The following is a 103,912-nucleotide window of genomic DNA, read 5'->3' as shown; positions in this document are numbered from 1 at the left end:
ATTCCTGGTTGCCACCACTGTGCCCTTCAGCAAGGCACTTAACCCTGAGTTGCCCTGGAGAAACTGTCTAGACTGGGGGAGACTGAATGTAATAACTGACATATGTAAGTCGCTTTGGATAAAAGTGCCAGCTAAATTAATGAGTAAGTACAGTAAGTAAGAACAGGGTCAGACTTCTGAACCACCTGATCCGGGCCAGTTCCGTTTGAGATCTGGGTCCGTATGGTTCCCCTGGTCAGCAGTGTAGCACTGTGGTGGAGAAGAGTAGTGTGTGTGTGTGTGGGGGGGGGGGGGGGTAAATTACATCAATGTGTCAACATTGCGGCTTACCCGCAATGGCTGATTAGAAACAGCTTAGCAGACACATGGCACTATCAACGTTCAGGCACTCCCTGGGAGATAACAGCCTACGAGCTGCAGGGGCACAACTCGAAAAGATGACACATCAAATCTAACCCAAGAGAGTTCTCCACATTACGTAATCAAATAAAACGACATTTACACCACCCGCCTCACCCGCAAAGCACTAATGATTGTCAAGGATACAACCCACCCTGCACACGAACTGTTCAGCCTCCTGCCCTCTGGAAAGCGGTACAGGAGCCTCCGCTCCCGCACCACCAGACTGGCAAGTAGCTTCATCCACCAAGCAATCAGGATGCTGAACACTCTACCCACTCTCCCATCACTGACAGCCCCCCCCACCCACCAGCCAGCCAGGAACCTGGGAAACTAGGATCCTGTCTACCTAACCCCAACACCGCCCTGTGGAACTGCACTGTGACTGCGCAGCCCTAACGTGTTGCTGCTTCACATCAAGCCTGATATACTTGAAATTACTGCATACTGCATATCAATGTAAATATACAGGTCACACAAGCACAAGTTTAAACTTCATGTAACTGTTAAGACTATATAAATATACAACACAACTACCTCTATTTTTTTTTATATATATGTCCTATATTTCTATTTTGATACATACATGTTCTATATTTCAGTCTTGCACTTTAATTTAATGTTTATTGTCTATGGCTATGTCTATAGTATGTCTATGTCTGTATTTAAAGCATGTCTATGTCTGCATGGGAAAGTAAGAAACGAAATTTAAATTCTTTGTATGACCAGTGCATGTAAAGAAATTGACAATAAAAGCCGACTTGACTTGACTTGACTTGAAATGGCTCGACAACAAAGAGCCAGCCAAAACGGATTTTTAGACCACCCACAAAAATAAGACCTGCCCTCCTTGGTAGACTCCAGGGATTTGATAGATTCAAAGGGTTCAGGGTTCTCTTATGACGGTACTTAAAGTGTGTATTTATTGTTAGCCAGTGATATTAACTGACAGATGATAAAATGTCTTCTAAAGACATCACACAGCAACAAATTAAGCTGAACACTGGATAGACGAACCCTTGGTAGATGAAAGAAAAAACCTATCAGATTGAGATATTGGCACAAATAGAGTCAGGAAATGGGGTAGATTTTCCATTCAAATGCATTAGGATATTTACAAATACTAGTCTCTTGATAAAGGGCTTGGTGTTTTGGGGGGTAAAACAAAACTGTTTTCAGTTCTTTAAACCTCTGAGGTGATTCTGTCAGAGCCACAATTACTGCCATGTGATCAGGTCACATACCTGTATACTATATTTAATGAACTAAATAATGTCACCTATTCCCACAGCACATGAAAGGACACACACACACACACATACACACTACCACAAACCCTTTACTGTCTGTAGTTCCAGGTTTATCTTTGGACTTTAAAGCCAGTGACGTTCCCCAATAAAATCTTTGATTTTATCTTGTCTGGTGTTTTTTTGTTGGCAGTGGTGGGAGAATGTCTGCTATCGCAAGAAACTTCATCATGTCCCTGATATTGACCCGCAGATATGCCCTTTTTTGTCTACGCACAGCCAAAAACGTGAAAAACAACATGACACACATGAAAACAAGAAAACAAGAAAACATGCTATGTATGGCATTTTTTGTTTTCGACTCAAAAAATCAGGCCCACATCTAGGACCAATTTGGGTCAACAACACACTATTGACTGGACATGCACACTGAGAAAGACACCTTTAACGTTTACATAACTATCAGAGCAAAACCCCACCACAAGACCTCAGCACATTCCTCACTTTAGCCTAGACTAGGTATGTGCAGTGGCCAGCCGATGTAGGCACCTACTGTCTGCCCCCTTTACATGAACCCAATAAACTCTGGTCAATATTGACAACAGATGAATCAGTGCCAAGACATTTTATCAAAGCTGTGAGGGAATTCCATTTCTATTCAGTCTATTCTATTCTGCCTTTCTGGACACTGCAAAACAGGCTACCTTTATGTTTTACATAAAGATACAGGAGCGTGCCCTCATAACAGGCACTTTCTAAACACCTCCAGGTCTACAACAAGGCCAAGACTTGGTTTGGCAGTGGACCGTAGTGCCACGCAGAGTACCCCATCCCTTTTAGAAGAAGAACAAGCACACAATGGGCTCATTTGTGTCGCTTCCCTCTGGGAGCCTGAGCTTACATCACATAAATACAGTTGTCAGGTCCAAAGGACAAGGCATTCCTGACATGCTTTGGAAGCCAAGGGCAACACTTTGAGATAAAAATCGCAAAGTAGCCACTGGACATACATGACTAATATAACTAATTAACTGGACAATGAACTGGGGTCTATTTCGCTCACCACAAAGAGGTGTCTGTGCACTATTGGTCATAATTTGTAAGAAAACAATTTAATTATATTGATGTGAATCATTTTCAGTGTGTTTCTAGATATGGGCCTCTGCCTGTGTAGGTATGACCTTGGATGCATGTTTTGTTCTTATAGACGTGGATGGCACTTACCAGGATCGTTGCACATGTAGGAGTAGAAGCCCTCGGACTTGAGCATGATTAGCAGAGACCCCCAGCCGAGAAGCACGGCGGAGAAGAGCAGGTTCTCGATGATGGCGGTCACGGCCATCCACCAGCGGCGCGCAAAGGCTGTGCTTAGGGTCGGAGCCATGGTGGCGCAGAGAAGAAGGGACCAGAGCAGGAGAGAGGACGACGGGCGTTGGTACCGCTGGAAGTCGGTTGGTGTTTGTTAGACTACTGTATGAACAGCAGCTGTAAAATAAGACAAAAGGGAGAATACAGATTTTCACTTAAGTTGGCAGTGGAAACATGGGCAAGACCTGGCGAGGGCTAATTACGCACTGATTATAACGATCATGATAACTGTGATTCTCAATGTAACACTTGAACTTGCATTATCTCCACAGGATTCGTTTATTTCCAGATGTCTTCAAGATAATTGCCACCTAGCCTTTGTGTGGCTAACAGGCGCATTACCATGAAGAGGTCGTTCTGACCACAAATAAATGCACATCAATAGGTCACATTTATTTTAAGTGGATCTTTATAAACCTCCATTTCGACCTATACTGATGTAATCGAAATTTGAACAGAATAACTGTCTGATAAAAAAAATCATCCATTTAAAGGTGACGCATGGGAAATGTTAGGAGGCAAATATGAAGAGTCGCAGAAAATACTCTAATCATTTCAAAACTTGTTTGGAACTTTCCAGTTCAATAGTTCAATGTCCTACGTGCGTATGTATACAGGGATGACTAGAACCATCACCAATGAATATTATTATTTTCTTCTCTATGCAGTAAAATAGCATCATATATCAATTCAGATAACTTGACCCATAGCCTCTCTCACGATGCAACATTGTAAAGTAGACATACAGAAGACAATAACCTGTTACACTTCAAATCGGATAATGTCTTGAGAAACCTATTTGTTAGTATCTCATCGGTGATAGTGTCTTACCTGGAGGATGAAACTCAGAGTGCACTGCTGTGTCCAGGATCTCACCGACTGAGAGTTTCCCTTAGTGCTCCAGAGCCTATTTAAGGGACCGGCAACTGGGCCTCGATGGCTCCTCGTAAGTGCCACAGACCAAACCACGCCCATTCAGTGATGCCTTGTCACACAGGTTAAACATTGAGGGAGAGTGATGATGTGCCATGGCAGTTTTCGCCTGGTGTTGTAGTCACGTTATTTCTCTGAGCACGAGGGACAGACTGCATTCCAAGCAGAGTTGAAGGAAACTGTGCAGACCCATGTCTGGATACAGATCTAATTGATCAGCCGAGCTACTTGTGGATTCCGACCGGCATATAGTTAAAGTTATTGGTCTTAGGTCGCGAACTTCACTGATGAAGACAGGAGGTTGTCCTATCAATATGCTAGGCCAGACTAGGGGTAGGACTATTACAAAAATAATAGTATAAAGAATGGTTAAGCTATGCATTAGACTAGTAAGTCAGTACTGAAAATCTCCAGTCATATTTCCCTCAGAAAACCCCTGCTGTTTAGTAAAGTACCAAAGCAGATTTTTTTTTTTTATTAAAGTACCCAGAGATGGTCTGCAGGTTTATGCCATGTATCCGATCGCGCATCCGCGCCCAGTTGAATCACGAAATTGCAAAAGCACAGATAAGGTGAAATAAACAACTTTAGTCGTTATTAAATCAAGGATCAGAAACAGCCCGGCAACATTCCTGTAGCCTATCTCACAGTGACCGAGAGAGAGGCGTTCTCTACTGGTACTGACTGGTTGCTGTGGGGACGACAGATGCCGAACAGTGGCTCATGAAGTGGTGTAGACACTGAAGAAAAACAAAACAAGTTCAAAACTTTGCCTCTCACCCACATTTGTGTGTCATTTAATTCGAATGAGAAAATTGTAAGAGAAAAAACGTTTACAATTTTCAACATTTCAATGATCAGTTGCAACTTAAATTGCAGGCTATTAGGCCTACTGTAAAGCACTTTTTATTCACGCCAGCTGATGAGTAGCAGACAGGATGTCATGGTGACATAAGGTCAAGATACGATTGGTTAGTATAGGTCTATCTGTTTGTCTCCTTCTGAGTCTGTCTCCTAGTGTAGGTCTATCTGTTTGTCTCCTAGTCTGTCTCCTTCCTTACCCGAGTGCTGAATGTAAATGATAGGCCTACAGTCAACGGGTCACTAATGAGAAAATCACTTTAACCTTCATGGAAGTCCTAAGGTAATAGTGTGTTACAGTTTTTCTCGATTGATTTTACCTGCTTAAGTAAACTAGAACCCACTTGGTCTTCATGACTACTTTCTTTGCACAGCAGAAACTCTATTGGTTTTCCCATGAGGAAAACATCTTTTCACAGGTGGTATAGATTCCTTGCATAAGTCTGAATCTCTGATACACCTGTGTGAAACTCCTTTGCACAATTCTTCAATCAGCAATCATTCATTATACATAAGAGATGTCTGTTCTGTGTTGCTATTTGCAAGTATGGATCTAATGCACATTTAGACAAAGTACTGTATTGTCTATTTGGTGGAGAAAACAGTACAAAAGGTGTTTACTGTAGGTCTATTTCGATGAAAAATGACAAGTTGTAGTTCAATGAAATTTACTGTATCTTGCTAGGTATTTACTGTATGAGGAATGAATAAATTATTTTTTTATTCAGTACATTTTGTCTTTTCACAGTTTTTTTCTGATAGGCCTACCAGAAAAATAAGAAAGTAATGGAACAGACATAGCAAAAATGTTCATTTTGAAAACTAGATTTTGCATTTTGTTGTCCCGTGTGTAATGATTGATTAAAGAGTGTTTTTTAATTGGCAACAAGTTGTAGTGTTTGAAGGCAAGATTTGCTTTTGCTGCATGTTTAAAGTGTTTTGAGAGAGTAACAGCCTTTTGCAAGCAAAATGTGTCATTTTGTCCAGAGTGCTTTTGTTCAGACACGGGTGTTAACTGTTTTGAGAGTGTGATTTCAGAGTTGACACAGGTATCAAAACGATCGAGAAAAACTGTAATCTGGCGTCTGCTTGTGTAATTAATGAGAGGCATCCAACTGTAGTGCCAATATATGATATGAGACGTGGGGAATGTGATCAATAGGCTTATTGGTTGACCAATCAGTTCGTGTAAACAGCTTAGGCCTACTTATTGATCAGGGGTTCACACACGGAAAACAACACTTATCGTCGAAAACAAAGTGGCCACTGAACCTCTACACACGACAGTAGACTACATCAAAGAGCGTGAAAAAAACCCAAAGTAGGCTAGTCTACTGACACAGTTACACAACAGGCTAACTGTCAAACTGTTTGCCATTTTCCACGCACAAATTTCACTGAAAAACAAAGTTCTGTCGTGAAACTATCGCGGTTTGCTGCACTTCATTGTACTGCGCTTCCAGATGGTTAATGGTGATTGTCCATTCAAATGTTAAGACTTCTTAGCGACACCTTGTGGCACATGGTCCATTATGTATGTATATGATTATGTGGCTAATACACTGCCGGTCAAAAGTTTGGGGTCACTTAGAAATTTCCATTCCACTCCATTATAGACAGAATACCAGCTGAGATCAGTTGCATTGTTTTTTTAGGGCAGCAGTTTTCAGATTACATTATGTGCTTATATAATTGCAAAAGGGTTCTCCTTCAATGTTTTCTCAGTTAACCTTGATACTAATTAACCTTCACTAATCTGATAAAATTATATCAGATTAGTAAACAGAATGTGCCTTTGGAACATTGGATTAATGGTTGCTGATAATGGACAATGTAGATATTGCATTAAAGATCAGCCATTTCTTTCTACAACAGTTGAGAACCCTTTTGCAATTATGTAAGAACATAATCACATCTCCCTGAAGGACATTTACACCACCCACCTCACCCGCAAGGCGACCAAAATTGTGAGTGATGCAAGTCACCCCGCTCACAATCTGTTTGATCTACTGCCCTCTGGGAAGAGGTACAGAAGCCTGCACTCCCGCACTACCAGACTCACCAACAGCTTCATTCACCAAGCTGTAAGGATGCTGAACTCTCCCTCCTCTCCCCCCTCCACCCTCAGCTACATAACATCCTGGACATTGGACCCACAATGGCCGCCTGCACTACTCCACTTGCACACTTGTACACTTTACAACTTGTTGTTGTTGTCCTGAAAACACAACACTTCTGCTGCTCTTACATAACTTGCACCACTATGCCACTTTCTTTCTTACTTAGGTCAAACAGAACTACCCAAGCCTTTTATTGGCCTGACTTTGCACTAGTATTTTATTGACTGTCTATGCACAATTTCAACCAAATTTTGCTGCTCTTAGTTTTTCATTATTACATGTGCCCTCTTATTTACTTATTTACTTACTTTTTTGTTTACTTGAATGTTATGTTTGTCTGTGGACTTAAATTGGTAAAATATGTCTTGTCTTCACCGTGGGATAGTGAGAAACGTAATTTCGATCTCTTTGTATGTCTGGAACATGTGAAGAAATTGACAATAAAGCTGACTTTGACTTTGAACATAATAAAATCTGAAAACTGCTGCCCTGACATGGATTGATTCTTAACTATTATTCTTCAAAGCAAAAATAAGAAATACACCACACACTGTATTTATCCATACAAACAACCTATGGCTCATTTTATAGTGCAATGGATAATTCGTAGACAGAAACATTACAGTCTTAAGGCATCCAGGGGCATTCATCACAAAATAATGACAAAAAACGTTAACACTTAATTTAAAGCGCACACATCATAATTCTCGATTGAAGACTATAAAAAAAATATGTATATATTCTTGCTAAATTATCTCACACATGATTTTTTTAATATAATTTTAAATATAGACAACTTCTGTTCAATATCTCATTTTACAGCTTACACATTTTTGTATACACAGTAGAAAAAAAGCATCCCTACATTCTTACTAGGTTCACTTACAAATGTGAATTACAGCTCATGAAAATACACAAACTTATGGTCGGTCTGAAACTACTACTGATGAGGAAGATCCATCAACACCAAAGAGAAAGATGAAGCCACAGCATGAGGAAGACCGAGAGGGAGGTCAGGAGACGCCAGTTCTCCCTCAAAGCTGGAGCATCTGTGGGAGAATATTTTACACAAAAAATAAAGTCTTATTTTTTATATGTATATTTGTATCTCTTTTATCTCAGATAAAATATTTATTTCAATTTCTTAAGTCATGTCAGTCATCTGACTGAATAGAAACTACTCAGATCCAATTATTCTCAACTTCAACTTTCAACTTTATTGTCATGTGTACTAAAGATAATTTCAGTACAATGATATTCTTATTCTGCAAGTCCTCCAGCAACATAAGACATAATCAAATAAAAAGTAAAAAAGACTATTAAAGAAGGATTCAGCAGTAATGAAATGCAAAAAAACCCCATCTTAATGGGTTTCTTACCGTTTGTATTCCCTCCTAAGAAAAGCAGGAACACATAAAGGACACAAGGTTAACTCTGAACTCATCTGATTGTTCTTAAAGATTAACACAGCTATCAGCAAGTTTTGCAACCCTAAACAGCTCCTGTAAATTGTAAACTGGGGTCAGTGTCACTATTTCCTCTCTGCCTTACAAATGAAGCTTTAATGACCATAAGAAAGACTATGCTAATCACATCAAGTGAGGGGGTGGGCGTGAGAGAGTTAGGGTTGGGTATCGTTTGGGTTTTATCCGATACCGGTGCTAAATCAATACTTTTAAAATGGTGTCTGAACCAGTACTGTGTTTTTACAATAATATGCCCAAACCAATGGTCGTAAGCATTAATTGCTTTTTTGATTGATAAGACAAATTTGAACATGAAATTGAACTATATATTTAGTTTATTATCAATATCTGTAGTTCCATTGCTTCTAGGCATAATTCTAATTGCAGATGGCTTGCCATAACTTTAAATGTTAAAACGGCTTGTCTTGGAACTGCCAGGTCATGGAGAAAGGCAATTGCAAGTAGCCTAATCTTTGGAGTTAGCTTTCAAGTTTATCCAATGTGTTCTCAAATGCTTGAATACATTTTATGCCTTCCCCCTCAAACTACAATATTTTTTTAACATGTTACATATGCCAGTGTTTAAGTATTTTGATTCCCGGCGCTAGTAGGTATTTTAACAGCAACTCATTTCTCTTATTGTGAATGTGGACAGCAGAGTGTGGCTGTGGAATGCTACCTGCGCTTTTTCTTATTGTGAATGTGGTTTCCATGCCAGCGTGGATATGGTCTGCTACATGGCAGTGCAGGAGCCAAGTGCCAGGGTTCCCCGCTACCATCTCCACGGCCTGGAAGGTCCCCGGGAACAGGTCATACACATCAGCGCGATGGGACTGCGCCATCTGTTAACAACAGCATCAGGGACAGAGAGAGAGAGAGAGGGTCATTATGCAAATGCCTAATCCATGAGGTCTGGTCATCCATTCCATTGTGTGGGCAGGAATCAACCACTTTAGTCAATTTTGTAAGTGTTTACTGAACAATTACAAATGTAATGTTTCTCTTAAAAATGTTTAAGTGGCTGTTGGGTTCAGCACAGAAGTGACCTTTCAAGAATTTAAAGGGACAGTTCACCAAAAATAACTAAAATAATGTCAAGAGTATAACCCAGCATAACGCATAAAGGCTGAGAAGCAGCAGAGAGCATAACTCCTCTTCCACCTTGCACCTTTTTGGGTTGACTACTAACGTAAGGTTGAGTTTAAATTCAAAAGCATAGAGTGCAGTTTTTTAAACAAGCAATCCCTTCAAAGAGAGGGTCTTTTTAGAAATGTCATTTGTAGGCCTGTAGATGCGGTGGTAGCGAAAAGTTGTGGGCTTCCATCGTTCTGCCCTTGAGCAAGGCACTTAAACCCCAAGTTGCTCTGGGGAGAATGGCCCTTGTAATAAAATTGTCATATGTAAGTCTTTGGATAAAACCGTGTGCTAAATGAATTCATGTAAATTATTAAAGGAACCTTGTAAGTGAAGGTCTCTGCATGGAAGTGGACGGTGTGGATGTCCACCTCGTTGCCCATCCCCATGAGATACCACTGCACCCTCTCCCCCTTCACCATGGAAATGCCACGCAGGTTACCGTACAGTTTACCATTGATCCCTGCCATTAAACAGAACAGGAACAAAATGAGAGAGATAGAGATGATTTTGATTAAAATGATGGTGAAGAGCAGTATGCTTATGATTATTTTCCCCAAAGTGATAGTACCAGCAGTGGTAGTGGTGGCACTAGAATATTGATTGGCTATCTCAGTGGGCAGGGTGGTACCTTTCTCACACACACACACACACACACACACACACACACACAAACTGACATCATGGGTTCATCATGGTTGCAAATCAACAGCCAAGACAGATCCACGATGGTCCAGTGATGCTATCAACAAATGGGCAATCCCCTTCTGGTAAGCACATGGTCATAACTCAGAAAGACACACACACACACACACTATAAGTCCATCTTCATTAATGAGGCGCTAACTGTCCTGCTAACCATGCATCATGTTGCTCTCCTCAAAGACATCGTCAGCAGGGACCTCAGTCTTGCCCAGATACGTCTGAATGTTTTCCTCCAGGTACCAGGACTGATTCTCATCAAACACCAGGAAGAGGAGGGCGAACTCGCGCGCAACATCCCTCTTGCGACGGCCAGGGGTCAGCACTCCCCTCCTGCAGATCACCAGAGGCCCAATCAACCCACTCACTGTGTCCTGCCGCAGAGGAGAGGGGGTGAAAGGATGGATGAAAAAAAGAAAGAATGGATGAAAGAATGGATGGATGGATGAAAGAAAGAAAAAAAGAATGGGTGGATAAAAGAAAGACAGAAAGAAAGGATGGATGGATGAAAGAAAGAATGGATGAGTGAATGAATAAGTGAGTGAGTGAGAGAGAGAGCCAGCCAGTGAGGAAGCGATGATGGATTAAATGAATGAATGAATGAATGAATGAATGATTGAATGAATGAATGGAATGATCATGCAATGACTTCATAAATAACAGCTGCAAAAAGGGCTGTTTCATTTTCTGACAGGCAAAAGGCCCCTCATGCTACGCACCATGGATAACAACAATTCTTGTTTTTAGCAAGGCTTTGAACCGGTTCACGGAACAAAAACAAAAACCAGAAACTTTTGCTAGGAACAGAAACGAAACCAGATACGTTCAAAAATGTTATATTCTGGAATAGAATCGTTTATCTAAAATAATGTTAACCGGTTAATACCGTTATTTTTTTCGTTCTTTGGCAAGATTTCTGTACAATATGACTGGGTGAGGTTGACTTCTGGTCGTTCACTCATCGAGAGAAATGTAATAGAGAAGCTTGCCGCCACCTGTACAGGCAGAATCTTTTGTCATTTCCCTCTGGGCCCTGACAAGGTTTTGGGCATTTGTTTATAAGTTTAATATTCACAATGACAGCTATGAACACACCATTGTGGTTTTGTATTGTCTGATGACATAAGAGACCAAAATGCACTGATTGGGGCCTGACCAGGTTTGGCCAATTGATGTTCACAATGGCAGCTATGTAGGCCTACAGTAGCCTACCATATTTCAGTTATTTCAGTTATTTACACAGATTTAGCTATGCGAGTTGCATAGGCTTTTGGATGGATGTAAGAACTACAGTGATGCTTCTGTAATGCTTTGTGGTTTTGTATTGTTTGATTACATAAGAGAAACAAGTGCACTGATTGAGCACTGACCAGGTTTAGTCAATTGAAGTTCTCAATGACAGCTATGTAGCCTGCCCTTTTTGTCATTTGTACCAATTGAGCTATGTAAGAGAAGTATAATGGATATGTATTCAGTTGTTTGCCAATAAACAACATGGCAGACATTTTCCTTAATTCATGTCTATTACTAAAAGAAATGTAGGCATGTCAGAATTATAGTTATGCCGCTTACATAATGTAGCCTACAGTGCTTTTTTAATGTTTGATGACAGGATAGAGAAATATGTAGACTAACAATGTAATTTTAAAGTCCTAATGATCAGCCTTCTTATTTGTATGTCCCGCAGCTGACATGGAGCGTTATTAACCGTTTTTTTGTTCTAACCAGTTCAGGAACGTCAATTTTTGGGTTGAACCGAAAACCGGAAACGTTAAAATACTGTTTCTGTTCGGAACGGGAAAAAAATTCTGGTTCAAAGCCCTTGTTTTTAGTCAAATAAATACAAAGTCCAAGTTGTTTTCATTATCTGTACTTTTTTACAGTCAGAAAAGAGAATGTTTAAAGATTAATATGTTTTACTTTACCTTCACAAAGTCAACACTTGAATAGTACGCATACGAGATGCAGTTGGGATCAGACTTTCCTGGTCCAGACCTTTTCAGAACATTCCATTGGATATTTCTCCTCTCACCTTGGAAATCAGTCAGATGCATTCAGTTATGCTCAGAAATGAAGAACAGGTATCAGCCACTTACTTCTTTGTAATTCACCTACCTGGCTGGACAGGTGTTTGTTGTACAGTGCCCACCCCATGGGCATATATGTTGTAAGGTCGGCTAGCCAGGTTCTTAAAAGTGATCAAGATCTGTTCTCCTACTTCCGCTCTGATTATAGGACCTGCACACACGCACACACAATCCATTTCACTATCTATTAACCAAGGTTTATACATTGATTTTGCGATGTATTCAGCTATGAGGTTAATACACAGGGCTGGGTGGGCTATACATGGGAATACATTACTTTTCTTAATTTTTCTTAAAGATTAAAGCACGATCTGATTCTGATTAATTGAGCACTGCAATACACAGGTGCAGTTAATACATGGTTTTGTTTTATATTTAATACAAGGGAAATGACTGTAGAAGCATCAGCCAAATGAATGAGTATATATGAGTGAGTATATAGTATATAACTATAATGAGTATAAGTATATATTGGACAGGTGAGGCCAGTCACCTAAGATCCCCAGGTGTTCCTCCTCAGGTAGCCGCGGCTTGACTCTTGTGAAGGTGGCATCAGCGTACTCCCTGTACACCACCTTCTTGTACCTGGAGCCGATCTGGTTCTCTCCTCTTCCCAAAAAGACATTTGCAGGGCTGTAGATTAAATACAAGCAAATACATAAACTAAACAAGGGCTAGAAACCCTACAATAGCAACAAAGACAAACAGCATTATAAGGTATTACAATATGTGACACTGACATTGCCATCTCTTGCTTTTACTTCCCCCTCTATCTATCTGTCTGTCTGTCTGTCTGTCTGTCTGTCTATAAATGCACCAATCTATATACATCTCTATCTATGCTTGTACTGTAACTGTCACTCTTTTTACCTGTTCAGTTCCTACCTACTTGTGAACTACAGTGTACCCCCTGTTCAGTTCCTACCAGTGGACTGCAGTGTTCAGCCTTTACAGGTCCTACCTGTTGATTGCGGTGTCCTACCTGTTTAGTTCCTACCTGTTGATTGTGGTGTCCTACCTGTTTAGTTCCTACTGTTGATTGCGGTGTCCTACCAGTTCAGTTCCAAACTGAGGACGACAGTTTCCCACCTATTCAGTTCCTACCTGTTGATTGTGGTGTCCTACCAGTTCAGTTCCAAACTGAGGACGACAGTTTCCCACCTGTTCAGTTCCTACCTGTCGGCCGGATTGGTGGTGTTGTGCAGCTGCAGCTCCCAGGTGCGGTCGGGGGCGTAATCCCACTCCACTTCCTCCGCGCTGATGAAATACTGGACCACATGGCGGAGCGTGGTGGGGACTGTCAGAGCGCCGCTCACCTGGCTGTCGCACCAGCGCACCTGGTACTGCTGCCTCATGCCTCCCACGTAGTGGTCAGTCACCCTGCAGCTCAACTCAAACACACCTGCAGGGCAACGCACAGAGATATAGAGTGTGACGACCCTCTGTTCCCGCTGCTGTCTATGTAGAGGCCCGTGCATTGACTGTGGGGAGACTGCAGGGTTGAGACTGCAGGACTGATTGTACCTGGAGTGGGCGTGGGCTATAAAAGCCTGAAGATCAGCCTCACTTCGCCCTCTGACTCTCGTGGACACTGAATCTTGCACTCACACGCACAGAGACTTTCACTCACCACATCCACACACATTCAGACACTCTAACTAACATCCTCTTATTTGCACACACGCTTTTCTCTTTTCCATGCTCTCACATCCATCCTTCCAAACTTTACTCCATCATTGTCAGCAGTTACATCTTTACACCTACAACCAGAAGCCCCATCATATTCCCTAGACACACTTTTTCAATAAATGTATTGAAATTGCATTTGGTGCATCCATTTAATGTTTACTGCCCATACAAGAGTCTAGTTAATTAATCATTAAAGGAGAATTCCGGTGTGATTCCAAGATTCCAAAAATAATTCTGTGGAAATGCATGGATTCTTGTTGCTGCTACTGGAAGCAACTGAATCCATGCATTTCCACTGAATTATTTTTGGAATCTGATCCCTTATCATACCTGTTCGTTTGTACTCGTCGCGCGACCTATCGTGACTAAATTCAAGATGGCGTTGAACGGTAAAATTCCTTAAGGTACTGTCTGTATAAATCGTCTTGTAAATAAACTACCAGTGCTTTTTCAAAGTTCTCCATGTCTCGTTTTAAATGTCAAGGCCCTCGAAAGTCTACCAATGAAGTATGGAGCTACTTTGAACATCCTAAATGGTGTAAAACAGTGATTTATTTGCATGGCTAGGCCGATGCCCGAGGCACCGCAACGAAAAACTGTTGGTAGCATTGGCTAACTAGCGCCAGATTTCTGAGTGCAGGGGACAAGCCGAGGTGAGCTATGAGACATACGTTCACACTCGGTATCATGTTTCAACACACTTTAGGTCAATATCACACCGGAATTCTCTCTGCTAAAGAAATTAGCAGATATTTCAGACCGTAGCCGTTTAATAAGCGGGATAATGTATAGAACGCCGGTCATTATTGGGAAAATAAGTCCCTTCGCCCTGTTGGGACTGATTTTGTCAATGATGACCGGCGTTCTATACATTGTCCCTTACATATATTGCAGCTCACCTGTGCTATCTGGCTGCATGGACACAGTGGCGGTGGTGTGTGGAAAGACACTGAGTGTGTCCCTTGTGGTGCCCATTAGCTGGAAGGTGTTGCCCTGGAAGTGGACGCCGTGCATATCCCCCTCTGTACCCAGCCCCAGGAGGTGCCACGTCACCCGGTCCCCCTGACACAAGTCCAGGCCAGGAAGGTTCCCGTACATGAAGCCGTTCACCCCTCAATTAGAAAATAAAAAACACAACACCAGTGACTTATCCACTAAATAATAAGTACCAGTACATGCAAATGGTAATGTAAAAACCCAGTAAAGAATCATAAATAAGCCATTCATTATTCAGTGAGAAAGCATGTATAACTCACCAACTTAAAGTCATACATACACACATACATACCAGATACACACTGCACAATAGTAACCTCATAAAATCATCAACTAAAAGTAGATGCAATGTCCAGGTTTGTTAGTCTACCCTCACAGCATTTTTGAAACTGTCTTGTCTTGCAGTTTAAATACGTGGGCCAAAAAGGTTGACTTTCAGTATTGCCCAAACATGCTGCTATGAGCTGTATTTTAACATGCTGAGACAGCTACATTCTACACACAGCAGGTGAGGGATCTGATGCAACAGAGGAGATGAATACTACCATGCATTTTATTGCTCTCCTGAAAGTCCTCGTTGTCTGGATCAGATTCAATCGTCCCGTAAGCTCTTATGTTGTCCTCCAGGTACCAGCTTAGGTTCTCATCCATGACAGTAAAGAGAAGGAAGAACTCTCTAGTTGCCCTACTCTAGAAGGTATGAAAACAGTGGATTATTGCATTATAAATATTTCATTTGGCACTTATGTAATGTAAGCAAAACTGCTTTCTTAGAAAATAAGGAGGCCTTAAGACGTATTCATACTATTTATTAATACTTTAGTCTGTCCACAGAATGTTGTCATTGATCAATGTGTCTACATATGCAGTACCAGCATAATGAGAGGTGTAAAGAATCCAGCAACACTTAGTGGTTAAGTAACAATGGTTACTGGCGCTGGAATCAAAAGCACGCACATCCAACACACTGGCACTGGAATCAAAAGCATGCACATCCAACACACTGGCGGTGGAATCAAAAGCACGCACATCCAACACACTGGCACTGGAATCAAAAGCATGCACATCCAACACACTTGCGCTGGAATCAAAAGCACACACATCCAACACACTGGCGCTGGAATCAAAAGCACACACATCCAACACACTTGCGGCTGGAATCAAATGCATGCACATCCAAGACACTGGCGATGGAATCAAAAGCATGCACATCCAACACACTGGTGATGGAAAAAGCACGCACATCCAACACACTGTTGATAGAAAAAAGCATGCACATCTAACACACTGGCGTTGGAATCAAAAGAAATCAGACCGGAAGAATACTAAGAAACTGTACACTGTTATAATTATCTAATAATCACAATTAATGAATAATCTTTGAACACCTGAAGAAGGCCGCCAACCCAAAAGCTGTGTTTATTAATTAATTTTGTAGAGCATATACATATATGGTGTGTGGATTCTTTGTCCACTTTTAGATGCGATTGAGAGCTCTGTTATGGCCTAGGGGTAAGGCCACAACAAAAGAGGGAGTCGAGAGGTTGGATCTTTAACTAAAATATAGATTTATTAACCAAACTAACCAAATAACAAACAAACAGTGTGAGGTGGGTCAAAGTCAGTCATCAGTAATGCATGGATGTTGTGTGTTTGCAATGTGTCTGAGTGCAGTGTTGCATGTCCAAAACCCAAAGTAAGAATGGCCCTCCTAAGGGGAGAGGAAGCAGTCCTCTTATCAGGACTCCAGTGTACAGGTGCAGCTCATCAGCTCGTTAAGTCCTGAGCACACCTGAAAACAAGTAGTCAATACGCAGAAGGCCTAACAGGCCATCACAGCTCATACACACGTGACTGTGTGGCAATAAGATGTAAGGCTGATGCACAGGTGATACATACCTGTGCCTGCATGGCGGTGGCATCCAGGGCCCCTCTCCTGCACACCTTCAGAGGGCCCATGAGGCCAGAGTTTGTGTCGCTGACCGGATCGCTGCTGGAGAAGTACAGGTAGGAGACGCAGGGGGGGTCGTTCGGGGAGGGGCCATCTCTCGCCAGCCACTTGTAGGTGAAGCGCTCACCTGGACGTACTTGAGAGCCTGGTTTCACTGTGCCTAGAACACAGGGGAGTTACAGTTATGAATGAGAAACAGTCCAAATAGAAGCTGAATAAAACCTAGCTCACTTCTAGAGCTATGAACAAATTCAGAGATCAGAAATCAAACATGATTTTAGTTTTAAAAGGGGCTTGTATAGCCTTTTTTAAAAGACAGGAATTGTTCAATCAGAACTTTAAGCCTTAACCATGTTTGTTTACCAAGAACAACCGCCATTGATGTCTATGTGTGTTCGCAAACTCAAAAGCATGTAAATGTAAACCTCTTGGAAAATGACTGTGGACGTTTGTCTTTGCTTGCTAATTTGAACTGTGCCACATCGGATTCATGGGTGTCACCTCCCATGGACTTAATAGGGCAATAAAGATAACTGAGAGAAAGACTAAATGACTAAATGACTTAATGTGGTGTGTAAAAATGTGAAAGTGATTTGTCGAACCATCCTGGTACTGTGCTCCCTCAGAGGTCTTCTCATACTGCAGACCGTGAGGCTGGATACTGAAGTTCCTGTCTGCCCGGTTGAGGAAGGTCACCTCAAGGACGTCCCCGACCTCAGCTGCAATGACCGGTCCTGATGGGGGAAAAGAGATGAGATATTGGACCATCATTACTGAAGCGGGAGCAGCGATGTAAGAGAGAATATGAGCTACGATTGATGAGAGCTTGGATGTTCTGTTACTAACGTGCATTTCAGATAACCCAATGGTATTGCACTGCAGTGTGAATGATTGATTTTGTTCAGCGTCAGTTGACATTTTATTAAAAAAATGAACATGGTAATACCATGTGTCTAGCCCATTAGAAAACAAATGTAGTGGTACGGAGACAGGAAGATGGGGAGGAGGAAGGAGTACCGAGAATTCCGAGGTGTTCTTCACCATCTGTCCGCTTCCTCTTTACGGAGAACGTGTCATCAGTGTACGCCACATACACAGCCTTGCGATACACTCCGCCGAGCCGACCCTCACCTTTCCCAAAGAAAACCTCAGACTGCCTTTCAGAGACAGACATGAACAAGCAAAGACTGCACATGAGAAAATAATCCATATCTGACTTCTCATTTATTTCATTAAATTGAAATAACTAATTAAAATGTTACCAATACATAGATTAACTAAACACATTCAGCGACCCCAGATTAAGATATACAGATAGATAGATAGATAGATAGATAGATAGATAGATAGATAGATAGATAGATAGATAGATAGATAGTTACTAGATTTGAGGATTTACCTCCCACTCTCTGTGAGTAAAATGTTTTGAGGAATGTCCATTCCTGAGGGGGCATAGTTCCACGTGACCTTCTCAGCAGCGATAAAATACCGCCTCACTTGACCCACCACAGGACTTTCAGAGTTAGCCTTGTTCCCACATGAGCTGACCTGGAAGAGGGCCTGCATTCCAGCTGCAGGAACAACACACAAACACCAGGGGGAGATATTGTGCCATTACAACACAGACACTGTAGCGTTAAACCAGAAAATGACTGTAAAACAGAATCTCAATGTTCTCAGTGATTCATCCAGGCCCAGGCCCACGCACTTCTGCAAAAACGTTCATGACTTACTTAAAACATGAGACAATGCTTTCTAAGGGACATTTCTGAGAAAGTTCAGTTCATATTCTGTCAAATGTTGATCATAAGGCTTTATTAATTATTAACTACACTGTCTTTTTGTTCAGCATAAACCTAAAGAAGAGGCAGTTGGAACTATAAAGGGGTTGGTTAATTTTTTGCCAGAGTAATTCTTTAAGCTGTCATAGGCAAATATATTAATCTTATTGATTAACAGATCATGAACTAGCCATTAATATTTAAAAGCAAACATATAGTATTTCACCAACTCCCACCAACATATATTGTTCTTATGTATTATGCATTATGTAATTTTTGTTACTTTTCAGGTTCTGCATTTTGAAATGTGTTGAAAGTGACTATGGATGGATAAAAGCCAAATACCTTAACCATAACCTTGACCTTAACATCCCCACCTGAAGGACCCAGGCCTCTTACCCTGCAGATGGTCGTTGACCTGGCAGTTAAGGAGCCAGGTACCTGTGGTGGTGGGCACCATTTCTGCCGTGATGAAGGAGGCTGGGAACAGGCTGAGGACATCGGTCCGATGCCCGCGCTCCACCACCGTGTGCCCATGGAAGTAGACGGAGTGCATGTCCACCTCGTTGCCCATGCCAAACAGGTGCCAGGACACTGTGCTGTTCAAGCAGAGGTCGATGCCAGGCAGGTTGCCATACAAGTACCCATTTATGCCTGCCACCAATATTCAGGACAGAAAACAGCATTATAATCAGACATGTTATGAACACATTAGAGATCCATTTACTAATCTAGCAGTTCAAATAATAAATTGAATCCAAAGACTGTACATTGACATACATACATAGCTAAGATGCTTCACTTCCAGGGCCACCCACCATGCATTAAATTGGACTCTTGGAAATCCACGTCCTCCGGGTTCACCCCAGCCGAGTCAGAGCAGAACGTCTGGATATTGTCTTCCCGGTACCAGCTGAGGTTCTCGTCGACAACGCTGAACAAGAGGACGAAGTCCTGGTCCACATCTGTTCTCCTCAGCTCTGTGCGGTTCAGTCCCTCAACCTGCTGAAGGGTACCTGGGGACCAAAGTACACGCTCAAAATGGTTGACAAGCTCATGACTGTCTCTAGTGTCCATCCTGTCAGGATGCGGTGTAGGCCCTGCTACTGTGTAGAACCATCTGATCAACATCTTGGACAATGAATGTCATCCACTCTACAGCACTATTAAAAACCAAAAGAGCTTGATCAGCTGGAGACTTCGCTCACTGCCATGCACAACTGAAAGGCTGAGGAAGTCATTTGTTCCTAGGCCCATTGAACTGTTCAATGCCTCACTAAAGGGAAGAGGAGAGATAGACTTCTCTGCTTAGTCTGTCTGCCTCTCCACCCTCTCCATGTTTTTTGAGTACTGACTGCCCACTACTGCTTACTACTGTTTTACTACTGTTTTACTAATGTACACAGCCTAATGTTTTCACTACTTTTTTACTGCTACACTGTTTTTCATGCTATATTAGCACACATGACCAATAGCTGCGGTCAGGCTTCTGATACAATACTGAATGAATGAATGGCTATAACCCTATTACCTCAACCTGTTCTTGCACTGAAATAGTTTTTTATTTTACCTTGTCTACATTATACTTTACTCTCCTAGTTGTCTATATTATTTTTGCTGGTCTCTAGACCTTACTCTTGCACTGTTGGACTAATGTTGGACTACTTTTTGCACCTTCACCATGACACCCACTTTCTTGAGCACCTTGCCAGGCACACATACTGTAACTAAGGACTGTGGTTGGACTACTGTTTGCATCTTCACCATGACACTCACTCCCTTTAGCACCTCACCAGTCCCGGCCCTGTCACTACAAGCGTCTTATGCTTGATCACCCTCAAGCACATTGGACTTTCTTAATTTAACTTATATAGTGTATTTAGTATTTAGTTTTGTTAGTTTTCTTATCTTCTAATGTCTTTATTGTACAGTTGAGTTTAGTTATATGTTTATACTTATACTTATGTTTACCCTTTCTGCTGTAAGTGCATGTTGTGTGTTATATCTGTATGCTACTGAGACCCTTGAATTTCCCCTTGAGGATCAATAAAGTATCTATCTATCTATCTATCTATCTATCTATCTACCATTCCAGCAAAAGGAAAGGACCAGGGAAACTGTTAAAAGGAAGTTTACCCTTGTCCCCTAAGTGTTTTATTATTATATACACTGCATATATTTATATTTAATTTATATAACTCTAAACCACCTTCTGTAAACCAACTGTATACTACTGTCTACACCACACTATATTTTTTGTCCTGTCTATGCACCACCTGTCTATACCTTGTATCACATTGGACTTTTCTGCTCTTTTGCACTTCTGGTTAGACATAAACTGCATTTCGTTGTCTTTGTACTTGTATTCTGCACAATGACAATAAAGCTTAATCTAATCTAATCTAATCTATTATTACCCGTCCTGCAGGTGAGGATGGTGCCAATCAGTCCCGAGTTAATGTCTCGTGGGGCGTCCACGTGAGAGTGGTACACCCAGGTCAGGCAGTTGGCATCTCCATCCATGGGGGCATAGTCGGGCGTCACCACCCAGCGATACGTGTGCCTGCCTCCTGGAGGCACAGCGTCGTCACGTTTCAGACTGCCAGATGTCTCGTCTGGGTACAGAGCTCCTGAGCAACATAAAGCGGGGCCCAAGATGTCATTAACAAAACACATCTGGCCTTTACTTAATGTCACAGTAAAGTTTAAAATAGACTAGCATGGTACATAAGACAGTCAGATCATCAGATCATCATCAAAACACATATATCTTTACTGCTAGATGTCAACAAACAGTTTGATGTTGCATAGTGAAACCATAAGGACCAAACACAGTAATTTGTGGGTTCTTTACAGTATAGTTCCTTTACAATATAGATTACGGTGGTAGAGTTGAATAGCATCCAGCCTTAAAAAATAAAATAAATTAATTCATTCATTCATTCATTCATTATATATATATATATATATATATATATATATATATATATATATATATAAATATATGTATATAATGTTTGTTTCCTATTCCTTAATGAAGCATCCACAAGCACTGTTATGGCAAAAAACTGCCCTGTGTATGATGATTAGTCAAATTGAAAAATTGACCTAAGTGTATTGGTGATTACTGGTTCTCCGCTGGGATTCAGAAGAAACAGGTAAATAGTTCCTGTGAGCATCTCTAATTGCTTGCTTCTGAATTACAGTCAATTATATGAGCTACTCAGATGCATGAGCATATGTGATTTACGATTAGACGGGAACTGAAAGACAAACAAGAGCAAAATATAGGCCTATGACTTCTCTTAAAAAATAAAAATCTCAAACAAAACAATCCATCACTGTGTGACAAATCTGTTGGAGTTACACACAATAGCTACAAAAGGGTGGATATAAAATGGTTGGATATACACATGATAGCTCAAAATGAATGAGGGGTTTGGGGGCTATAAGATTCATTATTAACAATAACAAAGGTTTATCATTTCAACATGAATCTCACTGACACCGTGTCTGACCTCCTCCTCATCACCAAAGCAAATACTTTTCACTGAGGATCCCTGTGGGGTCATCCTATCACTTACAGGGATGATCCTAAAGAGGCCCTACAAGGAAACCACTGTTCTTGGATGTCCTTTGTTTATGTTTGACAGGATGCCAGTTGTTTTCAGAACCAATGATATCAGACCGAATTCTCCCACCAAGACTACTCCAGTGTCTCGCAACAGCCAAACAAAGAGACATTCTAGAACACGGAACAGGATGAGATGGCGAAATCCTTTAAGGGGAAAAACATGACGACAGAGCATGCTGCCAGGAAGAGGCTTGACCACTGGTTGAACTTTGGAAGTATTAAAATAAAAATAAATATATATATATTTAAAAAACATACACCTGACTAGAACACTTTACTGTATAAACACAGCACTCAATGTGTTCTTGTTCTTATTGTATTCTACCTTTTAAATAGATTTAAATTGTTCTAGAATTGTTGGGAGAATTGTTTAAAAAACTTTAAACTGTTAACCATGGTGTAGGCCTAAGTCGCTTTCGTTAAAAATCCATCAGCCAAATGTAGGCCTAATGTAATGTAATGAAAGTCCTTCAAATTGCTCTCAAAAAAGGCAACAAATAAAATTGCTACATTTTCAAGTACATTTTTTCTGCAAAGATCAGTTTGTCAAGGCTAGGCCTACTGAATTTAGCATGTTTGAGACAGAGAGAGGGACAGAGAGAAGGAATGAAACTAGCCTACTGTTTTACTAATGCATTTTACCTTCTGAGTCTTTCTCATAAAATACACCATGCGGGTGTATGGAGTAGGATCGAGAGGCAAAGTTCATCAGATGTATCATGAGAACATCACCGACTTCCCCTTTTAGAACCGGACCCAAGTATCCAAGCCAGTCGGGTTTCGGGAGCCGTTGGGTGTACGATGAATCAGTGTACTCTGTGTAAATGGCTTTCTTGTACATGCGCCCAATCCGACGTGGTCCTCTCATCAGAAATACAGAGGCTTGCCTGTGACACAGTGTTTTTTTTTACAGTAGAGACTATACAGTAGGCCTATGGCTATAGAATAGGCTATACAGCTATCTGATAGCCCAGTTATGATCATGTGTATTGACTGGATCTGGATCCACATGACATTGACTACATGGATAACACGACTAAGAATAAGACAATATCAAAGGGAAATCTGACGAACAAACCTACAATGAAATAATGCACATTGGATATTTGAATTTTTTATATTATTGAAATATAACAAGTTAAACTAAACAAAGGTAGCAAAGTTTACTGTAATGGATAGTCTTATATGAATATCGATTTATAGCTAGGTCTACCTACATCATAAACGTTGCTTTATATGTAGCCTACACAGACACGGAAATAAGCATTCCATAGTTCAAGGATGCGAAAAAGAAATTCAGTCTAGCATGATATTCGTTTTGCAATAACGGCACTTCCAAGTTATTGGAAGTGATTCAGGACAGTTTGCACAATGTAGGCTAAACAGGCTATCATTCACTGTTTATAAACACTAAATGTAAACTCACATAAACACTTAAACTAATCTTGCGTGTTCTTCCTGACTAGGAACTGCTAATTGGGATGTCATTATCCATCACCATTGAATGCAGCTCTTCAGCCAAACGGAGGTGCATTTACTAAATTGCTCCAATGGATCAGGCTATATATTAGTCTACTTAATGCCGAACAGAAGTAGATTATACATTTTTGCCAAATACCTCTTGCCTAAATCTGCTGTAGGCCTAAGACAATAACTAAGTTACAAAAACACTCACTCGTCCGCTGACACAGGCTTGCCGTTGATGCGGTTTTTGCCGCTGGGCGCATAATCCCAGGTCTCTTCATGTATCCCTATGTAGAATGTTCTCTCAATACAGTCTGTTTTGGGTAACATCGCAAAAACCGCGAGAAATACAAGCGTTGTTCCTCCGAAATGCTGCATATTCTCCCTGTAAAATTCTACTTCTCACTGTTATAAGATGAGCAGGATCTCGTTATAAGAGATCTGCGATAATTTCAGTAGCCTTCAATCAAATGTTATATGGCACAGCCTAACTGCGACTGACACGCCTTTGCGACGTAGCCTATAAGGTCGGAGTTCAGAACTCAGTTGGCCTAGGTTTTCGTCAGTTTGCCATTGTTGGCTCCGGGGTGTTGTTTGTGAGAATAGCCAAATTGTGGCTACTCTACATTTTACCTTTAGCCTGCGGCTAAAACTTTTTCAGCTCCCGCTGCGACTCGAATGACCTCGTCCGACAGACCGCGCGCTCTTAAGGGGGCCGCTCGCCGCATGTACACGCATGGGGACTGGGCGCATGTGCATAAACATACTTCAGGCGCTGATAAAGTCTCCAAAACGGTTTGCTGAATGTCTTTGAAAGGATTAGGGCGTGTAAAAGAAAATCTCACATCTAGGCCTTTACATTCTTCCTATGGGAGAATCAGCTGTAGTATAATCTCTACATTACTTGCATGATGAATGAATAATTGATGAACTATGACCCTCTCCATACAGGTTTACCATAAATATAGGCTTGATGTTGGTAATCCAGCATTTTACCAGTGATGATGCAGAACCACACATAGGCGATGGCCCTTAACTCTATAAAATACACAGAGCCTCAGGGGATAGATGTGTTACTGAGCTTGAGCTATGACTGAAGATAAATAAATAATATATTTGGATTTTCTGACTATTTTGTATGTGGTGTCCATCAAATTGTGCCAATTCTGAGCAGTTGTGCTTAAAATCCCCCAAAATTTGATTATTTTGCCTGCCCTGTTAAAGGCCAAAAGGTTGGAATTATTCGTCTGAATTATTTTCCCTCACTCACCTGACTTTGCATTAGAAAAATATGTTTTAAACATAGAAATAGCAGACTATGGATAAGCAACCTGGAACTTTCTACTGGGCAAGTCGAAACATGTGTCATGTAATGTTTTCATCCATGTGTTCCCATTCCATTTTTGAGTCTCAAAGGTCTTAACCCTCTAGAGTGAAAGGGCAAAACAAGGTATCAATGACTCTGATACGTTTGTCAATTTAAGCGACTTTAAACAATGGGTACAGAGCTATATTTCTTATATTTAACACAGGTTGCAGTAGTAAGCTTATTATGACCGCTGTGCTAGCTAACCGATGAACATATAGATTTGATCAGTTTTCTTTCCTCCGGATTCCCCCAGTAATTTTATGTCAATGATTCTCGGGACAGTGAAAGACCGGGGTACACAAAACTTGGTGGGCATGTAGCTCCACAAGGATGACACTGAACCATTGATTTTCGTTTTGATCCATCGCCCACGCGCTGGACCCCCCAAAAAGAGGGTAGGGCGGACACAGTTTTCTGTGAATATCTCAAGAACAGTAGGGCCTATGATGACCAATTTTTGTTTGTTGGTCTCAAGGGGCCATTTAAACCCATCCCATAACCATTCATTTGCAGTATAATACCACCAAGTTAAAAATGAAAAAGCAAAAACAAGGCGTTGTAATCGCATGGATCTTTGGCTGACATTCAGAACCAAACAAAATTGGAAATAAAGGATCATAATTCCACCCTCTGAATGCATGTGAGTTTCCTGGAATTCTGTTCATGGGGGTCATACAATAAATTCATTTATGTGTACATTAAAGGTAAACGGTTTTTGGTTTTTGTTTCTTTTTCGCTGGCTCTGTCATGACGAATGTCTGAGAAACTCCATCGCTACCTTTTTCTAGCCGGTGCCTGGCGTGTTTGTGTATTTGAATGCAGTAAAGCAATTTGTTACACTCGTTATACTTCCTGACACTGAGGCCGTCGGCCCGCCGGCCCACAGTTGCAAGGGTGTTTTTTCCGCTCACAGGAAAGGGTGTTTTTAAAGACACACATGTACGCATGCAGGCACACGCACATACATAAACACACACACACGTCAAGTTCAAGTCAAGTTTATTTATATAGCACATTTCATACACAGAGGTCATTCAATGTGCTTTACATAAACAAAACCAAACAATAATAACAAATAAAAGCATAGAAGGGCAATATAGTCAAAGAATAGTTAAAAGGTAAAGATCATAATAAAAAGAAAACATAAAACACAAGGTAAAATCATTTAAAAATAAAGAATAATTAGTAAGCAAAAACAAAGGCAAAAGTAGTAAAAAAAGTAGAATAATTATCGAGGCAGATTCAGAATTTGTAACTCGGCACAGTTAGCAGAAAGCATCTGAGAACAGTTTGGTCTTAAGTCTAGATTTAAAATTGGCTACAGTTGGGGCCTTTTTAATGTCATCCGAAAGTTGGTTCCACAGCTGAGCAAGATAGCAGCTAAAAAGCTGCTTCACCATGTTTAGTTCTAACTGTAGGTTTTACTAGCAGGTTTTTCACCTGGGACCTGAGAGGACGAGAAGGTGTGTACTGCTGAAGCATGTCTGACAAGTATTTAGGTACACATGCACACACACACATGCAGAAAGGGGAGATCGCATACAAGAGCTGAGTAGTTCCAAAAGTGTATTTTAAAAGCCGAAAAAACATTTAAAGGCCACATAAACAAGGGGTAAACGTTTTGGGTCTAGCCCTTCATCAGTGTTCCTTGTATGTGACGCATCACAGGGCGCAGCGGCCATTTATAGACTTGCCTGCCAATCACCCAATAACCCCAAGACATATGAGTGCATTCTGGGTCACAGTGTATCCAAATCACCAAAATTACATCACAAATACTATATCATTACAATTATATGCAAACATGTACAGGAGATATAACAACATTTGTATACAAAAACATATAGTCACAAAACATTTTAATAGGCTAGTGATGCCATATTTCAATATTTGAAAATAGAAAAAGGCACAATATTTAAAAAAACAGAGCATATCTGAGCCTGCAAGGTGAAACCAGTCGCTTTGGTAACATTTACAAAATTAAGTTATTGTGCTCACATGAACGACCATAAACTAAGCTTGAGTATATCGAGGGTATTGCAAAAAGTATGGCTAAGATAACCGCATCCAAAAGTATGGCTAACATAACCGCATCCAAAGTTGGCATGGTTCTCCTGTCACGATACGCCAGAAGAGGAGAAAATCACCTTTTTAAGTAAATTGTCACGTGCGATAGTGTGAGGGAACAGCTATTATTAGTTTTAAGGTAGCGTGACTTTGAAGCGGATGACTGACTATGTCTAGTTTCATTAACCGAGTCAGTGTCTTTTTCTGCCCCCTAGTTAATACCTGGGACGGTCATAAGGTGTCACTATAGAATATAATTAATGTACTTCGGGGAAGTAAGGGGAGAGGAAGTTCTGTGTACACCAGTGTACACAGATTGCGTAAAATGCGCTATGTCAATGAAAAACTTGGTTAAAACGACGCCAGGATATTTCTAAAAGTTCGTGATTTTGACCGTTCGTGCCCTGAAAGGCAAGTCTCTCATATTCATATTCGGTTACATCTGCCAAGAAGGATATAGAGCTGACACATTGAGTAATGAGTAATGAGTAGCCTAATGAGTACATTTTAACTCTAGCCTACCGTAAAACCTTATAGCGGCGTGGACAAAGGGAATGAATGCTAATGTGTTAAATCTTCACCTAAATAAAGTCAGGGTTTAACAGTCAAAACGTATGTTTATTCGTGAAATTTGTTCACAATATTAAAGTGTAGACTGTATACTGTCATTTTAACCCGCACGTTTGTTTATCGTGGATTTTCTCAAAATAGCACCGTGCGCAAAGCGACTGGTTTCGCCTGGCAGGGTCACATATATTGATCTAGGTACACATCCTCATCATCAACATCATCATCGCACATTCGGATATCTTGTGTCCATGTAGGCCTGGTCCATTATTCAACCAACTATAGCCTACTCATTACAGCCAACATGTTCAAATAAATGCATCATTAATACCACTAGTACGGAACCCTAGAGGGGTCATTGCAAGATATTTTTTGGTATATATCGAGAAAACGTGCGCTCATATTACTAAATCGTGTGCACATTTTACTAAATCGTGGGCACGTTTTACTAAAATGTGCACTCATTTTACTAAATTGTGCCCGTTTTACTAAATTGTGTGCACAATTTACTATGTTGAGAGCGCAATGTAGTAAAATGAGTGCACAATTTAGTAAAACGTGTGCATGATTTAGTAAAATGAGCGCACATTCTCTCAATACACAAAATTATCTTGTAATGACACCTCCTGGGCTCCCCTCTACGTGTGGGTTTCACCTGTTCTATAACAGTGAAGACGAGTGAGGCCAACTGATGGCTGGCTTCAGTGAAATGCCTCGCTACTGGCGATTTCTCATCTTTGCGTGAATTGCGTCTAATTGCGCTGTTATGTTCTATGATGCATGTTTTTATAGGTCTGTTGGTTTTGCCTACATATTGTTTATTGCATGGCCATGTAATCAAATACACTACCCCAGCAGTTACATGTGGTGCATTGTTTAATTTTGTAAGTCTTGTCTGCGATGGAGCTTGTGAACGAGGTGGTCTTTCTAGTCTTATTTTTACACGTAGCACACCCTTTGCAAGGAAAGAAACCAGTGATGTTCCTTAAGCGTCCCTCCTTGTTCTGCTGTGTGGTGTGGCAATCAGCTTTAACCAAGAAATCCCTAATGTTACTAGCCCTATAGTGGGAGAAGGTGGGGAGGTTCAGAAAAAAACGTTTGACATGTGGGGTCACTACTGAGAACATGCCAGTGTTTGCGTGTGCATTCTTTAATTTGTCGGCTATGTCTAGTATACGTAGTGGTGCAGGCTATAGACTTATGCGTATCCCTCTTAGGGACAGTTTTGGTTCTTTGGACTCTCTCTTACATTTTTCTGACTTCCTTACCGAAATCAGACGCATGTGTACAAATCCGTTTTATTCTGAGAAACTGTGTGTATGGTATCTTTAGGTATGTAGGGTGTGTGCTGGAGGCATGTAAAATGCTATTTTTGTCGGTCGGTTTAGTGTAAAAGGTAGTCGATAACTTCCCTCTCTCTAAATAGTTAAGGCCACTATGTTCAGATCAATTTGTTCGTTCAATTTTTGGGGGGATTTGTAAAACTATATATTTTTGGAATCCTTACAGACTGAAGAATCAGAAAATCTTTGGTTGACAATTTTCAGAAGTCATTACTGCAGTAATTTTGGGTCCTGAAAACAATGTACTATTACACTAAAATCGCCATAGGCTAATTTGCTGATATCTTGCCAAGTTGAAATTAAAGAAAATCTGAGGTAAAAAATTTTGAGGACAAGCTGTTATACAGCATTTTTAGATAGTTCAGAGGGTCCTTAATACAAATCCACTGTATAACATTTAAATCAGGTCTCCACTTTCTCGGAATGTTCATTCAAAAATGGATGCCTTGCTCTCAGGCGAGAAAATACTGGTAGATAGGGTAAAAATTTAAACTTGTATGTATCACCACAAAACTTTCTCAGTTTTTCACTTACATTAAGACAAGTATTTTTTGTCTTACATTAAGACAAGTATTTTTTTCTGAAATGTAATGTTTAAATATGCAAATGAGGCTTAATCAACTGAAATATGAGCTAATTAGCACAAATTTCCAAACTTGACATGTACATGTTGGAGGAAGCCACCTTAAATATTAGCATTGCTGTTTAATGATATAATAGTAGCCAGGAAGTAAAGAAGGTCCCTCTAAACACCATGGAGGTGTTAGCCAGTATGTTAAATGTTAGCAATCATGGGTTTTAACTTAGATTCGGGAATCCTGGATATTTTGTTTTATCGTCTAAGTGGAGCTGCTTAGCTGAACAATTGTGTACTTTGTTCAGAAAGCATGTTCAAAAATATGATATTGAACCATTGTGAATTTTCAACATGGTGGCCGTGGCAGCCATTTGTTTTCGGCAAGACAGTGGGCGTATATCCGGAAGTGGAAACACCCATGGATCCAAGCCTAGGAAAAGGGATACCAGTCGGATGCTAACCCCGTTGAGTGCCTATTCATATTTGGATAACTTTACATCTGAAGCCTCCCGTGACCATCATGTAGCTTCGATATTTTCAACATAAACACTACAAGGCTTTACAGGCCTACGTACATCATGCGTCACGTTAAGTTTGTGCAACTTCCAAGTCCATGCTAATTTCAAGTCTGCACAGTACTGCTGAATACCAACTGAAAATGATCAAATGTGTGCCACCGCTCTCCTATTGAAATCGACAGTCTCTTCCATTCCTTTTACTGTCTATGGTTTCCAGATCAGGTTTAGCAGTTTATTATAAAAAAAATACTTAATAGTTCTTGATAAAAAGGCACATCTTACAAAGGCAGAAAACCCCTTTATTTATTTTTTCCTCGATTAAGGACCTTCAATATGGTGCTGACTATGGAATTGTTGACACCTCCCCATCCCCATCGAAGGGGTGTGGCACTTTATTGACAAATCAGAAACCTGCCTGGGTTGCTTATCCAATGACAAAATAAGGCTACGTTTATACGGTGACGATGAAAAGAGAAGACGCAGAAGTGGCGTCTCGTCTTCATTTTTTTATTCACGTGAAGACGCAAGAGTATGTGATATTCGATTGGATATGCATTCCAGTACGTCACGCGCAGACATTCTAATTTGACAGTTTAGCCAGAGAGGTAATCAAGGATCTTTGGTTTAGCCGTTTAGATGGAGATGCAACCTGGGTCGTCTTCAAAACTCTACACTCTGGAAGGAGTCTTCAGATTTTTGCGTCTTCAAGCCCCGATGGCGGGGTCACCATGTAAATGAAAGGCACTTATGATAAAATATTTTGTCGTCTTCCTTCGCAATCGTTCTCGTATAAACGGCCCCTAAGATATCTTTCAAAATTCCACCAACAGTGTCCTCTGTGTCCATCCGGTATAGAGCTGCACAGTCCCGCCCACAGCCAAAATGCGGTTAGGTGCCGGATGTAAGATTCCTATTTATTTGTCCCATTGACATTTGGAAAAATCCGTATCTAACGAGTTTTACAGCATGTCTTAGGCTAACCAGCTACGGCATAACTCATAAGCATACAACATATAATTTCGAGTGAAAAAATGAAGAGAAAATCCAAAAAAAGTCAAAGGTACAGGACTGTGTACATATTTTCATTCAGAGCGAAGGAACTACTCATCCCATAAACCACCGCGCCTCACTGAATAATATAGGCAAAACCGGCGCGATTTATTTTGCCATTAAAAACATTTCCAACCGGCGACAGCACGCGAACCAATTTCCTCCAAACAGTGATTTTTATATAGTGAATGTGCAGTTAATAGCAGTTATTTCAGGAGTAATCGTGTAAATAATAGTGTTTTGATATTGAATTTTATATTTATCATCGTGTATTTTATATTGTGTGTGTGAAAGCGGTTAACGTTAACAGGGTGTCCGCGGGGTTGTAAAAAGTATTAAAAGGTAGTAAATGAAATTAGCCATGAAAAGTATTAAAAAGTAATAAACGTCATCTGATGAGGTATTACATTTTCGAACCACTAACTATGATGTTTTCCATTTGTGTTAAGTGCACATCCTAAAATTCGCGTGAATTTATTTATATTATATTATTTATATGTCGTAGGACCGGAGCGATATGTCAGTGTGCGTTCGCGGTAAAAACTTTTAGCGCCCCTTCAAACTGGGGTGACCGTGATTTGTTCAAGTAAGAGTTGTTCCTGGACCAACATTCTAAAGACGGTCCTGGACCAACAACTCTTTAACCAATCACAGCCTTGTGATGTCATCAATGTGAGTCTTCTGCTTCTCCCATCGCCATTTTGAAATTTCCCTCCAGAAACAACCAGTGGATCACCAACTTGTATCTCAATATAGGTAGGTCCTTGCATATTTCTGTGTAAAATAGTTGTAAAATAAAGTAATTCCGAGTGGAATCTGAATATATGCACCTTAGATTTTTTTTTTTTTTTTTTTTTTTCGTTTTAGTTGACTTGGTTCCATGTTTGTCTAATGTTAGCTGCCAGGCTAGGGACCATACATTTACTGTAATACATTAGCTTCCTAATAGGTAATTCAGTGGCTATGCATCTTTTAAATAACTTATTTCGAAGGGATACAGTATTTGAAGTAGCTTTGAAGCTTATTTAGCAATCTTGGTGCCGCTGTTATTATGTTAGAGGCTAGGCTAGGGAACATACATTTATGCTACAAAATTAGCTTGCTAATAGGTAGGTGCAGCATGCAACTATGTGAAGTGCCAACCCGGTGTTATGTTAGTTCACTTGCTAAGGAGCACACTTTTGGACTACTAATGTAGCTTGGTAAAAGGCTAAAGCAGTAGCTTTTGTTTGTACATGGTCCTGGAGCGACGTTGCAATGTTGGTCTTGGACCGTCTTTACAATGTTGGTCCAGGACCCACATTGTCATGTTTGTCCAGGACCGTCATTACAATGTTGGTCCAGGACCCACGTTGTCGTGTTTGTCCAGGACTGTCATTACAATGTTGGTCCAGGACCATCTTTACAATGTTGGTCCAGGACCCACATTGTCATGTTTGTCCAGGACCGTCATTACAATGTTGGTCCAGGACCCACATTGTCGTGTTTGTCCAGGACCGTCTTTACAATGTTGGTCCAGGACCCACATTGTCATGTTTGTCCAGGACCGTCATTACAATGTTGGTCCAGAACCCACATTGTCGTGTTTGTCCAGGACCGTCATTACAATGTTGGTCCAGGACCGTCTTTACAACGTTGGTCCAGGACCCACATTGTCATGTTTGTCCAGGACCGACATTGTCATGTTTGTCCAGGACTTTCATTACAATGTTGGTCCAGGACCGACTTTACAATGTTGTCTTTACAATGTTGGTCCAGGACCGTCTTTACAATGTTGGTCAGTGACCGTCTTTAGAATCTTGGTCCAGCACCATTTTTACAATGTTAATCCTGGACCAACATCGCCATGTTGATCCTGGACCAACATTGTAAAGACGGTCCTGGAACAAAATGGTGGTCACTCCTGGAAGATGTACAACAAACAAAAGTGACTGCTTTAGCCTATTACCAAGAGACCCAATAGTTGATATAGCTTTGAAGCTCATTTAGCAATCTTGTTGCCATGGTAATTAGTGCTAATGTTAGCTGCTAGGCTAGGTAAAATACAAAAAAATAGCTTGCTATTAGGCAATACAGATCTGTCAGTTGTCGTTAGACTGATTTTTTTTCTTCCTACATTTCTGAGAAACTTGCCATGTTTAAACCTTTATACAATAAGCTGCAAAATATTTTTTCTGCTTTGTCTATTCCAGGTCCATCATAGGGAAGTTTGTCCAGGTCCATCACAGTGAAGCTGGTTCAGGTCCATCATAAGGAAGCTGGTCCAGGTCCATCACAGTGAAGCTGGTCCAGGTCAATCACAGGGAAGTTGGTCCAGGTCCATCATAAGGAAGTTAACCCAGGTCCATCACAGTGAAGCTGGTCCAGGTCAATCGCAGGGATGTTGGTCCAGGCTCATCATAAGAAAGTTGGTCCAGGTCCATCATAAGAAATAGCACTCTGCTTTGGTCTGGACCCAAATGAATGGTCAATAGCCTTGTGCAATGGCAGTAACGTCTGCTACAAAAACAACACATCACTGTTTCAATTTAATTTTCTCTCTTTTTTCTGTATCTGGGATTGTGCACAAAGTCCCTTTACAAGTTGTTAGAGAATGGAGCCATACACTTTTCTAAGAATCTCTGAATTTACCTGTATAGGTGTCACCAAACCATATATAATTATTTTACAATCTCAAAGAATCATGTTTATTGGTTGCAAAAGAGTTTGGGGTAGATTGTGGAATGACAGTGGCAACATACTGTAGAATAGCATTCACAATTTATTGTAACATTGTAACATAATGTGTCACAAAAGAACAGTTAACATCGCTATAGAGTAAGGGACATCAGTATAACTTTACCCAATATAGCCTTTAACTTCTTTTTGGGTAATCTTTGAACTATTGTACAGTTGTCACATTTCCTATTTGGAAACAGTGGCTGATCTTGCATACATCATTTGGGGACTTGCTGACTGCAGATTTAGAAACCGATATATTGTGGTTTGTTTATGAGGAACTTTGAAGCTTGCCTAGCAATGTCCATCAATAGGGGGAAGTGAATGGACAGTGTAAGCCACATGGCAGTCCCATGTTTGAGGTGGGCTACACGCTTCACAATGACAGCAAAGAGTTGTTATCAGACATTCACTAAGACTTATTACCCAGCACCAATCTATCTAATAAAAACTTTTGGAAGTGCCATTAATGATATGTTATAAAATATTATAAAATATACCCGACCAAGGACCGAATATTTTAAAATTAAATAAAGGAAAACCGAATATTGATCCTTCATTTAAATTTCCAGTATTATCGTTATGTGGTATATAGGAAGTGGAACCAAGTCAAGCAGCATGCGTGTCTTGCCGCAGAAAGCTGCGTTGTCTGATGGACAAATCACATAACGATGACAACTCTTTGCTGTCATTGTGAAGCGTGTAGCCCACCTCACAATGATTCTGCCATTTTTATAGCTGGAACAGTAAGTGTTCACATTAATATAATGTTCCCCATACACAAAAAAATATTTGACAAATATTTTCACAAGATATTTTGAAATATATGTACATATTCAAAATTGACAGAAAAAAAAAAACAATTTTGACACTTAAAATACATTTCAATATATTTTTCCAAATAAGTGCCCTTAACGACCCACACTCAGTCAGTCTCCATAGCTTAACATGGTAAAAGTCAATCCCCTACTAAACATCTTTCTTAAACTGTTGTCCAACCCCCTTTAATTATAGTATAAACAGATTAATGAGGAGAAAATTAAATTGAAACAGTGTATGTATGTATCGCTTGACCATCCATTTGGGTCTAGACCAAAGCAGAGTGTGTGCAGACTGGTATTTCTTATGATGGACCTGGGCCAGCTTCCCTGTGATGGACCTGGACCAAATTTTATGATGAGCCTAGACCAACATCCCTGCGATGGACCTGGACCAACTTCCCTGTGATGGACCTGGGTCAACTTCCTTATGATGGACCTGGACCAACTTCCCTGTGATGGACATGAAGCAACTTCTCTGTGATGGGCCTGGACCAGCTTCACTGTGATGGACCTGGACCAACTTCCTTATGATGGACCTTGACCAACTTCCCTGTGATGTACAGGGACAAATTTCCCTATAATGGGCCTGGAATAAACAAAGCAGACAAAAATATTGTGTAGCTTATTGTATAAAGGTTTAAACATGGCAAGTTTCTCAGAAATGTAGCAAAAAAGAAAAACAGTCTAACAACAACTGACAGATTTGTATTGCCTATTAGCAAGCTATAAAGTCGGTCCTGGACCAACATTGTAATGACGGTCCTGGACAAACATGACAATGTCAATCCTGGACCAACATTGTAAAGACGGTCCTGGACAAACGTGACAATGTCGGTCCTGGACCAACATTGTAAAGACGGTCCTGGACAAACGTGACAATGTGGGTCCTGGACCAACATTGTAATGACGGTCCTGGACAAACGTGACAATGTGGGTCCTGGACCAACATTGTAATGACGGTCCTGGACAAACATGACAATGTGGGTCCTGGACCAACATTGTAAAGACAGTCCTGGACCAACATTTTAATAATGGTCCTGGACCAACATTGTAAAGACGGTCCTGGACCAACATTGTAATGACGGTCCTGTACAAACACAATGTGGGTCCTGGACCAACTCCAGGACCATGTACGAACAAAAGCGACTGCTTTAGCCTATTACCAAGCTACATTAGTAGTCCAAAAGTGTGCACCTTAGCCAGTGAACTAACATTACACCGGCTTGGAACTCAATTTTATCTCTGTGACTGTGCAAGCTACTATAAGACTCACGGCTATTATCCCTGTCGCCTCATTAAGAACTGCCCATGCCCATAGCCTATTGCTCCTGCTTTGAGTTGACTGTGTGAAAATATTATTACCCCTCTCTCTGGACTGTGCCCCTTATCCACCTCCTCTGCCCTCCCCTCGCCAATCAGAGTAACGTGGGCCAGCGTAGTGTAACCCCCAGCAGCCTAGCCTTAATTGTAACAGCCTATGGTGACAATTGTGTATGTACTAAGGATTGGGTGACCTCACTGAAGTGTTGATTGGCATCGTACCTTGTTCTGGTGTGCTGCTGTGCTGTGCTATGTTGTGCTGTGCTATACCCCACGTGTGTTGAACTGTTACCCCAAGACCTACTAGACTGTTGGGCGCTCCGCTTAATCCTGTTTACCTGTCTGTGTAGGCAGCCGCTGCCGTCCAGGGTGAGACTGGATTACAACCTGGCCTGCTGCGACCATTGGCGACCACCGGGGTGGAGAGCCGGCGACACAACGACCAGAGTGGGTGCGGTAGCCTACACCACATCTTATATACCATTCCGGACCCTCGACTGACTGGGTGGAGAGCCGGCGACACAACGACCAGAGTGGGTGCGGTAGCCTACACTACATCTGGTATACAATTCCGGACCCTCGACTGACGGACTGGAGAAGGGGGCGACTGGCGGCGACGGGGACCATCCTTCAGTATTTTCTATTGCCGAGGAATAACCTCTTTTAATGACACTTTAAATAAAACATTTCTTAATTAAGCTCTGGTGTCCGAGTGTTTGAAGGGTACAGTGGTCTCCCTGGGGTAGATTGTGGTAGAAGGAGGTGGTGGTAGTGCCCCTCGCCTGTGACACATACCCATATTGAGATACAAGTTATGGTGACCACTGGTTGTTTCTGAAGGGAAATTTCATAATTGCAATGGGAGAAGCAGAAGGCTCAGAACCGTCTTTCGAATGTTGGTCCAGGAACAACTCTTAGGCTACTTGAACAAATCACGGTCACCAGGATAATACACAGGTAAGGTATGTCCCCCCCTAATCCGACACGCCCACTGAGAACTAAAAGTCTTTTTGGCCCCCTGGTAATAATGCAGCAATCACAACCTTTTGCAACTTATAGTTGACAAAGATATAGAGAACATCATGTCCGAAACCAACAACACACACTATAGGTACGAGGAGCAGAAGATACTATCCCAACTTGGAGAAAAACAAGGCGTGATTTGGAAACCCGCTGACAAAGGAGGAGGCATAGTCTTAATGGATCAACAACTATACACCTCCGAAATACTCTGTCTAATGAAGTGTGCTATATGAGATTGGGGCGGAACCCCACAGTGGACTTCAAACTGGAGATTGACAACTTTCTACAAGACTCGTGTGACAAAGGCTACATCAGCCATTACTTTCAAATTACTGTAGAACGGTGTATCCCCCCTCCCCCCTGACTCGAGGTTGCCAACCCGGATGCCGAAACACTACTGACTTTGTGATTACAGTAGTAGAGAGGTGGAGGGTGGCGCATCAGGCCAAAACACAACATCAACATCAGTTGAGGGCTGCAACTTCATTTTATTTTAAAATGAACATGATTTCTTAATGTCTAGTGACATATCAGGGCCATTTTATGATTAATTGAAATACATTTCTTATATACGGTTCCTTTAATAAAAGCTGGATTTGTAATAATAAGTATTTGAAATAGGGTGACCAGATTTGGGTTTGTGAAAAAGAGGACACTTCAGCGGGGGGCATGTGTCAACAGACATGGTGAATATGTATGATAATGAGCTTTATTGGCCGGCCCAACGCTAACAGAAAAACACTGCCTCAAAAGACTATTTTGAACACTTGAAAGTTTTAAATGTGCAAAAACAATAATTACAATAAAAGCGGGGCTGTCGAGCTCTAATACGTGCAAGATACATTTGGATGGCGACCCATCTTTAATGTTGCATATCTCTAAATTTGATCCAAGGTATTTCTGAAAATACAAACTGAATCTTTTACAGTAGCTCTATAATTTTGACAATCTGTTTTAGAGTTTAATAATCCTGACCTGTGAAAACAGTTGTGTTGATGGGGACTGACGTGGATATGTTGTCCATTTTCTTATATCTATTCAATCATGTCTGGTCTTATTATTAGGCCTACCTCTTTTCAACCCATTATTATTAGATATTTCTTTTGTAAAGAAATGGGCCTACATCTATCCCTCATGTTATGCCAAGATATTTAATTCACCTGAATATAGGCTACAGTAGGATTATTATGACCGCTCCCTTGTAAGCGTGATCATATATAGGTTTAGTCAGATTTTTTTTTTTTCTTTTTTTTTCTTTTTGCATGTCAAATTTCCGTCAATGATTCCCGGGACACTGAAAGACGGGGTAGACAAACTTGGTGGGCATGTAACCCCATATGGATAGCATGGAACCATCGTTTTCGTTTTGATCTGTAGCCCCAGCTGGACTGCACCCCCGAAAGGAGGTAGGGCAGACACAGTTTTCTGTGAATATCTCGAGAACCGTAAGGTTTAGGAGGACCATTATTTTTTTGTATGTTGATCTCAAGGGGCCATGTCAACGCATTCCATAACCACTCATTTCATGTATAGCGCCACCTAGTTAAACACAAAAAAGTAAAATGAGGTGGTGTAATTGAAGGTATCTGTGACCTAACATAGTCAAAACTGCACAAAATTGGAAGTGTAGGATCATTATGACACCCCTCTGTATGCACGCCAAGTTTTGTGGAATTCCGTTCATGGGGGGCCACACAATAAATTAATTTATGTTACTATACACCAACTGGCCTGTAGGTGGCCGGAGACAGTTTTCTGTGAATATCTCGAGAACCGTGGGGGCCTAGGAGGTCCACCTTTTTTTGTATGTTGGTCTTAAGGGGCATGTCAACCCATCCCATTACCACTTATTTCATGTATAGCGCCACCTAGTTAAAAATTAAAAGCATAAAAATTAGGTGTTTTTTCATCTCAATATCTCTGGCTGACAAGGTCAAAACTGCACAAAATTAAAAGTGTAGGATCATTATGACACCCTCTGAATGCATGCCAAGTTTTGTGTACTTTTCGTTCATGGGGGCCTTACAATAAAATAATTTATGTGTACATTTAGTGGCGTACACCAACAAGGATTCGGGACACTGAAAGACCGGGTACACAAAAACTTGGTGAGCATGTACCCCCATATGGATAGCATGGAACCGTCATTTTTTCGTTTTCATCTGCAGCCCCCGCTGGACTGGACCCCGAAAGGAGGGTAGGGCAGAACACAGTTCTCTGTGAATCTTTTATGGTATGTTGGTCTCAAGGGCCCACATAAACCTGGCTCATAATCACTCATTTGTGATTCTCCCCGGTAAAAAATGAAAATCAGTAGGATTAAAAAGAAAGCCAAAATAAATATTCATCATCATCATCATGGCTGCATTTTCAGTATTGGCGAAGTAGTCGCTTATCCACTAGATGGCGCATCGTTTGCAGTGAGACGTAATTTTGTTGGAAGTTAAAGGGGTTGGAAAAACAATGGGCCGCTTCATACAAGGACTGTAATTTACATGGCTTAACATCTAATAAGGATAGGACGATGTTCACATGAAGTGTAATTCCCATTTCTTCTTGAAGCGAAATAAATCTGAGGATGTTTATCGGACATGCTTGGTTTTACTGCAGGTACGTTAATCTTGTAATATCAATAAGGACCTAGGTAATGTTACCGTTAGCGTTGGTTGAGTGATGGAGGCATTTGATTTATTGCATTTGTAGAAAACTATAAATGCGGTTATACCAAGCAAAATGTATAGCAGCACTGTTTGTATCTTCGACTGTCATTTATTGCACGTGCTACAAAATCATTCTGTGCAATGGAAGATTTTACCAACGTTACACCGGTCTGATGCAGTTTTGCCTATAACATGCGCGGAGACTGAGACGCCTGTTTATTTTGTTTTAATGCGTGCAGGGTGTGAGAGGGGAATCGATGTGCTTTGATTACAGCTTGGTAGTTGTAGTCTGTGAAATTAAAAAGCTAATTATTGTGTGAAGTATCCAAACAATGACACCTTCATTTCATTATGGCTGTTTTAGCAAAACACCTTAAGCTACTGTGTAGTAGGTCCCATTTAGAAGTGGCTACTTCATTTTGCTTTCATTGACTCATGGAGCTGCGTGAATGTTATTACAACTTTTCATACTTATATGACAGTTTAAGTCCGGCTTGATACTGTGGGCGTAAGCCATTGGTTTCAAAGGAGATTTTATTTGTGCCAAGCCAGCATAGCCTATTGACAATTTATGTTGTCAATAGGCCTACCTTTATAATCCTACCTGTAGCTTAGGAAGCTAACAACTTTCTATTAGGATCCTAGTTTGTTAGTTACCGTTTTGTCATAACTCCCTGATTTTTTGCATTTAGAATAGCCAGAGCGTGTATATCTCAATCGGAAAATTAAACAATATCGGTTGCCTATGGACTAGGCTGGGTGAACCCAGCCTGATCTACTCCGCTATTTATTTTGATTTCTTAAAGATTGAGCTTGGTCTGATGAAAGCCAGACTAGCCATGGACCTCAGTTAAACAATGCAAGGGAACATGAATCAGCCTATATTTTGCACTAACAATAACGGACAAAAGCTCTTCAACGTTGGCCCGCTAAAATGTATGAACAGTCTAGACGCATTTCATCAAGGCCCATTTGGACATGTCAGTTATTTGCACCACTGGTTAGATGTAAAAACAGCACTTCGTTTTCCAGACTAGGCTACTGTTACTTAATTTGTGCATTAACAATAACGTTTCAGACTACTGTTACTTAATTTGTGCATTGACAATAAAGTATTACATGAACTAAAGATGACTAAAATCTTATGTAGAAGAAGAAACATTCACAAAAAATCCATCCATCCAAAATGACCTTTGTTTTTGATAGCTGTTGAAAAGCGGCATGGAACTGACAGAGATGTTTTTTGTTTATAAATACATAAAATAAATAAATAAATAACATTATGCTGATACCTTTTTGCTTTTCCCAAATACAATGTAGCCTACAGGTGTAAGTGACCTTTCATCAATCCAGTTGCAATGGATGAACTGTGATGAACTGCCCTACTTGTGATTGTTTTAGAGATTTTAAAGGTTTTATAACAATTCTACATCTTCTTTGGCTATTCTACAATCTATTCACCTTTTCAGCACCAGTAGGGTACTTTCTGTGTGCCGCACACACACACACTCAGGCATGCCAAACAAGCATACACAAAAAAAAGTTTCAAGAGTGGGGGATGGAGTAAAATATGGAAACAAATTGAAGTGTGATTTATTTTTCTTGGAACGGATGTACAGGACTGAGCGGCGGTCATATTTTGTACCGCTATGCGGTACATCTAGTTGACATCTGCTGTTGTCAGTGTGCAGGCTATCCCTTAAAGGCAGTTTAAAGGGATAACCAAAGTGCAGTTTCCTACCCGAAACTAGAAAGTTGCTAGGTCGGCAATAGTCTAGAGAAGGCCGCTTAGACAATGGCAGAAGTGCCGTTCGTCATGTTATATTTTTTACAGTCTATGGTTATGAGGTTATGTGCCATCAAAATGATTTTGGAGACGTAATGTTAAGGTCGAAAAAACTCTGTCACTTTAGCTGATGAGCTCTCACCCCTCGCTGCCGTTCGATGCTTTGCTGAACATTGTGTAGCCTACCTGTAGGTCGTTGGCACCTTTATTTGCGACCGACACGTAAGTGTCTGCTTTGTACTCAGCTTCATGTTGATATCGACCGAGACAAAAACATGGAAATTTACGTTTGAATTCGTCAGTGAACTTACAATAAAACAAGGAAGTTTGCGCTATTGAGGTGACTGAGTGACCAATTAAATGTTTACAGAGATTAGGCCTACTATCGACCAATGACGGTAACTAAGGTCAGGCTCTCTTAACTCAATGCAAAGCGAACTGAAGGGGGAGGGCGTGACTAGTATGTGAATGAAAGACATAGATATATCTATGAATAAAAGAGAGAGCAATGCAAATTCACTGTAAACATGTTTGAGGCTAGAATAACAAAATCCCGGACGACTTTGAAATTCCGCCCATTTTTTAGGTTTCAAAAAGAGGACATGTCCGGGCAAAAGAGGACGTCTGGTCACCATAATTTGAAATGAACATGATTACTTAATGTCTAGTGACATATCAGGGCCATTTTATGATTAATTGAAATACATTTCTTACATACAGTTCCTTTAAATCAAATATTTGTTTTTTGCTTTAAATAAATTAACTATTTTACGGTAATGCCCTGAAATATTTTGAGTTAGTTTGACTGTTCAGGTTTACAGTGTATGCCTGTTAACTGTTATTTTATAAAGTACATGATAATAATGACATACATTTAAGAAACAAACAAAAAACAACACAACAAAGAAATAAGAGAACGGTACAGTGTTCATTCATGAATGACACTAAATTAATTTAACAAGAGCACTAAGGCACAAATTGATGTTGAGAAACACAGTGTAGCTGTTAAGTGTGCACACACTCTCTAATTCCATGAATTTAATGTTTTAATATCCTCAACCAGCACATATCCATTTATAGAGTAATCCACCGATCCCCAATTTAGATAATTACCGAGGGTGTATCTCAAAAAATTTCCCTGCATATAATTCTGGATTTCGGATGGTGAGATTACATAGTCGTAAATGTGCACATCAGTGATATGTCCCATGAATGACCCCTTATCTGGTCCAAGTATTACACTGGGGTTTGCACCAAGGGAACCTCCAGCATGTGCAACTTTCCTGACACTGGGCTTCTTATTGATGACCATCTGAGACATCCCAGTGCTTCCATTCCAGGTTGTACATAGTGAGTTCCACTTATTCAAGTAGCAAGGAAAGCCATAGAAAAATATAGCCTTATCCTCAATGAGCAATTGATAGCCTGGTGAATGCCTAGATATTGTGAGAGCAGCTGCTTGTCCGGTTATGTTTAGCGTCAAGAGAGAAATGCTGCCTAATCGATCCGTGTAGAACCGTAAGCAGATAGTAGCTGAGGAGAGGGGCTTTGAGAGTAACGGTGCAAGTCTCGCGTAAGAGCTGGCGTATTCCTCTGGAAAAGAAAATACTTGTCCTCTGAGATCTCCTTTATCTGTGAGACAACAGAAACAATGCAACACATTATTATTATTCTCAGGTGTCTTTTTCTGCAGAGTATAGCTTGAATGACAGTGTTAATTTGTAAATAGCTTTTAAGTGTGAATGAATGTAAATGTCACCTTTAAGTAAATCGTTCTCATTTTTCTCTATTGTATATCTTTCTGTTAATATCTGGGGTTTTTTACATTCAGTTTTGTGTCATTCACTGACAGATTGTGTCTGTGTATTTAGCCTAGTTCTTCTCCAGAGGGTTATTTCTGGTGATCTGATTTCTGTCTCTGTGGAACAGGGTGCTTCTCAAAAGTCTTGAAAAAGTCTGGAAGTTTTGTTCATAATGCATGCACAAATAATTTATGATGCTCTACAAATAAGGTCAATGTCAGTTCATCCAGCCGTTCCAGTGGTTCTGGCGATACCACTTTTAGCTCCAGCCGGTCAAACAGCAGGTCAATGATCCAAAACATATGTTCAGATAAACGCAACATTTTTTACTGAACACTAATTCAAGTTTCTGTCATGGTCATCTCAGTTCCCTGATCTGAACTCCCTAGAACAGCAGTGGGGTGTCCTTAAGAGGAGAATGCACAAGAGTGGACCTATAAATCTGGACTATTCGGAGATATTCTATAAAGAGGAATGCTCTCAAATCACCTACTTTGTATTCTCCTATTTATGACATGTTAAAGGAGAAGGCTCTTTTATTGACAAAGGGAGTCAAATCAAGTCAAGTAATATTTATTTATATAGCACACTTAAACGCAATGTAATTGACCCAAGGTGCTCAGAAATAAAATAATAATAATCTAGGCCTAGAGAAATATGTACAGTAAAGTTAAAGATGCCAGTTAATATAATGCAGAAAATAAATAGAAATAAGATTTTAAAAAACAAACAAGGGGAGAAATTAATGGACATTATAGGCCAAAGAAAATAGATGGGTCTTTAAATTTGATTTAAAACTACTGATGGTGGGACAGGACTTAATTTCTATAGGGAGATTATTCCAGAGTCTGAGGCTTTGCAAATAACCAAATACAGGGCTGCCAATAATAGTGGTATACGAGTTTTGTTAAAAATATTTATTTATATATGAGAATAAAATTGGCTTCACTTCAATGTTGAATTTGTCCTCATTTTTTCATAAAATGCCCAAAGATTTTTTGGTAACACTTTACTTGGCAGTATCGACATAAGAGTGACATGACACTGTTATGAACATATGACAATGTCATGACACATGAACCCTAACCCTAACTTGTTACAAAAACCAAATGTCACTTAATAACAGAAGCGCTATGTCATAAACGTGACTTGTTTATGACACATTCATGACAGTGTCATGTCACTTTTATGTCCATAGTGTCAAGTAAAGTGTAACCGATTTTTTTAATACCTTTGTTTACTCATCCTTACCAGGGGTGCCAAAAAATGTGAAGGGTGCAAAGCAGTGTGCAACCATAATGATAGACGTATACTTGTGCAATGCAAATATACGTTCATTTAGGTATCAATGAATACTTTGTCTATTGTTGCAGACATGTCTTAGTCAGGGAGTACACACAAATTTGTGATCTTGTAGAGGATATGAGTGTGGCTTGGGCTTTAGGACACATATTTTTGTGCAATATGTGAACATTTGGTCAAATGTACATGTATACATAGGCACATTTTTTTACATTTTGAATGAAATGGTGCATCAAACAGTAGAGTTGCGGTAAGAGTTACATGAGCAGGGGATGGAAAGAGGTTAAGAAATGTGTTTTTTTCCAGATACACTCAGATCCGTGCAGTGGTCATACTATGTAGCCTAAGCCTACTGTTATGCTATACATCTACACATAAACAAATAATTTTCAAGATACAAAATGTATCTTTTTGAATACTTTTGTATTTATTTACTTATTTCTTAAGTATTTACATGTTATGCACATATTTTTAAAAACTAACCTTGTGATGTTATGGTGCACCATGTAAGTAAAAGGAACATGATTGTATTTTTCATAGCTTTTCTTTGGGATTCAATTTTCTGCAATGCAATACAAGAAAGGATATCAAACATCAATAAATAAAACAAGATAGGCTTTAGTAGTAACAATTTTTCCATATGACAAAGTGCCTCAATTCTATGCTTACCTCTGTAGTACTCACAAATAGAATTGACAGCAACTGCAATTATGTGTAACTACTAGGCTTCTTACCAGCCTTTATAGTGTGTAGATGTCCTTGAAAACCATGTCTGTTAAAGTCTAACCCTAAAGCAAATGGGCTCAGCTGAGTAAATAAGCCTAAAAATATTTACAGAACAAACTTAAAATAGACTGGACTGGATTGGACAGATGTGGGCTACTAAATAATGACAAATTCTGAATTAAAGAAGTATATGTGAGATGTAGGCTATTTCAATGGCATTGTTACATTACAAAATGTTTGTGGGAATCTTTATTATTTATTATTTATTCAAAGTGAGCTTGCATAGCCTAATTGGCAGCACAACTGCACGGGGACGATGTAACATGAAAAAACAATCAGTTATGCCAACATTTTGGTTTGTTTGTTTTGTGACTTTTCATCTGCAGGAAAACCATCTTCACATTATTAAGTTTAAGTTCAGTAGGCTATCAGTAGGCCTACACCAAGCAACAGTTAATCTAATTAAACTTCCAACTGGGGAGGCAATAGGACAGGTGGGCAATGACATAAGCAAAGCAACTGGCAACACACAAACCAACCCAGTGATTTGGTCAGTCTAACACCTATTTAAAGATGCAGTGTGCAATTGTTCAAAGGAGCTGTTTGCATGTTCTCGTGCCTCAGTCAGAGACTTTCTAATGTGGAGACACGGCACTCAAAAAATACTCAAGAAATGCATGGGGCTAGTTTGTCACGTCAATATGGCCGGCAAAACGTCGACATGTGAATACATTGAGCCAATCATGTGGTGTGATGTGAATACATTGAGCCAATCATATGGTGTGTTGTGAAGACATCGTGCCAATCATGTGTTGTGATCTCGCCGCCGGAGCAAGATTGGTGTCGTGAAGCCTTGCGCACGCGCAGTTCGACCCAAAGACTGTGCCCGATGAGTGCCCATAAAACGTTGGTATATGGCCGCCGAGTGGAGGGACTTGCCTAAAAGGACTTTGCCTCAGTCTTGTGATGTTTAGCTTTGGTGTAACAAGCCTACAGATCCTTCACCTGCCCACACTCTAACAACATATCTGCATGAGAGCACAATTTGCTTGCCTGCTTGAAAATCTATCACAGGGGAGACACAACAGCATACATTTTATGACCTCCAATAACCCCAAACACGACCTTTCTGCATAGTCTGTCTGCCTCTTCATCCCCTCCATGTTTGGTACTGTCTGTCCACTAGCCACTTGTACCACTGTCTTTATGCCTCACTGTTTGCGTGCTATATTAGCACATTAGAACATATGCATAACCCCCCCTCCATGCCACAGCCGAACTGTGGCCACACTTATACATTTTCTTAAATAGTTAAATATATAGATATATAGACTTTACTTTACTTTATTTCTGCATTGTTGCACAGTTGACTTACTCATTTGCACTATCACCATGACCACTATCACCATTGCACTACCACCATGACACTCATTCACACAGAGCACCTTAGAGCACCTTACCATACCTTACTATGCACAGAGAATCACAGGCTCAGCCCCTGCCTCAGTCATTGCAAGCGCCTCTGATTTATTAATCACCACTATGTGGATACTGTTTTTAGAATTTATTTAGATTAAGTGTTAGTATAATTTGTAATTTTGTTATTTGTATTTTAGTATATTTTTATATATTGTATTAAGTGTTAGTATAATTTGTATTTTAGTATATTTAGCATATTCTTTATCTTCTAGCCTACTGTCCTTACTGCTTAGTTGTGTTTTTATATTATATACTTTAATTACTCTTCTGCTGTTAAAGAATGTGTTTGTGTTGTATGTATGCTGCTGAGACCTTGAATTTCCCCTGGGGATCAATAAAGTATCTATCTATCTATCTATCTATCTATCTCTTTCCCCGTACTTTGGCCAAACAATCTTTGCTTTGGCTTGTCGCGCGCGTGCACTCGAGCGCGCGCGCCTGTACGGGTGCCTGTTGGTCGTCTCTGCAAATATGGCTGCTTTCAGTAAGTCTATACCGCACAGTTGCTACGAGATCGGACATACATGGAATCCCTCATGTACGTTATCGACACTGCAAGTTACGGCGGGGGCTTTGGAGGTGTCCTTCAAAATTTATGCACCGCTGTATCTGGTGAGTCTTCACACTTCACTGTGCAGTTACGAAATAATGAACCCCATTCCCTAAGGACGCTTAGCAGTGCCGATGCTAGCTTGCTTGCTACTAGATGGAGTAAGTAAGTTAGGAGCATAGCGATAGCTATCGCTAGCGGACCATCGCAAGGCTATCGTAATTAGCTGTATTGTCGATTTGTTCGAGCGAGGCAAAAGTTGTATTCGAATTTTCTAGCTATGTGTTTGTTTTCCCGTCCTGCAAAGCATTGGTTTTTAGTCGTGGGGTGCAAATTAGAGTTGACAAGTCGTTGTTATCATTACCTTTGCCACCTGACATGTACAGCAAGCTAACTTAGCCGTTTAGTTCACCTCATGAACTTGGGTTAAAGTTCTGTGCCCAAAGTAGGCTTACCTTTACCATAATACTCTGCTTGGTTGCTTGTTAAAAACAATCCAAACATTGGCAACCACACATAGCAGAAGAATTCCTTGAGGTTGTTTTTTGGACAATGAACAAGGTGATCAGTTATCATTGTCTACAGTTTTTGCATTCGTGTTTCAGTTGTGTCACACTTTCATTGTGTGTCATAGGTCAATATTTAGACATTTACTCTATAGAAGTCGCTTGGCGTCTCCATTGCCAGAAGAAATTCAGGTGTCACTGAGGACCATAACGTTCAGCAATCCCTACTAAAATATATATATTTTTACTCTTTTTTTTTCAGATTGCAGCTATCCTAAGAAGAAGGAAAAAAGACTATTATATCAAGAGATTACTACCTGAGATTTTGCAATCTACTTCTTTCCTTACTGCAAATGGAGGCTTGTACATAGCTTTTTTCTGCATTCTCAGGTAAGGTTAAGTCAGCCATGCATTTGTCTTTTAAATGTGTAAAACTAGTGTTAGCCTGTGTGCATTGCAGAATTCCCATGTGAAAAAGACAGCAAAAGTTTGGTACCAAATGCATTATTGTCTGTCACAACATGCAAGTCGAGATAACAAGAATTTGGGTTAAAGAGTAGCTTTTCATCATCTCAGTATTTGTTGAAGTGGTTGAATTCAGTCAGCATATTCCTCTGATCACTGGAAATGGTTTCATTCCTCTAATCCAACGGTTCCCAAACTTTTTTCCCTGCGTACCACCACCTACATCCTGACTTGGCTCGCCGTGAGACCTCGTGGGACGACCACCATCCGACACATAAAAACGTAACACATTCAATTGACTCATTCCAGGCATCATGTTTTATTAGCTGCCCTACATGATGACCAATAACAAAATCAAAATGTGCAACTGGTCAATGAGCTCTCACACTAAAAAAACAGTGTGGAGAACCACATTATGAAACACAAAGAACAAAGAGAGAACATAGGCTTGAGACTTTTCTGACATTGCCCTTTTCATCTTGCGTACCCCCTAGTGGAAGCTCACATACTGTACCACTGTTTGGGAATCCCTGCTCTAATCTAGCCTGGAAAATCCAGACCCTGGTAATCTAGAAAGATTAAGGGTCTGGCCACGAACAATGTAATGGCCCAACTCGAGGGGCGGCACCAAGCAGCATTTGAAAATCTCACTGCACGCAATTGGATAACACTAGACCAATGTTTACTCTGAATGATTCCGGACTTCGACGCAATTGGATAACACTACGATCAATGTTTCCAACGTTGCAGCACTGTCGTCATCAGTTTAGCTCGCCTCTGGCACGCTATCAGATACGATTTGATTGGTTCCACGGGATGCAAGGGGAAAAAGTAACGTGCATCATTGCTCGTTGCCAGAGTGTCTCCCAGAGACAATTCCATTGTGCTGTTGTGAGAACTCTGGATTTTAAGGGTAGCTCTAATCATTAATGTTAGTTGAATAGACTAGTCATAGATATTTTCCACCTGTACATAATATAAATCCCAATGTCAAAAAATCAAATCAATTAAAAAAATCCAGAGAAATGGATTGGATTTTATCACCCACACCCCTTTGTGCGCGTGTGTGTGTGTGTGTGTGTGTGTGTGTGTGTGTGTGTGTGTGTGTGTGTGTGTAAATCCATGTTTTAATAACTCTTGTGTTGTGCAGGAAACTGCTCGGAGGATTCTACTCTTGGTCTGCGGGCTTTGGTGCAGCGCTGCCAGCGTCCTACATCTCCATCCTAATAGAGAGAAAGAGCAGGTGTGTCTCAGTGTGAAGGACAACTGTCCATGTAATGTGCTGTGCTTTTGATAGTAGGGTTGCACGATGCGCCGGTATTAGAAAGACATCTCGATACCCTGAAATTAAAAATGTTAGTACTGATAGTTTTAAGAATGTTATTTAAATCAGGTTTTAAAGGAACCGTATGTAAGATTGTGGCCAAAACTGGTACTGCAATCACTTTCAAATTACTGTAGAGCGGTGTATCCCCTCCCCCTCCCCCCTGACTGGCAGAGCTGGGTGGCCCATCAGGCCAAAACACAACATGACAACATCATTTGAGGGCTGCAACTTCACTTTTTAAATGACAATATCCTGGCCGGACTACTGTTGTCAGTTATATAAGTATTTTAAATGAACATGATTTCTTAATGTCTAGTGACATATCAGGGCCATTTTATGATTAATTGAAATACATTTCTTATATACGGTTCCTTTAATAAAAGCTGGATTTGTTATCTTTTGAAAAAAAATGAAGTGGCATTTTCTGTTCAATGCCTATTTTATTACTTCTACTACTGATGTTTTGCCATGATATCATTTCAGTATTGGTATCAAGTTACTTTGGCATGGTATCATATCAGTCATAATTTTGGTATCATTACACCACTAATGGATGAGTCGTCTTTATTGTCAATGACCAGACTGATGCGCTTAACACCTTTTAATCGCCCCATGGGCGTTTCGGGCAAGACACCCTTCTTCAGCGTGATTATGGCGATTTCACCTTTGTCACCCGATAGGCATGCTTAAAGTACCTATTCAAACTTGACCCCCACACGCAGTCTTTATTTTCACAAAGAGATATTTCTGTTCACAGGTCTCTACCTCTACCATTGCAAAACAGTAATGGTCACTACACCACATATAACATTAATTCACTGCCCCTTCCCAAGTAAACAAACAGATCACGTCACAGACACAGTCACATAGCGTGCGTGCCTACGTGCGTAACAAACAGGCACGTGCATGTAATACTCTGTGTATTTTTGCACTCCTTCAAAATCTTAATTTGTCACTTTACACGGACTGGTTGAAATGTTTACACAGGAGAGGACTTCTAACAATATACATGGCAAACCTGGTAAGAACCTATTAAACAATGTAAAATTGTTTTTGAAAATGTTGGTATACCACAGGATGTTTGTATATAGTTTATACGTCACACTTTAACAGATGATCTGTTAAGTTTCTGTGTCCGGACTGTCCAAGTAAATTGTTATCAGTTTATATACCACAGGATGATTCAGTATAACTAGTTTGTTACAATGTTCAGATGTTTGTCGTTTTCAGGCAACAGAGACGGTGTTTCGTATGGCAGTCACTAGAGGGATCGTTAATCCACTCAAGCATGGCGAGGTATGGCAGAATCTCCCAGCCTTCACTGATCGATGATCTAAAGTAGAAGTGTCAAACTCATATTAGGTAGTTGGCCGGAATTGTTGGAATGAGACCTCGTGGGAAGCCGTCATTCTCTTGGTCATTATCAGTTTTCTGCATGGGTATCAGTGTTGTTTCATGATCTCACTTAGGAGCAAACAAGTACACATAATGTACTGCTGTCATATACTGACTGCTCTTTCTGTCTTGAAATGCCTTCCTTCCATGTTTTTTGTCCCTTCCTTCATGGGGATGGTTTGTAGTGTTGGTTTAATCAATTTATCACGTCATGGAGATATTGCTTATTACACATTGTTGAAGACATCTGGATTGTTAATTAATTTTCCCTTCCTACCCAAAACATCTGGGGGGCCGAATGAAACCTGATGGCTGGACTGATCCGGCCACCAGGCCTTATGTTTGACACCCCTGATCTAAAGAGTGAAAAACTAAATATCCATATTATATGTTTTTTCCCTGCCAATAATTCTCTGCTTGGCCCCGGCCGTGGTTCAATTGGCCGGTGCACCTGCACCGTACGCCGGCGACCCGGGTTCGATTCCCGCCCCGTGGTCCTTTCCAGATCCCACCCCGACTCTCTCTCCCACTCACTTCCTGTCATTCTCCACTATCCTATCACATTAAAGGCATAAAAAGCCCAAAAAATATACTTAAAAAAATACTCTGCTCTTCAAGAAATTAGATATAATTCTGTGTACTGGTATTTTAATGCACATTGAACAATTTGTATTGTAATGACAAGCGTTCGGAGGCTTGACCAGAGGACATTTCGATTTTTGGTAATTGAACATGTAATTTCTCTGTCCTTAATGGCTGGACTACACAGGAGCACTGCTAGAAATGTTTAGCCCCCTGAGTCTGGTTGCAGCACCTTAACGCTGGGTTGTGTTGTCCCCTTCTCTCGCAGGTGCTGCTGTTCTGCCTCACTGCGTCGCTCTACATGTTTTTCTTTCGGTGAGTGGAACAGCTTACAACCTAAAATGGTCTGCTGTCAAAGGCTTGTAATTAGAACAAGAGTCTCTTGATGCTCACCTGGGCGCAGGTATATCCAGATTTTCACGTCTTTCAAATCTGTCCTTACAGGTGCAAAGACGGTCTGAAAGGATTTGCTTTTTCGGCTTTGAAGTGTGTGTGTGTGTGTGTGTGTGTGTGTGTGTGTGTGTGTGTGTGTGTGTGTGTGTGTGCGCGCATAGGTCCATCATAGGTTTGCATATGTATTGCACTGCATTCTTAATATTTCTGTCCCTGTACCATTTTCTAAGTTAGCCTATTAGCTGGTTTGATGCTCATTGAGCTCAATGCAAATCAAACCAGCTAATAGGCTGACTGAAATAACACCCATGCCAATCTCTAGGTATGGTGAAGGGTATGTGATGATGTGGGGCTATTTTAATTCCAAAGGCCAAGGTAACTTTATCAGGATGCACAGTATTCTGGATCCATGAAATCACTTAAGGCATTTAGATCAATTTCCAAAAGATGATTTTATATTCCTCTTTTCAGTCAACTTTAGCATGGGTGCCAATACTTTTGGCCATCACTGTAAGTATATATATATATACTCTTTTGATCCTGTGAGGTAAATTTGGTCTCTGCATTTATCCCAATCAGTGAAACACACTCCGCACACAGTGAACACACAGTGAGGTAAAGCACACACTAGCTGTCAGTCATGCAATTAGCTGCACAAGAAGCATCTACGACCTTTGACCTTTCACCCTGCCGTAGGCCTACTTGTAAATCCGCAGCGAGAACAAAGGCAAAAGCACAGAAACGGCAGCGGCATGATCTTGCTGGGCTTAATTAATGCCCATAGTCCATTAGGACTTGAATATGAAAGCACAGTGGTAACAGACTGGCTGATTCCAGTCGTGCATTGTCTGGTGTGTAAGTAAAGGAAATTAAAGAGAGTGGGATTTAGCATTAGGGACTTGCGCCGTTCGGGTATCGAACCCAGTCTGCCTGTGTCTGAGGCGGAGACACTGCAGTTTCTACAGCGGGGAAAATAAGTATTGAACATGTCAACATTTTTTTCAGTAAGTATACTTCCAGTGAGGCTATTCGGATGAAATTTTCACCGGACATTAGTATTAACTTAGGTAATCCACACATATATAAAAATCCAAACATTAATGTCTAAAAGTAGTGTTATGAGTAAAAAAGTGGAACGGCACAGGGAAAAAGTATTGAACACGCTAAGAAAAAGCAGTACACAAAGGCGAGGAATGACAAGGAACAAACTGGAATCTATAAGTAGTTTGAGAAATTGTCCCTCCTGTCTGTGCAAATTGATATAAGATGGGTTAGTACATACTGGTGGACCATAAAAAGGTTTTTTATTACCAAGGTGTCACACAAGAAACATTTCATGATGGGTAAAGGCAAAGAGCTCTCCCAAGACCTTTGCAGATGCACTTCAAAACTTCAGAATCATCCAGCAAGCAGTATTGGAGCCATTATCTGCAAGTGGAAGAAACATCACTGCATCATCAACTGACCATGCACAGGATCTCCTTGCAAGATTTCTGACCAGGAAGTCAGAAGGATAGTCAGAAGAGCCAAGGACCACTCTGAGAAAGCTCCAGAAAGATTTGGAGGCAGCAGGTACAATTGTTACAGAGAAAATCATAGGTAATGCACTCCACCACCATGGCCTCTATGCACGCTCATCCCGCATGACTCTTGCTGAAGAAAAACATGTCAAAGCTTGTTGAAAGTTTGCTACACAACATTTGAACAATCCTATGAAATACTGAGAGAATGTATTCTGGTCGGGCAAGAGCAAAATTGAACTTTTCAGATGTCATACTACACACCATATTTGGAGGGGAAATGGCACTGTGCATCACCCTAAAAATACCCTACCACCAGTGAGGTTTGGAGGTGGTGGCATCATGGTGTGGGCTGTTTTGCATCTCATGGCACTAGCAGACTTCATACAGTTAAAGGAATGATGAATGGAGTCATTTTGTTCTGGGAGAATCTTTACTTCCACCAGGATGATGAGGATGAGACATGGCTAGACCTTCCAGCAGGACAATGATCCAAACCATTCAGCAAAGGAAGCTCTCAATTGGTTTCAGAGAAAGGAAATCAAGGCCCTGACTTCAATTCAATTGAACAGTTTTGGAAGTTAACTAAAGATCAGGATCCACAAGAGGGACCCCTGAAATATTCAATATTAAAGGAATATCTGTTTAAAAGAATGGGCCAAACTCGTACCAGAATACTGTGACTGATTAGTTTCGTCATACAGGAAATGCCTTGAAGCTGTCAGTACGAATAAAGGCTTTTCCACAAAGTATTTAAGAAATTTCAGCAGGCGTGTTCAATACTTTTTTCCTGTGTCATTCCTCTTTATTACACATAACTCTACCTATGGACATTAATGTTTGGATTTTTTTTATATGAGTGGATTATCTGAGTTAATACTAATGTCTGGTGAAAGTTTCATGCAAATAGCCTCATTGGAAGTATACTTACTAAAAAAAAGTTGACGTGTCCAATACTAATTTTCCCCGCTGTATATGGCGTCTAGTTCTGACATCGTATAGCATCACTGAAGGATAAAATATCCTACCCCACCCCCTGAGAGATGGAATTGTCCTGTGCTGCGTGATATCTAAATCTGTCCTGTCAGTACTGGAAGGAGAACGGACTAGTTGACTTGCAGTCTCACTGGTTTTCTGTCGTGTTTATAATAGGCAAAAGAAGAGAATACATTCCTTCCTGACTGAGAAGGTGTATATTAAGGCGCTCTCTACCCTGCACAGATCTTTAACCATCCTCTATTTACTCTAATTCTGTTGTATCTTTGGTGAAAGGAAGTCCAGAAAAACTAAAGGATGATCCACCATGTAGCTTTTTGCAGTTTTTGATGATCCACCATGTAGAATGCAGGGTTTTTTTTATTTGTTTTGTGACGTTTCAAGCCATGCGGCTCTTCCTCAGACTTACAAACAAGGCAGCAAAAGGAAGGGAAGCAAGTATGCTCTTACTCACTTTCAGTTTGTTTGCTTGTTTTCTGTCAGGTTTATCGTCGGGAAAGAGGAGATCCCCACTCATTCCTTCTTGGCTGAGCATGCCTACGCTAAGGCCCCAGAGCGGGCTGCAGCTGCAGCAGATGCCCACCAGGGGGCGCCACCTTCCAGAACCTCATCCATTACAGCCTTCACCAAGAGGCTGCTGGACGCTCTGTGAGTGGAGCACTGAGGGGTAGGGGGGTTGTAGAGGGTGCACTCGTCTTGTCATCCCATAGCCTCCCATAGCGGTTGATTTGATTAATTCTTTCAGTATCTTCAGTAATCTTCTTTATAACTAACATGTAAGTTAATCATGCATTAGATATGTCATGTGCACAAAAAGTGTGAAATACTTATACTGTTCCATGCATGCATTAATTCACACACACAATAACATGAGCAGGGATGCAGACACGCATGCAGAACACAACAGAAATTACTAAACAGCTGTGCAATATCACTTAAATGGGGGGCAGCCGTGGCCTACTGGTTAGCGCTTTGGTCTTGTAACCGGAGGGTTGCCGGCAAGGCACCTAACCCCTCACTGCTCCCCGAGTGCCGCTGTTGTTGCAGGCAGCTCACTGCGCCGGGATTAGTGTGTGCTTCACCTCACTGTGAGTTCACTGTGTCCTGAGTGTGTTTCACTAATTCACGGATTGGGATAAATGCAGAGACCAAATTTCCCTCACGGGATCAAAAGAGTGTATATATACCTACTTACTTACTTAAATGTCAAAATCAAACAATTCAATATTGCGTTACTTCTAAGTTGACCAGTAGGATATGTAATTTTATGTATATGTATTTTATTTTAAAGTTTTACATACAACTTTGGATATATTATATTAAAAACACAGTCCCCACAGTCAGAGCTCAATGCAACAGAAGTCAGTACGCCGTCCTTTATGTTTGTTCATAAGTATCCATGTGTGTACTCCCATATGTAGCATCATGTGTTTGTGTTGTGTATGTGTGTCCCATCAGGTGTAAACATGGGCCAAGGCATCGGTGCTGCAAGCACTACCATGACAACTGCATATCCTACTGCATCAAAGTAAGACCTCTTTGCACTGCTTTTCCCTTCATGTGTCTATGTACTGTAATGGTACTGTAGCCAGTGGGCACAATGCTGTGCAGTAAGTGAACCTCAATCCACAACACCAGAGATGTGCTAGCGACAGACGCTAGCAACAAACGTCAGTCCACAACACCTAAGAGATGTGCTAGCGACAGACGCTAGCAACAAACGTCACTACACATTAGCTTATCTTAGCGTAATTCACTATACTGTAAGTGGGTTACACCAGTCAGCCCAGTTAGCTCCCTTTTAGCTATAGCCGAAGAGGTGTGACCCACTTCCAGTGAATTATGCTAAGCTAGGCTACCGATCTAAATAACAGGACCATGCCTGACTACTCAAAGCATATTACATCTCCATGTCTGTGTGTGTATCTCCATGTGTCTCCCTCGTGTGTCTGATCGTGGTTGTGTTTGTGTGTCGTTGTCCGGCAGGGCTTCATCCGGATGTTCAGTGTGGGCTACCTCATTCAGTGTTTCCTGAAGGTGCCCTCTGCCTTCCGACAGGCCTTCACCAAACCCTCGCGACTAGTCTCACTCCTCTACAACAAGGAGAACTTTCAACTCGGAGCCTTCCTGGGCTCCTTCGTTAGCATATACAAGGTAAACCTGTGTCCCAACCCCCTCTAGCCCCCAGCCATGGCGTTCCACAAACTAGTTACAGTTACATTTATTTATTTATTTATTTATTTATTTATTTATTTAGCAGATGCTTTTATCCAAAGCGACTTGTCAATTATATTACAAGGGCCATTGTCCCTGGAGGAACTCAGGGTTAAGTGCCTTAACTTACTGTACCTACAACCTACAACTTTTCAGGCTAGTGCATGCTAGCCCAGCTCCTTAGCCACACGCGCCCCAAATTAGTTAATGTGTCAGTGGTTTTTATTCCAACTCTAAGAAATATGTGTGGCTACTCCATTCTTTGTAACTTTATAGCAGTCATCTCTTACAGATTACAAAATGTTTACTCAGATCCAATCCAAGCATAGGGGATTGGGTAAATCTCTGTTGTGCTGTCAGTTGTCTGGTCTCTCACCATAGTACGTATAGTACGTATCATACTCTAAAGAAGCTGACACCTTCTTCCCTTCACAGCAGGAGATGCAGTGCCATTGTCAATTTATTTATATAGCACTTGAATACACAACGGCAGTTGACCAAAGTGCTGTACAGTGAGACAAACAAACAAACATCATATCAGGCTTAATACAGAGGTAATCAGTTAACAAAAAAACTAAACCAATAAGTAAAAAATGACAAAAAGAAAAAGAAAGAAAACAATTTATTAATAACAATAAACCTGTACTAAAGGTAAATACCACTGCTAATAATATAAAATGAAATAATGTCATATCTATACCGGTATACCGATACAGGCCGCATAGAGGTCCAGCAGTCATAAACTGTTTACCTGTGTCCTGTTATCAGCTCATTCTCCTCTCCTTTCTGTCTGTATGTTTGTCTGTCTGTCTGTCTGTCTCTGTCTAACTGGTTTGCTATCTATCTTTCCATTTCTCTCTCTCTCTCTTCTCCCACCTTCCTAGGGCACAAGTTGTTTCTTACGTTGGATAAGAAACCTTGACGATGAGCTCCATGCACTCATTGCCGGTATGCAACACAGGGTCTCCACTCCTCTACATAACATGCATGAGTGACAGTAGGGTTGGCAAAGGATATCCCCAGCACCGTGATTCAGCCGTAGGCACGAGGCATCACCACTGCCTGAGAGGCAACAGTTACACTACCAACTAAATTGAGTTTCATGACAGCAGATTTAGATTTATTCTGTTTATTCAAATTTGTAACTGTACAAATTTGTAGCCAGAACTGTACAAAACTGTAGCCAGAATGTTCAGTATCAAGCGTTCCAAGCAACTGTGCACGTTCATTTGTACTTTTGCCTGTTTTTTCCGTTAAATATTCATTTGTACGTTCCCCCTTCTCAGATTAGTCCCTTTCCTCACTTGTAAAGTGTCAAATGTAACGCAAAAATTGCCATTCTGACTGGGGTTGTTCCAGGATATTAATGTGATGCCTCTTGTCCAATTAGATTAGATCAGATTCAACTTTATTGTCATTGTGCAGAATACAAGTACAAAGACAATGAAATGCAGTTTACGTCTAATCAGAAGTGCAAGATACATGTACAGATATTTGCAGTGTAGTAGCAGTAACATTATAAGAGTAGTAAGAATAATATAGATATATGCAATGTATTAACAGTAATATATTATAAGAAATACAGAATGAATATGGATATTCAGTATGAACCGTATAGACAGATATGTACAGCTATGTGCAGTGGGGTAACAGTACCATTGCAAAGTCAATCAGAAACTTGTACAAACAACTTGTATGGCTTTTTTTTTTATCCTGTTTGTTTTGTCCTCCCTTACAGGATTCCTGGCCGGTATTTCTATGTTCTTCTACAGGAGCACCACTATCTCAATGTATCTCTTCTCCAAGCTCGTGGAGGTCAGTAGGCCTTATTATTAGTATATGTGATATTATGTATGTGTACATTACCAAGTGCACTGGGTTGGCTGATATATCTTTCTGTTGCAAAAAAAAAAAAAAGGCTGTATGTGCTGAAGAAGCGCTTCTATGTATGTATATCTGAAGGACACATGACATGTTGTCTACAACTACGCTATTCAAGAATAATAGGCTAAATACTGTTGAAACAGCATGTAAGAAATATGCTCTCTAATTACCCTTTAGAAATTCTCTTAAATCCTTATTCTCAAAATCTCCGTAAGGAATCATTTGTACCTTGGATGGATGCAGAAATTTAAAAGGGTTGTAACAGTTCACCCAAGTCATCCTATAAAGGGAACGGCAAAGTGCAACATTGAATGGGAAAGTAACTGCACACTAGTACTTTGTACTCGTGTTAAACTAGGGTGAGGATTAAAGTCCAAATTTAATGCTGTCTAGGTTTTATGTACTTGTAAGGACAAAGGTTCTGTGATTCAGTAAATTCATTACACTATACTTGCTGGTATATGTATAATTATAGTAAGTCTATGGTGTGCTATTCCCATTTCGTTCTATATTTCTGTGGTACCACAACTTGATACAGCTCCGTCTCGATGTTGCTTGGCATTTTTTTTTTTTTTGCGGAAGAATGATTATCTATGAATAAATTGTTGCATTTTTCGTTGCTCTATGCACGACTCCATTTTGGATTCATTTGTACTGGGCTATTAACTTCTTGTTTATGTTAAAACATTGGCAAATATGGCGTTTTTCTATAGTTATTGTCTTCAGGACCTTGTCTCATGGTAATGTAGACCAACTTTGTAAAAAAAGTTGTTTGCCACTCCCTCCAGCATATGGGAAAAGGGTTTAAGTTAAATGTTATTAACCTTAATCAAGCAACTGATATTACTGAACTGGTTAGATAACTTTAGCTATGTTGTTCAATAAGAAATAGCCTACTATATTAAAACTGACAGGCTAGTAATCTGTCATTTTCTGTCATAGCCTACTGTGTACAGTGTAAACAGGAAGTTGATGGCCCAGTAGGAAGGAAATCCAAAATGGAGTCCTGCATATAGTCCATAAGCCACTTGAGTCCGTAGGTTACACTGATTTTAGAACAGCTAAAGGGGGTTTTAGGAACTCTGCTTGCACGTTGTGCCTAACAACGCCCCTTAACTGTTATAAAATCAGTGTAACCTACAGCCTCTCTGGGCTTATAGTGTGTTCCCTGTCAGCATTGCACATTCACATTAAGTTCTAGACTAGCACTTTCAGTATTTAGAATTCAAAACAGCCTCTGACAGTGAGGTGTGTTAACGTCCCGCTGAGTGTTGCTGCGTTCTGTCTCCTGTCCTCCTCAGACTATGTACTTCAAAGGCATCGAGGCTGGCAGGTTCCCCTACTTCTCGCAGGCTGACACCATCATCTACGCCATCTCCACCGCCATCTGCTTCCAGGCTGTGAGTGAAACTCCTCCTCCTCACTACTCACCTTCAATACTTAACCACCAAGACACTGCTGGAAATGTATATTGTGTTTGACTGAAAGCCAGGCAAACTACCTGCACCTTCCCTAAAGCTTGTTCTGGAGCAGCAGTGTTGTTGTATTGTAAGTTGTTTGAGAGTCTACTCCACTGAGCATTTCCCCCTCCGTCCCAGGCTGTGATGGAGGTGCAGAACCTGCGACCTTCGTACTGGAAGTTTCTACTCCGGCTCACCAAGGGCAGGTGTGTGTGTGTGTGTGTGTGTGTGTGTGTGTGTGTGTGTGTGTGTGTGTGTGTGTGTGTCACTGTTGTGTCTGTGTGTGTGTGTGTCACTGTTGTGTGTGTGTGTTAGGGGTGTGAATCTCTCATGTTAAAGACGATACGATTCACATCTAGATACATGGGCACGATTCGATACAAGAAAAGATACATGTTCATAAAAAACGATTCAGTACGATTCGATGCGATTCGATGCAGTTGAAGAATGGAAAGCATTCTCAAAGATTTTTTATCTTTTGCTTAAGGTGCACATTAATTTTATATTATTAATTATCATGGTCATGTCAATTAGGCAAAAACAAATGTGTGAATATGATTATCTAAACTGAGGTTTGTATCATGCTGTATTGAAATGAAAAAAGAATAGTCTACATTTCAGTCAAATACAGCAGCCAAATACAACATAAAAATACATTTTTATAGACTTTATAGATTTTATAGAGTTATATCTGATTGATCTGAAGGAGCTGTAGCCTATTGTTGAGGTAAGACGATACCGAAATAAAATAAAACTGCTTAAGACAACCTTGGCCTTTTCTCATATAGCCTACAAGAATAAAATAGGCATATGAACTGGGCCTATTTTGTTCCAAGTCTGAGTGAATATGAACAAAAATATAGCTGCAAGCAGCAATGAGGGGGCCAAGCAGAAGGTTCAGCAGGCCAGATTTGCCATGTAAGTCAATGCCGTTGCATCAGACATATAGCCTTAACCCTTAAGAACGTAGGTTTTATTTAAACCAACGTACTCCACTGGGTGAGTTTTTTGGGCTGCGTCACTAGCGTTCTACACTGACATTCTATAGTCATTATTAGGTGGCCTACAATCTATGCAGTGTTAGCATGGCCTGGGGCCTAATGTACAAAGAAAGTAGCGTACGCACAACAAAATCCTGATGTATGAAACCGTGCGTACGCAGCATTCCACGCAGCTTTTTTTTGTACATCCCAATTAACGGAAATTAAGCGTGCATGCACGAAAGCATTACACTCCACCCCTCTCCTCCCTCAATCACACTCATTTTAATATGCTAACTAGAAGGCCACTCGAGAGCGCAGACCTCCGCAAAGACAAAATGGCCTATCCCGCAATATTAATAACAATGAAAACTAATTTGTGGATCCATACTCGAACCTGCTTCAAAGTTTAATAATTAAAATCATCAAATTAATAATAAAAAAAAAAGTGCAGATGCGAGATAGAACTGTTTATCTGACGAAATGGCAAGAATCTTATGTCTTTATCATCTGTAATTAATAACAAACAAAAAACAGTAGTGGCAGAGAGTAGCACTAGCAGTGGCAGCTATAGGGTCAGAGACTGTGGCAGAATTATTGGTCTGTCTGCAAGTAGGTGACAGGGTTCGCATAACTGGGTTTGATGCATTTGAACCATTACAACACAACTGCATTAATTAAAAAAAACATTAAATCAATCGTGTCCAAGTAGGCTACCACGCATCGCGCACTTGAGGTGGAATAAACAAAGTCGATCCAGGCCACATCGCCACAACATTACGATTTCTGGATCATATCCCTATATGTGCACACAAGTGTGACAACAATAATGCGAATGCTTACTCGAGGAAAGTCAAAGTATCCTATGCAGTCAATCACACTAAGGGAAATAGCTTACTTTCGAAGTGTTATCATTTTTAATAACCCACGTTTCACAATATACTGTGCAAATAAAGGCCTAGACTCGCGATCAACTAATGTTGTTGCTGCATTGCCTCTTAGTGTCGCCAACTGACGATACACATTGGAAATGTCGCGTAGGCCTCACGCCAGACATGAAGTTTGCGTGGAGGACCTCACATTCTCACGTTCAAGTCAGCCTTCAGACATCCGCAAGCGCGAGCGTGAGAAGTGACGTGACGCAGCATTTTGTGCGTGATGCAAGCTTTGTACATGAGGCCCCTGGTCTGTTTTATTTCACATGAATATTGCAAAGTACCACACACACACATGCTTTCATCATGTGATCACATGTGTTGCATGCATGCACCTGATTACGCATAAATGAAGTCGCTGACAGACAACGGTTACAATTGTCACGAGGATAACAGGACACGCAAATATCTCTGCTCTTACCTCAGACGGATGTTCAATGTCCACATCAGAGTTGTCATTAGATGTAAAAATAACCCTGATCTCTTCATCAGTAAGCTGACGCCTTTTCAAATGTGCCATGACTAATATTATCGATGAAATTGTATAGCGTCTGTAAATACTACGAATGTTTTCTGAATGAATGAACTTCGAGATGCCGGTCGCTGTAATGTTTTGCATTGACGGACTTGATGGATGCACTGCTATTGCGCAAATAAAGCTGTGATTATAATGGGACAAGATAAAGATGTATGCGCATTTCTTGTGCGAGTTTTAATGTCATGAATGTAGAAAACTAGGTTTCCTGAGCCGTGCGTTACTGAAAGCTTCATAGCTTGTGAATGAACGATGTTTGTTTCCAGCATTCCGTACATTTCGTGGTCATATTGATTTTCATCTTTTCAGTGGCCATGAGATTTGACTAAACACTGAATAACATCATCATTTAATTTAGAAAAATCACTAATTTTGCTTGTTTTATTGTGCTTGGTGTAATGACTGACATTCAGAAATATGGCAATAAATGGCAGTGAAGCTAGAAACATTTGTAGCCTCCTGTAAATAAACGTCTTCCCAATACTTGCCACTTCCGTGGATTTTGTCATGTACAGTATAGCCCGACCACACAATCATAATATAAACTAGATCTGCAAAATGTGGACATAACAAAATGGTAGTGGCAAAGTGATTTATGAGAGACCATTTTGACTTTGAGAATGTACAATGTCAGCCCATGTTAGCCAACCAGTGGTAGCCCATTGTTAAGCAGCAATTAGAATACTTATGTAGCAACATTCCAAACACAAAAAAGTGTGATGCACGCTTTTACGGATAGTTAACGGCCGTCACACCAGTGTGGCGATATCGTTCCTAAGGGTTAAGCAGTCACAGCAAGTTCCATGCCATACAACCCAAGATTGGCTGAGTTACAAGGTCAAGTTTCACATCAAAACATAACTGATTTTGTGGGGCTGAACCAGGGCTGAGTGTCGCCGCCCCCTCCCCCAGCCAGCCCACCGCCGCAACCGCCTCTGCCCATCCCACCCCCGTCCCACCCTTGCACGCACACATTAGAATGAACTAGATGGAACTTGCTGTCATCAGTTTCACATCAAAAATAAAAGATTGACTGAGATATGATCACACTTGCTGTGATTTAAACATAGAGGTCAAGAATTGACGTCTTAGGGTGTGTTGAACTCGGCTTGGCCCAAGGATTCCAATGATACCTCATTTTGCCATTGGTCAACAGGTCAAAAGTTACGATCCGTGAACACAAGTCCAACTTTGGCCTGTTGGTGGCGCTTAGAGCGCTTTGAGGTGCCGGCATGAAACTTGGTGAAATGAATTATTGGACTGTCCCCAATTAGTGTGCAAAATTGTGTAACTTTTTACCAGACGGTTCTATGGGCTGCCATTGACTTCCATTGCAAAATAATGCGCATCAGCAACTACTGGCCAAAATGCATTTTTGTCAATTACGGTGCCCCCTAGAGGTCAAATGTCACCAAATTTCTTGAGCGTCCTCCCGATGTGGTCTGAGGTACATGTACTAAGTTTGGTTTTGATACATGAAAGCGTTGCTGAGATATGAAATAACTTCCTGTTTGGCGGCTTCGCCGCAAATTTCGATTGGCTGGTACAGGTCAATGCTTCTGTCAATTGTTCCAGAAAGCAATGCACTCATCAGGCATGGTCTGTAGATGGTCTCTGCCAATTTTGGTGAGGATCCGCTGAAATTTGTGACCTGCGAAAACTTACGTGTTTTTGATTAAATCCAATATGGTGGCCGAATCAATTACGATGACATCACAAGTCGGCTTGGGTTGGCCTAAGGACCTCCAACAGTATTACCAGACACCACTAGTGCGTTTTAATTCTAAGCACAACTGCAGCTACAGGCCAAAGCTCCAGCTGTATCGCTGTGTGGGGCGGAAGCTGCACTGAATACAACAGGAAAGCCCTGCAGGCATAGTGAACACAGCTGGAAGGATCATTGGTGCTTCACTCCCCCCCTGAAGGACATTTACACCACCCACCTCACCATAAAGGCTGACCAAAATTGTGAGTGATGCAAGTCACCCCGCTCACAATCTGTTTGATCTACTGCCCTCTGGGAAGAGGTACAGTGATGCTCCCAAGACTACCAGACTCACTAACAGCTTCATACACCAAGCTGTAAGGATGCTGAACTCTCCCTCCTCTCCCCCCCCCTCCACCCTCAGCTACATAACATCCTGGACATTGGACCCACAATGGCCGCCTGCACTACTCCACCTGCACACTTGAACACTTGCACACTTGTACACTTTACAACTTGGTGTTGTTGTCCTGAAAACACAACACTTCTGCTGCTCTTACATAACTTGCACCACTATGCCACTTTCTTTATTACTTAGGTCAAACAGTATTTTATAGTATTTTACAGTATTTGCACTAGTATTTTATTGACTGTCTATGCACAATTTTAAACAAAATTTTGCTGCTCTTATTTTTTTTCATTATTATTATATGTGCCCTCTTATTTACTTATTTACTTACTTTTTTGTTTTACTTGAATGTTATGTTTGTCTGTGGACTTAAAATTGGTCAAATATGTCTTGTCTTCACCCGTGGGATAGTGAGAAACGTAATTTGATCTCTTTGTATGTCTGGAACATGTGAAGAAATTGACAATAAAGCTGACTTGACTTTTGACTTTTGACTTTGACTTTGAAAAGGCATGTTTCTTAATTACAGCGCCCCCTAGAGGTCAAAGGTCACCAGATGTCTTAAGCGTCCCCCTGATTGGGTCCTGAGTCCATGTACTAAGTTTGGTTATGATGGATGAATGGGTTGCTGAGATATGAGCTCACTTCCTGTTTGGCGGCTTCGCTGCAAATTTCGATTGGCTTTTACGAGCAAACGGTTTTAGTTCCGAAGACAAAAAGCAATGCATTAATGAGGCATGGTCTGAAGATCATATGTGTCAATTTTGGTGACGATCGGACAAAATTTGTGACCTGTGAAAGATTAGTTTCACTTTAACTAAAATCCAATATGGCGGAAAATCCATCATGGCGGAAAAATGACGTCATAGGGTGCGTTGAACTCGTCTTGGTCCAAGGATTCCAACGATACCTAATTTTTGACAATCGGCCATACGCGTCAAAAGTTACGTATGTGAATGCACGTCCAACTTTGTCCTGTTGGTGGCGCTAGAGTGCTTGAGGTGCCATCATGAAACTTGGTGACATTAATCATGGGACTGTCACTAATCAGTGTGCCAAATTTCACAACTTTTCACCAGACGGTTCTATGGGCTGCCATTGACTTCAATGACGGAAGCGTAATAATAAATATAGCTGCAAGCAGCAATGAGGGGGCCAAGCAGAATAGGCCGGAGTAGCCACGGTGACAAGATTGAATTCAGCAGATACCCGCCATCAACACTTTCAACAAGTTTAATATCAAAACATAATTGATTTTGTAGGGCTGAAACAGGGCTGAGTATTGTCACTGCCTCCGCCAGCCAGCCCCCCACCTAATCACCCCTGCCCGTCCCACCCCGTCCTGGCACGCCCCGCCCCGCCCTTGCACGTACGCATTAGAATGAACTGGATGGAACATGTTGTCATCAGTTTCACATCAAAAAATAAAAGGTCGATAAAACACATCAGCAACCACAGATCAAAATGCAATATTGCTAATTGCAGCACCCCCTACAGGTCAAAGATCACCAACGTTTTTGAGTGTCCTCCTAATGGGGTCATGAATCCATGTAGTAAGTTTGGTTATGATACATGGCAGGGTTGCTGAGATATGAGCTCACTTCCTGTTTGGCGGCTTCGCCACCAATTTCGATTGGCTGTTACGGGCGAATTCTTTTGTCAATTGTTCCAGAAAGCAAGAAAATGATAGGCTATGGTCTGAAGATGGTCTCTGAATATCAAGTGTGTCAAGTTTGGTGTTGATCGGACAAAATTTGTGACCTTTGAAGACTTTTTAGTGTTTTTGATGAAATCCAATATGGCGGAAAATCCATCATGGCGGAAATTGACGTCATAGGGTGCGTTGAACTCGGCTTGGTCCAAGGATTCCAACAGTACCTCATTTTTCAAAATCGGATCAACAGGTCAAAAGTTACGTGCGTGAACGCACGTCCAACTTTGGCCTGTTGGTGGCGCAGAGCTCTAGGTGCGGCATGAAACTTGGTGCAATTAATTATTGGCCTGTCCCCAATCAGTGTGCCAAATTTCACAACTTTTTACCAGACGGTTCTATGGGCTGCCATAGACTCCCATGGCGGAAGAAAGATGTTAAATAATAATAAGAAATCATAGAAACACAATGGGTGCCTTCGCAGCTTCGCTGCTTGGCCCCCAATAATAAGAAAACTAACAAACACAATGGGTGCCTTTGCAGCTTTGCTGCTTGGCCCCCAATAATAATTGTGCATCGTTTTAGCAGCAAGGGCAAAATTATTCTTTAACATTAAGGAAATACCTTCATCAAACGTAAGGCTACTCTACAGACTACCGTTGCCGTTTAGAAAATGCTATAGTAAGTGTTTAATTTCGCGCTGGATTTTGAAAAACAAAGGAGTAATAAAAACTGTCAAACAAACGACCGAGTGTGAGTTGTCACGTGCTTAAGTTGCAGTAGATGTATAGGTAATGAAGTCCTTTGACAACTTTGGGCAATGAATGTAGTTTCCAGGAAGTGGGATGGGGCTTCACATATCGATTGTAGCCAAGTAAATCTTACACGTTAAATTCGGATACCACATATCGATCGGTTAATCTTTACACCCCTAGTGTGTGTGTGTGTGTGTGTGTGTGTGTGTGTCACTGTTGTGTCTGTGTCACTTCTGTGTCTGTGTGTGTGTCATTGTGTGTCTTGTGCGTTACTCTTGTGTTTGTCTGTACGTGTGTTTGTGTGTTAACCTGTTAAGTAGCTGATGATGTTTAAGTTTGGCGCTGCTGTTTGGCCTCCTCAGGTTTGCCCAGATGAACAGGAGACCCCTGGACACCTTTGGCACCGGTGCCTCCAGGGACTTCAAGAGCTTCGCCTCCAAGCTGGACCGACGCTACACCGTGGTCCCACCAGAACTGCCCGTGCAGCTGGACTGAGCCAACCAGCCGGCCAGCCAGCCGCATCCACTTCAGGGAGGCGCAGCTGCTGTGGGCACAGGTCTCCAACTCTGCAGGGCCCTGGACACACCCGGCCTTGGGGCGGAAGGCGGCTAGATGTCCCACTCACCCCACCCCACCCCACCCCACCCTTCCATACCACGTCCCTCCCCATCTCCATCAGTGTTAATGTGAAGCTGATGGGTATGGGCGCTACAGTGAAAGTGACTGTAATTAACTAGAGATTCTATTGAGCAAAAAAATAATAATGTGTGTATATATACATCTACTTATATATATTTAGATAGATGGATAGATAGATAGGTAGGTAGGTAGGTAGATGGATAGATAGATAGATAGATATACAGCACTTAACAGCAAAAGACATGCAAAAATGACTAGATCTGTTTTTGCACAAGTTCGTGCTACAATTGATGCTTCATATTTACTAAATACAAGGCTGCACACAAGACGTGGAAAATAAGGAGCTTGTGTTGTGAAGCCATGCTTCCGCTCAGACAGGTTTGTCTAGTTACAGACCATGGCAGCAGACAAACAAAAGAAAACATTACGTGGGAACCCCTGGAAATCTCTGCTCAGGGTTGAAGTCAAGAATTAAAAAACAAAAACACTTTTTTGTTATTGAGGCAGCCACACTGTGTTTTTTCCAATGCCACCAGGAGGCAGTGTGGACTACTGGTTCCAAGTCTCAAAAGTGACTGAACAGGCCCTTAGCAGATAAAATGCTGAAAGCTAATTGATTGTCATTATGAAAAAAACACATAATCCTTCTCACTGGTTTGGTGATTTTATGAAGCTGCCATTAAACATTTCAATGCTATGGGTTGTATTTTGGATGGTAAACCCAATCTATTAGTCACTACATTGTGAATTTCTAGTTATGTCCTCATCCTCATTTCAAGTCATGTTTCAACATTTGTGAAATGTTGTTCGGCCTTATGCAATGGTCATCTGAGCATAACTCTGTGGGATGCCCCATTTTGAGTGCCTTGCCACGTATATCTACACATATGAAGCATTTACTGTAGTGGTTGTTTACATTAATGTAAATGTTTTTTGCATTTCTTTTGCTGGTCACGAACTGATGTTTTAAAGGGGATGCATTTTGTGTTCAGGTTAACTCTTGATAGGATGGACTGGCATCTCTGTTGGTGCAGAGTATTTTCTAATACGTTCAATACCTTGGGTGAATGTTAGGCATTTTTTGTCACTGAATGTAAACAAGGCACCCAAGTCCACTCAGGCATATAGCCAAACGTCAGACATTTACTTTTATTCCTTATAATAATAGGTAAGCAATGATCCTTTAGTCTCATCACATTTTGTGTCTCTACAAATGGTGACACTGCAACCTTGTTTCCAAGCGTACTTTGGTGGGAGAACAGCTGCACAGAGTTGTCTAAAGCCTTGAGAAGTGATTATGTTGCTATACAAGTTAATGTGAATTATTTCTTTAATTTATTGTCATTTTTAAAATCATCAGAGCTGGCATTACAAGTGCACAACACACAAAACCTGCATGGCTGGTCGTTTCACATCCTCCCGCTTCGCTTGAGGTCTCGGGCACTCTGCGTCCGAACCCAGGTAGTAGCCGTGATGACAACAGGTCATGGCCCGGTTTGGGACGAACCCACGACAGACTAAGTTGCCGTGAGGGAATCCAGGGGGCTGTTCCAAGTATAAGGTGTAGGGACAAAGAATTCATTTATGCTGTTCTATACCCTACATGTGTGCTCTACTTATTGACTAGGAGTTAACTTACCTAGGGGTGCGGCAATGGGAAATTGAATTGCAACCAGCAAAGTTGCTAACTTAGTTAGCAACTATGGTTTTGGGAAACGAAAACCTGGGTTGGTCATTAGAACTCGTACATAAAACACTCCCCTGGATTTCTAAGTCTCATTTTCAACCTCAGCTATTTTAATCTCATGTAATAGATTAAGAAATTATGACTGACCTGCACAGATTAATCAGTTCACAAGCTTTCCTGGATAACTCGATTTCTTTTTCTGACAACATTTTGATGACCCACATCTCGGTGTTGTATAGAATATACTTTTTTTTTTAAAGGAAAAAGATAAAGTTGTGATCTAAAAAAAATAGGTGTATACTTGTATAACACTGTTTGTAATTTATATACAATGAAAAATAAAACTTATTTGTTCTCTGTTGATATTTTTGTAGTAGTGCTGTTATTTCCTGTGAAATGGTATATGACCTCAACTTTTTGTTTGAATCTGTTGTAGAGGTAAAGGAGATGAGAGATTAATTGTAATCCAGTGCTCAGAATGTTTCTGTATTTAAACAGAATTTAGGAAACTGCACCTCCAAAAAAACATGATTAAAACACAAACTGTGTCAGTCATTGGTCATCCACTCGTCCTCTCCTTTCAGCATTTCAGCATTCTGTTCAGATCCATTTGATCCTATAACCTTTTGCAAGATATAATACTACAAAGCACAAACATGACTCCCCACCTCTTAAGTCTGCCTTTGGTCATGCCATTGAAGAGAATTATTGTGTCCTAGTTCCTTGTCATCCATTTCACGTGCATCATTTCCAGACTATTAGTTAGGAACATGATGCTATTTGTCTTGTTTGTTAGTTTATCTGATTTGTTTCCCTGTTACTGAAGCACCTTTAGACTGTTATATTGATCGTGTAAATGAATAATAACCATTGCTGATTGGATCTGGTGTGATTTCAAGCCACAGGGAATGGAAAGAGGAATGATGGGTAATAATAGACGTGGAGAAGAGGAACAGAAACCTGTTCAGTCATGGTGTATCTGCGTTTTGGGGTGTCTGTGTGCGTCAATCATCACAGGAAAGTGAAGCAGTGATTCAATGCGGGTTTCAAAGTACAGTCCTCTTTATTTTACAATTATTGTACAGTGATGAAATTCAGTGTTGACATTCACAGTTCCTTCCATTCAATCATTTCCTATCCCTTCCCTCTCATGCATACACACATACATACACACACACACACACACACACACAAGTGTTGAGTAGATGTGTGTGTATTTGTGTGTCTGTGTGTGTGTGTGGGTGTGTGTGTGTGTGGAGGGGGGCGGGGGTAGCCAGAGCCAAGTTGTGTGTGTGAGTGATTCTAAAAGGCTTGTTCAGTGGGTGGGTCTACTCAGGCGCACAGAGATAATCTTAGCATAATCAACCTGCAGCCCCGGTGGAGCGCGTCCCTGTGCGGGAGGAGAAAAGCACAGCCGCGCTGCTCCACTCACACACACACACACTCTCACACACACACACACTCTACTCCACTCCACTGCGGCCCTCTGCTCTGACAGACAGGACGGAAAACTCATCCGACGTGGTCATGTGAGTCAGCTTTGGTCATGCCAGGGCTGGATTTCATGCCACAGCAGACAGGTTCTGTTGATAAAATGACAAGAGATGAGTCTGGTGGCACAGACACAATATACAGGTAGCTGTGCTGGCACAGACTCAATCTATACAGGTAAAATGTGCAAAAAAAAAAAAGAAATAAAGACCTTGCTGAGCTTTCTTGTTGTTTCATATTGTATAGAATAATTTCTCTCTCTCTCTCTCTCTCTCTCTCTATGTGTGTCTCTCTCTCCTTCTGTTTTCCTCTCTCTCTCCCTCTGTTTTCCTCTCTGTCTCTCTCTCTCCCTCTTCCAGCATGTACGTTGTGTAGAGTCCCCTGAGTTTAGGGCCTATGCCTGATCCGTCTCACCCAGGTGTGATGTCAGAGTGTCACGATGGCGAGTTCAACAACAGAGTGAGAGAATGAGAGCGTCTCAGAAGCACACCTTGACACACTGACACCTCGCACAGAAAAAATAAAACATGAAACCCCTCTGATGTTCCTCTCTATTCTGATGCAGGATGTTGACCAGCTTCAGTAATTCACTCTTTAAAATAGCTGGTAAAATATAATTCAAGTGTTCAGTTGTTTTAATAGTCCACCTGAAAGAATTTAAATTGCAGGAAAAAAAAAAAAAAAACATTATAATTTACTCTGCAAATCAACACATCATTTCCCATAATCACACCACATACCTCTCAGTTAATAGATTACTATACACATTCTGTACTGATGCACAGGCTGCAGTACCCACAGTAGAAGGTAGGTGGTGCTACAGAGGTAGTCTGGTGAGAATTGTGCTCAGAGCTTTCACCTTTGGATGTGGCTGTAAGAAAATGCTGGCTGGTTTGTGCTGTTGTTTTGTGTGGGAGTGGGAGTGATTGTGAGTGTGTGATAGCACAGCAGGACAGCGTGTTATCACTCATCTGGGGGTGCACAAACCTAAATATAACACACCTTATGTAACGTACCCCTGGGAACTGCATGGATTTCTTGCCACATGAACATGTGAAAATGCTCTGATATGATGATGGGTAGTAATCTGGCGTAATCTTAGATCCTCCTTTAATCACATAAGCATATAAAGGAGTCATTACTGACAGTCCCCTCTGCTAGAAATCAAGTCTAGAAAGGGCAGAAAAGACAAAAACAACAGCATTGCTTTCTAGAGGTACAATGTGAGTGTGTGTGTGTGCATGTTTATCATGTGTTTATCTGTATATGCATGCACGTCTATTTGTGTATCTGTGTCTGTGCATGTACTTCCGTGCTATCTGTGTGTTTGAGCTCCTGCTGATAGGTTAAGCTGACATGATTTGCATTTATCTACTGCCGTGTGTGTGTGTGTGTGTGTGTGTGTGTGTGTGTCTGAGAGAGAGATAGAGAAAGAGAGTGTATTAAAATATTGGTACTGTGTGTGTGTGTGTCCTCTGTGCACGTCAAAAGAGGTGTGGGTGTTAGCGTGTGGGAGGTACTCTCTGGCAAGTGCTGTATGTATTTGTGCACTCGGTACAGTCTATAATTCTTTAGATTTCTCTCAGATGAACACAAGAGTGGCTAAGCTGCACCAGTCGTGAAATTGTCTATCTTCCACACTGTGTTAACACAACACGCAGTTCTGTGCTACCAGCATGATGCAATCTGACGATGAGCCCAGGGACAGTGTAAATAGCAAATTCAAATCAGATGTCTGTTTGTTTGTTTTTTGTATCTTTTGGCCATTGGGATGGGACACGTAATTATTTGTTGATCATCACATTCCGTATTACCCCTCAGCAAACCCTTCGGCTTCTGAATCACATGACCACACAGGGTGACAGCCTCATCTGGCCGTCCAGCGCGTGTTTTACTGTCCGAGGGTGGATTTGGCGAGAATCAAATCTAATTTCTGGCAGCTGAGACATGAAGTCATGCGGCGCTTAATGGGATGTCCAGGCTGGTGGCAGGTGATTCTGGCGCAGATCCGGCCCTCTTGTGGGCCCGTGTGTGGCGAGTCAGCTTTATGCGAGGTCAGCTGCAATCTGCCACTAAGGGTCATCAGCTGGTGGGAGCTTCCGAAGCCATTAGAATCCCTAGAAAATGGCCATAACGCCTCAGATAATGACCCCTCCCTCCTCCCTCCCTGATGGTGGCTGCAGTCCAAATCAGAGCTGTTACAAAACCTCTGTGTGCCAGCCACACCTAACAGGTTGTTGAAGCCCATGTGATATGTGTGAGTGTGAGTGTGAGTGTGTGTGTGTGTGTGTGTGTGTGTGTGTGTGTGTGTGAGTGTTCCAGGAGTACAAGTGGTGAAGAGAGACAGGTGTTATTAACACCAGGTTTATGGGTTCTACTCCCTGAACACACTGGATGTATATGTCGAATACATATATCTCCTTCTATAACATACGTATAAGAGATAAAAATGTCCACTAAATGTGCCATTGTATTGTAAATGGAAATAGCATACTGTATATACCTCTGTTGCCTTCTTTGAATTTAAGTGCTTCAAATCCACTGTGTGCCATCAAAATATAACAGGCTGTTAAAAACCACATGGTGAGATTTAAACTCCGTAGACGTTTATTGCTCTCTTTAACACCTTTAAGGACTCCGATTAAAATCCTTCATCAGGGTTTTATTTCATGCTTCAGCAGAGTCTTGGAAAGCAAAGGGAGGAGGGTTTGTGATGTGTGTGTGTGTGTGTGTGTGTGTGTGTGTGTGTGGAGAGGAAAAATGAAAAAAAAAAAAAAAGGTTTGAAAAGTGGCCCACAAAAACTCCCCTTGCCAAACAGGCCATATTAATGAGGGTCTGTTGTCATGGTGATAACAGCAGAACTGGAGTGAATTGGAACCCCTCTATCTGTGATGGGGGAAAAATAAAAAATAAACCACAACATGCTGAGAAGCGGGCTATCGTGCCATAACAGCTATGCACTTGATCTAAATGTGCTTGTGATTAATATGCTCGAAAATGATGGCTAAATTACACACACACACACACACACACACACACACACTAACAGCTTAGGAGGGGGGCGTGCAAAGGCAGAGTGCACAGTACCTGTTTTGCATCTTTCATCTCTCTCTCTGACCCTTTTTCTTACAACCATCTGACAGGCGACATGTTACAAAGGCTGTGGAATATAAAAAGGCTAAAGCCTACATCACTGTCGGTCTAGATGGTGCCTCGTCTACATCTGTGAATAGCACATGAAGTTGGCTACATAATGTGCTACATAAAATAAATCATTTTCACCCTAAATCATCAGTTCCAAGTAGGTTATGCAGTGGTAAAAAACATTACTTAGAAATCCTACAAATGTATAAAACTATTAGCTACTTTTCACTTCGTTGTTCTTATCTTTATTCACTAAATAGGCCTATGTTCTGTTTATTCTTGAAGCAAAACTCTTGCCTGGTTACACCAGACTCACTACTTTGTCTTACTTCATAGAGTCTGGCCTCTCATGATTGGGAAATGTTTCCAACTCTAGCATCATAATGGGTGTAGACTTTGCATTAACTTTGAAATCATTGGTCCAGCATAACCAATCACATTGATCACAGATTCCTCGCGCTACTTCCTACTTCGCTTAACCTTTACAAACTGAAAATATACTGAATCGACAGTCAGGAAACAATTTAGGCCTACTTTTGCAGTACATAAATGTACAAACCGCCTCTCGTTGCTGATTGGTCCTTCACCCTTTGTGTCTGAGGGAAACATTAGTGTATGTGCCAGACTAGTATCTCACGGAATTCTAGGTGGGTGTGGCCAGGCTAGCAAAACTCATAGTGTTGAGATTTAGGGCCTGTGTTCACCAATCACGTTTTTTGTGCTGACAGCGCCCTCAACCTCATTTTTAGAGCGCTTCAGTCAAGTGTTTATTGTTGCTAGGTTTCAAAGTTTTGATTGGTCATCGAGACAGACGAGCCAATAGCTGTTCTAAAACTTTCAGCATTCTGAGCGCTGCGTAAAAAATGGTCAGCGGCGAGGGTTTTTTTGAACGCTGAACTTCATAGGATTTGTATAGAAAATAGCCGCCATCGGCTGCAATTGGTGGACATAGGCCCTTAGTTACTCAAATGGTACATTTAGAGGGGCATGGCTATTTATATCACACTGTAGATGTTCTTTTTTCATATGAACTGTGAGTTGAATGTCAAGTTAGTACAGGAAATGGTTGCTTTTAAAGAGATTTTGTCCTAAAAGAAAAATAAACAACCTTTTAAAAAATCTGACTGAAACACGCAGAGAGAGGATCACTAGCTGTCGAGGCTTTGAATAACAAAACTGCTGTGATAGGGAGGTCCACAGGAGATTTATATAAAGTCAGTGAGTCAGGCGGCATGAATCACAGCACTGCCAACAGCACACTGACATGGAGGAAAGGAAGCAAAAGACCACTTTCAAAAGGAGGCTGGAGAGAGAACAGAAAAAAGAAAAACAGAAAAAGAGTCCGTTGAAGCATCGGTGGGTGTGGGTTGCAGTTGTGTCCAACAGCAGTTTTCTCTCAGTCTCAGCTCAGAGTAGGAGTCAGTTACCTGTTTTAATGCACAGAACCTTACATGTAAAAACACATTAGGAGCAATACAAACAATATCACATACAAATAAGAAAGGTGATGGAGTTTGACATGTCATATCAGCCAAGACAGTCCATTTAAAGTGATTTAGCCTAAATGTAAGAGATATCTCATTACCGTACCATCACAACTAGATATGAACAAGACTTCAATAAAAGGTTTGCTGTGCCATCAGAATAGTTTCTACATTCTAAAAACACTACTGGTGCAGTTTACAGTTGCATTTGTCAGAAGATGCCTCTAAAACTACAATTTGAAATGAGCAGTGAAAATATATTTGGTCCTTTATAACAATATTTCTCCCATACACAGAGTAGATTAAAATATTGTGACACATTCTTGCTGGGTTTTTCCACTATGGTAGTTTTAGTGGCATTTTGGATGACTAAAACTGCAAACTGCAAACATCTAATCAGTATTTGTTGATCTACATGACAATGATTGTGCAATTCCATGCGCAAAAATCCTCATTATTATATATTATTCATCTGTCTATCTACATACCTATCCACTAACCTATCTTCATGTCTGCCTATCCGTCGGCTTTCTGTCTTATAAAATAAAATAAAATAAAATAAAATAAAAAAGAACCAGTTAGTGGGAGAACTGTAACACTCCAGTGGCTTGAGAAATAAAATGGCTGAAGAACTCTGTGGGGCTGTAACATGCCTAGAAGACATTTAGCTGTATTCTGGAGAGCCATGTCATAGTATGCCTCTGAGGAGTTGACACATACGTATGAAGTTTAAACTCTCCCATTCCACATATGTTCGGGGAGAAAAAAATAAACACGCCATGTCTTCCTATTTGTGCGACATGGTTCATACAAGCTTGACATCGGTATTAAAAACGTTTACAACACTGAGGTGTTCAAACCATAACATGTTCGGTAACACTGTCCATAATCTCACGTTTGTTATTATTATGAGTTTGGCTCAATAAAATAAAAACACAACCAAGATCTGTTTCTAACACAATGTGAAACAACACCTCCTGGAGAGAGTGTCCATGAGCAGGCTTGACCTGGAGGCTTGGGGACTTTTAGTAGTGAAAGGAGCAAGACTTGTGACTGCTATGTTTCTGTGAGCTCCTCGAAACAATGATGTGCAGCCTTCCCCATTGAGCCCATTTCCAAAGACACTGCACCTCCCTTAGGACCTGAAGCAGGAGGAACAGCTGACCTCTTTGGAGGAGCTGAGCTGTGGGGAGATGGTGTCTGGAACCACGGACTTAAGGATGTCGTTCTCGCTGGCGATGATGTGCTTCACCAGGAAGTTGGCAGCTTCATTGATGTTGATGTTTTCCTGTAGAGAGAAAAGATAAAAGAAAATTGGCGAGGGTGATGTAATGAACAGGTAAAGTCAAGTGTAAAAGACATGGATATCAAGAAGACATCTCATTAAAGCAACACAATGTACTTCTTTCCCCTTAAAATAACAGCTTCTATCTCATTTTGATGTAACACTTAAAATACATAGAACAAAGTCTCTGACATAGCCGACGTGCGGCCAGAATTCCCTGCGTTGTGGCATATTCTGTGCAATGTCGTTGTGGGTAAGAGCATGTTTTTTTTCGTTGGCTAAATAGGTACCCAGTGCAAAATTGACAAAAAGGGCAATTTCTACATTGAGTTACTTTAACATTAGCTTTGGTGACATTAGCTTTGGTTTTGATGCACACATTAACCTAAAATGTCACGAAAAGATAAAACTTGGTACTTTTCAAACTACTTAGACACAAAGAGTTACTGTCCTTATAAACTTGTCAATTATAGTTTATTAACCAAAAACCTTCAGATGAGAGTATACACAGCCTTATTGACAGAATGAAACAAAATGCTCGCATGCTCTTAATTTGTGAGTTAGAATTTACATTTATTAATTTAGCAGACACTTTTGTCCAAAGAATTCAACAATAATATACAATACACTAACAAACAATTCAAGCATGATTGTTTTTAACATTCAGTTGTCACAAAATCAATGACAATGACTGAACAACCTGATCCGTGGTATTAACTAGATCTCCAGAACAACTCTGAATAAAATGACTTTGAATGCTCTGCGTATTGCTGTCACGGAAGCTATCTGAACAGACATTGAAATTGGCACTAGTTGCTTCAAACTTTCATAGCATTCTTAAAAACTATCTTCTAGTTGACTTCAAATGCACTGACTGATTTACAATATCTACTGTTATTCCAGAGTTGAATTTTCTCCTTTTACACTATTACTGTTATCATTCCGCACAATGCAACAATAAGGCCATCCTTAAAAATATTTTTGTTTGCAGTAACAGCCAAAAAAAAATAAAAATGGGTCGGTAGGTAGGTCAATATTTTTTTTTTTCAAGATTCAAAGTAAAAGAAAAAGTACAATTTTGGTCATGGTGATTACGTAGGAATGAATTTACACAAATGTGCATATCGTGACGTAACTGACTGGGTCTTCAACCCGTGCCTTTAGGCGCACCATTGCAAACCTCATTCTGATGCAGGTTATATAGACCAGCCTTTCTCAAACTTCTTTGACCTGAGGCCCGGTCATGGCAGACTTTTGGGTCATAGGGCTCATCTACATGTACCCAGAAAGAAGGCTACAATAGCTCTTGGCCACGTTATATTGAAATTTGACTATGCAATACTCAATGCTATACAGTGTATTATACAGTCTCTGCTCTGTTTCTAAGGAAGTTCCAAAAAACAACGTCGTTCTATTAAGTTTCGTTAAATAAATAAATAGCCTTCCAACAGGTTGAAGCGGAGCTTTGATACCAACGTTATCGATTAGTTTCAGTTTCTCTCGCGCAGACGCGCATTGAATGAATGCTCATACCACCACTTAATTGTAGGGCTCCATGTTTAATGACATCGATAGCAGAAACGTTTGTTTTCTTTTTTTCGTCGATCCGCGGTTTCTTGATCAACTGCGCAGCAAATTATCAGATGAAGCACCGGGCCTAATTTCACTCCACGACTCCGCGGACCAGCAGTCTCCATGTTGCGGACCCATATTTTGAGAAATGCTGAATAGACCACAACCAATTTCAATACTCCGACACGGTCACCGTTAGACTAGGGGGAGCAGGGATGAGAAAAGATCTGGCCACAGTTCTTCCAGAACTTCGTGCCAAGTAAAAGCGTTATCAGTTTGTGTGAATGAAACGAAGCGTAGGCCATAGTGTGACATGCGTAAAACCAATGGTGTAGAGATGACGCCACAGGTTTTTTTTTTAAGTGAGCCACGTTTGCATGTAGGCAATTTATATTCACAATACTTGGCCCTACTAAAAGAAATATTATTTTATTGCATTTGTATTGGTTGTTTAGAGTAAAAAAACAAAAAACAATCGGTCGGTATTAACGCAAGTTTTACAACCGGCAAGTCGGTCGGACTAAAAGGGGAAAAAAATAAATATTTGGGTCGGTTCTAAATTGACAGGGTCGGTCGGGTTACGGCAAACGAAAATATTTTTAAGGATGGCCTAATTGTCGTAGACTAAGAGGGAGGTATCACAAATTGCAGTGATAAGCAGTGGTGTTAATCCTTTCTCCTGCAAATTAACTCACCAGCCCATTATGCAATGCATATCTCCATCCCTGACTGGGGTAAGTCTGGTCTCGATAATACTCTTCCACCAGATATGAATAGAATTCACTGTCTGTTAATACGTTTTATGTGTTGGTGGAATTGGATAGACTACGTAAATGCTCACTCGCACAAAATGCTATTTAGAGAGAGGCTGTAGAGATCTCTGACTGCGTCTCATGACTCGCGGCACTGTTTACCAAGAGGACACAGGCTTTCAGCTGAATCAAACCAGCCTGCCTTATCCAGGGACAAGATCTTGATCTCCATCACAGATTTCAGTTTCTGACGTGGACATGTGTGTGCATGAAACTCCTTGGAAGTGTGGTGTCTGTCCAGAGGCCTACCTTTGCTGAGGTCTCAAACCAGCCGACGAAGCCGTTCTCTTTGCAGAACTGCTCCATCTTGATGCCGTTGTTGTTGAGGACGTCCTTGCCCTGGTCACACTTGTTGGCCAGCAGGACCGTGGCGATGCTTTGGCCGTTGGCCAGCGTGAGCTTCGAGTCCAGGTCCTCCTTCCACTTGGTGACCGCCTCGAACGTCGTCGGCCTGGTAACATCAAACACGATGAAGGCACCCATGGCCTCTCTGTAGTACACCCGCGTCATGTTCCCGAAACGCTCTTGGCCTTACAGGGGAACATCGACAAAAAAGGACAAATGTCAATAACAGCAAGTTCTCACTCATATTAAGTTGATGAAGAAGTAACCATTTTAGACTAAAACTGAATCATATTATCTGCAGAATGGAGAATACATGGATATGTTCCTTCCTTGGCCTAGGTCTTTCATTACTGGTGGAATTGTACTTATTTGTGAGTGTGTGTGTGTGTGTGTGTGTGTGTGTGTGTGTGTGTGTCTGTGTGTGTCTGTCTGTTTATGTGTTAATACAGATTCATGTATGTGTGTAGGTGGAGGGGTGTGGGGGTGAGAGGAAAGCTGAACTGAATGTGTAAACAAAGCCTCCTTGGACAATTTGCTAATTCAATAGCATCAGCCATTTCTAGTCTCCTAGGCGCTCCAGGATGCTCCAGCATTTTCAGCAATGCTGTTCATTCCCTTATATAGCCATTTTTCTCAACTGAAAAATTCTAAATATGTGTATATGTAACTTATTTCCATGGATGCAGCTAATAAATAATAAAGTTTTGAATGTGGAGCACTCATTGTCCAGGCCAATCCTACAGAATTCAGACATAACTCAGAGCACTGGGGCCAGTCAAGTGAGATTACATTATTAAGCTTTGCCCTCATATGGCCCTCTGGGTGCAAGAGATTTGGAGACCACAGGCTTGACCCAATAACATTTTCAGTCAAACAAATCTTGCATTCTTAAAGAAAACAACACCTAGAAATGTCTTATATGCTGTTCCAAAAGTCTTCAAGTAGTGACTGTTTTAATGTGGTGGGGGATTTAATTGGTTATCCCAATCAACCATAACCCACTGAGAACCATCTTGATCATCACTAGGTCTACTCGTCGCAAAGCTGTCATCAAACTGAATGAAAACACACTTTGCCCATTAAGGCTAAGAAGAAGTGGGACCTGTGTGTGGAGGCTACAAGATGGACTGATCAGCACAAAACGTTCAGTGAGTGCGAATGGGCACATTCGTCTCCAGGCTAGGTTTGTTTACTGCCTCTCTCCTATAATGGCTCTCCTGTGACTTGTTTCTAAATCTTACTCACATGAGACCAGTTCTCATATGATTACACGCATACCTTCCGAGCGGGGGTAGGAAATGAGTTATTCTTTAAAGACACACACACACACACACACTCACACACGACTGACGTTTTGCTTAGCACGTGAGAACCTCTTGAAGTATTCAAGCCCAGCGGTTATAACCACCAATTAACAAAGCAGATTTGTAAAACACAACACAGTATTGATATACAATTATGATTGTACGACTGATTATGGCACTAAAAACAGGCGTACAAATTTCGAATTATTCTTCGTTTAGCCTATATAATTCAATTAAATATTCCCATATATTATTGAGATCATAGCCTAGCTACATTTTAAATACTTTCAGATAGGCTACTTTCGAAGTGATAGTTATTTTCGCTTTATTGTGTTGACTTAAACTGAAATAAATTTAAACGGCTTAACATCTGCAAACAATAAATTATAGGTTGGCCTACCTGCTATATCCCATAGCTGCAATCGTACCGTCTCCGAATCCCAATTGAGAACTTTTAGTGCAAAATCCACCCCAATTGTTGCTCTGTAGTTGGTAGAGTACGTTTGATGAACATATCTCTTTATGATACTCGTCTTCCCTACTCCCAGGTCACCAATAACGAGTATTTTGTACAAATGTTCCTTCAAGTTATTCTGCATTGTGCCCAGCGCCGGTGAACCACGATGGTTGGTCATGCCCCGCACACAGCGATGAGATATTATGGGAGAGGTTGCTGCGTTCTTGACCCCATGATATAGGAACGCCCTGGAGTAAACTTGTGACTAGACTTTTCTGAGAAGCAAAGCTCGTGAGCGCCACGGTCTTCACTTGTGTCTGTGAAAAGGAGGAGAGGGACGGGTTTGCGCATAATGGGGTAGCCATAGGCACAGTTTTGGGTTGTTATGTGGTATAGCACGATCACTACACTACACAAACTCTAAAACTTATACTTGCAGCGCAGCCACACAAGTGGCCTACATAGCCTACACAGAAATAGAGAGAGATCTAGAGACTTGCTTTCAATGAAATAAGTTCACATAAGCCCATATCTTAATTCAAGAACATGTGCAATAAAGTGCTGGTAATTCAGTAAATCTCACCCCGAAATTTACACAAAGATTCCAGGATGCAAACCTACTAATATTCACGTAGTTCACTGTTTAACCATAGTCTTTTAATAACATTCAAGTATTCACCAGAGTCAACACAACATGTCTTGAAACATCATAGTAAGCTTCAGGAAAAAATGCTTAAATAATCAAATATAGCACATTACAGATTTGTAAATTTACAAAGCTAAACAAAGTATCTTCATTATAAACAGCCATTCATGTCATAATAGATATGAATATGAAATTTACATAAAAGACATGAAGACATCATAAATATCAAGTTACATTTCTTTCAAAAAGACAAACAGTACAAACATTTGTAGAAAAGGTCCTCCGGCATTAGTATAAGCACTTTGATATTGGATGTTGGCACTGTGTTGCATGCAAATGTGATTATGTACGTACCACCAAAAACGTCAGTGCTGATATGACCATAACACTGCACACTGTTGACTAATAAAGGGTGTAGGTAAGCGGACTGTCAAGACTCAAGATGAGCCTGCAGTCAGTAAGAAAGAAAAAGTATAACACTCTGGATCAGAATTTGAAATGTATTATGGTCCCATGCCCTATTGGAGAAGTCTATTGAACAGCTTATTGTTAAATCACTCAAACATATGTCTACATTACTGACAAAGAAAGGCATTACCAAACAAGAGCTTGGATTATGCATCTATCTCATGCAAAAACCAGATGTACAGTTATATAATACATTATACAAGGTGTGACTATTATTAAATAATGAGAATAATGTAGTAATTCAATTGAAATGAGAAAACAGTTGTAGTAACAGCCTCATTATTTTAAAGCCACATCTTGTATATAAAGAATTTAGTTTGGTCTTAGCAAATTATGTATATGGATTCTATATGCTCGATACATTCATATCTATCATTCCTATTGCTCTATACCTACTTCTCATTGAAGAGTCATATCTAAAAAAATCTAGAAAAAGAGGTCTAAACATCTCACCAAGCACAGCAGCGCTGGTTCCCTACCCAACTACACTATGTTTGATGTTCACTAGTCTTGTGGAGCCAGGTAGGATTTTGGCACTTTATGATGAACGTACACAGTCAGGAGATAGTGTTTCGAAACTGTCTTTGTTGTTTTTAAAAATACTCATAACCCCACAAAAGCACCAATCACCTCTGTTTTCGCTTGTTACTTTCCATAGCTACCTAGTTTCAGCTCTTTGAAAAGGTCAGCTTGGTTTTGGCTGTTTAAAACACGTAGACCAACACATGTAGACCAACTTCTTGCAAGGTGGCATCTATCTGGCTCCATAAACCTACAGTATGTATTCATATATGAAGCAACAGCACCCAAACTCTTTATTCACCGCTGAACACATTTTTTGTATTCTGATTCTGAGAAATAATTTTTGTTTACGTGGTGAGGCTGGCACTACAATCAAAGCGGCAGCATTTTGGATCAATCGGTTACATCAAGCATTAGATTGCTGTGCAAAAACTGATTGGTATTGAGGTCATTGGTCCAAATTCTTCAGTAGGGAGGAAATCCGAAACCTCTAAGGAATAGGACTCCTTGTCTAGTCTCTTCAATGTACCGTAGCATTATCTTCCTAAAGTAGGCAAAACATTACTTTACAGTTCCCTAAATGAGACATAAGCATATCATTCTGTGTTTTAGTCCAGGATAAAAACAACATCTAGATGCCACTGTGGAATTTTACAATTGAGAAATTATGAAAATATACTTACGTTTGATAACATTATGTGACATTAGCAGAAAAATGGCAGGATTTAAAAAATACTTAAGAAGATCACTTTTGATAATGCAGATTCTCTACCAGTGATTAAAGAGCACTCACAAATTGAAATGAACTGAACTACTTGGTCTTAACACTGTGGAATGTGGAATTTGGTCCCACTGTCTGAATTAATTGAATTACTTGAATCAACTGAAGTTAGTGTAGAAAAATACATTCACTGACTGTGTTTGTGAGGACACCTGATGCACAAGGGCCAGTAGGCCAACAGACTAAGGACCTCGTCACACATCTGTGGTTGGAATGTGAGTTTGGGCTTCACACAGTAGATCACTCTAGGAATAAACTGGGTCTGTCCCAGTCCAGATACTGGCCAAGCCCAGGCCAGATCCGGGTCTAACCCAGGTCAATCCTGGCCAATTCCAGGTCAATCTAGGCCAAACCCGGGTCAATCCAGGCCAAAGCCAGACCAAATTCAGGCCATACCAGGGTCAATCCAGGCCATACCCAGGTCAGTCCTGGACAATCCAGGCCAAACCCAGGTCAATCCAGGCTAAACCCAGACCAGAATAAGCAACTATGGTCTCTTTTTGCTTGAGGTTTCCCAAAGGGTTTTATGTCCATACCAAGAAAAAGTTTATTCCAAAACTACTGTTGAGTTAAGTTTTTGCCGTGTGGTTTTGTTTTTTCACAGCAAAACCAGACAAAAGGGTAGTCAGAGCAATGTGACTTCAAGTAGTGATGATGTGCCAGTCAGATTGTTTGACTCTGTGGCGGCTCATTGTTCCGTATGGCTTCTCAGAGACGTTGTGTGTCGGGAGTTCAAAGGCATTTTTGTGTAAGACAAGCCACTGGGTGCGTGGGGAGTCCGAGGGACTCGTTCAGGGGGGCTGCCCTGTGGGCAGGATCGTAACCGAAGGCGGGTGAAGCCTGACCCAAATAGCCACTGTCTCTGGAGGAGGTCCAACACAGATCTGCCACCAGTGCAGCAGAGTCTGCCATCTGCTAATTAACAACTCCATCAACACCCACACACACACACACACACACACACACACACACACACACACACACACACACACACACACACACACACCACCTCCTCATCACTTATCACACATTTCTCTCTCACTCTGCTTCTGTGTGTATGTGTGTGCGTGTTTGTGTGTGTGTGTGTGTGTGTGTGTGTGTGTGTGTGTGTGTGTGTGTGTGTGTGTGTGTCTGCTGTTATAGTCTAACCCCAGAACAGTTCCAGTACTGTTCCACAGTACACCCCCACCATCCACCCATCCACCCACCCATGTCCTGCTGTTTCTTCTTTAATACATTGTCTGTCTCATTGTCTGTGTTATCAAACGTTTTATATGTTGTGTGCTGTGTCTCAGGCTTCCCCCTTTAGAGGAGGAACTCTGCAGTCTGGGAAATGTAGTCTTTAGAGAGAGGAGGAACTCTGCAGTCTGGGAATGTAGCCTTTAGAGACAGGAGGAACTCTGCAGTCTGGGAATGTAGCCTTTAGAGACAGGAGGAACTCTGCAGTCTGGGAAATGTAGTCTTTAGAAAGAGCAGGAGCTCTGCAGTCTGGAAAATGTAGTCTTTAGAGAGAGGAGGAGCTCTGGCTGTAGTGTCGCAGCATGAGCCTGTCGTAGTGCGGGGAGGGCTGCTGCTGCTCTCCCATGCCGGCCTGCGAGGCCAGGGAGGTGGACGACTCGCTGGCCGAGCCCAGAGACGAATCTCTGAAGGGCGACGGCGGCTGCAGCGCCACAAGCTCCTCCAGCTCGGGCGGCTTGACCGCGACGGCCGAAGCGGATGCGGAGACAGAGACGGAGATGGGAGAGGACTTGAACGTGCTGTTGCTCATCAGCCTGTTGGGAGACATGCGGTTCGCTGAAGCGGCTGCGGCCGCCGCCAGACTGCCGCCGAGCGCGTGCGGGTTGACGTTACTGACGGCGACCACTTCGGCGTAGGTGGTGACGGTGGCGGGCAGCTGCATGTCGTGCTGGATGAGGAAGGAGGGCGAGGGCGAGGAGGGCAGGAGGACCCCAGCTGCCGCGGCGCCGTTGGCGGAGGTGGCGCCCCCTGGAGGCGCAGAGCTGCCAGGCAGCATCATGCTGTTGAGCTCGCTGATGTTGGCCGTGAAGCGGTGCACCACACAGCTGATCTGGTCCATGATGGAGCCCTGCGGCGGGGAGCCGGTCCGCTGCTGGTGCTGATGTTGCTGTGGGTGGTGGTGGTGGTGCTGGTGCTGGGGATGCTGCTGCTGCGGGGGAGGGTGGTGCTGCTGCAGCTGGTGCTGACGGAGGGTGAGAGCAGGATGCTGCTGTTGCTGCTGCTCATGCTGACGCTCGCTCAGGTACGAGGGCAGTGCCACCACGCGGTCGTGCCGCTCTTCCTCCTCCGCCGCGGTCGCAGCAGCATCCTCCTCCTCGCGAGTCCGCAGGGAGGTGCGCTGGGAGATGGTGGGGAGGGGGGACGGGGAGCGGGGGCGGTAGGTGCCCACCGGGTGGCACTGTACCATCTGCTGGCCCTTACCCGACATCTTCATGCTGCCATCACCTGACCCGTCACAGTCCTTGGAGAAGGGCTTGATGATGGCCGTCTGGTTAATCTCCTCCTTCTTCTTGATGTGGATGGAGATGCGCTTCCACAGGTTGGGTCTGTAGCCACGTTCATTCGCCGCCCACGTCACTGACTTACCATTAGAACTGACAGACAATTAAATAACATCATATTAGAATAAATTCATATTTAGATTTGTATTTTCTTATGCAAATTATAGACCCCTTCAACTGCATTAACAAACATGTGTGTTCCTAAGGCATTTCTGGAAAACAACACTGAGCTAACGGTAACTTGGGGACAAACAAAAATAAATAAAACAAGTTTATCTATGATATTTTGTAGAGCATTACGCTAAAGTCCAATTAATTTTCATTTCAAAGCATCTGCGTGGGAACGTTTCAACTGGAAACCCTCTAGAAACAGATTGAAAGGGTCTACAGAGGACTATGAGAACTTTAACAAAACAAGCGTCTTAGAATGAATAAGTGTCATAAAGCAATTGGATATATAACTTTCTTTCTTCAACCTCTTTAATGATTATGGAACCATCTTAAACCTGACCACTATTTTTTTACTGCCTTCGAAAATGACACCCTAACACTGATGCAACTGCACATCTGTTTGTAATTGCAGATCTTTTCTCAAAAATCATAACGCTAATAATCTCGATATCGGCTCACCTGACTTCGTGGTCGGACTTGCGTCGTCTGAACAGGTTGGCCATGCTGCTGGAGCTGCGTGCTGTCTGCGCCGTTTTGCCGTCCTTAACGTGCATCCTGACCACGGTGGAGGTGGTGAAGGCGCTGCGCACGTTCCTCTCGGGCTTGGCCAGCATGATGTAGACCTTGGGCGCGAACATGCAGCCCAGCGCCACCGTGGCGCTCAGCGACACCGAGAAGCACATGGTGATGATCTTGTAGTTGGAGCCGAAGTAGATAGGCACGAAGGCCAGCCAAATGATGCACGTGGTGTACATGGTGAACGCGATGTACTTGGCCTCGTTGAAGTTGGCAGGGACGTTGCGCGTCTTGAAGGCGTAGAAGGTGCAGCTGAGGATGAGCAGTCCGTTGTAGCCCAACGGCGCCACCACTGTGGTGGTGGAGGTACTGCAGATGAGGTGCACCTCGCTGATGCTGGGGTAGTCGTAGATGACCTGCGGTGGCTCCATGACGAAGAGCGCCACGATGATGGCCAGCTGGAGGAAGATGAGGACGAAGGCGATGACCAGCTGGGCACAGGCGCTCATGAAGCGCGGCTTCTTGGTGCAGATCTTCTTCTTGCTGCCCGCCAGGATGCGGGCGATGCGATTGGTCTTGGTGACCAGCGCCGAGTAGCTCATGGCGGGCGAGAGGCCGATGCCCAGCCGCTGCAGGTAGCAGTAGGCCATGTGGGGCTTGGCAATCAGGCAGAAGGTGCACAGGTAGCCGATGCAGATGCCTGCCAGGATGATGAAGCACAGCTCGCGGCTCGACGACTTGACCACCGGAGTGTCGTGGAACCAGATGAAGATGACCGTCACGAAGGTGGTGGCCAGCAGGCCCAGGCAGGAGAAGACCACAGCGGCGATGGGCTCGGGGTCACCCCAGCGCAGGTAGTGGACAGGGATGGGCTCACAGCCTGGACACAGAGACACACACACGCACACATAAACACACACACACACACAAAGATAAAATAAAATGGTTGTTAATTCAATTAATATCAAGATTGTTTTAACTTTCATTTCTTTAAGTTGTTTTTTTACTTGTTGTAATTGTCTGTAATCACATAGTGAAGAGAGATAAATAGGAGGGCTACCACCCTGAAATTACTTTATGCAGGTTAGGATGTCTGAGAAAAGGTTTATTGTTCAGTAACATGTAATAATATAACATTATATGTAATAGTATATTAAATCTACCGTAGCATTTATTATTTGTCTATTACTAAATTACTAAATGACCTGATTATTTCTCAGTAAGTAATAGGTAATGTACTGCCTAATTAAAAACTTATTTAGATGAGGAGAAATTTAGTAATTTACTGTCTTCCACTATACGTGTCCTCCTGATCCACTGTATGCGTAGTTAGTGAGTTATAGGGCAGACTCACCTTTCAGGTCGTCGGTCGGCCAGGCCCCGAGTTCACAGGCGCGGCAGGTGTACTCGTCGAACACGTACTCGTTCTCCTTACACGGTGTGCACGTCCAGCAGCAGCTCACCTCACCTTTGCGGATCACCTGGAGCGGACACAGACGCACAGGACATCCAGGTGAGCCAACACAGCCAAGGGCATCATGACCAGGACTCCCTGGCAGAGGAGATATTGTATCTCACTGGGACCTTCCTAGCTAAATAAAGGATAAATAAATAATGTATTTCATATGGTTATTTTCCCAAGGTTGCATGAATAATTTCGGGCAGAGAGTGTTGGTGACGTCTCCTCTCTGATAGAGGTATTTTTGGATGCAGATAAATATCTTATCTTTGTTGTAGGTTTATTTCTTTCAGGTTGTTTGTCATTGTCATTTTTATCTCTTTTTATCTCATATATAAAAAAAACTATTAACAAGGAAGCTCAGACGTTCATTTAATTTAATTTTCATTGATCCTTTGTTCAACCAGGTGAGTCCCATCGGGATTAAAATGTCTTTTCCAAAGGAGCACTGGAAAAACAAGTATACAACAAAGACAAGGCCAGAAACAAAGCAAACAGAAAAGTATACAACAGACAAATACCAAGGACATAACAGACAGACAATAAAGGGGGCAGTGGTGGCGTAGTGGCTAAGGAACTGGGCTAGCAAGCAGTAGCCAAAACAGTTGTGTCCTGGAGCAAGGCACTCAACCCTGAGGTGCTCTGGGGCAGTGGTGCACTGGCCCTTGTAAGAATTGATGTACAGTATGTAAGTCGGTTTGGTATCAGCCAAATTAATAAGTGAATGTAAGTAAGTAAGTAAGTGAGTATGTAAGTAAGTAAGTGAGTGAGTGAGTGAGTGAGTAAGTAAGTAAGTAAGTCGAGTAAGTGAATAAGTAAGTAAGTAAGTAAGTAAGTGAGTAAGTAAGTAAGTAAGTAAGTAAGTAAAATATTAAAAGAGATGTTGGAGCTGTGGAGCGAGCGGGTCCAGTGCCCATAAGGTTCAAGTCTGGCCTGAGGTCTTTTCTCAATCCCACTCCCTATCTCTCGCCAACTCATTTCATGTCTGGTATCCACTGACCTAACCTACACTAACCACATTTTTTTTAAAAAAGGATAACGTGTGGATAGTCTGTGCAGTGTTGCAGTCAGTCAGTGCCTCACCTTAATCTGGGCCTTCTCACAGGGTTCGCTGCAGACGGATCTGATGATGGAGCTCTGGTTCATCCAGATCTCTTCGTCATCCATGCGCAGGCCCCACTTGTCCCAGCTGCCCACATGGATGTAGTCGTACTCATCGTCACTCATCTGCTTGAAGTTCATGATCTCATACCTGACATGCCACACATGTACACACACACACACACACACACACACACACACACACACACGCGCAGGCACACAGATTCACACAAAAGAAAACATTCACACACACACACACACACACACACACACACACACACACACACACACACACACACACACATACACACACACACACACACACACACACACACACACACACACACACACACACACACACACACACACACAAACACACACACACACACACACACACACACACACACACACATTCACAAAAATGCACACACACAAACACAGTTAACGTCTCAGGAATCCCACAGCAGTCAGGGGAAGAAAGGGAGAGGTGAGCATGAGAGCTTCCTCGAGCACTGACTGAAGAGGCCCTCTTATCTCAAGCTTACTCCAGAACAGCATCTCAACAGTGAGTTCACTGGGACAGCTACACATTTTATCACTCACTTAAGGTAAATCTTAGGTAAAGACAAGAAAAACAGTGTAAGACAACCCAGGGTGTGAAAAATCTCGGAAAAATTAATTCAATGCCAAACAAATGTACCTACATTTGCACAGTTATCCATCTATGTTATATTTACATTTGTTCAGTTTATCCAGACTGACTTACTTATAGTGTAGGGATGTACTGTAGATCTGTATTGTAACATGAATAGCATATATTAGTGCATGACTAAAGTCTATAAGACTTGTAAAACTGTATTAGTCTATTATTATTATTTCAAATATATTTGACTTTTAATGATTAATTCTAACACTAATGTGATGTTTATTGTTATTGTTGTAAATTGCTTTGGATAAAAGCATCTGCTAAGTAAACAAACATAAACATAAAACACATATATATATATATATATATACAGTATATAACAAAAAAACATAAAACAAAAGAATATTAGTTCAACATATTAGCTTATTTGTCAATTAACGGCTAACAAAGAGGCACCAAGATATGATGAAGGCCACCTACAGACTATATCACACCTTCTCACACCCTGTCAAGACGGCTGACAATGCGATCAGATTACAGCGGCATAGTCATCTGACCTCCACCTACCGTCCTGGGGAGTCTCCATTCTCATCAAACAGCACGACCTCGCCGGACACCCCTGTGAAGTTGGTCTTCATGAGGAATTCCAGAAGCTTCTGTCCGTCGATGGGCCTCATGGCGCTGCAGAGGCCTGTGACTCCGGGACACAACGTCCTCTGCATGGCGTGCAGGCCATAGGCCATGGAGTAGATGGCGTTGATCACGAAGCCCATCTTAGTGTCCTGGGTGTACTGATGACGAAGGGACTCTTTCTCTAGAACAGGAAATGGTGTGGTTTACATTGTATTATTTTTAAGTTAAACATTGACATTTCTGCTTGACCATCAGTGATTTTCCATTGTTTTCATAATACTTATGAATATATGCATAAAAACAGTACTTGTCTACTATAAATATTTAAAATGGGAAGTTCATAGAGTTGCATATAATAATATTTGAATCCCTTAACCACAGCCAGCGAAGAACATTAAACAATATAGCGTTTGCATCACATAGCACGTATAATTGTACAACAATTACAGTTAACTTCAGTTCATTCACTCAGTCACAGATGCAGTAAGCCTTCTAAAGTCATGTTCGTTGTTGGTGGCAGATACACTAACTAACCATTGCAGGTGCGGTTGTATTTGGTGTTCTCCTGTGGATGACCGCTCAGCCTGCATTGGAACCGGTGCTGCCAGAACTCAGGGAACCAGGGGTTCCTTAGGTTGATGTCGGGGCGCAGGTTCAGGTAGTAATCATCGAACCAGGTGACGTAGGCAGACTGGAGCTTGATGGTGATCCCACCGGCAGCCTCCTGATGATATCCGTCTGTCACGTCATGGCGATCTGCCCACCCGTCACTTAAAAGAGAGAAAAGAGAGAGAGATGAACAGAGAGAGAGAGAAAGACAGAGAAACAACGATGGAAAGAGAGAAACTAATAAAACAGTGCTTTCAGGGAAAATTCTGATGCACAGAAGTTTTTTGGAGATGGAACTTTTAAATAGTTTGAGCCTTCATGTTTATTTGAGTTTATTTTCGTGCAATTTGCAAAATAATTCAGAGCAACACAGGTGAGAAAACACCCCAAGCATCAGATAGTTTTATAACCCACTCAGTCATTCACCTCTTGATCTACGACCTGTATGCATACAAGTACATACATATACAGTATATAACACTCACTCCTACTCATCCACTCAAAGACATGCATACACACACACACACACACACTCTCTCTCTCTCTCTCCCCCACACACACACACACACACATACACACATACACACACACACACACACATACACACACACACACACACACACACACACACACACACACACACACACACACACACACAGGTATTCTTTAATATTTTACAGTTTTGGTCCAATTTCTTTTTTTAAATCCATGAATTGCTAACTGTGTTTCCTTCTTAGCCAATGTGTGACACTGAGATATGGCTGAAGTTTCTGACAGATCGAACAAACTGAATGAGTAGAATGATGTAGATAGCATTAATTATTTTAATACAGACATAAGCAATTTTTTACAGTACAATGCTACATGCATCACACACTCGCACAAAATGAAAGAGAAAGACAGACACTCACACATACACACACACACACACATACACACAGAAGGTGTCTCTAAAAAAACACTCTAACCTTCCAGTGCAAGAGTGAGTGAGAGCGAGAGAGAGAGAGAGTGCTAGTGAGAGCGAGCGTTACACAACATGCAGCGTGGGAGGCCTTTGTATCATTTATATTCCCCCTGTGCAGAAGCCCAGGGTTTCGTAACTCATCCTTGGAGGCGAGCGTGGGGCTATCAAAAGCTGAGAGGCCCTGCCTGCATGCACAGCCGCGACTCTCCACTCCCGGCCTTACACTCTCTCTCTGTCTCACCCTCTCTCACTCTCTTGCTTTCTCTCTTTCTCTCTCTCTCTCTCTCTCTCGCTCAGAGCTGGAGAGCTCTGGATGAAGCCCACACACACTGACCCTTCCCAGGGCAGCCTCCATCCCTCCATCCATCTCTCCATCCTCCCTCCACCCTGACTGCCTGTGCTGGGGATGATTGCACAGACTGACGGTACAGAGCTGTGCCAAGTAGCAGAGCAGCACTATTTATAGGGTAGAGAAGTCTGGAAACGATACATTTTCCTCTACGCCAAAACAGTTGGTGGAATCACTGCAGCGTCTGTAAATGTCAGTATTTCAGTGCTGATTTGGACTTCACATATTTAAAAGCCAATGTACATTTTCCTTTCACTATTGCCCTTATATGCTTTTATTAGCTATTCCTGTTTGCTTTTGTTCATGTAAAGCACAATGAATGACCTCTGTGTATGAAATCCGCTATATAAATAAACTTGACTTGACATCATCCCTCGTTCGTCTGTCCTGCTTATGCTCAGCTATTTTTTGGGGGGAGGTGGGAAGTGGCATCTCCTCAAGTCACCCCGAGCTCTGATTATAATTCTCACCTGATATACATTTTTGGCCTTAATGGATAAGTCTGTGATAGTCTGATGGATAGCTGCGAGATTGTTCATCGGTACTAATCAGTCACAGCAAAAATAGACACCAGACGGGAAGTCATTCTTTTACCGGACCGGTACCATGTGCCGAGAAGGGACCTGACGATTAATATTAATGAAATTAATTATTCTGGAAGATTAAATAGGCTGATGTAGTCGGTATGATATCACGATAGTAAGATGTGCATTAGGCAATGTGAAGTGCAGTGTTAATGAGTCTGTGCCTATACAAAAACAAAGCGCTGTTTTTAAACTTGTGTGAATGATGCTTCCATGAACACAGGAGTGGAATGGAAGAGCTGTTCAGCTACGGGAACAATGATGGCTCATCCCTCTCAGGTTCCAAATAAAAACACAACGCACCCACTTGGACACTAAATCTCATCCATATGAAGGAGGGCAGCTGTCTCTCATTTGAACACACTTCAGCACCAATTACGTTTCTGTTGTGCTCTCCCATTTTATCTCTCACACACACACACACACACACACACACACACACACACACACAGAGAGGGAGAGAGAGAGAGAGAGAGAGACACACACACACACACACACACACACAGAGAGGGAGAGAGAGAGAGAGAGAGAGAGAGAGAGACACACACACATACACACACACACCAGACAGAGAGAGAGAGGGGAGAGAGAGAGAGAGAGAGAGAGAGACACACACACATACACACACACACACACACACACATACACACAAACACACTCACACACAGACACACACACAGACATACATACACATATACATATACGTAGACACACGTACACCCTCTGTCCCCTCTCTCTCTATCTCTCTCTCGCTCACATACACTCTCTCACACACACACAAACACAAACACACACACACACACACACACACACACACACACACACACACACACACACACAAACACACAAACACACACACACACAGACATATACATGCACATACACATATCCGTAGACACACGTACACCCTCTGTCCCCTCTCTCTCTCTCCCGCTCACACACACTCTCTCTCTCACACACACACACACAGAGAAAGAGAGAGAAAGAAAGAGAGAGACAGTGTGCACACACAGATGTGTTTCCAGCAATCCAATGTTACAAGGACAGCCACAGCTCCTCACTTGCTTTCACTGAATGTGATTGAGGCTCTGTGAGCAGTACCAGTGGCAGCAGATGTGCTAATAGGCATTCATCTTCACTTCACACACACGCACGCACACACGGACGCACACACACACACACGCGCACAGACACACACACACACACACACACACACACACACACACACACACACAAACACACACACACACTCATCAAGTCCCCAAGCCGGTACAGGCTGGTGGAAATCAGGCCCAACATTCCCACAGAGACCGTGTATCATACAGAACCACTCTGCTGCCCAGACAGAGGCTGATTCTGGAACGGATCCGGGATGCAGAGACCGGTTCTGATTTGGCACAGACTGAGGGGCATCGACGCCATACCGGATCTGAACCGAACCTGGGCCAGGTCCATACCACCAAAGGCAGCGGTGATGTGATTTGGCCTGGCTTCTCCAGGAAAGCCTCTCTGGCAGAGACATCAGAGGATGCGTCCGGTACCGCTGGGAGAGAAGCGGCAGCTCCTTGTGAGCTGACCGGCACCGCGGAGATGGTGACACCGTTTTTAGAAATAGACACCTCTTTAAATATTCAGCCCCTGTATCGTAAAAAAAATAATGTATCCGTGTGTGCGCATGCACACACACACACGCACACACACACTCACACACACACTCACACACATAAACTCACACACCTTGGCAAGTCCAAAAAGCAACCTCAGATGGTAATTGTACTGCTACTATGCTACTAAAGCTCTACTAAATTATAGATTCCGCTCTTTTGAGATTGTCATCATCTTAAATGAGTAGATGGGTTTTATTGTTACACTACATTACTGTACATGTGAGCATGTGATTTTCTCAAATGTACATTTCCAATATTTCTAATAGGTTTGGTTACATGTTCAGTAGGTTGTTTATTAGGTTGATTACACCTAAGAGCATCTGTTGTGTTTTTTTATGTTTTTATGTTATATCTTATGTTTTTTATGTTGTATTGATGTCCACTGTTTGGTGAGCCTTCGTGTTGTATTTACAGTATGTCTATTTATGAATATGTGCTCTCTGCTGGCTGCATAACAAATAGCCCCTTGGGAATAATAAAGACACCTTGAACCTTGAACCTTGTAACCATAACTACAGACTGCCTCCATAGATGCCAGTCAAATAACTAGTTTAGTGATGATGCTGATGTAGTATTTAGATTCATATAATTCCAATAGATTATTGTAAAAACAACAGATAACACTAAGAAGGCATTACGTCATTGTCTATGTCTAAGCAGTGAGTTAGACAGCAGGTTTTCAAGTAATTTTTTGCCCTAGTATACCATGTCTTGGCACCCAGGAGATCATGGGGCATTAAAATATATAGTGGCTGCTTTCCATTTTCTCTCCCAGAAAAAGAAAGCAAAATTGTTCTCTTTCAAAGACACTATGAATAGCTTTGAGAAATGTCTCAAGACCAGCGCCCAGGGGCAAATTCTTGAAATACTTTTAATGAAAGATCTGTCATAATCACATTAAGAGGGTTTTTAAAGTAGGTTAATGATCTTACATAAAGCCTTCCGCCTCTTTTTGTAGGAATGGATTAAAGAATTTGTGTTTTTATATATAATTTTAAAAAGTACCTGTTGAGTGATTGCACACCAGGCTTAGATGACAAAAAGGGATGGAACCAAGATGAATTATGTCTGTGATGAAGATGAGGATGATGACGATAATACGGATGATGATGGTGATGATGATGATGGTGGTGGTGTTGGTTATGATGAAGATGATGATGATTCCAATTACCTGCCCAAAAAAATATTTGAACTGTGAAGTAGTTTCTGACAAAATTATGCTCACACTCATGTCTTCAAAATGAGAGTGTTTGACTTTATGGACTCATACTCTCTCTCACACACACACAAAATTTTAAGATGTAGAGCCTGTTGAAACTGAAAATTAAAGTAAGCACATTCAAGAAAAAATAAATAAATAATCTAGTTGCTGAACAGATGTTTCCATACTGAAGCATGCATAATGTGCTTGTTTACTGGCACCTTTGTTGTGTCTTAACTAAAAAAAGGAAGCATTTAGAAAGCTGAGCTGTAAAGCCATTGTGGTGTGTAGGAGCATCTCTGCCAGGAAGGACAGTGAAGAAGTCACACAAACCTCAAACATGTCTTCAACAAGACCTGATCAAGGAGAGATACACATCTGTGAAAAAACTGAGAGGTATATAACACCAAAACATACAAGCCAAGATACAGTATGGAGGTTTTAACCATGAACCCACCAATCAAACAGATATTCCCGCCTCTAGGCTACCACACACAACAGAGAAGGAAAGAATACAAATCTTAAATAGCTATTGCTTCCAATTACATGCCAGCAAACCAAGATCAGACAGCTTTGTTTAAAGGCGCAGTCATTCATTCTAATCCAATACACTTTTTGTTAAATTTTAGAAATTGCTCCTGAAAGTGCTCAGGTTGTCCATTTCTTATCACTGGCTGCTGACCTCAGATAGGCCTATCAACAACCTACAGTCAAAATCTACCTGGGCTCAAGAGACTAAATTACTTTAACAGCTTGACTGTTTGATATAGGCAGCACTCGGATGGAAAACAGCCAAGGACAGTTGTGAAGGTCAAGGAAAGATGTGAAGAAGAATTCAGGGAACATACCAACTTTTGGGGAAAAGTGGTTATTTACTAAAAGTGGGTTACAGCAGTTAGCCTATAGCTATAAAAGGGAGCTATAGGCTAACTGGTGTAACCCACGTCCAGTAGGTTATGCTAAGCTATGCTAATGGTGTTAGACTAGGTTATTGCACGCACAGAGAAGATGAGGGTGGGTATCCTCTTATCTAATTCCGTATATTCCTTTAAGAGACAAAATGGCTAAACTTACTCTAGGCTACATAGTTATGGGAAGGTAGGTGTTTTTGTTTAGGCCTATCATGTGGATCAGTTGTTGTTCCTGGTGCAATGATTTGTGGGACATTACTACCTTCTCTACTTTCGCAAAGTTTTTATCACTGCATACCTCTAGCAAAGATGGTTGATTACGAAGATACTTCCTGAGAGGCCATTTCCTGTCCCCGGAAATGTATGCAAATAGGGTAGCAGTAGTACACGCCCTGCACGGGGGCATTTATGCAGTGATCGGGCTCACTTTTTAACATTGAAGTCTATGGCAGAATCCAAGAATTTCCCAGAATTTGTCAAAGCCTTATTTTTCTGAGCAATGGATGCACATTTCGGACACGGTATCATGATCTCCAAACCCTCCTCCCCATTTCAGGAGAATGTCGTGACAGTATGACCCTCCAGTCGGGAGAAAATCAACAAAATGAAGGTGTACACCAAGTTTGTTTTGTACTCTGGCTTCTGTCTGGCGTGGAACCGAGGCGTTTAAACGTAAGTCATACGTCAGTGACACGCCCCTGTGCAGGCGGGGACTGAACCAGAGCCCGTCTCTGACTGAACTCCACTTTGCCCTCATAGACATGAACCAGGACGACCCATCTTGCTACGCATTAATTATCTTTGCCTCTAGGTCACCTCAGTCTGTTAAGCGCTTTCCTATGGAAAAAAAGACTACCCAAACAGAGTGTTTTAAACAGTCGCCTACCTGCCCACCAACAGGAACTCGCCCACTAGGTGGCGCCGTCTCATGGCCATGAGGATTCCACGCACGGTCATGCCCTCGCAGAAGCAGGCGACAACACGGGCCTTGGGAAGGTGGCTGCGCAGTTTCTCCAGGAGCCGGTCAAAGCTCGGCTCGCCTGCGTTGCTGTAGATTTTGTCTGAGTGGGCGATGCATATGCCTTCTTTGGCGGCCATGTCTTTGAAGGCCTCCATCCCACTCTCACCATAGTTGCCTGCAGGGGAAGCACATGGATAAGAAAAACAATCACAAGGTCTTGTCGTTTTACTGCTGCACACTTTTAATTTGAGAGGAATATTTCATATTTTTCATATCTTTTTCATATTTTCATATATATTTGATATAATATTTTTCTATATTTCATTAACTATAATATCTAGATGTGTATTTTTACAGTGGCTCACAACAGAGCCAATTCTCAGTGTTGAGCTGGAGCTCTAGAAATGAAAATAATGTTTAACTGAATAGCAATGGGCAAACAAGTCAACACACAGAGACACACATAATTTATGGTATCCCCATTTCCTTCATGACAGGGGTAGCCCTCCCCAATTTCCATAAAAACCAGGTCACCTACTTCCCACTGCCAACCATGCCCCTCCATCTGCCTCAAACACATACATCCATTCTTCTACAGAATATCTACTGTTATACACCCTCATTACGACCTTGTTGTGTCTGTGTGTGTGTTTGTATGTGTGTGTGTGTGTGTGTGTGTGTGTGTGTGTGTGTGTGTGTGTGTGTATGTGTATGTGTGTGTGTGTGTGTGTGTGTGTTTGTGTGTGTGTGTGTGTGTGTGTGTGTGTGTGTGTGTGTTTGTGTGTGTGTGTGTGTGTGTGTGTGTGTGTGTGTGTGTGTGTGTGTGTGTTTGTGTGTGTGTGTGTGTGTGTGTGTGTGTGTGTGTGTGTGTGTGTGTGTGTGTGTGTGTGTGTCTGGGGGAGAGGGAGAAAAATGCAGTGTTCTGTGGGTACATGTGTATGTCTGGGTGTTTAGGTGTTAGGTGTGTTTGTGTGAGTGAGGGTGTTACTGCCTGTGTGTGAGTGACTGTGTGTGTGTGTGTGTGTTTTCATGTTTATGAGGCCTCATCGTTACAAAAGATAATTGCAGTGAAACATCCATGTATCATTTTTTTTCTGCTTTCTATTTAAAGATACATTTTCGTTTTGCACAGAGAGACCCTAGCAACGGAGCTCCATCTGTGGCTACCAACAGACACGTGGGTGTCGATGAAGACGCATCATAATGGAGCAGCAATGCCTATTTCCAGCGATCAGGTGGGTTTATGTGTTGTCATGTTAATTTGAGATACTGCTTAAAACTCAAAAGAGATTGCTCTTCATAGCCTCTGATGAATGATTAATTAAAAGCAAATTCATGTTGGACCTCAAAGGATTTGTTAACGTGTTTCTTCACCATCAGATGATTTGGTTCTAGTCACAGGATTTTAGTTTCTGTCACTGTGTGAATATTTTTCTTTCTAAAACTTGCTGCTAAGTAGTCAAGGACAGAGTAGTCGATCCAACGGCAAATTTCCCAAAGCCAGCATTTATGTACATGTACTGAACTTTTATTTATTTACCCTAAGCTCCTTTTCGTCAAAGCCCAGCCATAAACACACACACACACACACACACACACACACACACACACACACACACACACACACACACACAGAGAGAAACAAATCCTCCCTCTTTCATACACATACTTCTAAAGTTGAGGAGAAAGCAAAGTCCACCATTCTTTCAGTCTCTTTTAGTCTGATCTACACCCAGAAATACTTTGTTTCCCATTGGCTTTTATCTCAAACCTGTGGCTCCCCTCTGTACCTAAGTGTCTCTTATGAGCAGCAGGTCTCCTAGATCCCCCACACCGTCACTGAGGGGACAAGGTCACATAGTCAAACCAGAGTCATAATTAACAAATATCAGATAATTAATCTGCAGAGCAAACAGCACAAGACTTAGGTTCTGCCCTAGTGACCTCTTAAATTAATTGCTTTAACTTATTAGCCATAGCAGAGCTGCTACAGCATGCTGTGTGGCGAGAGAAGGGACTTTAAAGGACTCCTTTGTAGTAAGCAGCAAAGATTCTAGAACAGAGCTCTGTTCTAGAATATTTGGTAAGCAGCAAGGAATATGTGTGGGTATATTTTGTCAGCTGAAGCTTGGCAAAGATATTTTTTCAGGTTTTGCTTTTTGATTTGGCACAAAACCAAAAGTAGGTTTGGCAGGAACAACTACTCCACAGGGTGCCAATCCACTGAAGGTTGTGCGCACATGCACACACAGACACAGACACACAGACACACACACACAGACACACACACACACACACACACACACACACACACACACATACACACACACACACAAATACATGTACACACACTCAGACACACACCTGCACACACCTGTGACCAACTCAGCCTCACTGGTCTCTAATGTTTCTAATCTCATTGTCTATTAATGTAGAAAGGAATGAGAGCTGTAAGAGCCCCAATACAAACCCCAACATGTGCACAAAGTCCTTGGGGAACAGCTTCAGTGCCAGACAGCAGTGCTGTTTACTGTGACACCATATCGCCTTGAACAACTTCAAGCTGCAAGACACACGGCATTGATCCAACTTCAGCTCTATATTACAGCAGTGATAAGGAGTAGCGGTATTGTGCAATGTTTTGTTGAAAACTGAATAGACAATATGTGGAATGCTCACAGATCTTGAATGCAAGCTGTCTTCTCCCTGTCCTACATTACCCAAACAATTTAAGATTCCTTTGTTTAATCCAGTGCATCTGATATCAACAAAAGACAAAACATTTCCTGGGAGCAATTTATTTAAGTCCCTACTAGTTTTTCAAAGTTTACTTTAAAAGAAAAACATCTCAGCAAGCCAACTATTTCCAGATGGATAATGGAGGCCCCTGTGATTTCTCAGCCCATCGCTTTGGTATACTTTTAGAAACTGATATGAAGTAGTGCACTTCTTGGTAAAAAAAGATCTGCAAGTCACACATCTCAGATTTACAACTTACACATCATGAAAGATGACCTTGATGTTGGTGTAAATGTCACTTCCAGACAGTAGCATCACACCTATGTCACATCAAGTCCAATGTTTAATATTCCAAATTAACATGCATAGGAACCTCCCAAAAGTAGTTTACAGCAGTTGCGGACTCTCCCAAAAGAAGTAGTATACACCGATTACTGACACACACTCAAGTTTCTAGCACAACCATGAAACCCAAGGGGGACAGATCAGAAGGCCTGGCCATCTTTTCTTACCTTCTGTGTGAATGGCGGAGACGTAGGTCCAGTTGTACCTCTTGACGATGTCCACCATGGCCTGGGCCTGCTGTGCATCCGAGGGCACTACCCGCATGAAGTACTTGAAGAGGCTTTTGTCACTCAGGTCCATGCTGGTGGCACTGTAGGCGATCTGTGGGATGTTGAACAGCTGCAGGAGGTTCTGGACCTGGATGGCCACCGAGCTGGACCCGGGTCCGATCAGGCCCACGATGGGCTTCTTGCCACTGATGGGCGTGAAACCCTCGTCACCGAGGCAACGCGCGTTGCTCTCCTCCTCCTCGGCGGATACCAGGGTGTCGCGGATGAACTCGATGCTCTGCTCAAGGGCCACGGCCGAGTGCCAGCAGGAGTCGCGGATCTCGCAGCCCAGCGTGATGTTGGGCAGGATGTGCGGGTTGGCGTTGATGCGGTCCAGTGTGTGCATCATGGCCTCCACGCGTTGGATGCCGTACTGCTCCCGCACCGCGCCACACTTGCGCTCGTGGACTTTGTCGGCCGGCGGTTGATGGTGGACGGAGAAGAGCGCGCCAATGATGATGTCGCCGGGGAGGTAAGCCAGCACGCGGCGTTCGGTGGCTTGGCCACTCACTTGAACGTGATCAACAGGACCGGCCACCATCAAGACCACCAGCATGATCCAGGAAAGTCCTAGTATTCCCTCCATCTCCACAAACACACACACACAAATCAGAGTAGAGGCCTCAAGGCATTTATGGACAAGCTTAGGAGAGTCTGACACAATGGGAGATCTCCTCAAGGCATCCAACTAGGGCACTCCAAGCTATGAACTGGTCATGTGAATTTCCTTCTGAGGAAAATGTTGACATTCACATGTGCTGTGGTTGGTGGAACTTTTTTCAAGGAGTCATCGTGTCCTTTCAACAGACTGTTGGGGGAAAACAGATTTAAAATGGAATAACAAACCAAAGGGATGTCAAAGAACCATGGAATTGTTCTCAGAATTGTTTGACAGATCACTTATATCAGGATGCAGCACCAAGAATAAAAGGACAGCTATTTGCATTTCACTAAATTATGCTAAATTATGCATTTGGCAAAATCAGTGAAGCTTTCATACAGTATCCATATACATAGTATACATACATTATCATACAGCATTGATGTTTTCATTTCCACTGAGTAGCCTATTTATAAAATCACTCAGTGAAACATAATGACAAGGGTTGCTGTAGCCAAACACTTAAAGCGTTTAGGGACAATGAATGACTAAATTGGTTAAAACTTCTCTTCAGTCACCTTTTAACCTCACGTTGGTTAATTACCTGCCGCGGCTGTCCATGGTGCTGAAGACACAGCAATGGCGTTTTTAATTTAGTGCGATATTAACGTTTAAAGTCCCTGTGTCCAAATGAACATTTTACCACAGTGGAAAAACAAATATTACAGGAACACAATTAAGCATTAAACCAACATGGAAAGCATACTGCATCCTCAATTATGCAACATGGATGGAAAACATATAGACTTCTTGTGCACAGGCTGTTGAGGACTCGAAGATAAACTATTAGACCCAAATAAGTTGTTGAATGCCATAACTTTTTCTTTGCCCAAAACACTCAATACTATAAGGGGTATGATCATTTTTACTTACGTGTTCAGCTTCTCTCAGGTTCCAGCCAAGGTGGAGTTAGAGCTGTGCGTGCACCCAAGAACCCCAAATCAATAGCCGCACAAACACCAGAGTGTTGACGGCAAAATCTTGATCTGTTTTCTTCGTTATGTGGACTGAATTTCCTCAAGAGACAAATGTAATCATTTACCCTGCGTAAAATAACTCAATTCGGTAGCATATAGACTCGACTGGAGTCCATTTAGGATATGTTGGAGTCCATGGGATATGTATGGATCACCCGTCTGAGCGCGTACAGGTCTCTGAGTTTGTCCTATTCTCTTCAGCTCTCTTGTCTTCATCACTGACATGCGCCTCACGCATTGACATTGCCAGATCAATTGTAAAACATGTTTCAGGAGTTTGAGACTTCAGATTAGCACAGAACATCTCTACATTCATTCCGCGATGAGGACTGCCCAGCGTGTCTGTTTCCTTGCAAAGAGGGGCTTGAATCAGATTAAATGAAGTGATATCTGCATATACCAAATATGTAATTGCCAATACATCCATGCCCATATTTATCACAGTACTACAAGAGATAGGGTCACACTGCCATCCAATGGTTATACTGAGTATCAGATCGCCCATATTTATTTAGGAAACTAAATACCGGTGTTACATGGTAACTGGCTCCCATGTTAACTGGCTGTTGATGACGTTTCATGATTGATGACGAGCCTTTGCCAGATGTGGCCGCTTGTAGATTTGTCACTTTCTGATATAGGCCTACTAGAGACGCACACAAATATGCATGACATGTTTAAAAGTCAATGTATGTAGTACTACATGCACTGGACCATGAACACGCAACCCAAAAAACAAACACCTAAATTAACTCCACATGGGCATTGAA

At 41.6% G+C, this 103,912-nt stretch overlaps 5 protein-coding genes and 1 long non-coding RNA gene across 7 annotated transcripts in view; 1 reads left to right on the top strand and 5 right to left on the bottom strand.

Annotated features, from left to right (window-relative positions):
* Nucleotides 1-3,930, bottom strand: part of slc43a2b (solute carrier family 43 member 2b) — a 15,936-nt gene extending 12,006 nt beyond the window's left edge. For both annotated transcript variants that reach the window (XM_048238047.1, XM_048238048.1), the window contains exons 1-2: nucleotides 3,846-3,930; nucleotides 2,871-3,131 (exon numbers count right to left, since the gene is read on the bottom strand). In XM_048238047.1, the coding sequence (XP_048094004.1) occupies nucleotides 2,871-3,030 (160 nt within the window). In that variant the 5' untranslated portion in view covers nucleotides 3,031-3,131; nucleotides 3,846-3,930. The remainder of the gene's footprint in view (nucleotides 1-2,870; nucleotides 3,132-3,845) is intronic.
* A 3,553-nt stretch (nucleotides 3,931-7,483) lies between these two features.
* On the bottom strand, nucleotides 7,484-24,520 carry LOC125288495 (ferroxidase HEPHL1-like). Its single transcript, XM_048234907.1, has 20 exons — nucleotides 24,044-24,520; nucleotides 23,011-23,255; nucleotides 21,152-21,364; nucleotides 19,553-19,750; nucleotides 19,134-19,388; nucleotides 18,353-18,524; nucleotides 17,971-18,110; nucleotides 17,556-17,687; nucleotides 16,902-17,113; nucleotides 15,548-15,692; nucleotides 14,906-15,118; nucleotides 13,494-13,719; nucleotides 12,811-12,950; nucleotides 12,346-12,468; nucleotides 12,156-12,262; nucleotides 10,388-10,604; nucleotides 9,852-9,991; nucleotides 9,074-9,236; nucleotides 8,308-8,322; nucleotides 7,484-7,977 (listed from the first exon to the last, which is right to left on the bottom strand). Exons 1-20 carry the CDS (start codon nucleotides 24,208-24,210, stop codon nucleotides 7,889-7,891), a joined length of 3,312 nt encoding a protein of 1,103 aa, XP_048090864.1. The 5' UTR covers nucleotides 24,211-24,520; the 3' UTR covers nucleotides 7,484-7,888.
* An 18,040-nt stretch (nucleotides 24,521-42,560) lies between these two features.
* LOC125291039 lies at nucleotides 42,561-45,516 on the bottom strand. Its single transcript, XR_007192908.1, has 3 exons — nucleotides 45,425-45,516; nucleotides 45,239-45,317; nucleotides 42,561-43,283 (listed from the first exon to the last, which is right to left on the bottom strand). It is a non-coding gene; the product is annotated as an uncharacterized LOC125291039 (long non-coding RNA).
* Nucleotides 45,517-47,414: 1,898 nt separating this feature from the next.
* On the top strand, nucleotides 47,415-69,911 carry tmem135 (transmembrane protein 135). The gene is made up of 15 exons (XM_048237707.1): nucleotides 47,415-47,572; nucleotides 48,279-48,406; nucleotides 49,632-49,724; nucleotides 50,796-50,829; nucleotides 51,039-51,104; nucleotides 52,054-52,100; nucleotides 52,230-52,271; nucleotides 55,178-55,342; nucleotides 56,153-56,222; nucleotides 56,681-56,848; nucleotides 57,793-57,856; nucleotides 58,647-58,723; nucleotides 60,094-60,192; nucleotides 60,391-60,458; nucleotides 67,585-69,911. Exons 1-15 carry the CDS (start codon nucleotides 47,432-47,434, stop codon nucleotides 67,715-67,717), a joined length of 1,395 nt encoding a protein of 464 aa, XP_048093664.1. The 5' UTR covers nucleotides 47,415-47,431; the 3' UTR covers nucleotides 67,718-69,911.
* Nucleotides 69,912-75,366: 5,455 nt separating this feature from the next.
* Nucleotides 75,367-81,622, bottom strand: rab38b (RAB38b, member of RAS oncogene family). The gene is made up of 4 exons (XM_048267517.1): nucleotides 81,387-81,622; nucleotides 79,587-79,867; nucleotides 76,834-76,956; nucleotides 75,367-75,611 (listed from the first exon to the last, which is right to left on the bottom strand). The coding sequence occupies exons 1-4, from the start codon at nucleotides 81,619-81,621 to the stop codon at nucleotides 75,477-75,479; spliced, it is 774 nt and encodes a 257-aa protein (XP_048123474.1). The 5' UTR covers nucleotide 81,622; the 3' UTR covers nucleotides 75,367-75,476.
* Nucleotides 81,623-85,070: 3,448 nt separating this feature from the next.
* Nucleotides 85,071-103,525, bottom strand: grm5a (glutamate receptor, metabotropic 5a). Its single transcript, XM_048237807.1, has 9 exons — nucleotides 103,039-103,525; nucleotides 101,403-102,312; nucleotides 98,077-98,326; nucleotides 91,440-91,675; nucleotides 90,840-91,086; nucleotides 89,609-89,777; nucleotides 88,421-88,547; nucleotides 87,010-87,946; nucleotides 85,071-86,472 (listed from the first exon to the last, which is right to left on the bottom strand). The coding sequence occupies exons 2-9, from the start codon at nucleotides 102,088-102,090 to the stop codon at nucleotides 85,365-85,367; spliced, it is 3,762 nt and encodes a 1,253-aa protein (XP_048093764.1). The 5' UTR covers nucleotides 102,091-102,312; nucleotides 103,039-103,525; the 3' UTR covers nucleotides 85,071-85,364.
* Between the last annotated feature and the right edge of the window lie 387 nt (nucleotides 103,526-103,912).

The sequence above is a fragment of the Alosa alosa genome, chromosome 2 (assembly GCF_017589495.1).
Source record: "Alosa alosa isolate M-15738 ecotype Scorff River chromosome 2, AALO_Geno_1.1, whole genome shotgun sequence".
Taxonomy (NCBI): Eukaryota; Metazoa; Chordata; class Actinopteri; order Clupeiformes; family Clupeidae; genus Alosa; species Alosa alosa.
This window is presented reverse-complemented; position numbering and strand designations above follow the sequence as displayed.

Coding starts and splice junctions, on each gene's coding strand:
- tmem135 (XM_048237707.1), top strand. CDS start 47,432: ATGGCTGCTTTCAGTAAGTCTATACCGCACAGTTGCTACGAGATCGGA. Junction 52,272..55,177: donor TTTGCTTTTTCGGCTTTGAA/GTGTGTGTGTGT, acceptor GTTTTCTGTCAG/GTTTATCGTCGGGAAAGAGG. Junction 60,193..60,390: donor CCGCCATCTGCTTCCAGGCT/GTGAGTGAAACT, acceptor CCTCCGTCCCAG/GCTGTGATGGAGGTGCAGAA.
- grm5a (XM_048237807.1), bottom strand. CDS start 102,090: ATGGAGGGAATACTAGGACTTTCCTGGATCATGCTGGTGGTCTTGATG. Junction 91,676..98,076: donor GAGTTCCTGTTGGTGGGCAG/GTAGGCGACTGT, acceptor CTCTCTTTTAAG/TGACGGGTGGGCAGATCGCC. Junction 89,778..90,839: donor AATGGAGACTCCCCAGGACG/GTAGGTGGAGGT, acceptor GTGGCATGTCAG/GTATGAGATCATGAACTTCA.
- rab38b (XM_048267517.1), bottom strand. CDS start 81,621: ATGACCAACCATCGTGGTTCACCGGCGCTGGGCACAATGCAGAATAAC. Junction 79,868..81,386: donor GCAGCTATGGGATATAGCAG/GTAGGCCAACCT, acceptor TTCCCCTGTAAG/GCCAAGAGCGTTTCGGGAAC. Junction 75,612..76,833: donor AGCTCAGCTCCTCCAAAGAG/GTCAGCTGTTCC, acceptor GCATTAAAACAG/GTAACTGACTCCTACTCTGA.
- LOC125288495 (XM_048234907.1), bottom strand. CDS start 24,210: ATGCAGCATTTCGGAGGAACAACGCTTGTATTTCTCGCGGTTTTTGCG. Junction 19,751..21,151: donor CATCCTCACCTGCAGGACGG/GTAATAATAGAT, acceptor TTTGGTCCCCAG/GTACCCTTCAGCAGGTTGAG. Junction 17,688..17,970: donor AGAACACCTCGGAATTCTCG/GTACTCCTTCCT, acceptor TTCCCCCATCAG/GACCGGTCATTGCAGCTGAG.